Source organism: Eleutherodactylus coqui, chromosome 8 (assembly GCF_035609145.1).
Source record: "Eleutherodactylus coqui strain aEleCoq1 chromosome 8, aEleCoq1.hap1, whole genome shotgun sequence".
Taxonomy (NCBI): domain Eukaryota; kingdom Metazoa; phylum Chordata; class Amphibia; order Anura; family Eleutherodactylidae; genus Eleutherodactylus; species Eleutherodactylus coqui.
In genome coordinates, this window is record NC_089844.1 from 172,580,746 (window position 1) to 172,724,924 (window position 144,179).

The 144,179-nt window shown below is 45.9% G+C and overlaps 4 protein-coding genes and 2 long non-coding RNA genes across 11 annotated transcripts; 4 read left to right on the plus strand and 2 right to left on the minus strand.

Annotated features, from left to right (window-relative positions):
- Window positions 1-19,551: 19,551 nt before the first annotated feature.
- On the plus strand, window positions 19,552-43,411 carry LOC136577192 (up-regulator of cell proliferation-like). Its single transcript, XM_066576991.1, has 2 exons — window positions 19,552-19,846; window positions 37,459-43,411. Exons 1-2 carry the CDS (start codon window positions 19,552-19,554, stop codon window positions 42,153-42,155), a joined length of 4,992 nt encoding a protein of 1,663 aa, XP_066433088.1. The 3' UTR covers window positions 42,156-43,411.
- Window positions 43,412-46,628: 3,217 nt separating this feature from the next.
- LOC136577193 (up-regulator of cell proliferation-like) lies at window positions 46,629-81,013 on the plus strand. 2 transcript variants are annotated; one of them, XM_066576993.1, is made up of 3 exons: window positions 46,629-46,648; window positions 66,652-66,960; window positions 74,085-81,013. In XM_066576993.1, the coding sequence occupies exons 2-3, from the start codon at window positions 66,666-66,668 to the stop codon at window positions 78,761-78,763; spliced, it is 4,974 nt and encodes a 1,657-aa protein (XP_066433090.1). In that variant the 5' UTR covers window positions 46,629-46,648; window positions 66,652-66,665; the 3' UTR covers window positions 78,764-81,013. The 2 variants fall into 2 exon arrangements, with proteins under 2 accessions (XP_066433090.1, XP_066433089.1); XM_066576992.1 differs by lacking the exon at window positions 46,629-46,648 and adding an exon at window positions 53,699-53,782.
- Window positions 81,014-90,200: 9,187 nt separating this feature from the next.
- Window positions 90,201-111,007, minus strand: LOC136577194 (uncharacterized). Its single transcript, XM_066576994.1, has 4 exons — window positions 110,933-111,007; window positions 100,638-100,945; window positions 97,336-97,386; window positions 90,201-93,119 (listed from the first exon to the last, which is right to left on the minus strand). The coding sequence occupies exons 2-4, from the start codon at window positions 100,921-100,923 to the stop codon at window positions 92,563-92,565; spliced, it is 894 nt and encodes a 297-aa protein (XP_066433091.1). The 5' UTR covers window positions 100,924-100,945; window positions 110,933-111,007; the 3' UTR covers window positions 90,201-92,562.
- Window positions 111,008-120,220: 9,213 nt separating this feature from the next.
- LOC136577675 (uncharacterized) lies at window positions 120,221-123,601 on the plus strand. 3 transcript variants are annotated; one of them, XR_010786541.1, is made up of 4 exons: window positions 120,221-120,527; window positions 120,574-120,687; window positions 121,539-121,646; window positions 123,337-123,601. It is a non-coding gene; the product is annotated as an uncharacterized lncRNA (long non-coding RNA). The 3 variants fall into 3 exon arrangements; XR_010786542.1 differs by having other exon boundaries at window positions 120,223-120,527; window positions 120,597-120,687; XR_010786540.1 differs by having other exon boundaries at window positions 120,235-120,687.
- Window positions 123,602-124,117: 516 nt separating this feature from the next.
- On the minus strand, window positions 124,118-127,347 carry LOC136577195 (uncharacterized). 3 transcript variants are annotated; one of them, XR_010786448.1, is made up of 4 exons: window positions 126,894-127,347; window positions 126,103-126,210; window positions 125,698-125,871; window positions 124,118-124,582 (listed from the first exon to the last, which is right to left on the minus strand). It is a non-coding gene; the product is annotated as an uncharacterized lncRNA (long non-coding RNA). The 3 variants fall into 3 exon arrangements; XR_010786446.1 differs by lacking the exon at window positions 125,698-125,871; XR_010786447.1 differs by lacking the exon at window positions 124,118-124,582 and having other exon boundaries at window positions 125,664-125,871.
- Window positions 127,348-128,328: 981 nt separating this feature from the next.
- Window positions 128,329-137,762, plus strand: LOC136577676 (perforin-1-like). Its single transcript, XM_066577588.1, has 4 exons — window positions 128,329-128,373; window positions 132,413-132,961; window positions 135,807-136,173; window positions 136,660-137,762. Exons 1-4 carry the CDS (start codon window positions 128,369-128,371, stop codon window positions 137,377-137,379), a joined length of 1,641 nt encoding a protein of 546 aa, XP_066433685.1. The 5' UTR covers window positions 128,329-128,368; the 3' UTR covers window positions 137,380-137,762.
- The last annotated feature ends 6,417 nt before the right edge of the window (window positions 137,763-144,179 follow it).

A 144,179-nucleotide genomic window follows, 5' to 3' on the forward strand; every position in this document is an offset into this window, starting at 1 on the left:
ACCCTAGAAAGTAAATTCCTAGCAAAATGGCAAGGGCCCTATGAAATAATTGAGAAAGTCGGAGAGGTAAATTATAAGGTATACCAGCCAGGTAGGCGGAAACCGGAACAGTTGTACCATGTAAACCTAATTAAGCCATGGAAGGACAGAGAAGCCCTGACTGCAGTGAGCACCCCCCATGGTGAGGTCCCAGGGGTGTGTGTATCAGGGTCCCTGTCCAAATCCCAACAACAAGAGTAGAGGGAATTTATACAACGTAATTCAGATGTGTTCTTCGATATACCAGGGCGTACTGGTGTCATAAAACACAGGGCAGGAAAACTACAGGACAATGTCGATGCCTTGTCAAGGACGCATTGTATGGCGGCTAAAGGTGTCCAACCCCACAGGTTCGAACAGAGGGGGAGGGTATGTGAGAAGGTGACCGGCAAAGTGCTGGAAGGCATATATATTTCGCCTAGGATGCTCCCCTATGAGGCTTTAGGGAGCACTTGGCCAGGTACGTGCCACCGAGCAGCCTGGGCTCGGTGGAGGAAGCCGGCAGTATGGTGTCAGTAACATTAAGTTACTGACACGTTGTAGTAAGTAAGTGGCTCCAAGCCGCATAATCCGGGCCAGCTTTTCCTGGAGTGACCAAAGTGAAGGGTGGGATGGTCACTCCCACGTACCAGGTGAGGCTGGTACCAGGCCATATAAAGCCTGGGCCTACAGGGCCTAGGAGAGAGCTGAGACCTCTGCAGGTCTGAGAGTCCTGGCTGGCTGTGTGCAGGAGCCATTTGTTTACAAGGGTGTAGACAGGGACGATCCATGTTTAGTAAGTGCTCGGACGAGCAGGATTTACTTTATGTTTGCCTGATGTTAAGGCCTGTATTTTGCTTTGTTTGCTTGGAAATAAACCCAGGCAAAGCCTGGACTAAAGACTTTATCGCAAGTGTCACTGTCTCTGACTGCTTATGCCTAGGTTGCTACCGATCCTAAACGCTAATCCCTCACAGTACCCATTTTACTGCAGCGTTAAATTACATATAAACCACCGAACAAAGTTCAGGGTCTATACCATCGTTCACCGATGCCCCTTTTGGGTACGGTAAATGGTAAATCAGCCAAAATTGATCCTTTTTAGGCACAACCCCCTATGGGGAAACAACAAGGTCGCTCTGAGGAAGGGTAGAAAAAGGGCCCGCCATACATCCCAACCTAACCTCCTTCTGCAATTTCTCCCTAACTACTCCCTCATGTTGAACAGCTGATTTCAAATTCTTGATCGCAAAAAGGACCAGGTGCGCTGGAGGAGGGATCCAAAAACCCTCATTAAAACCAGCAAACAACATATGCCATCTATCCAAATTATGTAGATAAGGGACCATCCTTTGAATATTCACTGGTGTCACCCCTTTTTCCACTGCCCCCAACCCCTTTGCCTTTTTCTCGCTTCAAACAACGGGAAGAACTGTGCGGCGTACCTTCGCATACCAAACAGACGTGCTTGAATCAGCACATAGATCCAAATTTGCACTTTCCCTCGTTGAACTGCCAACATACCCCTGTCTTTTTTCCCATTGCCTGTTCCGACTGTTGCCCTTTACCAGTGTTGCTAACAGAGCCGACTCCACTCTGAAAGTGATGCCCGTAACGAGCAGGAGCCATCACCCTCAACCATAAACCAATGTCCTTATGGTCCCACCTATTGTTAGGCCTAACTGCTTTCTGTTGACGAAATAGCTCATCATACCGGAGCCACGTCCGGGCACCGTAAGCATGATTCGCTTCACCTATGGCATCCAAGTAACAAAACAAACCTGAACGATTCTCACTCACTTTTTCTCTGATAACACTGGCTAAAATTGCAAAAGCCTGCAATTAATAGTTTTAAGGAATCAAACTCCATTGTTTCTTTTCTTCCGCCTCCTTTTTAAAATCCGTCCTTTTTTCCATACCCAAATTAAATGTTTCCAAAGAAAAAAGGGAAAAAATCTTACTGTATTCATTGCGCCATATCTTTTATTTAACTTCTTTCTTTAAATGCGCCTCCAGTGGTCAAAGCTCACATAAACCTCCCCTTTTGCCTTGTGATCTAACCGAATCACATCCCTGTCCTTTTCCATTGTGTACTGCTACCAGTCGTCACCCGCAGACCACCCGATGTAGGCCCCCCATCCTGTAAGTTAGCCAGCATTTCTGAAGACAACCAGGCTGCCCCTGAGGATGGATAAACTGGCATCCCCTGCTCGCAATAAGACAATAAATTGTGCACACTACCCATCAATCTCCTCCTGATGCCCAAATATACCCCTCTCTGTGGGAGCTCACCTCACTGAAACACTATTGTATCCCCCAGAATAATTCGCAAAATTAGTATTGGACAAACACAACATAGAGACATGTTCACCAGGCTGCATGGGAGCTGTGAGCCTACCAGCTGGCACCAATAGATCCATGTGACGCACGTTGTTCCTCACCATCTCCATTGATGATTCTTCCCGCTGCAACTGGACCGACGCTCGGATGTTGTCCCTCCGTGACTCCTGAACTGTCCAGGGCCATATTGCTGCCCGCCCCTCTGTGGCACGAACACCACCAACCTCATTTAACCACTCCCCAGTACCTCATCTTCTTTCGGACAAGGCCCCCTCAGCCGAGCTCACCATTACCCTAAACCAACCTTCATAGTGACAGGTCAGTTCCCTGAGAGAGCTGTCTGTGGCCCTGCTGCAATCCTCTGACCCATAGGTGGCGCTGCCTCCCTCCTCCTGTGCTGACATACCTGCTCCCTGGCCTAAACCTCACCAAGGGAGCCAGCTGTGACATCATCTGCGTCATCTTGTGTGAAGAGCGAGGCCTACACTCCACTGTGTGACCCGGCCACCTTACAGAATTACTCCTGGATGGTCTCTCCCCATGCCCCTAGTGCTGGGAATGAGGCAACCGGGCAGAGGGTTTTCTGAAGGTCTCCTCACTCTGCGTCCGGTCCTGGGAACCTCCTTTGATATGAAGTGCGCAGGAGGTTGGGCCCTGTGCTCACTCCTCCAATCCTGTAGCCGCGACCAGTTGCCACTTCTATGCCCGTGGGGCGTTTTAGTGTTGCTCACCCACTGGGTCCACACCGCTTTCTGCAATAGAGCTCCTGCACTTGCTTTCTTCTCTAACTGAAGCTCAATCTGCTCTCTGTCCAGAAACTGACCAGTGATTAGAGGAAGAGCGAACCACCCAGAGACTCATGCCATATTATGTAATCCTCCAATTACCCAGATGTCACACCATACTGAAATAACATGTAACATCATGGCTACACCCCCTTACAGTACTACTGGGTGGCGAAGGCTAAGATGTGGCAAATTTATAGTGTGGCGAGGGTGGCCCAGGTGCAATTGCAACCTTGTAACCCCTACAGGTATGTCACTAGTGGAGAACAGTGGCGGTGGGGACTTCATACAGTAACTAGTGTGTTGGCCATTCTCTGTGGGGCTATACAGGTAACCTGATGTTTTCTCCCAGTGTGAATCATAAACACAGCTATCATAAAGGGCTTAAACTGATGGTGTGAATATCACGGCCGCAAAATGGGACAAAATAAAACTGTTGATTTCAATGGTTTTGCTTCCACTATCGGGATTCTTGCATGTCAATACTATGTGCGAGAAAAGATTTATTTTTTTAAACTTGCTTGCACTAGCACAGACTTTGAATAGTTAAAGAAAAAATGGTTCATGCGCTAATACGCTCCATACTGACCCCCAACAGTTTGGTTTCTACCCTCTGGACTCAACAGAAACCGCCCTGACTAAAGTGCAAACGACCTTCTGATGGCCAAGTCGAAAGGTAACTATTCCCTACTGATCCTCCTTGACCACTCTGCAGTGTTTGACACTGTCCACCACAAACTCCTCCTCAACATGCTTCACTCCATTGGCCCAAAGGACCTTGTTTTCTCCTGGTTCTCCTCCTACCTATCTGACCACTCATTCAGTGTCTCTTTTACGGGCTCTACCTTCCCTCCTCTTCCCCTTGCTGTTGAGGTCCCCCAGGGCTTAGTCCTCGGCCCCCTCCTCTCCTCTTCTCCTTGCTGTTGGGGTCCCTCAGGGTGTGGTCCTCGGCCCCCTCCTCCTCCCCTTGCTGTTGGGGTCTCCCAGGGCTCGGTCCTCGGCCCCTTACTCTCCTCTTCCCCTTGCTGTTGGGGTTCCCCAGGGCTTGGTCCTTAGCCCTCTTCCCCATCTAAGCAGCCCCTACTGAACAAACCATCAAGCGATTTGGCTTTCAGTAACAGCTCTATCCTGACAACACTCGGTTATACATCTCTTGCCGTGAAATCACAGCATTATTCCTCCAGAATGCCACTGACTATCTGTCCGCTGTATTATGTCCTTTCTCTACCTAAACTGAACCTCTCATAAACTGACTTACTGGTGATTCTGCCCTCTACTAACTGACCTCATCCTGACATCTCCATATCAGTGTGTGGCACCATAACTCCCTGCACACCCGCTGTCTTGGGGTCATATTTGACTTCGATCTTTCCTTTACCCCCTACATTGAATCTCTTGCCCGAACATGTCAGTTGCACCTCAAAAACATTGCAAGAATCTACAACTTTCTCACCGTGGACACGCTAAAAACTCTCACTGTTGCTCTCATCCACTCTCAGCTCGATTATTGCAACTCGCTGCTGATCAGCCACGCCCTCACCAGACTCTCCCCTCTCCAATCCATCCTGAATGCAGCAGCCAGGCTCATCTACCTGTCCAGCCGCTACTCGGACACCTCTGCCCTGTGCCAGTCACTGCACTGTCTGCTTGTCAAATACAGAATTTAAATCAAACTCACCACCTTCATGCACAAAGCCCTTCACAGCACCGCACCACCCTACATTGTATCTCTCATCTCAATCCACCACCCAGTCCGTGCCCTCCACTCTGCTAACAAAATGAGATTAAATGCCCCTTTAACCCGAAACTCCTATTTCCACCTCTAAGACTTCTCCAGGGCAGCACCAGTCCTCTGGAACAGGCTACCTAAAACTTTCTAGGCAATCCCATACACACAAAACTTCAGGCGTGCCCAAAAAATGCATCCCTTCAGGGAGGCAAACCGCATCCCCTAAACCAACCACCTCTGTACTCCACCTGATAATATGCTCCCTGACCTACTGACTGCAATCCCTGCTAGCCATAACCAACTGCAGCTGCAGTCATACCGATCCTGCCGTCACACGGCTAAATGTCTGACCATTGTCTATGTGTATAGCATCCCACACTCTCCACCTCGCCATACCATGCACATCTTGAGCCCTTTACCTTCTGTATCACCCCATTACTTGTAGTATGTAAGCTCGTTGGAGCCCCTCGCCCCTACTATCTCCATCAACTGATTACTACATGTAACCACGGTTTTGTTTCTGTTCCCTGTCTTGTAAGCACTGCGGAATATGTGGGCGCTATATACATAAAGATTATTATTATGTGAACATGTGTTTTTGCCCAAAGTCTGAAAACTGAAACATATGCCGTGGAGCCAAGAATGTGAAAGTTTTAAGTTTCACTTCTCCTCATTGTCATGAATTCCCCACCTCCCTTCCTCTTATTTAATTTCCTCTCACTTAATTTCCTCTGGCATGAAGTCTTTGGCTGCAGTCAGTGCTTATCTTTCATCTCCAGGAAGGTGACTGACTGGAAGGTAAGTGAGCGCTGTGGCTACCTCCTGCACTGCCATCACCCCCTGCAGCTGGTCTGGGAGTGTAAGGCTGGACTCCCATATGCAGATTTTGGTGAGACAAAACTAAAAGTGGATGGAAAAGTATGTACAATATATGTGATTACAGTACCAGTAAGTTTAGTGATCACAGGTGATGCTTTCTCTGACTGGAATCATTCACGTTCCCTTTTCTTCTCCATGTGGTCCAGACTACCATGTAGACTTCTTCCAGCAAGAACTCATGCCTGTAGAATTTATCACACCGACATCTTTGGTTCCTCACTTTTATAGCATCTGCTCCACCTTTTCCCTACCTAACACTCCATCCATAATGCTGCAGACAGTAATAATGCCCCATCAGTGCCCTACACAGGAATATTATCCCTCATTTCATACCCACATAGTAATAATGCCCACTCACAGTAGTAATGGCCCCCTTTGTGCTGCTTCCCATAGTTAGTAACAATACACTTGTACAGACCCATATACAGTAATAGCGCTGACTCAATATATAGCAATAATACCCCGCATGTTCTGTCCCTAGAAATAGTATTAACCTCTTAATGACATGGCCTATTTTGGCGTTGAGGTCCAAACGATTTTTGGTATTTTTTCATCTCCATTTTTGAACAGTCATAACTTTTTTATTTTTCCGTCGACGCGGCCGTATAAGGGCTTGTTTTTTGCGTGGTGAACGGTAGTTTTTATTAGTACCATTTTTACATACATACGGTACACTTCATTGCAAAACTTTTATTTTTTTTTATATGATCGTAGAGAGAGAAAAAGCATCAATTCTGCCATAGATTTTTTTTTTAAAGCATTAATCGTGCAGCATAAATGACACACTACATTTTTTTCTGCGGGTCGGTACATTTACAACGATATCAAAATTGTTATTTTTTTTAGGTTTTTCCACAATAAAACCCCTTTTTTTTTAAATTATTATTTTTTTCTAAATCGCTGCATTCAAAGTCCTGGAACTTTTTTATTTTTCCATGGACGGAGCTCTGTGAGGGCTTATTTTTTGCGAGAGGAGCTGTAGGTTTTATTGGTACCATATTGAGGTACATACTTTTTTTTATCCCATTTATTGCGTTTTTTTGGGATGCAAAATGCTAAAAATTAGCATTTTGTCTCAGTTTTTTAGCGTTTTTTAAAAAACCCTTTTGCCGTGCAGGATAAAAAGCGTGCTCAATGTATTGTACACATCGTTACGGATGCGTCAATACCAAATATGTGTGATTTTTTAAATTTTGTTATGCTAATATAAGAAAAAGTATAAAAAAGGTTTTTTTAACTTTTTTTTAAATATTTTTATTTTTTGATCTTTATTTTTCTCTTATTTTTACACCATCTATGTCCCTCTGAGGGACTTTCACCACAGCACTGCAGATTGCTGCCATAAGGCAGGGCAGGACTTCTCTCCTGCCATACCTTATCGCTTATTACAGCGATCTTAGGCTATGGCAATACAGGACGCCGGTATCCGGTGTCTTGTTGCTATAGCAACCAGCCGGGCTCTCGCGATGTTATCGCGAGAGACGGCTGGTTGTCACAGAGGGAGCCTGGCAACCTGGGGTAAAACCAGATGTGACATCACACGGGTGGGGTTATACACTACCATTCCACCACCCTGCTATGTGTGTTGCCTGGCAACCTGGGGTAAAACCGGATGTGACATCACACGGGTGGGGTTATACACTACCATTCCACCACCCTGCTATGTGTGTTGCCTGGCAACCTGGGGTAAAACCGGATGTGACATCACACGGGTGGGGTTATACACTACCATTCCACCACCATGCTATTTAAGAGCAGACTGCTGCACCAAGTGGGCATGCGGAACATGGAGTCTGAACTGTGTTTTCACTAGTTTGTTGGTACGTATCATTGCAGTTTTTAACCTTTATATTGTGAATTGCATGATTTTACATTTGTTTGTACATATGTTTGTACGTGTATATATTTATACCCAGTGGCTATACATGTTTGTTATTGTTTTTGTAGGCTTGAAAAAGACCTTGTTTGTAGGTCGAAACGTCGCCTCGTTTAAAACTGTGAAACAATAAAATATGCTCCTTTAATCAAGAAGCCTTTTTTTTTTTGCATCATTATATGCTGCCACAGCTTTGCTATAGTATTGGGATCGTGGAAGGGGCTTAGGTCCATAGCCCCACTGCTGGCTTTGCATGAACATTTTTTCGCTACAGAGAAGGAAACTTTTTGAATTTCTCTCTGTCCCTTCCCCCCCCCCCCCCAAGTTTTCTTTTCTGGCGGGGTCGAGTGAGTGCCGTGGCTCTTTTTTGCTAATTCCTGTTGTAATCAATGGCTTCTATTCTCTGCATATCTTGTGTCCAAGCAGCTGAAGTGTCTGAAACACATAATGAAGATGGAGCAATGCCCGCTTACCAGGCTTTATTAGCACAAATTGAGACGACAAACCTCTGGCACATTCGGCTCAGTAAGGCAAGCCGTATTCTGCATGTGGGCTCCAGCTGTGACTTCAATGGAGGCCGTCCGCACGGAGTTAGCAGCAAAATAGAGAATGCTGCGATTTTATTTTTTTATTTTTTTTTTTTTTTATTTTTTTTCCCCGTTTGTGGAATACGCAATTCATATCCATGAGTGTGAAGGAAAAAGGGAAAGTACATACCTTTCAATGCGTGCGATTTGCTGCGGATCCTTCGTGCAGATGCCAACCGCAGATTCCGCAATAGGAATCCGATCATGTAAAGCCGGCCTAAGTCTCCACCAATGTTTTATCCTGGACTGAACCCCCTTAATTCGCCCATTAGGGTCCGACTGTTAAATAACAAGTTGCTTCTGACATTGCTCTCCGCCCCAATATAACTGGATAACACTGCTGTAGGATGACTACATGATACCGCCATACTGTGAGTGACTAACAAGATAGCAGTAGAGAGGTCAGAGTTACTATTATTTTTTTAATCAGTGCTTCCGATGACTGAAAATAATACGCAATCCTATTCTCATCTCCTCCGGGTCCCCACAGCTCCGGTGTCACAGTGGAGATCGCAGCTGCAGTGCTGGAGCTGTGGGGAAAAGCTGAGAATAGGATTGCATATTATTTTTGAGCATGAATAAAAAAAACAACTTTGGCTTCCCCTTTAATAGTAATACTAGTGCCCACACATAGCAATAATGCCCCCACGATGGCCCCTTGTAGTAATAGAAGCTATTCCTCACCTGTTTTCTCCCTCTGTACAGCCTGTTCTCAGCGCTGTTGAGACAGGGAGAAGTCGGGCTCCGATGCTGCCATGTCATGTGACTGAGCGGAGTGGTATGATCTTCATGTGACAGTACTGAAGAGTCGCTGACCGTGGTATAGGTGGGGTGACTCCCTATCCACTATGGGGGCCTCTGCGACCGCCGGCCGCTCATGTGCTGGTATGTTCGTGTTTCCTCCCCTTTTTAAAAAATGATAACTCTTATTTATCCATCGACATAGATGTCTGAGGGCTTGATTTTTGCAGGTCGAGGTGTATTTTTTAATGTACCATATAATGTACTGGAAAAATGTAAAAAAAATTGAAGTGGAGTGAAATGCAAAAAATGAAAGTGTGTGTGTAATTTATTCTATGAGTCGGTATGATTCAAACTTATATAGTTTTTTTTTTTACCCAAAGATTTTTCATTTTTAAAAATTATTTTCTGCTGCCAACTTCTGTCAGCCATAATTTTATTTTTCCGTCGACATAGTTGTGTGAGGGCTCCTTTTTTTGTAGGACATCCAGTAGTCTCTGTTGGTACCATTTTGATTTCATATGACTTTTTGATTGCTTTTTATTACATTTCTTTTTGGAGACAGTGTGACAAAAAAAGCGCAATTCTAGCGTTCTTTATTTTTTTCTGACGACGTTCACCGTGCGGGGTAAATAATGCGTTACCTTGATAGATTGGACTTTTACCGACACCGCGATACCAAATATGTATTTTTGTATTATTATTTAGATTCTTGTATTATAAATATAGCAAAAGGTTTTTATTAAAACTTTATTACTTTCTGTTTTTTGATAATTAATAAAACTTTTTAAAACTAGTTTTTACACTTTTTTTTTAGTCCTTAGAGGGGACAAGAACTTGTGATGCTTTGATCATCCTGCAGTATAATGTAATGCAATAGAATTACATTATACCACAATCTGACAGGGAATCTATCAAACCACACCACAAGCATGGCGCGATAGGCAATCTGCAATGGCAGTACTGCAGCCTTTTAGAAAGCCCCCGACTGCTATGACACCTGCATGGCACCTGGCGATCTTATCGTGGAGGCCAGTGTGGGACCCGCAGACATCGATGGGAGCATTTAAATTCAATGGGTTAACATCTCCAATCAGTGGCACTGATCCCCTCCATACATACCCTGAACCAGCAGGATGTAACTGTATGTTCTGTAGCATTAAGGGGTTAACTACTTTAGGCTTTTAGCTGTACAACAGCTTCTTAGTCTGTCCAGCGAGTTTATGTCAACAATAACTAGAAGTCCGTTTCTGGCTGCGAACAAAAAAAACAGTCCTCTTGCTGAGCGAGTGTAACCAAAGTCCTTAAAGGAGATGTCCCGAGGCAGCAAGTGGGTCTATACACTTCTGTATGGCCATAATAATGCACTTTGTAATGTACATTGTGCATTAATTATGAGCCATACAGAAGTTATAAAGTTTTATACTTACCTGCTCCGTTGCTAGCGTCCTCGTCTCCATGGTGCCGACTAATTTTCGCCCTCCGATGGCCAAATTAGCCGCGCTTGCGCAGTCCGGGTCTTCTTCTCTTCTCTATGGGGCTCCGTGTAGCTCCGTGTAGCTCCGCCCCGTCACGTGCCGATTCCAGCCAATCAGGAGGCTGGAATCGGCAGTGGACCGCACAGAAGAGCTGCGGTCCACGAAGACGGAGGATCCCGGCGGCCATCTTCAGCAGGTGAGTATGAAGACGCCAGACCGCCGGGATTCAGGTAAGCGCTGTGCGGGTGGTTTTTTTAACCCCTGCATCGGGGTTGTCTCGCGCCGAACGGGGGGGGGGGTTTAAAAAAAAAAAAACCCGTTTCGGCGCGGGACATCTCCTTTAAGGGCAACCGCGGGTATTTGTGTATCTTGACGCCACTGGATGTGGTGGGTGTAGCTCAGTGTTAGGGAGCTTGACAGCAATGTCATGCACCCAGTGTCTGATTGGCTCACCCCTCATCTGCTGAGTGTTCTGCCTGGCCTTCAGATAATGTTCCCCGGCGGCTGTGGTGAGTAAGGCCAGCTCCTGTTCTCGCTCTCTCCTTCCCCCCTCAGCTCCTCCTGTCTCCCCTTCCTGCAGTGGAATTGCCTCCTGCTCCTTACGGGTGCGCCCACAGCATTGCTGGTGTGTCTCCTTACACCATTGCCCCTGCTACTGCTGTATGCCCTCGGCTCCTGCTGTCGCCCCTGCCGCAGTGTCATCGTCTACAGCTCGTTCCCCTCGCCTCCTGCAGTGTCCGCTTAGGTGAGGCGGCACGGCAAACTCACGGCCGGCGTCCCTGTGCTCCGCCTCTTGCGCTGTTGCTGCGATGGGTGTCGGCTGCCCGGCAGCGGATTCCTCCGTCCCGGCCGCTGCCTCTGTGCGGTGCATCTGAGGAGGTGCCAGCTGCCTACTTTGTCCAGCCCGCCGCCACAGCCTGCTCTGTGCTCTTTCACGGGTGCTCCCCTGCTCACAGGTTGTGGAAAAATATGCCTCGGCAGACGCGCCTGCTGCCGCAGTCCTCAGGACGGGACTTCATAAACAAAAACGCCCCCAGCCAGTCCAAAGCTGGGGGCGTTAACATTTTTTGACAGTGCTGTATTATGTCGCCACCCCTAACTTCCAGTGGCGACATAATACACTAATACCGCAACCGCACTCATTACCGTATAGTGTGATCTGTATACACAGTCACAGTCTAAGTTCACTTGTGCCACTTAGTAACAGACAGATACAAGCCAGGTACTGGCCGCCACAAAATAATATCCAGATGCCTCTGTATTGTCTGCAACTTCTGTGTGCAAAAAGCATGTATGGTGCACCTCTGTAATGTCTGCATGAGCTGTCTCTATCTGGAAATGTATCCTTTTTGTGTTGTGAGTCTGTGGTCACCTGACCATGCTTGATATTAATGTATGCACAGTGTGAGTTTGTTGGGTGGTTGTTGAAGAGAGCACTCTAGAAGGAGCCTAGTCTGAGTCTAGCCAGCTTTTGAAAACATCTGAGAAGTGAGTGTTGACAGGTTGAGAGTCCGGAGAGGAGTGTGTTATTTTAGATGTGGAGGTATACAGATAACTAAGACTGGGCCCGGGATTCATCCTGTGTTCTGCCTCTCTGTCTCACCACTAATTTCATCTAAAGCCGTGCTGTATTGGACTTGCATACTTTGGAACTGTTTTAATCCTAATTTACAAGTAAAGCAACATTGCCGACCGTTCCCGGCTTTGTTTTCAAATACTCTGTGTGTGGATTATCTTTCCATAACCCTGCAACGCCGCAGAGGAAGGAACGGTAGCGTAACCCACGACAATCCAGCAGAAGAAACCAGGTAGCCAAATCTCCAGTTGCCCACACTTTAATAGCCTGCCCGGGGCTCTGCTGGACGGGCCCCTGGCTACCGTCCGGGTGGGAGGCGGTAGAGCCACCATGACAAGGGCCCACCAGCAATCCCCGCTGTCTCCTAGGTTAGGGCCTGCTCCTCGGACACTGCACAGAGGACCCGCTGGCCTCTTTTATGCCCGTGAAGCGCTGTGATGCTGGTCACCTGTTGGGTCCACACCGCATTCTGCAGTAGAGCTCCTGCACTTGCTTCCTTCTCTCACTGATGCTCAATCTGCTCTCCGCCCGGAAACTAACCAGAGATTAAAGGAGAAGCGGACCACCTAGAGACCCCTGCTATATGAAATAGTCCTCCAATTACCCAGATGTCACACCATGCTGAAATGACAAATAACATCATGGCTACACCCCCTTACAGTAATACCAGGTGGCTAGGGCTGAAGGGTGGCAAAATCATAGAGAGGCGCCCAGGTGCAATTGCAACTTCTGTGACCCCTAGAGGTATGCCACTAGTGGAGAACGGTGGTGGTGGTGGTGGTGGTGGGGACTTCATACAGTAACTAGTGTGTTGGTCATTCTCTGTGGGGCTATACAGGTAACCTGATGAGGTTGCATTCCAGTGTGGATCATGAACACAGCTAGCATAAAGTCTGAGAACTGGAAGGCATGCCGTGGAGCCAGGAATGTGAAAGTCAATGTTAGTTTTAAGTTTCGTTTCTCCCCAATTGTCATGAATTCCCCTCCTCCCTTCCTCTTATTTAATTTCCTCTTGCATGAAATCTATGACTGCAGTTAGTGCTTATCTTACATCTCCAGGAAGGTGACTGACTAGAAGGTAAGTGAGCGCTGTGGCTGCCTCCTGCACTGCATCACCCCCTGCAGCCGGTCTCTGAGTGTAAGGCTGGACTCGCACATGTAGATTTTGGTGAGACAAAGCCAAAAGTGGATGCAAAAGGAAGAGTAAGTCCGGTCTCACATGACCACATTTGAATTACGGATTCTGCAGTAGAACGCGAGCAGTAAAAGGCATGAATCTTCAAATTTTAATTCACATTCACGAGTACAAGTTGTGTATTTCGTGAGTGGAAGAAAAATCACAGCATGTTCTAACTTACTGCGGGATCCGCGTGGATGGCCTCTACTGATGTCAATAGAGGTGTGCCACCTGCTGCCCATACTCAAGTAACATGGCGGGTACCCACGTTATAGCTTAGCTACAGCACAAGAAATATAAACAAGGAAACAAAAAACCTGTGCTGCGAATGACCACCTGCATGACTCTGCGATCATACGCCATACAGCTACTTGCCGCTGTGGGCCTCCTGCATACGGAATCTGACCGGCTTGTGTGAGCCCAGCTTTAGTATAACTGGTAGAGCGAGGCACGTCCTTTCCTTCTTATCCATGCTTGTATTTGGCTCTAAAACTGCCTGTGTGATTCCAGCCAGGGGCGTACCTAAAGGCTCAGGGGCCCGGGTGCATAAGTTCAGCTCGGGGCCCCCCCCTTGGGCCTCCACCCCACACTTTCCCGTACCCGTACCCATACCCATATCGTGCTGCATATGTGATCTGCCCCTTGGCGTAATCTTTCCTGCACATGACGCATTTCCTGAACATGAAGATTTGTTTGTAGCCCCGCAGGCCACTCACACACCTCTTTTTACCGCTATTAGCACAGCGCCCCGAGTGCCGTACTAACCGCGGTACAACACTCCCATAGATTTTAATGAGGTTACTCAAATCTACGCTGGAATGCGGTGTTTCTAACGCTGTGATTTTCGAGAGCTGTCTGTTCTATTTTTGCATTTTCGTGGTTTTTAACGCACCTCATCACCCATCACAATGATGGGGTGCATTAAAAAGCGCTGTCACACGTTGTAACCTGTGTTTGAAAAGGCTGCTTGAAATTCTGGTAAAAATGCCACGACTTTGAGCTGCGTTTTCTGAACACGTGTGAGAACAGCCTCAGGGGGGTCATGTGTTTGTTGCACTTTAGAACCACAATTAAGACACATAAAAACCTGCATGCAGTATTTAAAGTCCGCGTACGGTATTAGGGTGACTGCCCACTACAGTTTTTTTTCACGGCAAAATTCGCAGCGTTTTCTTTTCTGCAGGGGTCTCTGGGACTCGTAATGTTAAAATCACGATCGCGCAAAAACGCAATTTTGCGCGATCGCTATTTTAACATTACGAGTCCCATAGACCCTTGCAGAAAAAAACGCTGCGAATTTTGCCGTGAAAAAAAAAATGTAGTGGGCAGTCACCCTAAAGGAGCCGCAGACACTATTAATAACCGTGCGGTTTTGATGCGTCTTTTAATTGTGTGTAAAGGGTGCAAATAAATACAGTAAATCCAGGGAGAGAGGGAGAGAGATCGGTCCACTTCTCCTCCATGTGACAGCAGCAGGAGAAACTCAGAGGCTTCCGTGCAATAAGAAGCAGGGGGCAGCACATGATCATTGTCCCCTGCCGTCCCATGTGACCTCCTCCCCTGCCGGCCCATGTGAGTACCTCCCTGCTTTTCCTCTCAGGCTGGCCGTTCAGGCTGCGCATCATGCGGGGGAAAGAACGGTCAGCCATTAATGCACTGAATGTGCATGTGGGTATGGCGGCCATGGCGACCCCAGCACCCCCTGACGCTACGCCTATGATTCCAGCCTTACGTAAGAGCTGCTGTCTGCCGAACTCGTCATCACCTTCCTGCACCCTGGATATATTGCTATATCCCCCTATAACATGGTCATTAATGAGGTTCTGCTGATGGCATTATGATTGGTGGGGCTCTACCTCTGGGGCTGCGCTGTAGTTCCCTGCAGGTGGCTGGAAGCATCAGGTCAGCTTGCAGGTAAAAACCGTGAAGGGCTGCGATGCTAAGCAAAGACCCATTTAGGCACAACGATTATCGCTCAAAAGCCGTTTTTGAGCGATAATCATTGTTTGTAACTGCACTGACATCATGCAGTTTTCGTTAAGCAGTCGCTCATCATTGTCTTTCTGCATGCTGAAAGACAACGACCAGCCTTATCAGGGATTCACAGCGGGATAATTGTTGTGTCTAAATGGCCCTTTAGAGGTACAGCCAGGGGCATAACTAGTGTCCTATGGGCCGAGGGCAAATTTTAGATACCACTATACAAGTAACAAATATTACCTCCATACATTTATTGAACAAAGCCTAGTATGCCAACAGTGCCACTATAGAAGCCAAATGACACTACTACACCATCATCACTGCCAATAACACTACATAATGACTAAATAGCACCATACTGGTACTGTACAAAGACCTATGTTATTCCCCTACAGTAACCATATCGGAGTAGATAGTAATTATACACAGGCAGTCTACAGATTACCATTTAGTTCAGGTGTTGCCTTCTCTGATTGGAATCATTCACGTTCCCTTTTCTTCCCTATTTCGTCCAGACTACCATGTAGACTTCTTCCAGCAAGCACTCATGTCTACAGAATTTAACACACAGACATTTCTGCTCCACCTTTTCCTTACCTACACAAACACTCCATCCATAATGCTGCAGACAGTATAAATACCCCACCAGTGCCTTACACAGGAATAGTATCCCTCATTTTATACCCACATAGTAAGAGGGGCCCCTCAGAGTAGTAATGACCCGCCCCCTTGTGCTGCTCTCCATAGTTAATAACAATACACTTGTGCAGACACATACATAGTAGCAGTGCCGACCCAATATATAGCAATAATACCCCACATGTTCTGCCCCTAGGAAAAAATAATAATGTCCATGATATGATGCCTCTATGAATAGTAATAATGCTCCTCTTAAGATGCCCCACAAAAGTGTAATTATGTCCTCATTTGATGTCTCTAAAATTAGTAATAAAGCCCGTCATGTGATGCTACCATGAAGAGTCATGTCACTCTCATATTATACTCCCAAAAAGAGTAATACTGCCCCAAATATGATGACCCCACACATAGTAATAATGCTTCTAGTACTGCCAATGAATATATGAAATTCACCTGTCCCATGTCCCCCCAACAAGCGGAGGATTTTCTCTGCAGTCTGGGGTGCAGTGACATCATCGTGTTGCCTGAAGCCCTCAGCATGCGTAATACTCTGGAAGGCTGTAGGCTTAAAGCAGCCTACCAGAGTAAATGCAAATAGCTCTCTTCTTCACTGTGGTCTCAAATTGGATCTACATCCTGAGGACACCAATCCAGCTGAAACTGGAGCTTTTCCAGACATCTGGGCAGGCCCCCTTCTAGTCTGGGCCCATTGCTGGGCACAGCATCGGATCATTATGCTACTGTGTACAACCCCTTCAAATAAAAAAAAAAATGGCAGAGACTTTGGCATTGGGACTGCAACAATCAGTAAGTGATGATATACCCTAACAGTTTGCCCCGATGTATGACTCGAAGATCTGGAGCACTAATGTAGAATTGATATCAGGGCAACTATCTAACACGTGCTATTGATGATATTAGTATGTTTTTGTGATGGGTGCTAAGGACCTGTTCTACTTACGGTGGGTCAGGGGCCATCTTCTACTGTAACAACAGTAATAAAGGGTAACATCACTGGCGTAACTATAGAACTCACAGAGGTCGCAATTGCAACCTGGCCCCTAAGCCAGGGGACCCAGAGGCCCCCTTTACCATGCTAATGCTGCCTGACTGCACTGTTTAACGCTATGCCTAGGTCCTTCATGCGGCACGCCAGACACAAAAACTGCGCAGCTTCTCCTGCAGGATGATTGATAGTGAGAACTTCCTCCCTGGCCCTGGCTCAGTCTCCTCCCCTTCTGAGTGGGGGAAACAACATCGAAAGTTGGAGGGGAGGAGACTGAGCTGGGGCCGGGGAGGAAGTTCTGACTATCAATCACTGTGCAGGAGAAGCTGCTTAGTGCCTGCTCCTCATGGAGGACCTAGGAAGAGCATTAAGCAGTGCAGTCAGATTGGCAAGGTGAATCATTTTATGATACGGAGGGGCAGAGGGAGAGCTATAAGGGCTCATTCACACAAGCATATATACGATATGTATGTACACATGCTGTTTTTTTTTTTTTTTTGTTTTTTTTTAACACGTGTAATACACCCAATGATTTAAAATGGCTCATTAACGCTGCAGGGCATACAGTTATGTACTGCAGCTGCGGGGTATGTATGGGGGGAGATTGTTGGGCGATCTCGCATCATACATCATGACTGCCGACTGTTTCTTACAACTGGCAGCTGCACGCAACAGCTCTGATAAGCCATGCAACTCATTGGAGCTGTTAACCCTTTAAATGCTGCTGACAATTCTGACAGCAGCATTTAAATCCCACAACTGATTTTTGAGGGTCCCGTATGGTTCCCTTGCGATGAAACCACAGGGAGCCGGAGCCATGCGGGTGTTATGGGATCCAGGTGTCATAGCTAAATGCCTATCAAGCCGTGCCTATCGTATGGCTTGATAGAATGCCTTTCAGGTCGCGGTATAATTCAGGTCGCGGTATAATGTAATACTGTGACCTTACATTGTACTGCAGGAGCGAATAGAGCATCACAAGTTCTTGTTCCCTCTTGGGACTAAAAAACTAAGTAAAAATAGGTTAAAGGTTTTACTAATTTAAAATAAGTCATAAAAGTTTAAAAAAAAAAACTTTTGCCATATTGATAATAAAATCTAAATAATAAAACAAAATACATATTTGGTATCGCTGCATCCGTAAACGTCCGATCTATCAAAGTAAGGCATTATTTACCCTACACAATGAATGTCGTCAGAAAAAAAAAAGAACACCAGAATTGTGCTTTTTTTGGTCCCCCTGTCTCCAAGAAAAAATGTAATAAAAAGTGAGCAAAAAGTTGTATGTATTCAAAAATAAAAAAGTTATTGCGGTCAGAAGATGGCAGCTGAAAATATTTGTAAAAACGTAAATATCTTTGAAAAAAAATAAAAGTAGTACAGCAATTTAAAAAATTATATAATTTTGGTACTCAAAGCGGATTTTCATTTTTTTTTTTCCGTTTCACACCACTTCGAATTTTTAAAAGTTTTTCAGTACATCAGATGGCACATTAAACAGTACCATTAAAAAATACAGCTCATCCCACAAAAAAACAAGCCCTCAGACAACGGCGGTAATGGATAAGTAAAAAAATTATGACTTTTTAAAAGGGGGAAGAAAAGTCTAAAAGTTGAAGAAAAAAAAAAAAGAGGGCCGTATCCCGAAGGGGTTAACATTCACGTATTTTCACTGCCTACTTTGGCGTGCTCTATTCTTGTGCATATTTACGGACTGATATACTGTATAAGTTAATGAAGTGTAAATACACACTTGTTTATAAATGCTGCGTTTTTATGGGGCAGAGAGTGAGGAGCTGTCTATGAGGAGGGGAATTATGAGAGGCATTCTGTGTGATAGGGAGGTGGCAGAACCAGTCTGTAAAAGAAGGAAATGATGGATAGCAGTTTGTGTGAGAGGTGAGCAGTCTGAGAGGGCGGCATTGGGAGCAGTTTATGTGAGATTACTAATTAGATATTAAAGCTGTTTGGCATTATTAAAGAGGGCAGCAGGATGGAGATTTGTGAATAGTGTGAGGATGTGGTGTGGTGGGAAAATATGGAGCCAAAGATTTCTGTGTTACAAAGTCTGCAGAGATGAGTGGTGGCTGGAAGAAGTCATCAGGGCAGTCTGGGCCAGGTAGAGGTGAAAAACGAAAGTGAATGATACTAATCAGATATGACGTTACCTGTGATCACTGAAGGTTACTGCACTGACCATTGTATCCTAAGTTCACTATTAGAAGTAGACTAGAGCCAAGCTGCTGTATCTTTTGTATCTTAGCATTGATGTGAAAGTTATCTTATGCTGTCTTCAAAGTGTATATACAGTATATTTTTTTGCTTTTTGTAGGTGAAACAAAACATATGGCTTGAGGCTCATGCTGCATCGATGAATCACTTGAAAGGCAAGCCAGTGATGATTCTAAAAGTTATGGGCGAAATATGACCATGAAATGAAGTTGTGGGGGGTTTGAGGGGTAGTAGGATGAGTAGGGGAAGGGGGGCAAAGCTGAACTTTTGTACCCAGGCCCACGAGCCTTTCGCTACGCCCCTGTGTAACAGCTGGTTGGATGGCACCCTTTGCTTTCTTGTTGGAGTCTATCACAGTGTTGCATTTGGCCACTTTTATAGTGTTGAGTTAAGTCTTTAGGAGGCTTCAGTGATGATTTAATGCTTGGATGAATTATATGACCACTTGATATATTGTACATCGGTTACTGTGACTGTATCTATTCGCAGACTGTGACATAATAACATTATGAATACGACCAGAGGAGCTTCATGGACTGTCAAACATCTGAAATGGAAGCTATCAGAGATCTTTGAGGAAGACGTGGATGGTTTCTTTGATGAGCTGGACTCGCTGGACCTCATACCTCTGGACAAATATATAGAATTCTGTCTGACAGATTCTCAGACAAAGAAAGCCATTGAGTTGATGAACCATATACTTGAAAATGGAGAACCGGCATGTGAGAAATTCCTCAACCACCTCGAGAACATGATTCCCAGGTTTCCCACTTTGTCTGGGTTGTCTCTGTTATTTCCGGAAGGTGAGCACCTTCTCTGTTCCATTTTGGCTTGTGTACCAGTCCATGTTACAGCTTAGTTTTGTACAGAGTGGTAAGGTTTCCATATACGTCCCTGAGGCCTCTACTGCACCTCTACATGTCTGATTTCCTAGAGATTTATTTACTGTCAGATTACATACAAATCTTAATCCCTTTGTAGTGGCCCAGAATAATGGGACCCCTCCATAAAAGTGTGCATGCAGTTGTTTGACTGTATTGTCAGTGTCTTTTATGTGTATGAATATGTGTATTGCACCGTTGCAGCAATGAATGGGTTAATGTCTGGTATGTGAGATGACTGTCTGGAAAATGTATCTGTATGTGATTGCAAGGTGTGTGCAAGTGAGTTCTGTTTTGGCCTTGCAAGAGAGAAGAGCTAGAGAGTGCTGTTCTGCACTTGAGCCACACAGACACCATCTGCTCTCTGTGGCCCAGAATGGAAGAGGCTAAAAGGAATCCAAAGCCTACCCTGGGCTTGCTTTACCCAGGAGATGCCAGTGTTACCCTTAAACACAGAGAGAGAAAGAGAGAATGAGGAGTCACCATGCAGCGTACCTACTTCTAAAAGTGAGTGATAACTCATAGAGACTTAGAGAGAGAAGAAAGTGTGTTGCTGGGATCAGGACCCACAGATAACCGGGACTGTGTTTTCTCCTGTCTACCTGTGAATCCTCCCTGTCACTCAACCCTGAGTTCTACACTGTTTACCTGCTAGCGTGTATTGTTGAATTGTACCAAAGTTACTTCAAGTAAATGAGTTTCACCGACCGTTCCCGGTTTGGCTCTCAAAGTTATATCGCTGTGTGTGGATTCTTTATTGCTAACAACTGGATTCAACGCAGAGGATGGAATGGTAGCGTCACGTGTTACACAAAGGACTAAGGTATTTCACCGGTGGGTTTCCCTATTCAATAGCCTGCCTTCGGTCCTTGGACGTGTCCCTGGTTACCCTCCAGGTAGGAGATGGTAGAGCCACAGTGACAAGTCCTACATCTAATTCCTGCTGTCTCCTAGGCTGGGGCCCACTCTTCAGACACTACACCTTAGTGACCAAGCCTGTTTGCACCTTAATGACAAGGCCAAATTTTGATATTCTGACGTGTCACTTTAACGTAGAATAACTCCATAAAGGTTTTGCATATCCAAGGGATTCTGACATTGTTTTTTTGCTACATTATTTACTTCATTTAGGGTGGTTTCACACGAGTGTGTGTTTGTGCGTGCGTACGCACGCACAAAAACACACTTGTATTTGTAACATTGCATTCCCTATGGTGCAAGCACATGTCAGTGCTTTACAGGTGTGTGCCTGCAAAGATAGGACATGCGTATACCATTTGGAAGGCACGCATTGTTTTCAATGGAGCTGAGTCTGCTGCTGGCGGCTCCATTGAAAACAATGGTCTGCTGGCACCCCTGCATTCTTTTTCAGGGAAAGGCTTTACATATAAGCCCTTCCCTGAAAGAAAAATTTTAGTGTTAAAAAAAAAAAAAAAAAAAAAAAAAGCAGGCATTCTCTTCAATGGAGCTGCGGCTGCTGCCGGCGGCTCCATTGAAAACAATGGTCTGCCAGCACTCCTGCATTCTTTTTCAGGGAAGGGCTTTACATATAATCCCTTCCCTGAAAAATAAAGATTTTTAGTGTAAAAAAGAGATATACACACCTGTCCACCGCTGCCGTGACCCCCGTGGGGATGAAGAACACATCTGCCTCATGTGGCAGATGTGTCCTTCATCCCCACTAGTTAAAAGAATTCTCTGCTGCTGGATCTGCCACATCTGTGACGCAGCAGAGGAATTCTTCAATTCTCTACCACAGCTGTCACACATGTCAGCTGCGGTAGAGGATTCTGCTGCTGGCAATTGATTTCAGGGAAGGGCTTTAAATATAAGCCCTTCCCTGAAAATCAGTGCTGTCCCCTGCACTGTGGTGCTGATCTATCAGCAGGCGGGGATGCTGAAAGAGCTGAATGTGATTAGCTGAGCACCTCAGCCAATCAGTCAGCTCTCCCCGAATGAATGACGAGTAAGAGCTGCCTGTGATTGGCTGAGCACCTCAGCCAATCACATTCAGCTCTTTCAGCAGGCGGGGATTTTAAATCCCCGCCTGCTGATAGATCAGCACCACAGTGCAGGGGACAGCAGGAGAAGACGCTGCTGTGCCCCGGCAGCTGAAGCAAGGTGAGCATGTGTTTTTTTTTTTTTTTTTTTTTTTTTTTAAAACCACTTTTACTTGATTTTCAGGGAAGGGCTTATATTTAAAGCCCTTCCCTGAAATCAATTGCCAGCAGCAGAATCCTCTACCGCAGCTGACATGTGTGACAGCTGTGGTAGAGAATTGAAGAATTCCTCTGCTGCATCAGTCACAGATGTGGCAGATCCAGCAGCAGAGAATTCTTTTAACTAGTGGGGATAAAGGACACATCTGCCACATGTGGCAGATGTGTTCTTCAGCCCCACGGGGGTCATAGCGCGCGCGCGTGTGTTACGCTAGATTGTAAAGGTTCATGGGTGTCAGAATGATAGAAAACCCAACAAATGACCCCATTAAAAAATATATAATGTATTCACTGAGGGGCTCAGGAGTAATTTTACCCAACAGTTTCATTTCAGAAGTTAATACAATTTTGAGGAGAAAAAATAAAATTTAATTTTTGCAAATTTCATTTTTAAGACAGGTTTTTTTCTATACTGCACATGAAAATGAGGATTTACACCTCGAAATGGATTCTTTGTTTGCCCTGTGTTCAGAAACATACCCATTGTGGCCCTAATCTTGTGTCTGTGTGCACAATGGGGCCCAAACCAAAGAGCAGCCGGTGGCTTTCAGAACAGACATTTTGTTTAAAAGTCTTTCAGACCCTATTGCCCACTTGTAGAGCCCTTGAGTGTCCAAAATGATAGAGAACCCCCACTATTGACTCCATTTTGAAAATCAGATTCCTTAACAAATTAATTTAGGGGTGTACTGCATATTTTGACACCGCAGTTTTTGAATAAATCTAAGCAAAGTAGAAGGAAAGATTTACAATTTTTTTTTGGCAATTGTGTAATTTTAAAAACTGTTTTTTTTGTACAGCACACATATGAATGAAGACTTGCACCCCAAAATGGATACCTCTGTTTGTCTTGTGCTCAGGAACATACTCATTTTGGCCCTAATCTACTTACAGGACACATGGCTAGGCCTATAATGGAGGGAACACCCATTGGATTTCAGGGCATAACTGAATAAATTCCAGGCCCCATTGCTCACTTGTGCAGAAAAAAATTTGATTCCTTAGAAAGAATGCCCCCCTTTTTGGCATTCCCTAAATCTTAGATAGAAGTAATAATCAAAACTGTGTGGTATGTCTAAAAACAGGGGTAATTACGGAGGCTGGTTGGAATGGGTACATGGGACAATTAAACCGGGTATCCCTCCTCCTTCCATGCTTGCTGCAAACCCAACACTTTTTTGGGGGTTATTTCTTGACTTCAGCAGCAGGGATGGAGTGTAAAAAGTGTCACTCTGTGAGGCTTTGTAAGCTTGCTGAGGTGCGGCGGTCTCACACAGAAGGCGCTCAATAAGCTTCTCCCGAAACAGCAGGAAGGCGAGCGTTCCTGGAACTTCTTGTAAATTACGTACAGTAGCGATCTGAATAAGGCTGGGCTCACACAGCCATATGTAGAATCCTCTTGCGGAGGCCTGCAGCAGATCCCAGCGTTTTCTCACAGGCGGTCATGCACAGTACACCTTTTTTTGTTTTTTAATGTAGTTTACAATGTAGTTGCATATGGGCTGCGGGTATATCTGCGACCACAGAGCCCTATGGGCTTTATGTTGTGCATATCCGTAGTAAAATAGAACATGCTGCCTTTAATTGTTTGAATGGTTATCTTTGCGTTTGAATGGGCCTAAAGTCTGTTTGCCAGCCTCTCTACTGAGATCTCTTAAGGCCCATTTAGAATGCACAGATAATCTTTCAAATGATTAAAAGATTGAAAGTTTTAGCGATCTTTTTGCATAAAGTGTTAATGGACACTAATGTCGATTAACACGTTATCATTTTCATTTGTATGTAAAAGGGCCTCCAGGAGCTGTTTGCAGAGGCCAGCATGTGATTAATCCCACGCCCAGCTGTGTACACAAATGCATTGTTCTCATCGGGACTGCTGGCAGTTTACAATGTAATCTCCCAACTTTTGTGGAGAACACAGCATGCGGTCTGTTGAGATACTTTATCTCTCTACGGCTGAACACTGGATGTTAAGTTCACCTTAAAATCATTGTTCAGACAAAGTGCACGATGGCAGTTTTTACATGTAACCATTATCGCTCATTTTTGGTCATTTGAACAAATTTTGAGTGATAACCGTTGCGTGTAAATGGGCCTGTAGCCTAGCCTTGCAAAACTGAAGTGCCTGCGCAATCTGTAGGAATTGTGTCTCTGAAATGTTATGCTTGGTCTTGAGTTCAGATGAGTTAAGTCATCTGCTTTCTCTCTTGTGCATGAGGTGCTGGGCTACCACTAAACTTTTTTCCTGCCACTCCTTAAAGACTCTGTCATCATGACCTCCTGGGAATTCTGGGTGGCCTATTATCGGCATATACTTGGACAACAAGTAGGGAAGTCTGAAAAGTTTCCTTGCTTCCTTCCATGTCACTATCATGTCTCTTAGTAGTAAAGATCATTTATTATCTAGTGGATTACATGAGAAACAGGTGTGCAAGTGAAGTGTCCCAGGACATCATTCTGGACCCCTCCATAATTGTCATACATATTTGTCTTATGTGGATGCACTGTGCAAAACTGTCTTGTGTATTTTCAGTATGTGTGTTGCACAGCTGCAGCTTCTGAAGGGTTAACTACCTTACAATCATTGCCTGTGAGCTTGGCTGCATGTTTGATGTATCTATCTTGCTATGTCACGTGATGTAGTGTGCATGAATCTATAAGTAGCAGTGATTAGAGAGGAGTTCATAGTCCATCTTCGGCTGCTGAGGAGCACCCATCTAACATCTGAGGGTTTGCTACCACAGACGCATGAGGGCACCGTCGGCCCTTGTGCAGCTGAAGATGGAGGAAAAGGAGAGACCGCCGGACCATATGTGAAGCGCATAGCAGTGAGCCTAAATGTTTTCCCCAAAAGTCCCACCCCAAGAGAGCGCCATAGTGAGTAACTACCGCTTCAAGTGACTATGCGTTATACAGCTATTAACAGTGCAGAAGTCTACCGAACCTCTGAAGATAATATTAAGATTGTTTATGATTCCTCTGCGGCTGACTGAAGTCTGGATCCCCATATATTGGTACGCCTTTAACTGATACCCACGCGTGCTGAAGTCTATGAGAGTGGGGTGATCATTACTGCCATTCTGTGGCCACTGACTTTCATGTCAAGTATTGCTGAATATGTACTAAGTTTTCCCCCAGTCGTCTCCACGACAGCACCAATTGAGATTGCCTCCTCCTGATAGGACAGGAACAAACTGAGAGGTTAAAAGCTCCCCCCCCTTCCCCACTTTCCTCAGTGTCTTCCTGTCCTGCCAGGAGGCAGGATCTCTGAGAGGAGCTGGTGGAGAAGCCAGCCAGGATTACTTACAGGCGGATCGGAAGGCAGTGGCTCACCCTGTCCTCCCTTCCCAGCCAGACGACTCCCGGGACGCCACATGGGGTGGTAACCCCCGGGCCAGGTTCCTCCCGCGGCGGCCCATGGGGGGGTACAAAGCGGGAGCCTCAGTCCCCCTCGTCCTCCCTGCAGAAGTTGCGGCGCTCCAGGAAGCCCTCCGATGGCGGGGGGCGGGGCGCCGCGTCACGTGTCCAGCGCGATGACGTCATCGCATCTGCATCAGGAGTGGAGGGGGCGGGGCTTAGCGCAGGAGCGCGAAAAAAAAAAAAAAAAAAAAATAGGAACCTGAGAGAAGCCAGAACAAACCAGCACTACAGGTCGCAGGGTGTCTGCAGCACTGGTATAAAGATGAGTGCTCCAGCCCCAGAGACAGCTGAAACCTCAGCCTCAGCGGCCGTAAGTAGCCAGTGCGGCAAAAAATACAATGCAATTATCCAGTGTATTGTGTATGGAAAATTGCATATTTACCCGCAAAAAATACAATGCAAATATCCAGTGTATTGTGTATGGAAAATTGCATATGTACCCGCAAAAAATACAATGCAAATATCCAGTGTATTGTGTATGGAAAATTGCATATGTACCCGCAAAAATACAATGCAATATCCAGTGTATTGTGTACGGAAAATTGCATATGTACCCGCAAAAATACAATGCAAATATCCAGTGTATTGTGTATGGAAAATTGCATATTTACCCACAAAAAATGCTTTATTTGTCAGGGGGATATAAAAAGACATCACCCCCAGAACAAAACTCAGAAAATGCGCGGATTGCGGGATAAACTGCCAGCTACGTACCAGAGGCCTCTATGCAAGGCATGCGTAGCTAGGCTAGTTAAAGAGGAATCAGGAGGACGTTAGGAAGCTGGTGAAAGAAGAGGTAGATCAGCCCTAACGTCACAGCTGGCGCCGCCAGCGAAACGCCAGAAAAGGGCGTATGTTCCTGACGAGCCTTCCGACTCCGAGAGTTCTATCAGTCGGAGCAAGAGGAACAGGCGGCGAGGAGTCCTCAGATTAGGAGGACTACAAAAAATACTTATTCCATCAGGACGACTTAATGGAATTGATTAAGTCAGTCAGGGCTACACTAAAAATGGAAGAGCCCAGAGAACCACGTACCCTACAAGATGAGATATTTGGGGGACTAGGGGAGAGGCGCAAGCATACCTTCCCTGTCCACAAGAATATCACCAAAATAATCCAAAAAGAGTGGAGGACGCCGCACAGTTAAAAGATCCCATGGATCGCAAAGCTGAGGGCCTTCTAAAGAAATCATGGGAGGCAGCGGCAAACATACTTAGGCCAGGGATCGCAGCCACTTGTGTGGCGCGAACTCTGGGGGTACGGCTAGAACAGCTACAGCTACACCTAACCAATAAGACGCCGAGGGAACAGATCCTAAATTCCCTTCCGATCCTGCGTATGGCAACAAATTTCCTAGCGGACGCCACGGCCGAAACTGTCAAACTCTCGGCGACAGCTACAGCCCGGTCTAACTCAGCCAGAAGAGTGTTATGTCTGAAATCGTGGTCAAAAATAAGCTATGCGCCCCAAAAACCCCGGAAGAAAAGCCACAGAGAGGGAAGACCTTCTTCCGGGCCCCAAGGGCCAGAGACCTACCGAGGCAGGGGCAAGACAGGCCGCTGGAGTTACCCCAAGGGGGGCAGAGGAAGGAATATCCTCTTTTACCCCCACCAGGGGGAGCCAAATCAGAGACCCTGACGCCATCCCCGTAGGGGCAAGGCTGGAGGGCTTTGTGGATCAAGGGGCCACGATTTCCGAAGGCCCATGGATCCCAAAGATCTTACAGCAAGAATACCGGATAGAACTGGTGTCCCTCCCCAGAAGAAAATTCATTATCACGGGAGGCTCCAAACAGTTGCACCTACTAAGGCAAACCATTGGGGACCTGCAACAACTAAATGCAATATCCCCCGTACCGCAAAACGAGGAGACCCAGGACCATTATTCCAGGCTCTTCCTAGCAAGGAAACCCTGTGGGAAACAGCGGATGATAGTGAACCTGAAACCTCTGAACACCTGCATCAGATACAGAAAATTCAAGATGGAGTCCATCTCCTCAACGATAAAGTTGATTCCCAAAGGAGCCTACAGGGCATCCATCGATTTAAAGGATGCTTATTTCCACGTACCGATCCACGAGGGGTCCCGGAAATACCTAAGGCTCGCAGTGGATATGGGCAAAGGAATAGAGCACCATCAATTCAGATGCTTGCCCTTCGGGATCTCCTCGGCACCCAGAATCTTCACCAAAATTATGGCGGAGGTAGCCGCCTACCTGAGGAAGAAGTCGGTCCAAATAATAGCAGAGTCCAGAGAACTCCTAACGAAAACACCTGAGGATAGTGCTAGAACTTCTCCAATCCTTGGGACGGATCATAAACTGGGAAAAATCCAGCCTAGATCCCGACAAACAGAAAACGTTTCTGGGTATAACGCTCGACTCAGAATCGCAATGCTCCTGCCTAACCGAGGAGAGAATACAAAAAATCCGACTGCTAGTCAAAACCTTTTTACGGAGACAATTATGCACAATTCGGGAAGCCAGGTCTCTCCTGGGAAGCTTGATTTCAGGCATTCCAGGAGTGGCATGGGCCCAGGCTCACACCAGAGCCCTGCAAGCCTCAGTCCTATCCACGTGGGACAAAAAGCGGTCCTCTCTAGGGACAAGAATGTACATTCCAAGCGCGGCGAAAACATGCCTGCGTTGGTGGGCATCCCCAGAGAACCTGCGGAGAGGGGTTCATTGGCTACAAAACCCAGCCACTCGCATCACAACGGATGCAAGCGCCTGGGGATGGGGAGCGCACGTGGGGAACCAGTTCTTTCAGGGCCCATGACCTCAAAGAACAAAAGAACAGTCCTCAAATCACAGGGAACTACAGGCCGTATGGCAGATCCTACAGCAGTTAGGGAACTCGCTACGGGACCAGCATATAAAGATATTGTCAGACAATATCACCGCGGTCGCCCATATACGACACTAAGGGGGCACAAGATCTCCCGCTCTGCAAAACATTGCACAGAAAAATTTCCACTGGGCAGAGGGCCAGATCCTCTCGATCACGGCAACCCATTTGAAGGGGACGCTAAACCAAAAGCGGCCTTTCTCAGCAGGAGGCATATAGACCCAGGAGAATGGTCTCTCTCCCTGAAAGCATTCAGAATCCTGATCAATCAGTGGGGGACCCCACAATTGGACCTGTTCGCAACCAGGGAAAAATGCCAAAGTAAGCAATTTCGTCTCCCTCCGGCCAGGAGATCGTCCGACAGCAGTAGACGCCCTGGGCCAAGACTGGGGAGAAGGGCTGGTGTACGCCTTCCCCCCCCTATACCGTTAATCCCCAGAGTCTTACAATATTTCAGAACCCAGGTATGCACACTAATCCTGGTGACCCCCTTCTGGGCCAAAAGAAGCTGGTTCGGTCTTGTAGCAACTGAGCGTCCAGGACCCAGTCATCTTCCCTACCTGGACAGGTTTTCTATCGCAGGGCCCACTGAGCCATCTGAGCCTAGACAGGCTCCACTTAACAGCATGGCTCTTGAGGAATCCTCACCAAAAGAGAAGGGATTCTCAGAGAGAGGAGTAGAAACGTTAATGTCCAGCAGAAAAAAGACTACCCACCTTATCTACCAGAAAGTTGGAGAAGGGTCTCCTCATGGAGACAGGGAAGGGATCGCGGGGATTCTATCCCGGACATCCCTCTAATCTTAGAGTTCTTGCAGAGGGGCCTAGAGACGGGCCTCTCTCCAAGCACCCTGAAGTTCCAGGTCACAGCCCTTAACGCCATATGTGACACAAAGTTCTCAGACAACAGATGGGTCAACAGGTTCCTAGCAGCAGCAACTAGATTACGGCCTGGGCCCATAAATCTTTTTCCAGACTGGAACCTTAACTGGGCCCTAGGGGCCATGACAACGGTACCATTCGAGCCGATCGAAGCACTACCCATAAAAATGCTTACTATTAAGACCATTTTCTTAGTAGCCATCACCTCCGCAAGACGGGCTAGCGAGCTGTAGGCCCTGTCCATTCGCCACCCGTTCCTAAAAATCTCGGCCACCGAATTAGTACTTAAAACGGACCCGGCGTTTATGCCAAAAGTAGGATCACATTTTCATAGGTCCCAGGACATAATAATCCCCTCAAATTTTAGTAAACCTAAAAACGAGGAAGAAAAAACCCTCAACTGCCTGGACGTTAGGAGAGCAGTCCTAGGCTACATAGAGGCGGCAAGCCACTGGAAGCGGGACGACAACTTGTTCATCCAGTTCAGTGGCCCAAATAAAGGGAGCAAAGCAGCAAAAAGCTCCATAGCCAGGTGGATCCACCTGGCCATCAGAGTCCTATAAGGCCCTCGGGAAGGAAATCCCTTTAGCTCTTAAAGCCCATTCTACAAGGGCAGTAGCATCCTCATGGGCCGAACATAGCTCAGCTTCGGTCGAGCAGATATGCAAAGCCGCAGCCTGGAAGAAACCCCACATGTTTGTTAAACACTATAGGGTAAAAGTGCAGCAGGACGAGGACAGGGCCTTCGGCCGCAAAGTCCTCTCGGCAGCAATCCCACCCTAGGGAAACTTTAGTTGGTACGTCTCAATTGGTGCTGTCGTGGAGACGACTGGGGGAAAAAATGGATTATACCTACCTGATAATCAGGTTTCCAGTAGTCTCCACGACAGCACCCGTACCTTCCCTCCCTAAATTGATAGAAAAGAAACTATTTATATATATATATATATATATATATATATATATATATATATATATATATATATATATATATATATATATATATATATATATATATATATATATAATTTATTAAAAAATAAATAAATAAAAATTTTAAGTTGAGCTCCTACCCCGGCAATTCGTTAGAATCCACGTGGGGAAGGGGGGGAGCTTTTAACCTCTGTTTGTTCCTGTCCTATCAGGAGGAGGCAATCTCAATTGGTGCTGTCGTGGAGACTACTGGAAACCTGATTATCAGGTAGGTATAATCCATTTTTTCCTGCACTGTAAACTCTGCATTTCGGAAGTCTACTAGTGACTTTTTCATATAATACAGCAAAGTTTTGCTGGACCTCCCCCACTCCGGGGGACCCAAAGTACTATACACTTGTCCAGTGTGATCAATGTGTTGTGTGTGAATGCCGGTGTATGGAACGTTGGCATCACGAACTGACAACTACTACCCCCACCATTGCCTGCCATTACAGGTAACAAGAAAAGTTTGTATATAGTTTATTCCTCGGTCCCCGTGTACAATAACTGGCGTCTTCTAACAGTGTATATATGTATATTTATATTGCACGTTGCACAAGCATGCTATGAGACTCCAAAGAGAGGCTATGTTGAATTTAATGAGCCTATTGGAATATACATGTGCCTCTCATCCAGTCTACTATGCATCTTGTCAGGCATGCTATATTGTAGCTTCTGATGTTTGAGAAATTCACTCCTCCCTCACTCCTGCTTAACATTCGCTTCAGCAAAATTATCCTCAAGAGTTTTCCTGCCCAAATAAGTTTTGTAAAAGCTGAGTTAAGACGAAAAACGCCTAAGTGTTTGATTAGCATTGGTATCGTTGACATATGGTAGAACAATTTGGAAAAACTCATCATCTTAATGAGATCACCTCTTCCCAACATTGAAAGAGGGAGATTTGAACATCTCCTCCCTTCTGCAGCTAATGGTGGGTAGTTTGTGTATAGGGAGGCAGGGTATTTACCTATTTTCAGCTCTAAATATGTGATTTCAATACTCTTTCTCCCCATCCCAGGAAAGTCCAGAAAGACTTAAGGCCAGATGCACCTAACTCTAGGATTTCACTTTTTGTTGGGTTGATTTGATAACTGAATTTGGGACTTTTTCGGGTAATGTCTGCAATTACTTTTTTCAAATGTGTCCTAGGGTCTGCCATAAATATGAGAATGTGATCAGCAAAGTGAGTGGTCCTAATTTCTTGTGTTCCGATTTTTATTCCTTTGAATATTGGAGAATCTTCTGGATGGCGTATTAGGGGTTCCAGTGCTAGATCAAACAGTAGGGAAGATAGCGGGCAGCCCTGCTACCTCTATATAATGGAAATGGATCTGATAAGAATCCCAGTGTACAGATTCTTGCTGTTCGTTTGCTATATATGCTGTTAATGTAGGTGCTATTTTATCCAGGACCATTCCCAGCCATCTCCATTGTACATTATCAAATGCCTTTTCGGCGTCTAAGGATATTAGCACTTTTCTAAGATTTGCAACTGCTGAGTGAGTTTTTATGAATCCTTCTTGCGAGGGTCTCACTGCTATGGGCATCAGCAAATGTAACCATTTCACTAATATTTCTGCTGGTATTTTCAGGTCTTGATTTATGAGGGAAATAGGCCTGTATGATCCCGGTAATTGTGGATCTTTATTGGGTTGGGAGGCAGTTTTATAAGTGCTGTGTTTGCATGTTTTGCAATTTCTCCCGTCAGTATTTCGTCAATGCTGATGTGACTTGGTCTTTTAAGACTTTATAGAATTCCCCTGAGTACCCATCTGGGCCTGGGGCTTTGTTGTGTAGCGATTGTATGGTGAGCTTGAGCTTTTCCTCTGTTAAGTTCCTATTGATGTACTCTATTTGTGATGCTTGGAGGGAAGGCATGAAGATTGAATTCAAGAAACCCTGTCCATTATTAGTACTCTGAGTTGGGGCTTGATAAAGTGTTTCCTAGTATTTTTTTAGGACATTATTGATTTGCTTTAATGTCTATGTATGCAGTCAGTGTTGTCTTTCAATCCTGCAATGTGGTTTGGCAGGTGTCATCCTTTGGCCAGCCATGCTAGTAGTCATCCCGCTTTGTTTCCATATCTGAGGAGTTCTTCTTGGAAGTACATTTTGTATGGCCTTTCTTCTATATCTACCCAAAGATCAAAGTCTGAGTTTCCTATCTTCCAGGCTTCCATTTTGTGTGTGGATGGGGATATCAGGAATGTGATGTGATTTTTTTTTTTTAATTTTTTTTTTTGAGCTTCGCGCTCGTCCTATACATTTTCATGTTTATCCTCTTCCTAAGGTTGGACATGTAACTCAAGAGTTTACTTCGAACTACCAATTTTGTGGTTTCCCAATAGAATGATGTGTTTGAGGAGTGCATCCCTTTATAATAATCATATTACATCCACCGTGCTTTTAGCATCTCCAGAATGTTTTCTTTTCGAACCAATAACACAGGGAAATGCCGCATAAAGTGGGTCCCTTTTTGGTAAGTGTCATGTATATTCATGGAAATTGGTGCGTGATCAGAGATCATTAGGTCCATGATTTCTGTTTTTATATTTTCTGGGAGAGATTATTGGCTACCAGTATATAACCAATACATGACCAAGCATGGTGCATGGGAGAGAGATATGTGTATTCTCTGCCATTTGGATGCAGATACTGCCACGAATCACATAAATATGTATTCTTTGCTAATGGGCACAGTATTCAGTCCCTATAGTGTGGTCTTACACCTGGGCCTCTACGGTCCTCATCTAGTGGCATGACTGTGTTTTAAATCTTCCCCCAGTATCTTTTGTGCAACCGAGTCACTGTGTACTGATTGTTCTAGCTGTTTGAAGAATTGTTTGCGCTCTCCATTTGGAGCCAATATATTGTATATGCTGTATCTACTACCTTCGTATTCGACCACCACATGTGACTGCCTGCCCTCCTGGTCATGATTTTCTGAGATCACCTTTCTTGTAAATGATTTGTTTATCAATGTCGATACTCTGGTTTTCCCATTTATGGCCGAGGATCCCAGTACTTCCCCCTCCCCAGAACATTCCATCATATTCCTTTTCTTGCAGATGCATTTCTTGTAGCAATACTGTATTTTGTCGATATTTCTTCAGATAGCATAATATCATTACTCTCTTATGCGGTGACCCAAGCCCCCTTATATTCCAGGATGTTACATGCATTTTGCTAGCTATACCAAAAAAAAATCTAATGACCTGTTTTCAAGAGAAGTGAAAGGCCCAGACGTGTGTACTGTGAGGTGAGGGAGAAAAGACTAGGAGAGGGGGAAAAAAGTGTTAAGTGTAAATTTAAGTTAAAGTAACTAAGTTACAGCAAACCTGTTTCTGCTCTGTACCTCATCTATACCAAATTTCAGTATGTGTAATGGCCCAGAGTTAATGGGGTCCCCCCAAAAATGTTCTATGTCTTTCTTGTGTTACTGTCTTGTCAGTGTCTTGTTTGTAGAGTGCATCAGATTTATGTGCATTACTGTTTGCAGGACGGCAAGGGTTAATGTCTGGTATGTTCTGTCCTGTCTGGAAAATATATTGTTTTGTGTGTATCATTTGTGGTCATGTCATGATGCTATGTATATGTGCTTGCAGAAGAGAGAGAGACAGTCAGTCAGTGAGTGAACCATGCAGACACTGCAGAGAGGTTGTCAGGTCAGTCTGTGTGCGGAGAAATGGAGGAGTCCGAGCAATTACCTGTTGGCCCGTTCAACACAAGAATCCTCTGTACTACTGCTGAGTACTGCGAAAAAGGAACTGCTTATTAGCGAGAATAGGAGGATGAAAATGTGAGGGGGGTCACTACTGTGTGTGTTGGAACGTCTCTTTCTACTTTAGATATTTAAGATGATATCCCCACATTTTATTCTGGGGTGTCGTTTTCGGCTTTGATTGTTTTGAGTTCAGAGAGGTGCATGCTACTCCCTGTACATATGATAGATAGTATCAGCCTCCTTTCTTTGATCTAGAACTCCATTTCCATGTCATGAAGGTGTTGGTAGGGATTGGCTTTATAGGAGCGTATATTTGCACATAACTTGGAATAGTCTCGAGTCTAGAGCGTTCTGTCGTTGGAGTCTGATGTAATGTACGGTATGTAAGTTGGGGTAGCACTTGTGATTCTAAGTGTAAATGTTCAAGTGGATCTTATTTATACCCCAATATCGGGATAGCCACAACTCCTCGTCCATCATCGGGAGACCTCATTTCGGGCTGTTTGGTCATTCTTCTCAGTGGGAGTTCTGCATGTGGAGGGATCGATGAGCGACAGAGGCGCGTGTTGTCCTCTCTCTTCTGTTGCGGAGGACTGTTGCTGTGAATGTGGTGGATAAGAGATTCGTAAGGTGAGTTCTGCTGCTTCCGGTGTGTTGAATATCTTAAAGGTTCCATCTGTGTTGAACATCTTCAGCTGTTCAGGGTATTGGAGCTGAGATCTGGCTCTCTTTTTGTATACGGCTGTACTTACAGTGCTGGACGCTCTTCTTCTCTTGGCGACTTCTGCTGAAAAGCCTTCAAATATTTTAGTAGTTTTTAATTTCTGTTTCTAAGAGGCTTGTTTCTGGCCCGGAAAGCTTGTAGCATTGAAACATTGTCATTGTAGTCGGAGACTTTGAGTATGACCTGGCATGGACATTGTGTGTGTGTTTTTTTTTTTTTTGTTTTTTTTTCCCCCTGGTTTCTGATTGCTCAGGTCTAATTTAATGAGCTCTCTTTACTCTGCAGTAATAACTTAAGTGCAGCGCCTCTGGCAACTCTTTTTCATAGATTTGTAGCAGATTGTTTCACTGTTTTGGGTAGGCCCACTATTCTCAGGTTGTTGCGTCTGGACCTGTTTTCTAGATCTTCTATTTTGCCCATCATGCGTTGCATACACTGCATGTTGTCTTCTAGTCGAGTTTCTAGGTGGTGCTTGTCCATTCATAGCTGGTGTACTGTGCTTTCTAACTCCTCTACCCTGTTGTTGATTGACGTTAGCTCCGTATATATTTGTGCCAGGAAATTCTGCAATGCCTGCTCTATCATCTTCTGAATGTCTAACACTATGTTTTGCGCAACTTCTGCAGCTAGCTGCTTGTAATTGAGTTGGCTTTCTGAAGTCTCTTCCTGTGTCTCTGACTATACTGGACTTGAAAGAAAATATCATGATAGCACCTTGTGCAAGTGTTAATATGTAGTATTAATGAATATTTAGTGAATAATTAAGACCACTTACCCATTGTGGACAGTCCTCCAAGAAGACTCATCACAACTGAAGTCCAAGTCAGCAGAAAGATATGGGTCTTGTGCACACAGGCATCCTAGGATAATAGGAGAGCCGCAGGACAAATCCAAAAATGGCAGTTTTTGGTCGATGCAAGATGAGCAAATAAATAGAAAAATTCTTGCACTCAACAATAAATGTATATAGAGGAAAATCGGCCAAAAAAACAACCATAGTTGTATAATAAAATATATATATTTAATATACTACAAGGAGAGTAAAAGAAGTACTTATATTGCATAAAGTACTTTTATATATCCTTTGTACCTTCTTTGGGGAGTAATGTGTCTTTATTTTTGTCGTACACGTCTACTAGGAGGCCATCTGTGCGGGGGGGGGGGGGGGGGGGATTTTCCTTTATTCATGTCAGAAAGTATCTCCTACAGTTCTGTTAATGTGAACGGGGTGTCCATAAATGTTTTTTGATATGAAGTAAGAGTTGAAAATGGAGTGTTGAACAAAAAATCCTTCAATTTACTCTGGAAATGTTGGAGCCTGGTATTATAAAGGTCACTATAGTACTGTCGAAATCTCGCCTAAATAGAATCTCTATCAAGAAGGACCTTGCCCACATCAGATATGATACATCGGAGGAGACACCGAATTCTGATGGACAAGATGAGCAAGCAGACTAGATTCGTTACCAAATTCTTACTATTTTTGTTTGGCAAAAAAGGTGGCCCTATGTTCTTTTTCCTGTAACAACAGAAAGTATTGCCTGCCTTGGCTTAACCATTAGTCTTTGTTGTGATCAGTGGGGTCTGCAATGTAGACTGCCTCCAATTGTGAGTAACATGAGGCCATTTCCTTTTCACAGTGGGATGTGTCCCTCTTAACATACGAGATAGAGGATCTTAGACAGCCCCACAGATAGGCTTTAAGAGTTTCTCAAAGCAAAACCGGGTCTGTACAAGGTCTATTGATTTCTATCTAACTGGTCAGTGATTCAATCACGTAGATCAAAGAGCTTCAGCCAGAATGGATGAACTCTTTAGCCATGTTTAATGCCTTGGGTGTTTGATGATTAAAGTTCAGTCCAGAGAGGAGAATGATCAGATATTGCTCTAGGGAGGTCCTTGACATCAGATGCCATAGTCTATGTTTGAGGATTTCCAAAGACATAGTCTATATGGGACAAGGCAATACTGCCCAACAACTCACTGGGTTTTTTTGTTCTCCAGATATCCTGGCAACCAACTTCCTGAACAAATATTGCTAGTGGCATGGTGTGTGGTGCTATGGTTGCTGAGCATGTGTTAAACTTGTCTAGAGAAGTGTCTAAAAGTATAGGATTGTTGTAGCGACAAATTTGTGAAAAAATCATGCTGCGTTTTTTAGGGTTTCCCATTCCCCAAACATTACAGAACATTATGGTAGGATACTGTTAGTGGCCATCATAGTTGGGCTCAGGGGGTTCCGGGTGAACAATTGATCCCTAAAATCAATGTGTTGTACCCATTTGTCATGTTCTGAAGATAGTTGTGCAAACCTAGTAAGACAACCACGCCAAAGTAATTATAACTTAGAAATAACATGTCACTGCTTATCCAAGCGAGTAACTTAATATCAACTTTTCAAAGCTTGAAACGAAAAAGATTTCAGGGGTTGAGTGTGCACCCAATAGATGTTGTCATATACGGACACAGTCTAAGAGATTTCGCTGCCCAAAGAAATGTAAAAAAAAGTACACACTTTTGTATTATTATTTATTGTTGATTAATTGTTGTGAAAGTCTTTTAACCCTTGGTACACACAATAGTGACAATTGGGATTAGTAAGAGACTCCTGATACCATGTTTAGATTTGGCTGGTGAATGCCTGCCCTTTAGCCATATTACTAATCCAGTCCACAATTCAGATTTAAAAAAAAAAGTTTACCAAAATAATTCTGAAGTTCTGTGTTTGTTTTGGTCTTTCCACAGATCGGTCTAAGAATTTTCAGGAACTCTTAGAGCAACTCAACATGAAGAACCATCTGGATTCAAAGTTGACGTTGGGAGATGTACTTAGCATTGGAAAAGATAATCTTCACATTGATCAACCCAAAGATATTCAAGACATTCCCTGGAATTTTTTGACAAAAATTATAGGGCTTAATAGAACGGCAAGAAACATCCAACTCCAAAAGCAGTTCACTAAGGAAGAACCAGATGATGATAGTGAACTGTTTTTCTCTGATAATGAAGTAGAAGATCCTTCATGTTCCATCCATCCACTAGATGTTCTCTGTGTTGTTCTTCATTGTTCAGACTCGTTTTTACAGCAAGAAATCATAACAAAAATGTCCATGTGTCAGTTTGCTGTTCCACTTTTGCTTCCTGCTAATGATGGTCTAGATTGTACCTTTATGCTTTGGGCAATGAGAGACATTGTGAAGAAATGGAGACCTCAGTCACTAGCTGACAGTAAAGGGTTCATGGAAGACAACGTGGTGAATATTGAAATGCCGATCTTCTCTTTTGTCAGGCTGGGGCCAAATAAGTTATCTAAATCTAAACTACTAAACCAAGTTTTGAATCCAGTTCAACAACATCATGACTTCTTCATACATGACAATATGGAAGGAGGGAATATTGAGAGGAAGATATCTGATGGACTAGTGGAAATGTCCTGGTACTTTCCATGTGGGAAATCTGATGTTTTCTCAGAGCCTATTGCTGTAGCCAATCTACGTGGAGACCTGGAGCCCAACTGGGAACAGTTCACATTTTTGACTCAAATCTCATCAGCCACCTTTATATTTATAGATAGGATGTGTGAAAGACAACTCCAATTATTATCCTCCTGCAGTCCCAATGACACCAAGTTTTATTTCATTGTCACTCCAGGTAAAGACAAGGCCGTTGACCCAGAGACACAAAAACATTTGAAAAATGTAAAGCTAAATTTAAATGTTTGTAAAAAGCAAATAATAGTAAAGAGAAGCAAAACAAATGATGCAGAATGTGTTAAAAATATTCAGAGCAGCATTGAGCAGTTCTTAAAGGAATATCATAAAAGGTCATCTATAGAAAAGCTAAAAGCGCAACGATACGGACTTCATATTAATGTTGATGAAGACTTACCGGAGTGCCAGAAAGCGAGAGCATGTGCTGTGAACATTACTTCGCTCATAAAGAATGTGGAAGAATATAAGAAGAAGTCACTAAACCTACAGGGGGATCTATGGAAGAAATTGTCCAAACTAGAGAAAGAATTTTGCAGGATGACAAACCTACAGGGGAAGGATGTGCAACAATACCAGGCTGAACTCCAAGACGAACACATTGCTCTACACAAGATACAAAATGAACATGATCTCTCTGAGGGCATAATGTTGTTTATTAATGCAATCACACATTTATCTCAGACTGAGCGAAAATATTTCCTGAAATGGATGAAACTGGAACTGGAGTCAATATCTAGAAATAACGTGTCTGCATTGCAAACTGAATACAAGGAAAGGTGTAGCAATACGTCTACTAATGTAGAGGAACTCAAACGTATAGATCAAAAAATCTCAGACAGTTCTTTGGGAATTGAACATTTTCTCCGTGAGTTGGGCCAGATTTATGAGGCTGAACGTTCCATTATAAAAAAATATTTACTCCCTGAAAACAGTATGCAATTTGCTGGATTGCCAGCAATTGTTTCTGACCTTCTTCTCAATGGGTTCCCATTGGAGCTGATTGATGGAGATGCCTCCAACATTCCCTTGCAGTGGATAACTGATGTTCTGACTGAGCTGGATAAGAGGACTGGAGGACAGTGTAGGATGAGAGTGGTTACTGTGCTAGGAGTGCAGAGTACGGGGAAGTCCACCCTACTCAACACCATGTTTGGTCTACAGTTCCCGGTGGCCAGTGGACGATGTACACGAGGAGCCTTCATGACTCTTATCAAAGTGAAGGAGAACTTCCAGGAAGAAATAGGTTGTGAATTTGTTCTGGTGATTGACACTGAAGGGTTGAAAGCTCCTGAGTTGGCTTCTCTGGAGGACAGTTATGAACATGATAATGAGTTGGCCACATTAGTGGTTGGGTTGAGTAATGTTACCATAATCAACATGGCCATGGAGAATACAACAGAGATGAAAGATATTTTACAAATGGTGGTCCATGCATTTCTTAGGATGAAAGAAATTGGGAAGAAACCCAACTGTCAGTTTGTTCATCAGAATGTGAGTGACGTGTCCGCCCATGACAAGAATATGAGAGACAGGAAGAAACTTCTAGAACAGCTGAACGAAATGACAAAAGTTGCTGCAAGAATGGAAAAAAAATTTGGAATTACTTGTTTTAGTGACGTGATGGACTATGATTTTGAGAGGCACAACTGGTACATTCCAGGTTTATGGCAGGGGGTTCCTCCAATGGCTCCAGTAAACTTCGGTTACAGTGAAAATGTTCATAAACTGAAGCAGGATTTATTTACATTCATGAAAACCCAAAATGCTCCTAGCAATATCCAGGACTTTATTACATGGGTGGAAAGCTTGTGGAATGCTGTAAAACATGAGAAATTCATCTTTAGTTTCAGAAACAGTCTGGTAGCTGACGCTTATGGTAAGTTGTCTATGCAGTTCTCACTGTGGGAATGGGAATTCAATAAAAAAATCTGCAAATGGATCAATAACACAGAAAATAACATAAAAAATCAGATGGCAGAATGTTTGGATAAAGAAATATATGACCAGTGTATGCATAGTCTTCATCAGCTGCTGATTGAGGGGGAAAGTAAGATGTCGGAACAACTGGAAAACTATTTTGAAAATAAGACAGAGAATATTCACCTTGTAGAACGATATCGAGAAGAATTCAGATTGAGCATAGAATCCCTAAAAAAGGAGCTTGAAAGAAAGGCCATCAGCAAGTGTGACAATGCTGTTGCTCTCCAGAAAGGGAAGTTTGAGGTTCAGCATATCCAGATGAAGTATCAACAGGTCATAGAAGAAAAGATTACAGAACTCATGGAAGCTGGAAGACACAAGAATCATAAAATGACCGATCAAGACATAGAGGTAGAATTTGAGAACATGTGGGAGGAGACCATATCAAGAGCCCAGATTGGAAGAATTAAACGGCACAATGTTGGTCAAGCAATGTTACAGCTTGTGAGAAATGACCTGAGTAACAAAGGATCTGCCATAATCCAAAGGCTAGTAGAAATAGCAAATTTAGAGTATGGGCAGTGCAAATTTGAAGTGATTACAAAGCACTGTCAACAATCTGTTATCTATCGTATAAAATCATTGTTTTCTAGTGATCAATACATGACAGTGACAGAATTTAATAACTCACTAATAGATATGTGTGATGAGTATATCACAGAGAAGGTGAATAGTGATGAAGACTATGATGACACTTACTGTAAGGAACTACTGCAGATGATCAATGAAAAGCTTACAAGTAGAGATGCTAAGAAACTGCACTTCACATTATACTTTGAGGTGGATATCAAGCTCTTCATTTTTGGAAAAGCAGCTGGAGCGTTTCAAGAGATGCATGATAGGTTTGTTCAGAAACACGACGCAAGGAATCGTCTGGAAGAATTGAAACCGCAGTATTGCGCAATATTTCTCAGCATATTCAAAGAAAAAGATGAAAGTCAGAGCAGAGCCAAACAATTCTGTGAGCAGTGCCTGAAACCGGCCATCACCCAGTATGTGTTCACTCATCTCGGAGAAGCAATAGTGGATGACATCCTACACAGTTCTGACAATAAGATATTCAGCACCAGAACCTTTTTCCAATATACATTGCTGGAGAAGTTACTGCTGGAAATGGCTTTCTCAAAATACGTAGATTATTTTCACTCTTATGAGAAGTTTTCAAAGGAGTGGATAACAAATTACATCTCAGAGAGGTATAGCAATCCAGGAAGTTTGGATGAATTTCATGAAAACCTTCTGAGCTCCATTTGTAAGAGAGTCCAAAATGTTCTTCAGGATGAAACGTGTCTAATGAGCTCAACCATCTCACAATTCTTCAATATTCTTTGTCAGAACTTGCAAACCGAATTGGTGATTCCACAAAACGAGTTAAAAGTCATTGTTTTTGGTAACACATTAGATGTAGAACAGTTTTCCTTAGATATCCAGTATTTCCTAACAGACACAGAGGAACAAATTTCAGCAGAGTTGAGGACTATGAGTTTGGAGTCAATACTTTCCAGACTCGCATTAAAGCCTCATAAAGAGTTGTTGAAGAAAGTGATTGGATGTGGACAACAGTGTCCATTCTGTAAAGTCCCCTGTGAGGCCGGAGGTGGTGACCACAAGGAACACTTTGCATCTATCCATAGACCAGGAGGACTTGGAAGATGCAGGTGGCATAATAATGAAAAACTGGTTTCTGATATTTGTAGCGTGGCTGTTGTGTCTGAAATGAAATTCAAAAATTCAGACACAGATGGGAATTTCCACCCGTACAAAGAGTATCGCACTTACTATCCAGACTGGGCCATCCAACCCGACCCCAGCATTCAGTCCTCAGATTACTGGAAATTCATTTTTGCGCAGTTCAATAAAGAGTTTGCCGATGCGTTTAATGCAAAACCAGCTGATCTGCCATCAAACTGGAATAAAATAACGGAAGAACAGGCTCTAGCCAGCTTAAAGAAAATGTTCAATGTCTCCTAACTTGAGACATTGATGACCTTTGTACAGCCAGTCACAATTTTAACTTTAATACTGCTGATTTTACATTCTACAGCATTATGATAATTTTTGCATTTTCTATGATTTGTACAATGAAGTTGCCAATCATTGCTTACTTATCTTATTATAACCTTATGGAAGTCGCCCAGGAGGATGCACAGTTTTCCATTGGCCTTAAGTGGCCATGTTACAGGGTATAGAATAACCTTATAATTGGTTTTTATTACCTTGGGCCCGATGATTGGCTAGATACAGTTGGTCCAAAAAGACCCTTTCACTTTTTTTTGCATTTTGTTATGTTGTGGTCTTGTGCAAATATAAAAAAATCAGGTATTTCACCATCATTCTGCGCTCAATAAGCCATAATGACCAAGTGACAGCAGAATGTTAGAAATCTTTGTACATTTAAAAAAAATGAAAAACTAGTATTTTATATTGACATAAGTATTCACGCCTCATACTCAGTACTACTGAGGCAGCAGTTGTAGGGAGTGCAAAGACATTTAGGAGCTGACCAAAGAATTGGATGTAGTAGGGAGGAAGAGTCTTGTTATACATTTCCTTGCCTTTGGTTACCTGTTTGAAGGCGGCCAAATACAGCACATCCCCTAGATATCACATGTATACAATAAGTGTGCAGATTAGCATTCGCATGTATCTGCAATAATTCTTGTCTTTTGTAATGATGATTTTTATAGTCTTGGCTTTTAAATGTTTAATCGTAGTCAGTAGCAATTTATCGATCCCGTAGGACCCATTAAAGTGGTATCACCATCTTAGCTTTCCACAGCTCAAAGGCAAATGCGATAATATAATTTCTGACCACTCGGCTGGTAACTATGAAAACAGTCGATCGCTTCACGCAGCTATGTTTGTGTAGCTCCCATTGCACCGAACGGAAGTTATATAAACAGTGCGCTATTCTGTTTCCGTAATGGGAGGAGTTACAGAAACTGTTGGCTCGCTGTGCTATACTGTTTCCATGGCTCCCCTTCACTTCAATAAGCTCCCCTTCACACAAACAGCGCTGGGCTGAAACAATTGACTGTTTCCGACAGGTGGTTGGAAACAAAAGGCCAGATTATCCCTTGATGGTCATGTAATACCGAGATGGAAACACCCAGTTAAAGGGACTATGTCATCGGAAAATGACCTATCATATAAATAATGAAAAGTAAAAGAACTGACACAAGGTGCGACTCTCCAAGAATTACAATGCCAAATGAGCAAACATCAATTTTTTGTATAAGGGCTTAAATCAAGCAAAAGACGTGTTTCTCAGCCTCGGCCTCTTCCTCAGTCTAGCTGGGGTAATACACTAGATTTCCAAAGTACACACAGGTTACAATAGAATATGGAATAGCGGATAAAAGGAAAACAGGACAAAAACAAAAGTAAAAGGAAATCAAAATTAATATGTCAAAAAGAGGGGGACTTAAACTTAGTGTGAAGATAAATAGATCATAGGCGTACATGTAAAGATCATATAATTCATAAAGACATATGAAAAAGCACAATCTGGATAAATTGCATGGATGGACTTTAGGAGCGCACTGAAACGGGACTAACAAACATGGCTGCTGGAAGAGTCCTCAGTAGTGTATATCTACAGGCACGATAGATCTGGAAGGGTGACAATAAATGGCTGAAGGTAGAATGCAGGATAGCAGATCGGCAATAGTCATCTGTAACCTAAACTTACCACCTGTCATGGGGATCTAGTGCCAGGAGTGATAACCCTCTAAGACCTGATTTAGTGGTGATGACTCAATTAAGAAGGAGTAGCAGCATGGGATTTTGTGCACCTGCGTTCTCAGTTGTCAAGGATGCTAGCCTTGGTGGGAGTGCAGGGAAGACACTAACACAGGCGGAGAGTAGCCAGAATTATTGCCATGGGGATTATTTTCAATGGGATTGTGAGGAGGATGCCAGAGCAGACCCAAGGGGGGCCACAAATATTGAGGACAGGTTTGCACCTATGCCAGAGGTGCCACGCGGTTAAAGCAACCGGATGGCAGTGTATATTAGGACTATGTAGTGAATAGTGGATGAATGAATAGGGGTGTGAGGTAGATGAATATATGGGGAAGGCGAAGGGCTCAAGTAGATATGTATGAAGTGAGAACTCTGTCCATTTTCTCCTGTTTTCCATTTATCTGCTATTCCATATTCTATTCTAACCAGTGTGTACTTTGGAAATCTAGTGCATTACCCCAGCTAGACTGAGGAAGAGGCCGTGGACTTGAAACACATTTTTTGGCTGGTTTTAATTCTTTATCCAATAAATTGATACATTTTCTCATATTTGGCATCATAATTCAATCCTTGTGCCAGTTTTTCTCTATTTTACCTCTCATTGCCTATACATTTGCTCATCTATTGGGCGTTTACTGGTTGGTTGCACCTCCTCAGAACATACGCAGCACAAAATTTGTTACAGACATCAGGTCCTAGTAGATAAAGGAACACAATCACACGGCTGCTCCACCTCTTTTTCTATATCCCTACTCCTATCATATAAACTACATTTTTGAGTTAAATATTTTTTAATTAATTTTTGATTTTCTTTTTCTTTTCGGTCACAGCCTATTTTTAGAAAAAATAAAGTCCTGCATTTTCCCCACTGACCACAGAGCCTACTAATAGTCTGTCATTTACTGCTCTGTAGAGAAAACTTTTCAGCAGTCATCTCACTGACATCCCAGGCAGGATTACACTGAGAGGTTACACCTATATGTAGATAACAGAGGATCCACCCTTCACAATAGGTGATCAGCTGTGACCATCTACCTCTGCACATGTCACAGAGCTATCTAGAGTAGTCTCCCATATAAATCTGCCACTGTTCCTTGTGTTAATGGCCCATGAAGCTGCTGTAAAGCACCGCTCTAAATGCTGTTACATGTAGCTCAGGCATGATGGCCGCCCCTAGGCATGTATAGACAACAGAATAAAAAAATTCTACAATTAGAAAATAAAAAGATTAGAAAAATGAAAAATGTTTCTCTATCATAAATTTAAAAAAAATTGCCATATAGTCCCTTTATATGGCCAGTGAGGGTTCTGTCAGGACATTGAGTTCAATGTGACTTCTACATTTTACCAGCCCTGATTAAACCAAAAGAACGTTGTCTGGAGGCCACCTGAACCTCCTAGCTTTGACCTGTAGAGTTATATAATTGACCTTGTATCCTCTTGCATTGTATCTGTCATAACAATATGGAACGTATTAAATAAAAGTATTCATAAAAGTCTGCTGCCTTTATTGTGCTTTTATTCTATTGTCCATCTGTTCTTAGACAACAAGTACAAAACAGATGAGAAGTCTTTTCATGGGATATGTCAGTCATGTATGGGCAATGGCATAGCTAAAGCCTTGTAAGGAATGCAAGAAGATGGGTGACAATATCACTGAGGTAGAGGTTGCAATAATCTATATCTTTACCAATGATTGCTGGGCAACGACTACAGCAGTGTGACAGGCTCAGCAATGCAGAACATACATTTGTGCTCAACATTATTGGCACTTAGATTCCCCTGTCCACAACTTGTCACCTTGTCAGCACTCACGTGACTTTAAAGGGGTTGTCCAGTTATAATTTATTGATGGCTTATCCTAAGAATTAATCAATAGATCATGCACTGAGCTGATTTCAGGAAACAGACATCTCTGTTCTTACTGCAGTGGACGGGCTTGGTATTACAGGCCAAGCCACTATTGAAAAGAATAGGAACTTGGCTTGCAGTACCAAGCCTGGCCATTATAGTAAGATCGAAGATGTCTGCTTTCTGCAGAAATCAGTTCAGTGCATTAGTGCACTGGCCCAGCCAATAGCTGATCATGGGGGTCCTGAGTGACCAAGCCTGCCAATCTACTACTGTGACTGGGTCATCAATAGTTTAGAACTGGACAACCCATTTATTTAGCCTATGAATGGAAGCTTTGATATTTAACCCTTTAAGGACCGCCACCCTTTTTCTCATTTTCGGTTTTCCATCCCCACTTTCAAAAAAATCATAACTCTTATTTATCCATCAACGTAGCTGCCTAAGGGCTCGTCTGTTGCAGGACGAGTTGTATTTTGTACAATGTAATGTACCGTATAATGTACTGAAAAACCTTCTAAAAATGCTAAGTGGAGTGAAATTGAAAAAATAAGGACAGTTACGCCAGAGACACATAGACTTCACCCACCCATCTCCTTCACCATCTCAAATCCTGTGTTCTATGAATGTAGTTGCTCTGATCTATTGCCCACTTCCTCACTCCGATACGAACTTGGCACATGTCCCAGAACTCTGCAGATGATGACTGCTGGACAGGTTTCTCAACTTCACTTGGCAGCTCTCTTGGCTTCAGAACTCTTCAATAGAACTCAAGCTGCTCTGACAGAACTACACTTACGCTTCCTTCACCTGCTTTGGCTGCAGCTCCTTCTCCCGTCCTGATCAGGACTCCTGTGCTCACTGCCAAGGTAACAAGTATACCTAATCTAGATGTACTGAGCCCAGGTGCGAATGTTCAGCTTGCCCCTTCCCCATCCCAACCACCTGTGACAGAACCAAAATCTCACCTTCAATTTGTATAGATCATATAATTACATTGATTGAAAAAAGACCCAGGTCCATCATGTGCAACCCTTCTTTAATCTATTATGCATCATTTACTATATTAATTATAACCTTCAATGCCATTAGTTATTACTCGGTTTCCCCAAAAATAAAACATTGTCTTATATTAATTTTTTCCCCAAAAGGGGTCTCTGGTGCTTCAGCAGGCTGCTGTATCCTCCACGCTGACAACTTTCTCTTCCTGGTAATGGGGCTTTGAATATCCCACCTCCAGCAAGCAAGTGCTGTGATTGGATCATGAGCGCCACTTGCTCAGCCAATCAGAGCCGGCGCTCGATGAACCAAATACAGCAATTCAGTGATGTAATTCACTGAATTTCTGTGAACGATTGAGCACCATGTGTTAAGCAACATTTTGTATAAGAACTGTACCCTCTGGGTACTGAATGGGGCAACCCGTAACATAACATAGTAACATAGTTCGTTAGGCCGAATGAAGACAATGTCCATCTAGTCCAGCCTGTCTATCCTCCTGTGTTGATCCAGAGGAAGGCAAAATACCCCAAGAGCGGAAGCCAATTAGCCCTTTTGGGGAAAAAATTCCTTCCCGACTCCCTAATGGCAATCACACTGTTCCCTGGATCAACCCCTAATAGTTCCTACCTGCCTGTATACCCGGATTAACAATTAACCTAAGATTTATAACCTATAATATCCTTCCTCTCCAGAAAGACATCAAGTCCCCTTTTAAACTCCTCTATGGATTTTGCCATCACCACTTCCTCCGGCAGAGAGTTTCACAGTCTAACTGCTGTTACAGTAAAGAATCCTTTTCTATGTTGGTGATGTAACCTGCTCTCCTCTAAACGTAACGGATGCCCTCTTGTTACCGTCGCAGTCCTGGGTATAAACAGATCCTGGCAGAGATCCTTGTATTGTCCCCTTATGTATTTATACATAGTTATTTGATCACCCCTTAGCCGTCTTTTTTCTAGAGTAAATAATCCCAATTTTGATAGCCTCCCACGTCTGGTGCAATTCGCCAAAAGTCCCTGTTACCCTGGAAAACAAGGTATGGTATAAATGGTAGGGCGGTGCCTGCCCCCTGGCACATTAGAAGTAAACTGGTCTGAGTTGGTGTGCAGTGTGTACTGCTTGAGTAAGTACAAGGCCTAGTAGCAGCAATAGAGGTGGAGACAACCTTTTGACTCCACGGAGTGTTCCACCCCAGTGCCCACAGAGAAAAGCCATGCATCACGAAATGAAGTTTTGTCTAAAATCCATGGTGGATATGGGGTTAGTTACGTCCTGTGGTGGTAAGTGCCAGAAAGAGAACCGGTACCCAAGAGCGGGAAACAAAACAGAGGCTAAGAAACTGTTGGTGAGTTGGCCGAATGAAGTGGACGCCAGGTTCCCTGTGGAGCATGCTGCATCTCCTTACACAGGTAGATCCCTGACACCCGTGGACTACAAACCTGTCGACTGTTCCTGATCCTGGGATGGAGGACTCTACTGTAGCACTTTGGTCTGCATCTAAAACACCTTTCCTCCTCATATAATAAATGTCTCCTGGTCCTTTGTACAGTCCTTGGGAAGAATGAACCCTGCACCCATTTTTTGGACTGACTGCACAAATATTTCTACTTCTAAATGAGATCACCTCTAAGGCATCTTCTCCAAGCTCACCAAGCCTGGTTTTTGTAGCTTCTCATTACAAGGGCTCATACACACAGGCGTGTTGTCACCGTGTATTATGCTCGCACATTTCCCATTTGTAACACGTGGTGAATAGAGGCATTTAAATTCAATGGACTTTCATTCCTCCATGCACATCGTATCATATGCAGTTCTAGTATGTTAAATTGTCTGTTTTCTTGCCGCTCATTAAAGCTAACTTTGAACATGTAAAACAATTGCTGCATGATTGTATGTTGGTTTGGTTGGAAGTAATTGCCCGAAAATGCTAGGGTGGGGCCAGGCACTTGAGAGGCCTTGGAGACTCTTGAATATGCATATTTCCAGATTAATCAGGCCTCTGTATGCTGGAAGGGTACAATGTTGACCTCCTCGCAGTCTACAAGGTGCAACCCAACCTAATTGGTTTAAATATTTTTCTCTCCAACCTGAGTTTTTGAGGGGGGTTGGAATGCCAAGTAGGCTTCCTTAGCTTCCTACGTGGTGGCTTTGGGCTTGGCTTTGAAGGTGGTAATATTCCCTACATGCAATGCTGTGTACAGTTGATTTGTATCACAGGAGCAAAATAAATGTGAGATTCCTTTTTTTCCTTGCATTGGTGGTTTTGTTTATGCCTTCAGCTGTCATGTTCATAACGATGGTTGTTATAAGTAAAGCTGTGACAACTCCCCATTTCCCAGCAAACGGGGTCTCAGGCTACATTCATACAGGCGAGCATAATATCAGGCCCAGAATCTCTGTCTGATATAGCATTTACAAACACATGATTGTCACAATATGGGGATGCATTTTTGCTTAAGGTTTGCATCACTGCGTGTGAAAACATAGCGACTGCGTCCCATTGACTTCAATCGGTAAAATTGCATTGCACTCACATGTAAATTACACAGCATGCAAATGTCATGTGATTTCTTTGAAGTCCCATTGAAAATAATTTACAATGCATTTCAAGGGGTTGTAACGCCCCAAAGAACTAACTGTATCCTAGTCCTTGTTACGTGACGCCAACACTCTATCTGGACCCTCGGGGTGGTATGCCGCAGAAATAACAGAGTTGAGTCCAGTAATGGTTTAGCAATCTGAGAGTGTGTAGATATACTAACATTTGGGATTTGCAGTAACAACTTGAATGCACAGCTCTCTGTAAACGTATTTGCAGACAGTTCGCCAAAATGCAGCACCAAATAAGCAATTTGAGTACAACAAAAAGGAATAGCAAAATTGAATTGAAGATATTCTGACTTCCACACTCTCTCGGTTTCCTTACTGTATATTTTTTAACTAGACAATTTCCCCACTTGTGAATTGTAGATGAGTAATTGAGTTGAATTTGACTGAAGGATTTATGAAGCAGAGGGAGAAGTGGCTGTAAGGCTAATCCTGGCTTTATTACTTCACCGGGTAGCTATAACTTACTGTTTCTGGAAGGTGGACCTCAGAAAGTTTCTTCTTTTCCTCCGCTGAGTGATGGCAAGGGAGTGGGTTTTCACCTCACTTTACTTTGGGTAACAAACATGCTTAAACATGCTAAAAACTAACTCCTCTCTGACAATGGAACTGCAACCTTTGCTTTCTCACACTTGGCTGAGTCTGCCTTACTTTTCACTCCCAATTCCCGCACTATCTCATTTCCTCTTTCTGCATAGGGACTTGTGAAACTGCTTCCCTGCCCTTGGGGCTCTGTACCAGTGAAATTGAACCTGACTGTCAGTCAATGAGAGACCAGCTGACATCAGGGTTGAGCTCTATGCTTAGAGCAGAAGGGAAGATACAGGGTGTCTCCCACAGACGGCACCTTCTGTATCCATGGATGGCATCCAGACAGGTGAGACAGGACAAGTGTACTGTGAGTGGTCTGTAGGACCCGCTGGGCTTCTACAGAAATGCCCAAATATGGAACATGCTGAGATTATTTTTCCTTGCAGTGATGCAAAAAAATGCTCGTGTAAATAATTCTATTCAGAAGAATGGATTTCAGATTTGTGCGAGATTTCTGTGCATCGCATCACACAAAGCTTGTGTGAGAATATCGATCATGTGAATGTAGCCTCAAGGTGTTTACTTCACGAACGGTTTGCAACAGATAGGAGGAAGTAAAAGGGATTGACTTCAACTGTGTATAGATATGTGTCTATATCGCATATATCCTAATCGGCTTAATAAAAAACACACAAGAATGTGGATAGAGCGGTGTCAGCCACAGGTTTATTTTACAGAGATAGAGAACCTTGTCCAGTTTGTTAATAAAACATTTATATCGCAGTCTAGATAACCCAGAACACCAGGCCACTACAGCCACGATTGAAATGAATTGGAGCTATGCCTGCAATTACAAGTGCTGGCCACTACACAGGGGTTGGAGTAGCAGCTTCCACTCTGATCCTTGTGTATTGCGGTACTGACAGCATGCAGCTGCTTAGCTGATCAGTTGGGTTCCAAAATGTCGGACCCCGGCAGATCAACTATTGATGACCTATCCTAAGGATTATCAATAGTATTTGTGCCTGGAAAACCCCTTTAAGGATATGTAACACCTTTGACCGTGTTTGCTAGACCACGTGTCCATGGTCAGATGCATCCTGCCACTGCCCCGCAACGTCTACATCTTTCTTCTCTCCCTGCAAGCTGCTATGAGAATTCTCGATGTTAGATGAAGTATTTCGTCTTCTTCTACCTCGTCTTCCTCTTCATCATCCTGAGTTGACTCCACGTCACAGTGAGCATTGGGAGCTGGCACTTTCATTTTCACATCCCCCTGAGTACACTTTGCCTGTGAAGGACTGACCGCTCGCTCTGACCCACCATCTTCTTGGTGGGTCACCATCAATTGGTTGGGCATGAGTGCATTCAATGTTGTGGTCTTCCTCTGATAGTTTGAACTGCCTGGTTAACATCCATCATATTCAATGATCAAACTGCTCCTCAGACTGGTCCATGTGAACGGCTTCACAGGCTGTGGGGGATTTGGCATGGGATGAAGTAGAGGGGGAATGCTCATGGCCGACTGGTGGAGACTGACTGCTGTGTGCCTTGGACTGGATAGAAGAGGTGGTGGTGGTACTTGACTATGTGAGAACAGAAGGCCACAAATTATAGCTCTAATCTTTGGGAGTTGTCCCTGTTTGGCACAGCATAATTGAATTCCTCTCATCCCACTGCTAGCTGCATAAGGCCTGCAAATAATTCATAGTGGCTGGACTGGTGACTTTTAACAACTTCTGGGGCCACAAACAGAGAGCTGTGATATTCTCCAAACTGAAGCATATTTTGTCGGTCTTCTTCGCTGCTATATACATTGACAGCAGCAGTAATATCCCCTCCCCCAATGTACAGACCACGTTTTGTATAGGCATATAATGTGATGCAGCTTCTTTCTCTGCTTCCTTCAACAGAACCCCATTTAAGTTCTCTGCCGGTATACAAGCTTTAACACCAACGTCAGAATATCCTCTGTAGAATATCTGTCCCGACAGACCACATGTTATATAGGCATATAAACATGATGCAGCTTCTTTCTCTGCTTCCTCCAACATACAAACTTTCACACAGTCTTTAGAACTTAGCATCACAGAAACGGTCTTATAGTCCTTGTGAGATCAAGTTACAGTCTCTTGAAACACAAGCAGGCCGTGAGTAGCTCTGGGGTCACATTCACCGTACTCAAAGGTATACACCCATAGTTTCTAGGCTTCAAGCTTCTCAGTAATACAGCAGTTCACTGACTGGAGCCCCCTCATGGTCAAGAGGCTCCAGGAGCTTCTTGCAGGCTCACTGCTTTTAGCTGCGCTCACCTTTTTCCACACTCCTCAACTACAACCACGTTTGTGTACGCCACCTTGCCAGTTGCACTACCAGCAGGCGCTTCCCTGCAGGGCAAGACATATGTCTGACAGATTCCCTGGCCGTGCCCCATATCAGAACGGTTATGTAGAACATAAAATGGCCAACACACTGGGGTCATGACCATGTACTCCAAATTCTCAAAGCCATGATGGGGTCTGCAACGTACAGCAGATTCAAAGAGTTCTGTAATAAACATCAGTGATGTCACACTTCCCTAAATAAACAGGACTAATGCAATGACCCACGGAACATACCGTAGTCTGGGTGGCGGAAGGCTTATTTTTGTCACGGTGACGCCAGCACTCCAACTGGACTCTCGCAGATGGAATGGCGATGAAATAATTGAGTTGAGTCCAGTAATACTTTAGTAATCTGTGAGTGCACAGATTTACTGAATTTTATGTTTTAGAACAGAATTTACAATTCTCCACCAGGTGAGTAAAAATCCCCTTTAGTTCGGTTTTTTTGTGTGGTGGCGCGGATCTATATTTGTGACAATTCTCCACTAAGCTCTTTGAATAAGTACACGGAAATGCAGTAGTATGCAGACAATTGAACACGATGAGGAATACAGCAGTATTTGGTTTGATTAGGGCCTGACTTCTACGCTCTCTCCTTGCTTTACTCTGGACTGAACTAGGTAGACAATATCCCCCCTAGATATTCTATCCGAAGAGTTGATTTTTGTTTAGTGCAGTGTGGATGACGCAGAGTAGAAAATGACTGAGGCATTAATCCTGACTTTGAATTCACCAGATAGCTATAACTCACTGTTTATAGAAGGACGATCTCAGAAAGGATCTGACTCCCTCCGCCATGGAATGATAAGGGAGCAGGTTTTCACCACGCTCAACCTTGACAGGAAACATGTTGAATTGCTGGTTTGCTTCTGCACATGTACCTCCTCCCTTCTGTCACGACTGACTGCAACCTCTCCTCTCTTACATCTAGCTGAATCTGCCTAACTGCTCACTGACTCCTTTTATCTTCTCTGTTTCATTTCCCGCACTTTTTCGACTCCTCCCACTCTTGCATAGGGACGAGTGTGTTTGCTTCCCCACCCTTGGGCTCTGCTCCAGTGAAATTGAACCTCACTATCAGACAATAAGACTGCAGCTGACATCAGGCTAAGCTCTAGGCTTAGGAGAGAAGGGGAGAAACGTGGTCTTTCGTACAGAAGGCACTGTCTATGCCCACGGATGGCACATAGACAGGTGAGACAGGACAAGTGTGTATGTGAATGTTCTGTAGGACCCGCTGGGCCACTACACTAACACTTTTACATGTGTTGTAACATGTGTGTATACTCTGTACCCGGGTGATGACACATTCAGACACTCCTCAAGATATACTTGCTTGCCACTGATAAATATAGAACAAAGCGAAAGAGAAAGAGAATTGTTAATGAGACGTCTGGACTATTTCCTGTTGACTTTGACTTGTACAGGGTTTTCACAGTTTACAGCAGGAAACCTGCAGGGGAGCAGCGGAAAGTGGAAGTAAGTTACACATCATATAACATACGATGGATGTAAAAGAGCTGAATGTGCAACTAAACTGTTTAAGTTGTGTATCATGATAACTGGTACAGATGTAGTAGATGTTACTAGCAGTCCTATGTAATAGCACAGATAATACAATGATAACTATCAGTACAGATAATGTAGTAGCTGTCACCTGCAGTCCTATGTAACAGCACAGATAATACAATGATAACTATCAGTACAGATAATGTAGTAGGTGTCACCTGCAGTCCTATGTAACAGCACAGATAATACAGTGATAACTATCAGTACAGATAATGTAGTAGATGTCACCTGCAGTCATATGTAACAGCACAGATAATACAGTGATAATCTTTTTATTATAAAAGTAAAAAACATTACAGGGCGTAATGACAAAAATAGCAAAATAACAGAAAAAATTGCCAAATACAATCACAAGAACCATATATACAAAAACAGAAATATTTGCAAAAATAACAGAAAATAACAGAAATATTTGTAAGAAATAATAGCCAAACATTCATATTTACAAAATTTTACAGAAACAGTACAGGAGTGAAAAACCGGTCTGGCCGCATCCCTAATTTCACACGTCCCATTTACACTACAAAATTTACATAAGAAAACATATCACAACAAAAACAAGACAACCTATTCCATAATCCCGTGGTGCTGCATATTCCAACCTACTAAACAGAGAAAAAACACACATTAGTAAAACAAGAATATATATCAAATTTTTAAATTTTTTTTTTATTTTTTTATTTTTTATATACATATATAATGTAGTAGATGTTACTTGCAGTCCAATGTAACAGCACCGATAATGCAGTGACAACTATCAGTACAAATAATTTAGTATGTCACCTGCAGTCATATGTAACACCACAGATACTGCATTTCCCCCAAAATAAGCCCTACCCGATAAGCCCTTCCCCTATTTTCAAAAATAAGCCCTACCCCTAATATAAGCCCTCCCCGAAAGGTCTTGAAATATAGGACTCCCCCGTCTGAGTCCCTTGCGCTGGTCCCCGGAGCTGCAGCAGGCTGCCGTGTTCTCTGCTTTGACATAGAGCTCTCTTTTTGGTAACAGGGTTTAAATACTCCGCCTCCAGCAAGTGAGTGCTGTGATTAGATCGAACGCCAGACAATCAGAGCCGGAGCTCGATCATTCAAAGCCAGTCAGTGAATGACATCACTGAAGGGCTGTGATTGGTTCATCAAACGCCGGCTCTGAGTTGCTGGGGGCGGGATATTCAAAGCCACTTTACCAAAAAGAGTTCTGTGTGAATGCCAAGGACATGGCAGCCTGCCACAGCTCTGCCAGAGATCAGCAGCACCAGGGACCCGGACGCCGCAGACCAGGTGAGTATAAACTCCCCCTAAAAATAAGATACTGTGCCTCTTTTGGGGCAAAAATTAATACAAGACAGTGTCTTATTTTCGGGGGGTGTCTTATACTTACCCAGCCGTCGGAATCTGTGTCCCTTGCACTGGTCTCCGGTGCTGCCCCAAGCCTGCAGTTGTCAGCGCTGACAGGATTCTCTTCAGAGTGCCTACCGGAGGCGGGGTATTCCAAGCCGCATTACTTTTTTTGCCATTTCTCGCAATCCTCATCCGTACAGTCTTCACATGAGGATGCAGCAAAACTGGCAGTTCTCTTCTCTCTTCATCCTTCTGGTTTCCTCATTCACATCATTATCCCTTGGGGTCTCAGTTGTGAGACGCATCACGGACAATCTCGGACCTCTGGAGCGTACTCCTTTCCCAAGTAACTCGACGCCCCTCCTGCCTGGGCTGGCTAAGCACCCGCCAAGACCCCGTAAGCTCTTCATCCTCCCTGTTGCCACCAGCTTTTCCCCCAGAGCTATGGGCCTGCTGAACCTCTGACTGAGCTCGGCCGGTGTTGGCAAAGGAGAAGGGACAGCAACTGAATGAGTGCACTAAAGCACCACACAGGTTACACCGAATGTCTCCATAGGACGAGGTAGGGGGTCTTTTCCCCACACAGCACACACACCAGCACCTTACATTGTGCATTGAAATGTGTGGTGTCATCACAATTGTGGCAGACCTTTGGCTGCCCCTGGTAGAACAGAATCCTGTCCCTTCCCAGGAATGCAGAAGAAGGGATGCGGGTAACGGAGTTACCTGCACGTTTCAACTTCACCATAAAAGTACAGGCCCCTGACCAGATATCGTGTGCATCCCTGTTTTTCTGAGGAGGATGGAGAATATCTCCATACATGCTCATCCAGGTAATGATGTCAGCATAAGAGAGAGATTCATTATTAGACAAAAAGGCCGCTCTCTTAGTGTAACTCTGGCAAGATATTGCTTGAGCCACAAAATCCCACCACTTGGGTTCTGTCTGAGCCAGCTCGTACTTTCACTAGAAGAACTCGAGCTCTTCTGGTCTCATGAAGCTAATATCAAAAAAGGAGGTCCTGAAAGGGTGGATCTGAGCAAAGATTTCACTCACCCTGAATTCCATCCTAAGGAGAAGCTCCACCACCCTAGCTCAGCTAGAGCGGGCATTGCTGCCTCCCCATCAGAGACGGACCACATTCCTCCTGGACCTCCCCTGCCCGACTGTAGGAAGTGACCATACCTCTTCTCCCAGCTTTTGCTCTCTGAAGACCCCTGCGCCAAACCTATCTATCTAAAAAGACAGATTGCGGTTTTCACCCTCTATAGTGACTGACCTCTCTCCTCTCTTTAAGGCAGACAGGAAAAGATGATGTGACCTGGGGTCCCTGAAGCTGGGAGGTGAAGGTCCCCCTTTTAGCCCGGTGGTAACACTCACATAGCTCCTAGGTGCTGCCACCACCAGGGGGAAGATGGACCAGGGTCCCTACTTCTTCCCTAATCCCCAGACACAAACCCACCACTCCGGCCTCACTTGTGACTCTTGTACATTTACTACTACCTTTATCTTTCTCAGATCCTTCTCCACCAGCAGATAGTCCAACATTTAAGACTGTATTATTTAGATTCCCCGCACCCCCAGACTCTCCATCACTCACAACACTCACCATGATGCTCTTCCCTTCATCCCTTTCGCACAACTCCATGTTTTTCATATTCTCACGCTCATCATTCTCACCCTGCTCTATGACCAGACCGGTAACAACTTTCCTCTTGGGAGGGGGAGTAAGAGGCACTTGGTGGCTCAGAGGGCTCCCAGCAGCTCCCTCCCCGCCTGCAAGGGAGCAACCTAGGTTTGGCTTCTTAAATATAGCCTCCTCCAAGCCACCAGCCACAACCCCTCCTTTACTAGTAGGGGGAACTGGACTTCCAGCTGCACACAAAGGAAGGCCTTTGGCCCAGCCCCTGCCACCAAACTCAGCATGATGCTGCCGACAGAATTTCAATGGGAAGTTTTCTGAAAATGCTGACAGGAAAGGGACCCTCTAGCCGCATCCATATCATGGTCTTCAGCCTTGTTTCACGGCACCATATTTGCTGTAGACTCAGCCGGCATCAGGCAACCACATTTCTTTGGGCCCACCCAATGCCAGATGACCCCCCCCAACTTCCTGGGATGCTTGGGATCACCCGGCACCAGGCAACCTCCTATCCCTAGGCCCACAGTAGGGTCTTTTTGTGAGTCAACCGACATCAGATGATCACCCACCTTTTGATCCACCTTCCTTGAACTTTTGGTCATGCTGGGCAACCCCCATTCTCTAGGCCCACTGCAGGGACTTTCTGGAAGCCACCCAATGTCAGATGACCCCCACCTTTTCCGACACCTTACTTGAACTTTTGTGATCACCTGACACCAGGCAACTCCCCTTACATAGGCCCACCGCAGGCCCCTTTTGGGGGCCACTTGATTCTGGGTGACACCCCCACCTCCACTGCTTTTTTGATATTTTTTTGGTTCACCCGACACTGGATGACCCCCACACTTAATGATCTTTTCTGTCAGACACCAACAGTTTCTGCCCATAATCCCTGCTATTATTACGAACTTTGCTGAAACTCCTTGCAGCCGAGGTCCCGCCCCCACCCTGTTGAGCCTGACGGCCACTTCAGATGATCTCCAGGAGGGGAGAAGGAGACACATTGCTGCACCTCTGGCTAGATCTCCTGAGTTCCTCCTGGGTAGCCGGTTGCAATACATTCCCACCCTCTGCTGGCTAGTTCCAGAGAGTTGGAGTAGTGGACCTCCCCTAGCCATAGCCCAGGACCTCTTTCTCCCCTAGGTAAGTGAGAGCAAAAAGATCCAGGCCCTGGAAGTAGCAGAGGCAGGCTTGGAGCTTCTAGCACCTTCACACAGGTGAACTACACCTGCCCACAGGAAGTCAGGGAGCGGATACAGCAGACCTGCAGTTCTATGTGACACCACAGATAACATAGTGAATCTTTTTATTATAAAAGTAAAAAACATAACAGGGGGTAATAACAAAGGATAGCAAAAGAACAGAATAAATATTTCAGAAACAAGAGAAGAAAGAAAACTGGTCCGTCCGCATCCCCAATCACATCTCAATTATACAACATAATTTGCATCAAAATATAAAGAAAAACCTATCCAAAAATCCTGCTTACTCAAAACTACTAAGAAAAACAAAAAAAAAAAACACATTAGTTGCATAACACTATTTTAAACACATTTTAAAATATTGCATCCAAGATCGTCGGCAAGCATTTAAAAATAATTTCCACACTGGCACGCAGGTTTTCCACTATGGAAATCCGCTTGTGGAATCCGCACGTGCCGTGGACAAGAGGCCTTACTCTGTATCCATTTCCCGGTCCACTGCCATCACCTACCAAACATATCTGTAAAACATACAAAAATAAAGAATACATTAGGAAAAATAAAGAATTTTTATTTTATTTTGTTAAATTATACATCCACCCAGAACGCATAATAACTAGAGATGAGTGAGCACTAGAGATGAGCGAGCACCAAAATGCTCGGGTGCTCGTTACTCGGGACGAAATTATCGCGATGCTCGAGGGTTCGTTTCGAGTAACGAACCCCATTGAAGTCAATGGGCGACTCGAGCATTTTTGTATATCGCCGATGCTCGCTAAGGTTTCCACTTGTGAAAATCGGGGCAATTCAAGAAAGTGATGGGAACGACACAGCAACGGATAGAGCAGGCGAGGGGCTACATGTTGGGCTGCATCTCAAGTTCCCAGGTCCCACTATTAAGCCACAATAGCGGCAAGAGTGGCCCCCCACCCCCCCAACAACTTTTACTTCTGAAAAGCCCCCATTAGCAATGCATACCTTAGCTAAGCACCACACTACCTCCAACAAAGCACAATCACTGCCTGCATGACACTCCGCTGCCACTTCTCTTGGGTTACATGCTGCCCAACCCCCCCCCCCCCCGCGCTCGACCCAGTGTCCACAGCGCACACCAAATTGTCCCTGCGCAGCCTTCAGCTGCCCTCATGCCACGCCACACTCATGTCTATTTATAAGTGCGTCTGCCATGTGGAGGAACCGCAGGCACACACTGCAGAAAGTTGGCACGGCTAGGCAGCGACCCTCTTTAAAAGGGGTGGGGCGATAGCCCACAATGCTGTACAGAAGCAATGAGAAATATAATCCTGTGCCACCGCCATCAGGAGCTGCACACGTGGGCATAGCAATGTGCCACACACTATTCATTCTGTCAAGGTGTCTGCATGCCCCAGTCAGACCGCGGTTTTTTATAAATAGTCACAGGCAGGTACAACTCCGCAATGGGAATTCCGTGTGCACCCACAGCATGGGTGGCTCCCTGGAACCCACCGGCTGTACATTAATGTATCCCATTGCAGTGCCCGTCACAGCTGAGGTAACGTCCGATTAAATGCAGGTGGGCTTCGGCCCACACTGCATGCCCCAGTCAGACTGGGGTTCTTTAGAAGTGGACACATGCAGTTACAACTCCGTGTGGACCGACAGCATGGGTGGCTCCCTGGAACCCACCGGCGGTACATAAATATATCCCACTGCAGTGCCCAACACAGCTGATGTAACGTCAGCTGTAATGCAGGTGGGCTAAAAATTAATTGGATTACACTGTAGGCGAGGGCTCCCAAAAATTGGTGTACCAACAGTACTAATGTACCTCAGAAAAATTGGCCATGCCCAACCAAGAGGGCAGGTGAAACCCATTAATCGCTTTGGTTAATGTGGCTTAATTGGTAACTAGGCCTGGAGGCAGCCCAGTTAAAATAAAAATTGGTTAAGGTGAAAGTTTCAATGCTTTAATGAGCATTGAAACGTATAAAAATTGTTTAGAAAAATTATATGACTGAGCCTTGTGGGCCTAAGAAAAATTGCCAGTTCGGCGTGATTATGTGAGGTTTCAGGAGGAGGAGCAGGAGGAGGAGGAGGAATATTATACACAGATTGATGAAGCAAAAATGTCCCCGTTTTTGATGGTGATAGATGCTTCCATCGGTGGGTGCAGCCTACGTATTGCTTAGGTATCGCTGCTGTCCGCTGGTGAAGAAGAGAAGTCTGGGGAAATCCAGGCTTTGTTCATCTTGATGAGTGTAAGCCTGTCGGCACTGTCGGTTGACAGGCGGGTACACTTATCCGTGATGATTCCCCCAGCCGCACTAAACACCCTCTCTGATAAGACGCTAGCCGCAGGACAAGCAAGCAACTCCAGGGCATACAGCGCGAGTTCAGGCCACGTGTCCAGCTTCGACACCCAGTAGTTGTAGGGGGCAGAGGCGTCACGGAGGACGGTCGTGCGATCGGGTACGTACTCCCTCACCATCCTTTTACAGTGCTCCCGCCGACTCAGTCTTGACTGAGGAGCGGTGGCACAGTCTTGCTGGGGAGTCAGAAAGCTGTCAAAGGCCTTAGAGAGTGTTCCCCTGCCTGTGCTGTACATGCTGCCTGATCTCTGCGCCTCCCCTGCTACCTGGCCCTCGGAACTGCGCCTTCGGCCACTAGCGCTGTCGGATGGGAATTTTACCATCAGCTTGTCCGCCAGGGTCTTGTGGTATAGCATCACTCTCGAACCCCTTTCCTCTTCGGGAATGAGAGTGGAAAGGTTCTCCTTATACCGTGGGTCGAGCAGTGTGTACACGCAGTAATCCGTAGTGGCCAGAATGCGTGTAACGTGAGGGTCACGAGAAAGGCATCCTAACATGAAGTCAGCCATGTGTGCCAGGGTACCTGTACGCAACACATGGCTGTCCTCACTAGGAAGATCACTTTCAGGATCCTCCTCCTCCTCCTCCTCCTCCTCCTCCGGCCATACACGCTGAAAGGATGACAGGCAAGCAGCATGTGCACCCTCAGCAGTGGCCCAAGCTGTCTCTTCCCCCTCCTCCTCATGCTCCTCCCCCTCCTCCTCCTCCTCAACGCGCTGAGATATAGACATGAGGGTGCTCTGACTATCCAGCGACATACTGTCTTCCCACGCCTCCGTTTCCGAGTGCAAAGCGTCTGCCTTTATGCTTTGCAGAGAACTTCTCAAGAGGCATAGCAGAGGAATGGTGACGCTAATGATTGCAGCTCACCATCTGGGTAGACTCCTCAAAGTTTCCAAGGACCTGGCAGATGTCTGCCAACCAGGCCCACACTTCTGTAAAGAATTGAGGAGGCTGACTCCCACTACGCCGCCCATGTTGGAGTTGGTATTCCACTATAGCTCTATGCTGCTCATAGAGCCGGGCCAACATGTGGAGCGTAAAGTTCCACCGTGTGGGCACGTCGCACAGCAGTCGGTGCACTGGCAGATTAAACCGATGTTGCAGGGTCCGCAGGGTGACAGCGTCCGTCTTGGAGTTGCGGAAATGTGTGCTGACCCGGCGCACCTTTCCGAGTAGGTATGACAAGTGTGGGTAGCTTTTCAGAAAGCGCTGAACCACCAAATTAAAGACATGGGCCAGGCATGGCACGTGCGTGAGGCTGCCGAGCTGCAGAGCCTCCACCAGGTTACGGCCGTTGTCACACACGACCATGCCCGGTTGGAGGCTCAGCGGCGCAAGCCAGCGGTCGGTCTGCTCTGTCAGACCCTGCAGCAGTTCGTGGGCCATGTGCCTCTTCTCTCCTAAGCTGAGTAGTTTCAGCACGGCCTGCTGACGCTTGTCCACCGCTGTGCTGCCACGCCGCGCGACACCGACTGCTGGCGATGTGCTGCTGCTGCTGCTGACACATCTTGATTGCGAGACAGAGGTTGCGTAGGAGGAGGAGGAGGAGGAGGGTGGTTTAGTGGAGGAAGCATACACCGCCGCAGATACCAGCACGGAGCTGGGGCCCGCAATTCTGGGGGTGGGTAGGACGTGAGCGGTCCCAGGCTCTGACTCTGTCCCAGCCTCCACTAAATTCACCCAATGTGCCGTCAGGGAGATATAGTGGCCCTGCCCGCCTGTGCTTGTCCACGTGTCCATTGTTAAGTGGACCTTGGCAGTAACCGCGTTGGTGAGGGCACGTACAATGTTGCGGGAGACGTGGTCGTGCAGGGCTGGGATGGCACATCGGGAAAAGTAGTGGGAACTGGGAACCGAGTAGCGCGGGGCCGCCGCCGCCATCATGCTTTTGAAAGCCTCCGTTTTCACAAGCCTATACGGCAGCATCTCCAGGCGGATCAATTTGGCAATGTGCACGTTTAACTCTTGAGCGTGCGGGTGCGTGGCGGCGTACTTGCGTTTGCGCTCAAACAGTGGCGCTAGCGACGTCTGGATGCTGCGCTGAGAGACATTGCTGGATGGGGCCGAGGACAGCGGAGGTGAGGGTGTGGGTGCAGGCCAGGAGACGGTAGTGCCTGTGTCCTGAGAGGGGGGTTGGATCTCAGTGGCAGGTTGGGGCACAGGGGGAGAGGCAGTGGTGCAAACCGGAGGCGGTGAACGGCCTTCGTCCCACCTTGTGGGGTGCTTGGCCATCATATGCCTGCGCATGCTGGTGGTGGTGGCTCCCCAGCTGATCTTGGCGCGACAAAGGTTGCACACCACTGTTCGTCGGTCGTCAGGCGTCTCTGTGAAAAACTGCCACACCGTAGAGCACCTTGACCTCTGCAGGGTGGCATGGCGCGAGGGGGCGCTTTGGGAACCAGTTGGTGGATTATTCGGTCTGGCCCTGCCTCTACCCCTGGCCACCGCACTGGCTCGGCCTGTGCCCACACCCTGACTTGGGCCTCCGCGTCCTCGGCCGCGTCCACGTCCTCTAGGCCTACCCCTACCCCTCAGCATGGTGTATTACCAGTAGTGCAGAAACAGAACGCTGTAATTAAATGTGCCGCTTATTGGCCTGTGGTTGGAGGCTGATTCGCTTCCTCTGCTAGGAGGCTCAGTTTTAGGGGCGAAGGACGAGAACGTTATCCTTCCATCATATAAGGCACTTGTCAGGCCTCACATGGAATACTGTGTACAATTCTGGACACCGGTGCTCAGGAAAGATGTCACAGTGCTTGAAGGGGTTCAAAGAAGGGCAACTAAACTAATACATGGACTGGAATACCCAGAGAGGCTATCCAAATTGGGACTATTTACTCTAGAAAAAAGAAGGTTAAGAGGCGACCTAATAACCATGTATAAGTACATGAGGGGACAACACATGGATCTCTCCCGCGATCTGTTTACACCCAGGACCACGATGGTAACAAGAGGACATCCGCTACGATTAGAGGAAAGCAGGTTTCATCACCAACATAGAAGGGGATTCTTTACTGTAAGAGCAGTTAGACTGTGGAACTCTCTACCGGAGGAAGTGGTGATGGCAAAATCCTTAGAGGAGTTTAAAAGGGGACTTGATGTCTTTCTGGAGAAGGATATTACAGGATATAAATATTAGGTTAAGTGTCAATCCTGGTATATAGGCAGGTAGGAACTATTAGGGGTTGATCCAGGGAACAGTCTGATTGCCATTAGGGAGTCGGGAAGGAATTTTCCCCCCAAAAGGGCTAATTGGCTTCTGGCCTTGGGGTTTTTTGCCTTCCTCTGGATCAACACAGTAGGATAGACAGGCTGGACTAGATGGACATTGTCTTCATTCGGCCTTACATACTATGTTACTATGTTATTATGTTACCGAACGCACAGCAGAACCAGGAAATAATTTTGCGCAAGCCTGCTGTAACACTCAGCTGGCTGCATATGAATTAGGAGGACAACTACATCCAGCACAGACCCAGTACACTGAGGACAGTAACAGGCAGCCCAAATAGGTTTTTTTCCCCAAATGTTTTTGGAAAGGCCCACTGCCTATATTCAATAAATATGTCTTCTGTCCCTGCGTCACCACTACTGGCCCTGGAGTATGTAAAATAACTGCAGACTGTTGCACTGTGGACTGGAATGTGATGTAACAGCCAACACAGAGCCAGGAAATAATTTTGCGCAAGCCTGCTGTAACACTTAGCTGGCTGCGTATGAATTAGGAGGACAACTACACCCAGCGCAGACCCAGTACACTGAGGACAGTCACAGGCAGCCCAAATAGATTTTTTTCCCCAAATGTTTTTGGAAAGGCCCACCGCCTATATTCAATAAATATGTCTTCTGTCCCTGCGTCACCACTACTGGCCCTGGAGTATATAAAATAACTGCAGACTGTTGCACTGTGGACTGGAATACAGCGGTGATTTAACAGCCAACACAGAGCCAGGAAATAATTTTGCGCAAGCCTGCTGTAACACTTAGCTGGCTGCGTATGAATTAGGAGGACAACTACACCCAGCACAGACCCAGTACACTGAGGACAGTCACAGGCAGCCCAAATAGATTTTTTTCCCCCAAATATTTTTGGAAAGGCCCACTGCCTATATTCAATAAATATATGTCTTCTGTCCCTGCCTCACCACCACTACTGGCCCTGGAGTATGTATAATTACTGCAGGGCGCAATGCTCTGCACGGCCGATATACAAAAAAAAAAAAAGGGCAACACTGCACAAAGCAGCCTCCACACTACTGCACACGGTTAGATGTGGCCCTAAGAAGGACCATTGGGGTTCTTGAAGCCTAAAATACTCCTAACACTCTCCCTATAGCAGCTCCGGCACCAACAGCACTTTCCTTCCTCTATGTCAGAATAAATCTGTGGCGAGCCGCGGGAGGGGCCGATTTTTATTCTCGGGTGACACCTGATCTCGCCAGCCACTCACTGCAGGGGGTGGTATAGGGCTTGAACGTCGCAGGGGGAAGTTGTAATGCCTTCCCTGTCTTTCTATTGGCCAGAAAAGCGCGCTAACGTCTCAGAGATGAAAGTGAAAGTAACTCGAACATCGCGTGGTACTCGTCACGAGTAACGAGCATCTCGAACACGCTAATACTCGAACGAGTATCAAGCTCGGACGAGTACGTTCGCTCATCTCTAGCGAGCACCAAAATGCTCGAATGCTCGTTACTTGAGTCGAACTTCCCGCGATGCTCGAGGGTTCGTTTCGAGTAACGAACCTCATTAAAGTCAATGGGCGACTCAAGCATTTTTGTATATCGCCGATGCTCGCTAAGGTTTTCATTGTTGAAAATCTGGGAAATTCAGAAAGTGATGGGAACGACACAGAAACAGATAGGGCAGGCAAGGGGCTACATGTTGGGCTGCATCTTAAGTTCCCAGGTGCCACTATTAAGCCACAATAGTGGCAAAAGTGAGACACCCCCCCCCCTGCACTGTCAGCATAAAGATCGTTCTCCTCTGCCACAGCTGTAACAGCTGTGGCAGAGAAGAACGATGTTAGCCCATTGAATTCAATGGAGCCGGCAATACAGCCGGCTCCATTGAAAGCAATGGGCTGCCGGCGAGCGCGGGATGAATTTTCGGGAAGGGCTTAAAAATATAATCCCTTACCTGAAAATCATCCTAAAATGTGTAAAAAAAAAAAAATGTATACTCACCTTTCCACTGCAGCCGGAGTTCAGCCGCGTCTGGCTGGCAGTTCTCTGCTGCCTCTGATTGACAGTTGAGAGCTGCCCCTGATTGGTCCCTGCGCTGAGCCAATCAGAGACAGCACTCACCCATTCATGAATTCATGAATGGGTGTGAGTGAGAGCTGCCTCTGATTGGTGAGGCTGTGACCAATCAGAGGCAGCTCATTCAGCAGGCGGGGATTTAAAATCCCCGGCTGCTGAATACTACTCAGAGCAGTTCAGGAGAACTGCCAGCCAGACGCGGCTGAACTCCGGCTGCAGTGGAAAGGTGAGTATACATTTTTTTTTTTTTTACACATTTTAGGATGATTTTCAGGTAAGGGATTATATTTTTAAGCCCTTCCCGAAAATTCATCCCGCGCTTGCCGGCAGCCCATTGCTTTCAATGGAGCCGGCTGTATTGCCGGCTCCATTGAATTCAATGGGCTAACATCGTTCTTCTCTGCCACAGCTGTTACAGCTATGGCAGAGGAGAACGATCTTTACGCTGACAGTGCAGGGGGGGGGGTCTCACTCTTGCCACTATTGTGGCTTAATAGTGGCACCTGAGAACTTAAGATGCAGCCTAACATGTAGCCCCTCGCCTGCCCTATCCGTTTCTGTGTCGTTCCCATCACTTTCTTGAATTTCCCAGGTTTTCACAAATGAAAACCTTAGCGAGCATCGGCGATATACAAAAATGCTCGAGTCGCCCATTGACTTCAATGGGGTTCGTTACTCGAAACGAACTCTCGAGCATCAATGAAAGTTCGACTCGAGTAACGAGCACTCGAGCATTTTGGTGCTCGCTCATCTCTAATCGAGACGAGTACGGCGTGGTGCTCGTCTCGAGTAACGAGCATCTCGAGCACCCTAATACTCGAACGAGCATCAAGCTCAGACGAGTATGCTCGCTCATCTCTAATAATAACATAAAAGTTATAGGGGCTAAGATATCAGAAATAATTTTTAAATCTTTTCTTGTGATAACAAGTTGCCATTGCCAGACGTCTCTAAAGATATAATTTATATACTTCTATGCAGTTAAAAAGCCCATCATGACGTCTCTTGGAGAAGCATGGAAGACCGTTGACCACCTGAGGCGTAGATTTTCCTTCCTGTTTGAAGACAATGTGGACAGCTTTGTGGATGAAGTGGTCTCCCTGCAGCTGATAACCTCTGTGGAGTGCACAGATCTGTATGAAGCCGTCAGCCCTAGGGACAAGACACACAAGCTGCTAAATCTGATTCTTCATAAGGGAGAAGAGGCCTGCAAGATGTTCCTGGATCATCTAGAGAACATGATGCCCAAATTTCCAGGATTGTACAAAATTAAAAAAAACATTTTCAGCAGTGAGTATTCTACCATGAACTCTGTTCTTTTTTGCGTTATGCCATCATTCAAGTTGTAATGTTAGAAATTGTAAAGGTGAGAGTTATTATAGAACCCTATCATAAAACAAACATCAAGCATCGTCTTCTCTTTCCATGATTCTATATGACACTGATAGCCATCATCTATTCCCTTTCTTTGTACTCTCCCCTTTATCTGCTCTTGGTTACAGTTGTGGATTAAGGCTACTAAGGACATAGGGCTGTATGAAAATTGAGGGCCCCCTCCCCAAATTGTTCTAAAGTACCCTGACATTCACTACATGGAGACATTGCCAGAACTGAGCTTGCTACATAAATACGATTACAGAACCCCGATCTAAGCTTACTACATAGAGAAGATACCAGATCCAAGCTTCCTGCACAGATATGGTAGCACAAATAAGCTTCCGCTTGCTGTATTTACACCGGCAAATGTGATACAGGTCTGAGAAAACAGGATCTACAAAGCACTCGCTTTTTCACCAATCGCAATGACTTTAGAGGGAATCTGCTGTCCAAACTACAGGCAGGATGTTATAGAGCAGGAGGAGCTGAGGAGACTGATATATTGTTTATGGGGAAAGATTTAGTATAACTTGTAGTTTATTCATATAGACCTCTGCTCATTCTGAGCTGAAGAGTCCAATGGGTGGAGCCCTTCTCTTCCACAATAGGTCTAACAGTATCTCCTCCTTTCCCCCAGGAGACAGCAACCATCCTTTATACCATCCTTTATACACACATTCGTAGAATCCTAGAATCATAGAGTTAGAAAGAACCTCCAGGGTCCAACCCCCTGCACAATGCAGCATTTACTAAATCATCCCAGCCTCTGTTTGAAGACTTCCATTGAAGGAAAACTCTCCACCTCCTATGGTAACATGTTCCACTCATTGATCCCCTTCACTGTCAGAAAGTTTTTTCTAATATCTAATTTGTGTCTCCTCCCTTTCAGTTTCATCCCATTGCTTCTAGTCTTTCCTTGTGCAGATGAGAATAAAGCTGATCCCTCTGCACTGTGACAGCCCTTCAGATATTTGTGGACAACTATTAAGTCTCCTCTCAGCTTTCATTTTTGCAAACTAAACATTCCCAGATCCTTTAACTATTCCCCATAGGACATGATTTGCAGACCGCTCACCACCCCGGTAACTCTTCTCTGAACTTGCTCCAGTTTTTCAATGTCCTTTTTAAATTATGGTGCCCAGAACTGGACACAGTATTCCAGTTGAAGTCTGACTACAGAAGAGTAGAAAGCCTGCATTCTCCCCCCCCCCCCCCCCCCCCAATAGCACAGGGAAGATTAGTTGATGTTACAATTACTTTCTAAGAAAAAACAGCTACAAAATAGGAATTTAAAAGTTTGGCCCTTCTGAACATCATTCTAAACAAATTCACCATTTAAATCCTGTAAATATCTTATGGCAACTTTGACTTTTCATTTGCTTTTGACATACCCCCCCAAATCCTTTTTTATTGCTTTTGGCCTCTGTTGCAAGCCCCAGTTCATTATTAGCTTTAGCTTTTCTGTCACTTGCCCTACAGTTTCTGCAGACTATATTACATTTTTCTTTAGCTATACCCCCTCTTTCCATTTGATAAACATATTTTTCTTCCTCTTTAACATGTGTGCAAGTTTTGTGTTTATCCCTCCTGGTCTCTTTAAATGCTTCCCATTCTTCCATCTTTTGTTACCGATTGTGCTTTACGAATCTAATTTCGAAATATTTCCAAACCTTCTTGGATATTTCTCTCCTTACGAACATTCAGCTATTGGATCCTTCTTACCTTCTTTCCATTAAAAATCTATTAAAATCTGCTTTTCTGAAATCCAACCTTGAGAATCATAGAATGTTAGTATTGGAAGGGACCTCCAGGGTCATTGGGTCCAACCCCCTGCTCAATGCAGGATTCACTAAATCACCCCTGACAGATATTTATCCAGCCTGTGTTTGAACACTTCCATTGAAGGAGAACTCACTACCTCCCGTAGTAACCTGTTCCACTCATTGATCACCCTCACTGTCAGAAAGTTTTTTCTAATATCTAATTTGTGTCTCCTCCCTTTCAATTTCATCCCATTGCTTCTAGTCTTTCCTTGTGCAAATGAGAATAGGGCTGATCTCTCTGCATTGTGACAGCCCTTCAGATATTTGTAGACAGCTATTAAGTCTTCTCTCAGCCTTCCTTTTTGCGAGCTAAACAATCCCAGATCCTATAACTGTTCTTCATAGGGCATGATTTGCAGACCGCTCACCATCTTGGTAACTCTTCTTTGAACTTGTTTCAGTTTGTCTATGTCTTTTTTAAAGTGGGGTGCCCAGAACTGGACACAGTATTCCAGATGAGATCTGACTAAGGAAGAGTAGAGGGGGATAATGACCTCACGTGATCTAGACTCTATGCTTCTCTTAATACATCCCAGAATTGTGTTTGCCTTTTTGGCTGTTGCATCACATTGTTGACTCATGTTCAGTCTATGATCTATTAGTATACCCAAGTGTTTTTCACATGTGCTGCTGTTTAGCTCAATTCCTCCCATTCTGCATGTGCTTTCTTCATTTTTTTTGTAGGACTTTGCATTTCGCCTTGTAAATACCATTCTGTTAGTCGCTGCCCACTGTGCAAGCTTTTCTAGATCTTTTTGAATACTCCCTCTCTCTCTTCCCTAGTGTTAGCTATCCCTCATTGCTTTGTGTCATCAGCAAATTTGATCAGTTCCCCATCAATTCCCTCCTCCAGCTCATTATAAAAATGTTGAACAACATTGGGCTTAGCACTCTGCCTTGTGGTACTCCACTTGTTTCATTCTTCCACTTGGGTGTGCTGCCATTTATGACCACTCTTGGAGTATGATCACCCAGCCAGTTGTGAATCCACCTAACAGTTGCCTTGTCAATCCCATATTTGGTGATTTTTTAAATAATTATTTTCCCTGATAAAACTAGTCGGTGATACTGTCATAGAAGGACATTAGATTAGTCTGGCATGACATGTTTGTTACAAACCCATTCTGGCTCTGGTAATTATTACATTTTCATCCAAGTACTTGCATACATGCTGTTTAATAATTGTTCAAAGATCTTTCCCCGTATAGAAGTCAGGCTCACAGGCCTGTAGTTTCCTGGATCCACCTTCTTTCCTTTTTTGAAGATGGGACAACATTTGCCCTTTTCCAATCTTCTGGGACTTCTCCTGTTCTCCAGGAATTTTCAAAGATTATGGCGAGTGGTTCAGCAATTACTTCCGCTGCTTCCTTTAGTATCCTAGGATGTCATTCATCTAGGCCTTGAGACTTGAATTAATTTAAGTTAGCTAAGTGTCCCCATCTCTCTGCTTACAGATAGCCTGCATTCTTTTAGTCCCCCAATAGTACTGAAAAGATCAGTTCCATCTACTTACTGAGAGAAAGCAGATACAAAATAGGAATTTAAAAGTTCAACCTTCTCAACATCATTCTTAACCAATTCACCATTTTCATCTTGTAAGCATCCAATAGCATCTTTGACTTTTCTTTTGCTTTTGACATACCCCCAAAGTCCTTTTTTATTGCTTTTGGCCTCTGTTGCAAGCCTCAATTCATTATTAGCTTTTCTGACACTTGTCCTACAGTTTCTGCAGACCGCATTATATTCATCTTTAGATATTCCCCCCCCTCTTTCCATTTGATAAACATATTTTTCTTCCTTTTTTAACATGTGTGCAAGTTCTATGTTCATCCATCCGAGTTTCTTTGAATGCTTACCATTCTTCCTTTTTTTAGGGATTGTTAATAGAGATGAGCGAGCATACTCGCTAAGGACAATTACTTGATCAAGCATTGTCCTTAGCGAGTACCTGCCCACTCGGAAGAAAAGATTCGGCTGCCGGCGGGGAGCGGGGAGCGACGGGGGAGAGCGGGGGGAATGGAGGGGAGATCTCTCTCTTCCCCCCACTGCCCCCTGCTCACTCCCACAACTCACTGCTCACCCACGCCGGCAGCCTAATCTTTTCTTCTGAGCGGACAGGTACTCGCTAAGGACAATGCTTGATCAAGTAATTGTCCTTAGCGAGTATGCTCGCTCATCTCTAATTGTTAATGATTAGAGAATCTCATTTCGCAATATTTCCCAACCTTCTTGGACATTTCTGTCCTTAGGAACATTCAGCCATTGGATTCTTCCTACCCCCTTTCTGAGTTCATTGAAATCTGCCTTTCTGTTTTTAATATTTTTCTAACATACTACACAACACCTCCTCCCCCTTTTTTGGTCTGTTTCTTATAAATAAATTGTATCCTTCAAGCCTCGTATTCCAATCATGTGTATCATTCCACCAAGTTTCTGTGATGCCTATGACATCATATTTCTCTTCCTGTGTTAGGAGCTCCAATTCTCCTTGTTTGTTTCCCATGCTCTGTGCATTTGTGTAAAAACATTTTAGTTTGTGATTGGTGTCTCCTGCTCCTCTACTTGCCTTCAGAATTTTTTCTTTGTTCTTTCTTTCCATTTCTAATAGCCAGGTTCTCAAATGTATTAATTAGCTGTACATTTTTACCTGGCCTTTCAATTCCCTTTCCGTATTGTTCTAGTTTAAAGCTCTCCTAATGAGGGAAGCATGGCACCCACCAAATATATGCTTACCTTGTTTTTGTAAGGTGCAACCCGTCTCTAGCAAGCAGTCCATCATATAGGTAATTCACTCCATGGTCTAGAAATCCAAATCTTTGCTGACGGCACCATCAACATAGCCAGCTGTTCACCTCTAGAATCCTGTTCCATCTTCTTATTCCATGGCCATCCACTGAGAGGATGAAGAAGAAAACCATCTGTGCTCCTAGTTCCTTCACCTTCTTTCCGAGGTCTTCAAAGTCTCTGCAGATAGTTGTAAGGTCCTTTTTTGCAGTGTCATTTGTCCCTGAGGTTTGAGGTCCCTGCCACTCTAACTTCCTCAACCATTTCCTCCCTGTTGGTAAGAATAATACTGGTTTACACAGGACGCCAGTGGTGGGTGGCAGCAGGAGATTTCTCTCCTCTCGCTCCCCTGCCCCTCTCCATTGACATAACACAGTGGCCACTCAATACTGAATGGCCGCTAGTTACACTAAACAACGAGCGATCAGCTAAACGTCCATCGTTTATGCTGCATAAATGATGGACGATCAGCTGATTACTCCTCATTCAGTGTAAATGTATTATGTCAATGGAGAGCAGCGGAGGAGCGAGAGGAGAGAAATCTGCTGCCTTCCTGCTGAGAGCTAATGATACTAGCTCCTGTGCAGGCGCATGGGAGCTAATATGGGGGGGATGAGTGTTGGGCATCGTTTGCCTGACATTCGTCCTGTCTACAAGGGCCTTTAGGTCCAAGATAGCAGATCCCCTTGTTTTCTGTTCTAGCTTTTGTAAGATAAAGCTGTCATCAAGAGGGGAGAAAAATTTGTTGGATCTATTACTTTTGCCTAAGAAAGATTCCCAACAAATGTCTGGATAAGTAAAATCTCCCATGATCATTATGTTGTGCTTTTTTAAGAGCTTGGCCATCTAAAGTAAGAAAAAGTTCATCCATTTCTTCTGCTTGTCCAGGCAGCCTATAGTAGACCTTTCCACCATTTATAGTAGACCTATAAAGCTTCCCATCATTTACACCTAATAGTCACAGCATGGTGTATTTTCTTTCCTCAGTAGTCACTACTACCTTATCACAACTCAACTCTCTTTCTCACTCACGTTTGAACAGTGAATCAATTATATTTCAATTAAAGTAAATGAGATAAACGAACCAGAATAACATACTAGAGACTCAGAAAAGAGAAAGAAAAATAAAACCTAGTACATGGTGTGGGAGGACAGCTCGGTAGAGTGCGGGCTGCGGCAGTCAGAGACGGAAAACCAGTGGGTAAAGTCCAAGTGCAGGCATGACCTGCGTTTATTTCAGTCCAGAAAACACAATACAAATTCAGCCTTAGCTTCAGGCAAACAAATAACAGTCCAATAATCTGATAACAGGCAGTCCCGGCCTGTACAAGTCATGCTTAGCAGGTGCACCACACAGCAGGGTTTTTACCTTTAGCCGGTATCACAGGCTGCCAGGGTCCCGCAGCCATTTTACTCCCCCCTGTGTCAGTGCACACTGCTACTTATATCCACACCTATCCTGGCTCAGCCTCAGCACCTGTGCTGATTGACCTCGCCAATAACCTGGAGTGGAGGAAGTGGAATGGACAGCCCCACTACCAACTTGACATCCATTCCAAAAAACCAGGCCCAGATACTTTTAAAGAAAAGACCTCCAGCAAGTACTTGCTGGAGATTACATTGCACTCCTGGCTTTTCATATCTCCAACATCGGGACATGTGCTACCTCCAGCCCTACTAGGCGTAATAGCGGAACCTAGGGGCGATGTAGCGACAATCCACCATCACGCCCCTCAGTACCTCACAATGGTCCCTATGAGTAAATGAAAATTCATAGCTTTCTATTGTTTGCAAATAAGGACGTTGGAACAATATCTCTGCAGTGCCACCTATGGGAAGGCAGCATTCCTGCAAATCAATGTCAGACTCTTCATACAAGTCTTTATAACAATGATTAGAAATTGACCAAAAGCCAGAAAACCATATAAATACAGCTGTTTCTGTGTTTTTGCTCCTCAATAAGTGTGCAGTAGGATTCTGGCTTGGCTAGAACACATACTAGCCAAGCCAGAAACCTACTGCACACTGATGAGGGGCAGAAACTCTGAAACAGCTGTCTGTGGTTTCCTGGCTTTTGGTCAATTCCTAATCATTGTTATAAAGACTTGTACAAAGAGTCTGACATTGACTTGCAGCAATGCTGCCTTCCAATAGGTGGTGCTGCAGAGGTATTGTTCCATCTTCCTTATTTTCATATATTTCCCAGAGGAGCGTGCACGGTCCTTATGTCTCCTCACTCACCTCCTAGGTGTCTTCTCACACACCTTCTAGGTGCTCTCCTTAAGAAGAGTTGATACCCCTCCCGACCCTTTCTATTGTTTTGCATGAAACATCTACTTGGTGCTGCCCAGCTGCCCCGTATTACCAGTTTTGCAGAATGCATTCTCCATAAAGTAGACTGGACAATAATTTAAGTCTCTTTTTTTGCAGAAAGAAGACATTCCTTATTTGAAATGCTAAGCTATCATAAAACTTCAAAACTCACTGTAAGAGACATCCTAGATATTGGGTCAGATCATTTAAATATGACAGACGCCCCGACAATTGCGGATATCCCCATGACTTTCCTAAAGAAATTGATGGCATTAAATAGTACGGCAAGGAACACACAGGTTATGCAAAATGATTTTGATGATCCACAGGAAGATGATCTTTATACTGACTGTGAATGTGAGGATCTGGAGGTTCTCAACCCTTCAGACGTTCTCTGTCTTGTCCTGCATTGTTCTGACAGCTTTCTTCAACAAGAGATTATAACTAAGATGTCCATGTGCCAGTTTGCAGTTCCTCTGCTGCTTCCTGACAGCGCTGGTCCGTCATGTACCTTCATGTTATGGGCAATGAGAGATATTGTTAAGAAGTGGAGACCTCAGGCCTTGGCTGACTCTAAAGGGTTTGAAGAAAACAGATTGGTGAACATATCAATGCCAATCTTCTCTTTTGTCAGAATAGGGAGTCAAAAGATGTCAAAATCAAAGATACTAAATGAGATTCTCAACACAACTCATCAACACAACACTTTTTTTGTTTATAGGGAGATGGAATGTGGGAATATAGATCGAGAAATTTCAGATGGGTTAGTAGAGTTAGCTTGGTACTTTCCTACTGGCAGTAAGAGTTCAGACATCTTCTCAGAACCTATTACAGTGAGCAATCTGCGTGGAGACCTTCAGACCAATTGGGCACAGTTTAGTTTTCTAGCACAAATATCAATAGCAGTATTTATATTTACTGAAAGTCTTGATGAAGAACAGTTCAAATTGTTATCCCGATGCAATAACAATGACACAAAGTACTACTTTATTATGCATGCTGCAACCTGGGAAGATGAAGACTCTCAGAAGTTCCTGAAAATGCTTTTTCCAGTTCTGAAGATTGACCATAAAAACATAATTCGAAAGGCCTCTGGTGCTAATGATGCACGACTAGTCAGCAAGATAAAGCAGATTATGACAACTTGCTTAAAAAAATTCCCCCAAAGAGAAAATTTGGAAGGTATCTCAGAAATAGCTTGTGAATTTGGCTTCAAGGTGGATGAAAGCTCTGAAGAATGTGCAACAGCTAAAGAAGCAGCTATGAAAATCACAGATGAGATTAAAGAGGTTATGGAATATAAGAAAGAGACTTTGAGGTTACAAGGAGATCTCTGGAAACAACTGACTGTGCTAGAGAAAGAACTGTGCAGAATGAGGAAGCAAGGTCTGGAAAGCCTAGACAATTATAAGTCTCGATTGATTAAGGAACGTCATGAGCTGCTTAAGAAACAAAGTGAGCACAACCTTGCGGAAGGAATGATGACATTTATATCGGCACTCACTACGTTATCCCAGACAGGCAGGTGGTACTTCATAAAGTGGATGAAATATAAACTTGATCCAATTTCTAGAAAAAACCTATGCGACTTACGATCTAAATATGAAGAGTTTTGTCCGAGCTCATGGTCAGTCAATCATGAGGAGTTAAGGCAGTTAGATCAGAAATTATGTGATAGCACCTTGGGAACGGAACATTTCTTGCGGGAGTTGGGGCAACTTTATGGCACTGAATTTTTTATGTTGAAGAATAAGAAAATAAATCAAAGAAAGTTTAGTAATCTCCCAGAAATAGCTGCAGATCTTTTTCTTGATGGGTTCCCATTGGAGTTGATTGATGGAGATGTCTCTAACATTCCATTACAGTGGATAACTGATGTCCTGATTGAACTGGATAAGAAGATGGGAGGACAATGTAGGATAAGTGTTATAACTGTGTTGGGAGTCCAGAGTACGGGGAAGTCCACTCTTCTGAACACCATGTTTGGTCTACAGTTCCCGGTGGCCAGTGGACGTTGCACACGAGGAGCCTTCATGACTCTTATCAAAGTAAAGGAGAACTTCCAGGAAGAACTAGACTGCGATTTTGTTCTGGTGATCGACACTGAAGGGTTGAAAGCTCCTGAGTTGGCTTCTCTGGAGGACAGTTATGAACATGACAATGAGTTGGCCACACTCGTAGTTGGGTTGAGTGATATCGCCATAGTGAACATGTCAATGGAAAATACAGCAGAAATGAAAGATATTTTACAGATTGTGGTCCATGCATTTCTGAGGATGAAAGACGTGGGGAAAAAACCCACCTGCTTGTTTGTTCATCAGAACGTGAGTGATGTGTCGGCCCATACACTGAACTCAAGAGACAGAAATAGATTCTTGGAACAGCTAAATGAAATCACAGAGTTGGCAGCAAAAATGGAGAAAAAAAGCAAAGTCAAATTTAGCGATCTAATGGTATATGATCTGAAAGAACACAACTGGTATATTCCTGGCCTTTGGCAAGGCACCCCACCCATGGCCACAATAAGCTCTGGCTACAGTGAGACGGTTAACAGTTTAAAGGCATATTTGCTTAAGTATATCAAGGAAAATAAATTGGAACACAAAGCACAACATATTTGTGAATTCCTTGAGTGGATAAAAACTTTGTGGAGTGCTGTGAAACATGAAAACTTCATCTTCAACTTCAGAAACAGTCTTGTGGCTGCAGCATACAATAAACTGTGCATAAGGTACTCACAGTGGGATTGGTGCTTTCGTAAGCAGGTCCATGATTCACTCCTTACAGCAGAAACCACCATTAAAAATATTCCTCTTGAAAATATGAATGATAATACATGTAATACCATTACAAATGATCTGGAGAACATTGTGCAGGAAGGTGAAAATGCCATGCAAAAAATGCTGCAAAGTTATTATGAAAGCAAAACGGAAAATGTGCACTTGCTTGAAGGGTACAGAGAAAGTTTCCAATTAAATGTGAAATACCTTAGCCAAGAACTGAAGTATTATGCAATCAACAAACTCAAAGACGCCATTAGAATCCGGAAAGGAAAATATGAAATCCAGAATATTCAAAGGACATACCAAAAACATTTTGAAGAAAAAGTTACAAGTCTTTTGGAGAAATGCAGAAAGGAAAAAAATCACCTTAAGGATGAAAATCTTAAGGAGGAATTTGAAGTAATGTGGAATGCATCATCAGAGTTGTCGCGCGATAAGATGATGAAACGCAACGTCAACCAAGAAATGCTGCAGCAGTTGAAACAAAATATGGATATTAAAGGAGGCTTCATAAATGAGAAGTTACTTAGCATCACATCTTTGGCAGATTTTAAAGGCAATGACTTTAACATGAATGAAAAACATTTTGAAATCTGGGATGTGGGTCAAGACTCAAAGGAAAGGCTAAGACATGAATGCTACCATGGTGTGCAAGACCTTGCAAGCTCATTGATGCAAAGGTGCGGCGATTATGTCAAAGAGAAGATAAGCAAAAGAGAAGACTATGATAAAACATACACATGGGAACTTCTAAATATCATCAACGGGTCGCTCAGTGACAAAGAGGCTGCAAAGTTTCATACAACATCGGTATTTGAGTTGGACATCAAACTGAAGATTCTAGGTAACTCAGTGCAAAGCTTTCAAATGATGCATGATCAATTCATTCAAGAGAACGACCCATTTCTGTGCCTTCAAAGATTAAAACCTCACTATTTTCTTATTTTCAAAAATATCTTCCAACAAAAAGATGAATCCCAACATCGCGCCAAAGAATTCTGTGATCTTGGATTAAAGCCCGCGATAAATGAGTACATCTACCAACACCTGGGTAAAGAAGTAATTAACCATTTCCTAAATGGTGACAGTGCCAAAATATATGGCAGTCGAAGTTTCTTCCAGTATTCGGTGCTTAAAAAGTTGCTTCTGAAAAAAGATTTTACCAAGTATGTAAAATACATAAATTCGTATGAAGAGTTTGTTAAAACATGGATAAATGAAGACCTACAAGTCCAGTATGATGGCTCCAAGGATCTAGAAGATTTACATCTAAACATTCTGTCTTCTATCACTGAGAAAATCAGACTTGCCCTAAAAAATCCAAGATCTCTTCAGAGTGAAAATGTTGAGAGTTTTTTAAAAACCATTTGCCGAATTTTAAAAAAGGACTTGGTGATTCCGCAAAGTGTAACTCGAATGATTGTTTTTCACAACAAGACAGATATCAGCCAGTTTTCCAGAGACATTGACATATTTCTTGCAGAAACAAAAGAACAAATTGAAGAAGAGTTTCGTTCATTGAGTTTTGATGCAATAATTTCAAAGGTTGAGCTCAAACCTCAGAAAGAATTGTTGAAGAAAGTTTTTGGATGTGGAAGAAAATGCCCATTTTGCAAAGTCCCCTGTGAAGCAGGAGGTGCTGAACATAAGGAGCACTTTGCCTCCATCCACAGACCCAAAGGTCTAGCAAAATGTTCATGGAAAATAGGCGGCCGTCTAATCACCTCAACATGCTCACTAGATGTCAACTCGGAGAGGTTTTTTGTGAATACAGATACTGATGGTAAACAGCAGCCTTACAAGGAGTACCGTACAATCTACCCAGACTGGAGCATTCAGCCTGACGTCAACGATTCCTGTCATTACTGGAAATATGTTTTCTTAGAGTTTAATAGGAAGTTTGCAGATGCGTATACAGCAGAAGCGGCCCAGTTTTCAGAAGATTGGAAAGGTGTTACAGAGAAAGATGCTCTGAGAAGCTTACAGCAACAATTTAATGTGAATGAAGAATAAAAAGAATCAAAGAATAGCTTCACTTTAATAAGACAAGGCTGCAGTACTCAGAATGGTGCTATAAAAAATATGAAGAAGATAGCACTCAGATGTGAATACTGAAGAGGCTTCATCGCTCAGATGAGCTGTGGCCTTTCCAAACACTGATATAAAGGGGTTCTGAGAATCGGATCCCCACCAATCAGATATTGATGGCCTATCCTGATGACAGGTCATCAATTTTACAACTCTTGTAACCCCTTTAATATACATAAAATTAACACTCTAGTAAGTTCTTCTCTTCATTTGTACTGCTATTCAAATTATATCATGATCTCTGTTCAGAGCAAAAGCTAAATTCTGCTGGATTCCTCTTCTCATTATGAGAGCTCAGACATGATCAGATCTCCGCTGGGAAGTCATTTGTAATAATGTGCTACTTTTCTGCTGCAATAAGGTGTAATTTGAGGTGTTGTTTCCTGTGATTGGACACTACATATTTCTTTGTTGCACTTTGCACTATTAATAAAGGTAACAATGAGCTGGTTCCTCAGAAAGAGCACAGTGGTGACTTCACACAGTTGATGTCTCTTGTTCCTTCTCAGATGATCATTGCTAATTAATTTGGACACATCTTGGTAGCCTTATTGCTGATTGTAAATTTAAAGGAGTATTCCAACAGACCACATGGACATAAAATGGGGTCTGTTAGAGTTCTATTACTTTGATAGCAGTTTCTAATAACACATGACTGGATTTAAAATTGTATACGATGAATTAATAATGTAATTTTAATCATCTTTACAACCACTAATAAATATTACTATCATACCAGCACAGTCACCATCAATAATACCATCCTGTTACACTCCTCCTAATACAGTATCATCATCTTCAGTTGTTTCCATTGTTGTCATTTTTATTTTTTTTCAATTATTAATCCTGAATCATCATTATAATCATCAATTATCACACATTATTAAAGCACCCTTATGCACTGTCATCTGCAAATAGTTTACAACAGATTTTCTCCATCTTTTTCAATGTAACCATTATATTCAGTTGCTACCATCAGTATGTGGTGCAAATATAAATGCCTATTTGTAGCCCTCCATCTTGTATTCAGAAATTATAAGGATTAATATCTAGACATACTATCACCATTGTCTTGTAATTCTACCACCATTGTCTATAGAGTCTTGTGATCCATTGTCTAATTATTCATGCAAATCTATCATCATTGTCTTAAAGGGGTTGTCTCGCGGCAGCAAGTGGGGTTAAGCACTTCTGTATGGCCATATTAATGCACTTTGTAATATACATCGTGCATTAAATATGAGCCATACAGAAGTTATTCACTTACCTGCTCCGTTGCTGGCGTCCCCGTCTCCATGGCTCCGTCTAATTCTGATGTCTTCTGGCGTTTTTAGACGCGCTTGCGCAGTCCGTGCTTCTGCCTGGTGAATGGGGCCGCTCGTGCCGGAGATCTGGTCACCGCGTCGTCATCGTAGCTCCGCCCCGTCACGTGTGCCGATTCCAGCCAATCAGGAGGCTGGAATCGGCAATGGACCGCACAGAGCCCATGGTGCACCATGGGAGAAGACCCGCGGTGCACCATGGGAGAAAACCGCGGTGCATCCCTGGGAAAGGACCGGCGGCCATCTTGAGGAGAAGATTTTTATAACTTCATATTTCGTCAGATCGGTGAGTAGCAAGCGGTTTAAAAACCGCTTTAAATTGCTATTTTATGCCAGGGGGTGACAGGGGGAATGGGCTAATGTAAAATTTTGATATTTGCCTCAGGACAACCCCTTTAAGACTGAGCTGTGCCTTATGTATATTTGGAGCTTGCCCTTGTTTTAATAATCAGTTTTGTTTGTTTGATCTGGTTAATGGTCAATTCAGATTGTGACTTTTTCCAACAAGCAACTCCATGCATTGATATTTGTGATGCAAATATCCAAGCAATAAATCATAAAAAGTATTAAAGTCAGGAGAGGGTTTTGGGGAGTTAGTAGCATTTTGGACCTGTGATGGGGAATGCCCTCTCACAGTGTTATTCCCAAGAGGCCCCTGTTCTCTGACTTTTTTCCGTTGCTTCTCAGTCTGATGCACAAAGCAGATAAGTATACCTAAGGCTCTTGGTGATGTAAGTATTGATGTAACCATTGTTTAACTATTGTTTACTGAAACGTTTATGCAATATCACCTATCTTTATGTAAATTTGTTTCATTTGATCAGTTATTAATTTGTATTAATAAATTGTGTTGTATCAACCCACTTGTTCTTCTTTAAAGCCATATCTGAACTTGTTGTTTGCCAATTGGCAAAACACAGTATCAACAATGATCAGAGCGATTATTGTTCCACGGTCATCGGTGAGCAACCTGAGTTTTCGTGAATACATATTTGTATGTGCAAATCTACTTTAAACTAGAAGCCTTATATTTTAACCATATTGCCATATGGGTTTCTTCCCTATGACTCATGGTGTTCACATACTAAAGTAGGCTTGTGAAGCCCTCAGTCCTGCTGGAACACCTGGGCTAGGGTTGGACTTTTACTATTTTTGAGACCTCCAAGACTTGGGAAAATACATCATTTTTACAGCAGGCAGTCAGTGGTCCTCTGCACTGCATGTGTGCATGCTTTGGGGCTCAACCATGGAGAAAGCACGTCCAAAAATGGTGTATGTCCCTATTACTATTAAATAAATTCAACTTAAGGGGATTATACATGCTTTTGGTGATAGTAAGCCTGTCCAACGAATAAAAGCAGATGTACAATCTTCTGTTAGTTTTGCTAATGTATCTTTATATGTTTTAGTGTGCAAAATAAAGCTTAATAATCATAAACAGTTGGTAGTGCAAACAAAACTATTTGCTATATGAAATGTTTCTGGGGTCCAAATTCAGTTAGAGGATAGACGAGCTTAGGAAATAAGTTTTATCACAAGACCACTGAGCGTGATCAAAGTTATCTGTTTATGATTGACAGGCAGCAGTTTTTATAGAGGCACATGATTTGATTGCAGTAGTTCAAATTAAGTATAATTAATTTATTAACATTGGTCGAAAAAACATAAACACAATATAAATGTGCAAAATAAGGAATTTTACATCTAAAATGCCAAACAAATGCAGTGCAGGTGCAGTATAATCATACATGATTAACTACTCAGAACACAAAAGTACAGTAATGGTTAACAATAAGTTGTTTAGAGAGCATACTTTGGAACATATTTGAACAGCAAGGAACGTGTCATATCAACATAGGGGCCAGTCTGGAAGCCTTTTCATTAGCCTTTGGTAGCTCCGGCCTTGGCTGTTCACTCAAGGCTTCTTTTGAACAACTATTTAATATCTGTAGTTTCTTATTTTAAAAGGGAAAATGACAATGTATGAAGGACCATGCAAGATGGCTACCGCACAAAAACTTGAGTCATATTCATTTCATTAACACAGTGAATGTCTCTAGTTTCATAAATTTTCTCCATATTAAAGGGGATGGTCACTTTTAAGTGAGAAGTTGGGAATTGTGTTCACTTGGACTTGAACACTGGACCTCTGTCATGCTCTGCAGCGTTAACCACTTGGCTATTCACTGTTAAGTTTGTCTTAGCTTTTCTCAGTCATATGTTTCACGCTGACTGTGATTTGTAAGTGATTTTACCTGCTGTGGTTAATCATGATGCTCTCTGGACTATTTAAAGGGGTTGTCTGGTTGTAAACTATTAATGACCTATCCTTAGAATAGGTCATCAGTAGTAGATTGGCAAGGGTCCATCACATGGGATCCCCACCAAACAATCATTCATTGGGCTAGTGCGCTCAAGCATCAAGCTGATTTCTACAAGAAGCAGCTCTATTCTTACTGCAGTGGCTAGGCTTGAGGGTGCATTCACACGAACGTATATCGGCTCGGTTTTCACGCCGAGCCGATATACGTTGTCCTCGTGTGCAGGGGGGGAGAGGCTGGAAGAGCCCAGGAGCAGGAACTGAGCTCCCGCCCCCTCTCTGCCTCCTCTCCGCCCCTCTGCACTATTTGCAATGGGGAGAGGCGGGACGGGGGCGGGGCTAATTTGCGCCACTTAGCCCCGCCCCGTCTCGCCTCCTCTCATTGCAAATAGTGCAGAGGGGCGGAGAGGGGGTGGGGAGGAGGCAGAGAGGGGGCGGGAGCTCAGTTTCTGCTCCTGGGCTCTTCCAGCCTCCCCCCCTGCACATGAGGACAACGTATATCGGCTCGGCGTGAAAACCGAGCCGATATACGTTCGTGTGAACGCACCCTAAGAATTTGGCCTTCAATGTCAAACCTGACCACTGCATTGGAATGGAGCTGTCAGCTTTCTGCAGAAATCAGCTCAGTACAAAAGTACACCAGCCCAGTGAATATTTGATTGGCAGTGGTCCATTAGTGAATCACCACTAATCTAATAATGATGACCTATTGTGAGGATAGGCCATTAATAATTTACAACCAGACAAACCCTTTAAACCCACAGCTTCCTGTCTTCTGTATTCCTGATTTGGTCATTCTGGTCTGTTACTTGTTCTTAATGCAAAATACATAATCTACACCAGAAAACGTGTACCAAAATTCACACAAATGACACACAGATTTTGCAATGGATTTGTGATGAGTTTTTGCACCGCGTGTGAATCCACCCTTGTAATCCGGGAAGAGAGAAAAGTACAAAAACAGCAAAGATCAAAGTATACAGCAGTAGACATTACATTAGCCCATATAAAAGGTGGGAATGGGTGGGTGCTCATTCCTGCATGTTTTGCCTAAGGCTGTCTGTCCTCGGGCGTTGGGGTATCCTGCTGCGGATCTCCGCCGAGGGAGCCTTCACCCAGGAGCAGGAGCCGGCATATGGATCTCCGCTGGTCAGCCTATCTGACAGATAGGCTGACTGACCGCTGATAATCAGGGCAAATCGCAGCATTTATGTACTCAAATATCTGGAGAAAAGAAACACTACCAGTACAATATATTGAGTTCTAACTGACCCTAAGCATTTTTCTATTACATACAGATGCTCTATAAATATTGGGGTTGGGTGATTACACTATTACACCCCACCATATTTTGTCCAGATAGGACCTATAAATCTTAATTTGCACCGAACGATACACGTTCGATGCGAATAGATACCTGTCTAATACGCTTCTTCACAGAGACAGAGTGGAGCTTAGAGATTCTAAAAAACTCTATCCGGGCTCTGGCACTACCACAATTAAACGAGCCCGTTTAACTTCCACTCTTGCTCTGTTGGGGTCTTTTAGATTCCTGTCCTAGTGGAGTGTTCGTAAACACTCATCGAGTGTCATAATCCAGGTCGCTACGGGTACCACTATTTGTTTTGTGGTCTACCTCACCTGGTTCCTTGTTTTTGTATGTTTGTCAGTGTTGTGCCCTTTCTTCGTTTTTTAATCGTATCTTATTAAAAATGTGAGTTTTAATATAAGTCACGTCTGTGAATTGTTACTAAAACATTTGCATCATAATGTTAGAAACCCAGAGCACCAGGCCACCATGGCTGCCAGCGATTAGAGCGGGGCAAGAAACTCCAAAACTGCCAGATTTGTAATCCGGGAAGAGAGAAAAGTACAAAAACAGCAAAGATCAAAGTATACAGCAGTAGACATTACATTAGCCCATATAAAAGGTGGGAATGGGTGGGTGCTCATTCCTGCATGTTTTGCCTAAGGCTGTCTGTCCTCGGGCGTTGGGGTATCCTGCTGCGGATCTCCGCCGAGGGAGCCTTCACCCAGGAGCAGGAGCCGGCATATGGATCTCCGCTGGTCAGCCTATCTGACAGATAGGCTGACTGACCGCTGATAATCAGGGCAAATCGCAGCATGCCGCAACGCTATGGAGAGCTTTCACTGCATTCCCCATGGCCAGATTATCGCCGCAGGGAACGCAATAAAAACTCACCCGTGGACAGGCAACCTTAGGCCTCGGTCACACGGGCGTTTTTTCCCGCGATTTGCAGATCGTATAACGGATGCGCATCCGCAAATCGCGAGACCGGGGCCGACGATTCGCTGAAAAAGCTGCACCTAGCAGCGTTTTCAGTGAAACCGCCCCGCACTGCCCGCTATCCTCTGCCACAACTGGCACAGCTGTGGCAGAGGAGAACGATGTTCGCCCATTGAATTCAATGGAGCCAGCAATACAGCCGGCTCCATTGAAAGCAATGGGCGGCCGGCGAGCGCGGGATGAATTTTCAGGAAGGGCTTAAAAATATGAGCCCTTCCCTGAAAAACATCCTAAAATGTGTAAAAAAAAAAAAAAATTTCAATAGCTGAGAGCTGCTTCTGATTGGTCCCTGCGCTCAGCCAATCAGAGGCAGCAGTCACTCACCCATTCATGAATTCATGAATGGGTGAGTGAGAGCTGCCTCTGATTGGTGAGGGCTGTGACCAATCACAGGCAGCCCATTCAGCAGGCGAGGATTTTAAATCCCCGTCTGCTGATTACTACACAGAGCAGTTCAGGAGAACTGCCGGCCGGATACGGCTGAACTCCGTCTGCAGGGAAAAGGTGAGTATATATATATATATATATATATATATATATATATTTTATTTTTTTTTTTACACATTTTAGGATGTTTTTCAGGGAAGGGCTTATATTTTTAAGCCCTTCCCCGAAAATTCATCCAGCGCTCGCCGGCAGCCCATTGCTTTCAATGGAGCCGACTGTATTACTGGCTCCATTGAATTCAATGGGTGAACATCGTTCTTCTCTGCCACAGCTGTTACAGCTGTGGCAGAGGAGAACGATCTTTAAGTATATGTTCTCAATGGGGTTGGCGCTGCTGCCGCCAGCCCCATTAAGCGCATATATAGAACACAGCGATGCGCAGAACGCAGATAGGCGCGTTCTGCGAATCATTGTGTTCTATAATTGATCGCACATCCGCATAAAAAGCGGACATGTGACCGATCCCATTGGAATGCATTTGGTCTATAGATCTGCAAATCGCAAGCGCGTCTGCAGATCGGACCAAAAAACGGTCGTGTGACCGAGGCCTTAAGGACCTTTTACGCGGAACAGAATTATTCTGCAGGACGCGGCCAAATCCGCAGCTGTGGAATTCCACACCAAAATCTGAAGGTCTAACTGCGGATTTTTTTTTTTTTTTAAATCAGTATTTATTGAATTTTATAGTTTAACACATAACACGGCATACAGATAAGTGCAATGGGGACTCAGAAAGGTCCCAGCGAAAGATAAGCAATGCCGACATAAACATGAACAGTCTTTGCAACACAACATGCCAAAATAGTCAAAGGGCAATATAAAGAGAAAATGAAAATTATACGGTGCCGCCTGCCCTCAGGTAAGGACTAGTCAGACAAGGCCAACAGGCCGAGAAAGATTGTAGGGGGGGGGGGGGAGGGGAGGGAAGAGAGACATAGGAGGGGGGGGGGGAAGGGAAGAGGAGGGGGGATAGACAAGGAGGGATAGACAAGGACCACTTCTCTCACCTCAGGAAGTCAGTCTCAAGGGTTAGGCTCATGGACTCCCCCTGAAGAGGGGATATCATCACCAGATGTTGCTCCTCAACGGGGGAGGGTATAAAAACTTAGCTCACTTCACCCAGGGTGGGTCGTCGCCCGCTCCGCGTTTGGTCCACACATGCGACAAATTAAATGGCGTCTCTTCGAATGCGCTGCCAGGGCTCCCAGATTTTTTGGAATTTATCATGGGTTCCTCCCGACCAGCCTGAAAGCTCCTACAAATTAGCCAGAAGGTCCACCCGGTCTCTCCATAATACAATCGTGGGGGGCTCTTTCTGCTTCCACAGGAGCGGTATAAGAGCCTTGGCTGCGTCTAGTAGTAGGGCAACCAATCTGTGTTTTAATGGGTGGAAGGCGGGGGAAGGCCTCCACAGGAGAACCACCTCAGGGGAGAGGACCAAGCCAGGGGACAATTTTTTCAGTACTCTCCCGACCTCCCTCCAGAAAGGGGCAATCTTGGGGCAATCCCACCAAATATGAAGGAAGAAACCGGTAGACTCCTCACACCTCCAGCATTTGTCATGCGCCACTAATTTGTGGTTGTATAGCCACTGTGGGGTCCTATACCACCTCGCCAGGAGCTTGTAATGGGACTCCTGGGCGGTGACACAGGGAGTGAGCCCGAACGCCGTTTTTAAGATGAGCTTGGAGTCGCTAGGGGATAATGAGATATGAAGCTCTTTCTCCCAGGAAATGAGGAAAGAGGGCTTTGATGTCCCTGGGGGGGGGGGGGGGGGAGATGAACTTTTTATGGATAAGTGATATTTTCCTAGCAGGGGGTGTAGGGCCTCCCATCAGGTTTTCGAAGGGGGTGAGTGGCCTGCTGGTTTTGTGGCTTTTTAAGAAGTCGTTTAGTACCCTTAGCACGTGGGTGGAAATCAATGGTGGGAGAGAGAGGTCCGGCAAGATCTCCTTTAGTGAGGTGAGGGGTGCTCTGTGGGCAGATGCCAGGACGTCATGGAACTTAAGTCCTGTAAGGGCTCTCCAGGCCCCTGCGGAGCAGGGGTCTAGAGGGAGGTTCATGAATTTATAAAGCGCAGATAGGGGAGTGCTGGGAGAGGGTGCTGGTGCTAGGGTATCTCTCAAAGCAAGCCAAGTTTCCATTAGCCCTCTTAAGAGGGGGTTGTTTCTTCGGACCTTGGGTTTCATTTTCTCCGGGAACCAGAGGTCCTCAACGAGTGATGGGCCACTGGCTCCCCTTGCCAATTGTTGGATCAGATGATCCTTATTTGGGAGAGCCACATCCAACCAGTGGTTCAGTTGGGTGGCGAGATAGAATTCCCGAGGGCATGGCAGGTCCACTCCTCCCTCAGTACGCCTCCTGACCAACAGACAGTGGGCAAGTCTCGGTCTCCTTCCCGCCCACAAATACCTCGAAAAAATCGAGTGCAGTGTTTTGAAAAAGCTGGACGGGACAAAGATCGGGAGCAGTCGGATTTTGTATAGAATTAAAGGAATAATGTAAGATTTTAGAATATTTTTGCGGCCTAGCCATGAAATAAAGGGTAGGTCATACGAGCGTAGCAATTTCTTGATCTTTGGGATCAGGGGGGGAAAGTTGGAAGAATACAGATCCTCTGCTTTTTTTGCAAGTTTTATGCCTTGGAAGTCTAAGGCCGAGTCGGACCACGCAAATGGTGAGTTTTTTTTAATATTGTTGAAGCGGTTAAGGGGAATAGAAATGTTTAAAGCAATGGATTTGGACAGATTAATTTTGAAGTTGGAGAGGGAACCGTAGTGTTCCAGGAGGGCGACAAGTCGAGGGAGGCCTTCTTCGGGATTTGTGATCAGGAAGATGATGTCGTCGGCATACGCCGCAGCCGAAAGGGATTCGTTCCCTATTCTCAGCCCCTGAATTTGGGGATCTATTCTAACCTTTTGGAGGAAAGGCTCCAGGGCAAGAATGAAAAGGGAGGGGGAAAGGGGGCACCCCTGCCTAGTACCATTCTTAATGTTGAACGGTGGGGAGAGAGAGTTGTTAATTTTAAGCCTTGCATGGGGCATCTTATATAGCGAAAAATTGCAGCAACAAATTTCGGAGGAAAGTTATATTGCTGTAAAACCATTTCCATATAAAGCCAGCTGACGCGGTCAAACGCTTTTTCGGCATCTGTGCCTACTAGAGCGAGGGGAACCTTACGGATTTGGGCATATCTTGTTGCATGTAGAAGCCTCAGGGAGTTATCCCTTCCCTCTCTCCCCTTCACAAACCCAGTTTGTTCGGGGTTAATAAGCTTCGTCATGTGTTTTTCAAGACGTTTAGTTAATATCTTGGCCCATAGCTTCATATCAAAATTTATCAAAGATATGGGGCGATAACTCCCACAGGATTCGGGGTCTTTATTATCTTTGTAAACAAGGGTGATATGAGCTTCCTGCGTTTGTTTAGGCAGGGGGGCCCCATTTAGCAGGGAGTTGTAGAGGTCAGTTAACCTAGGGACGAGTGAGGTGGCTAGGGATCTGTAGTAGATAAGGGGAAGGCCATCAGGACCCGGGCTCTTGCCTGGGGGGGAAGAATTTAGGAGGTTCTCCACCTCTTGTGTAGTGATCGGTGCCAAGAAGGATGTCGCTTCATTGTCATCTAACCTGGGAAGATTTAGCTCCCTGAGGAATAAATCTATCTGCTTTTTTGTATTAATAGAGTCTTCCGAGCTTAGAGGATCTTTAAGATTATAGAGGCGTGAATAAAAAGCTTGGAATTCCTGAGCTATTTCAGGTGTGGACGTCACTCGGTGACCCTCGGAGGTTTTAATGGAATTTATGAGATTTCTTGAGTGGGATTTTTTGATCAGGGAGGACATGTATTTGCTACCTTTGTTTCCATGCGCGTAGGTGATGTGTTTGAGATATAGGTGTTTTTTGTTAAATTTGGATTCTAAAAGGAGTTTGAGATCCGTCCTAAGGGTTGATAGTTTGTCCGCAGAGGCTGCACACAAAAAGAGTTTTGTGACACGCTCTAGTTTGGCAATCTGGCTAAGCTTATCGTCTATCTCTTTCTGGTGTCTCTTTTTGGCCCTAGAGCCCGCAGCGATCAGGAGACCCCTCATGTAGGCCTTGTGGGCCTCCCAGACCAAAGGGATCGACAGGTCTTCCGCGTTATTTAGTTGGAAGTATTCTGTGGCAAGCTTATTTAACTGTGCTTTTTCCTCCGTCGAGTCGAGGAGAGAGGGGTTCAGCCTCAATCTCCACTCGCGGGGGGAGGGGTTTGGAAGAAGAAGATTTAAGTGTACCGGGGCATGATCCGAAATGGCCATGACATCTATTGAGGCTTTTTTTATAGACTGCAGGAGGGAGGAGGAGACAAAGACATAATCTAAACGCTGGAAGGAGGAATGGACCTGTGAAAAGAATGTATAATCTTTTGATGTCGGGTTTAGGGTTCTCCAAGCATTCAGTATGTCAATCTGTGCGAGGGTGCGGATAAGTTTGCCTAATCTCTTTTGTGATGTCTTGGCTTTACCGCTCGAGGAGTCTAACAGTGGAGATAGGGTGAGATTAAAATCTCCACCTAATATGATCTGACCAGTGGCAAAGTGTTTGAGTACTTCAAGTTGTTTTATTAGCCACGTTACTTGGTCCGAGTTAGGGGCATAGAGGTTTGCCAATGTGATTTTAGTTTTTTTGAGTGTACCCCTTATGAAGAGGACCCTACCCTCCCCGTCAGTATGGCGGGTCTCACAGGTGAAGGAAAGAGACTTGTGTATTAGGGTTGAAACCCCCTTGGAGGCGGATGAGGGGTAGGGGTTGTGGAAAGCTGTAGGGAACTGCTTACCGGGCAGGGATATGCATCTGTCTCCCCTGAAGTGGGTCTCCTGCAGAAAGACCACCCCGGACCTATATTTCTTTAGCAGTAGAGCGATGTGGTGTCTCTTGGCTGGAGAATTCAGGCCATTCACATTGAGCATAGTCACCCGGATAGAATCATCCATATTGAGGACGCGGAGCGGACGAACAACTCCTACCCTGGGGGAAAAAAAAGAGAGAAGAGTAGATTATGAGTGGGGATAGGGGCCAGGAGCAGAAACCAGGTGGGCTCCGACCTAGAGAGGATGGTAGAAGTGGTAGGGACGGAGGAAAAGTGTAATCAGGGGGGGGGGGATTTGGGTCCGGTGGGGGGGGGGGATTTGGAGTGGGGAAATCCGCTGCACAACACAGCGCTAGTGGGAAATTATGAAAGAGGGTCCAGGACCACGGACTCACTTAAGGTGGGGGCGAGTTGTCAGGACTTCAGAAAATAAAGAACTGACAACTACGAGATCAGCCTGATCAGTCAGGCACCCACAGGGCTATTAGATGTGGGGTAACTGTTACAGCCTTAAAATGTCTTCTCCTGAAGAGGATGGCAACTGACAAGTAACAAACCGCTTGCTGAGGAGACGTATCAGGACATGCCCCCGCCAAGCTCCCTCGGCGGGATAGACCGGCAGGATACTATAGCCAACAGGGCTCAGTATTAAGTCCGCCAACTCAATTGCAGCAGGAAGTAGTCCAAAGAGGCCAGAGAAATCCTCCTAGGAGAAACTGCATCAAAGAAGAAGGAGTTCAAGACGAATCTGACGTTCAGCCATCCGAGTTAACTGTTGAATCTTTAGCCGTCTTTTTCTTTGGTCTGGGAGACTTAGGATTGCCCGCGACATGCCAGGGCTCCGGTAGGGTCAGCTGGGGTAGTTTCGGGAATTCAGGCAGTGGCATCCAACTACGGAGGTTGATGGGATCCATCTCTAGATGTTCCCAGCAGTTGTGCAGGTCCTCTCGAGAGCGAACCATAAGCCTGCGGCCCTTGAAGAAGATAGCAATGCCAAAAGGGAAGAGCCATGTGTATCGGATGTCTCTTGCTCTAAGAGCCTCCAGCAGGGGGCGAAGTATGCGTCGCTTTGCTAAGGTGGCAGGCGACAGATCTTGGTAGATCTGAATCGGGGCATCCCCATATTTTAAGTCCTTGCAAAGTCTGGCAGCTTTTAGGACTGCGGAGGCGTCCTGGAAGGAAAGGATCTTGTAGACGACATCTCTTGGGGGATCAGTCGAGGGGGGAAGGGGTCTGAGAGCACGGTGAATGCGCTCGATTGAAATTATCGCTGCTCTGTCCGCCCCAAGTAGCTGAGCAAAAATCTCCTTGGCCACCTTACTGAGGGCATCTGCTGCCCAGGACTCCGGAATGCCTTTAAAGCGAACATTGCATCGACGATTACGATTTTCAAGGTCCTCCTGAAGTATAAGGGCTTTATTAAGATTATCATGCTGGTCTTTCAGGATGTTTGCTAAGGTTAGTGCATGTGAAGTAACTGCAGCAGTAGTTGTCTCTAAGTCATCAACTCTCCTCCCCGTCTGCTTAATGTCCTCTTTTATTTCAGAGAGCTCATTCATTATGGGGCGCATAGCATTGAGAATAAGCTCCTTCATAAACCCCTTTGAGACCCCCTCTGAATCCTCATCATCAGATGAGAGCTCTCCCCCTTCCTCCTTACTGTAACATGAAGCAGCCTGTGGGGCCGGCGCCATCTTTGGAGACGGGTGGGGGGAGCGCGCTCCGCGCTCCTTCAGGTAGCGCTCCATCCCCGACTGATTTTTGAGAGCTCTCGGAGTGGAGAGCTGTTCACCTCCCTTCTCCTTCATGTTTCTTCTCATTATCAAGGCTGTAAGTAGCGCTGTGGGTCCTCTGTGGGTGCCGTTCTGCAGGAGCTCCGGGCTTAAGCGGCCATCTTGCTCCTCGTGCAGGCTCCGCCCCCTCTAACTGCGGATTTTGATAGAGAATTGCAGGCAGGTTTTAAGCCCTTTTCAATTCCGCATCAAAATCCACAGAAGGACCTGCAAATTTTGTTGCAGATTTTACTGCATCTTGTGGCCTATTCTGTCCCATGTGAAAAAAGTTCGCCTACAGCAAACTATGTTGCATGCCTCTTAACCCTTTTAAGACCAGATACATTTTGGGGGGGCCCAAGGGCATCATTTTTTATACTATATAATGCATTGAATAGCCTATAAATTAAAAAAAAAAATTTCCGCAATGTCAATTGTGGAAGGACCGTGGGTTGGACAGCTTCCATTGACTGCGTAAGAGATGATCGCGGATTCCGCAATTCAAACCCGATCGTGTGCAAGCGGCCTTATTGTTGAAGGTCTTAATAAAGATTCATACGTGGCAGCCTTGAGAGCCTTCAGTAGTCTCCGGCCTGCGATGCCAACACATTGGCACCCTATATTATTTTTCTGGTAGACGTTTTTTGTGCATCGTTTTTTAGGTGTTGATTCCCAGTCTGTGTAGATGTATTAATTAGCCCAGGGGGCAATCATATTAACTTGCGCCATCCACTCAGCCTCGGGTGCCTCAGGAGTTCATTAATTGCAGTTCTTACTTTTCTTTTATTTTCTTGTGTCCATTCAAATTTTTTTCGGACCTCCTTTACTATAGCAACTCGGAGATTGGCCGGGATGGCATATTTATCTCCATAACCATCAAAAGTTGTGTTTTTCACCCACTCTTGATACATGTCAAAGGGTACAAAGTGTTTGAACAGCAAGCAAGCAAATGTGCTCACCTTCCCTTCATGGTTCTCAACCATTAGTTTAATATCAGTGTCCACCAGGTCTCGCAATTTTATATTGTGACGACATTGTCTCTTAGGATGCCGGGGGTTTGAGGGTCTTTTACTGTTCTTTGATGTCCGCCTTGTGTTCTTAGCTATACTCATCTCTAGAGACTTTACGGCTTTAGATTGTTTTGTTTGTGAGTGAAAATAGTCTTCCGAACTCTCAGATGAATTCTCTTTTCTATATCTTTGTTTCCGGCGTGGTCTACCAAGTGGAGAAGAAGACATTCTGTTTGTTCTGTCTCTCAGCCTGTAGGCTATGGGAATAAAAATGAGAAGATGTAAAAGTGTCCATTATAGGTGGAGAAGAAAAAACTTTTTCACAGTTTTTCATGACCCCACTAGCCATCTTATAATGCAAGTCCCTGTTTCAATTCACCCAAATGCTATGCCCAACATCATTAATGAGATTTTCTAAGATCCAGGTGGGTCTTGGAAACCCTTTTATGTCGAAAAGTAAATATTTTCACCACTCACTGTTTTGAAAACAACTCCTTTTGGTATCACAGCCTCATCCCTCCCAAGGATCCTCTGGTCGCATTGTAATGTGAGTGGACCAGGGTGTGATGCCAGGCAAAGGATGGTTGTCACCCACAGGAGGAATGCACAGGAAATAAGACAAAAACACAACAAAGTTCTTGCAACTCGAATCTCTTCTGCTCCGAAGCGGTTATTCACAAAGGTACAACATGCTTGGTAATTCCACAAAAGACACAATACTTAGTTATAGTCTGATGGAAACAACTATTTACAATGGTTGACCTTTGGTGACTGCCCCTTTATACAGCCTCTAACTGTGGTTCGTTGCTGTGGTGCATGCAGACGGCCCTTGAACAGGGATAGTGACACCCTCTCTCTATGGTATAGTACCTCCCCAGGTCTCTAACAGTCTTTACCATGGGGAGACTCCTTGCAGCGCCCTTTTACTGCTATACAAACACTGTCATTTGGCAGGGGTTAATACAGTTTAGTCCGAAGGCCATAAAAGCGATATGTTCTTGACACTGGGGCCTTGCGCAATTTCAACAACCATTTGACCCCTAAGTGACCAAGCCTGTTTGCGCCTTAATGACCAGGCCAATTTTGGAAATCTGACATCTGTCACTTTAACATGGATTAACACCGTAAAGGTTTTTCACATCCAAGTGATTCTGACATTGTTATTTCACCACATATTGTACCTCATTTAAGCTGTAAAAGTAGACCGATAGAAGTTGTGTATAGTTATTAAAAGCGTCAAAATTGGGAAAAAATTTTTTTAATCGCCATTTTTCACATTTCCAAATGCAATACCCTTAAATATGTCAAAACATAATATTTGAGAAATATTAATAAGAAATTTTTTATAATATATATATTTCCATCTGTTTACTTTATTCTGGGCTCACATTGGAAAAACTTTCTTTTTTTTTAAACCATTTAGGAGTTGTACAAATTTAACATTAATTATTAAGATTTTGAGGAACACTTTGTTTTCCTGCACCAAACCAAGATTACAAAGGTTCATTAGTGTCAGGATGATAGATACCCCCACAAATGACCCCATTTAAAAAACTACACCCCTTAATGTATTCACTGAGGGGGTCAGGAGTATTTTCACCCCACAGTTTTTTCAGAAGTTAATGCAATTTAGAGGAGAAAAAATTAAATTTCATATTTTTGCAAATATGTCATTTTAAAGGCATTTTGTTTTCTATAGTACACATGAAAATGAGGATTGACACCCCAAAATTAATACTCCTGTTTGTCCCGTGTTCAGAAATATACCCATTGTGGCCCTTAACTACTGTTTGTATGCACAACAGGGCCCCAACCGAAAGGAGCAGACGGTGGTGTTCAGAACAGACATTTTGCTTTAAGGCGATTTAGGCCCCATAGCACACATGTATGGCCCTTGAGCGGTTAAAATGACAGAGTACCCCCACAAATGACCCCATTTTGAAAAGTAGACCCCTTAACGAATTCATCTAGGGGTGTACTGTGTATTTAGACCCCACTGTTTTTTAATGAATCTAAGCATAGCAGAAGGAAAAATTACGATTTTCATTTTTTTGGCAATTGTGTCATTTTAAAAACAGGTTTTTTGTACAGTGTACATAGGAATGAAGACATTCACCCCAAAATGGATACCCCTGTTTGTCCCGTGTTCAGAGAGATACCCATTGTGGCCCTAATCTACTTACAGGACACATTGCAAGGCCTATAATGGAGGGAACATCTGCTGGATTTCAGGGCACAACTGAATAAATTCCAGGCCCCATTGCTCACTTGTGCAGAAAGAAATTGACTCCCTAAAAATAATCTCCCTCCCCCCGATCCCCATTTTTGCCATTCCCCAAATCTTTGATAAAAGTAATGATGTAAACTGTGGGGTATGTTCGAAGATAGGGGTAATTACGGAGGCTGGTTGGGATGGGCACATGGGGCAATAAAACCGGGTATCCTCCTCCTCTCATGCTATTTTGGGGGGTATTTCGTGACCTCAGCGGCAGGGATGGGCTGTAAAAAGTGGCGCTCTGTAAGTCTCCATAAGCCTGCTGAGGTGCGGCGGTCTTACACAGAAGGCGCTCAACAAGCTGCTCCTGGAACTGCAGGAAGGCGAGCGTTCCCGGGGCTTCTTGTAAATTATGTATTACAGGTAGCGATCTGAATAACGCTGGGCTCATGCAGCCATATGTGGAATCCAGTTGCGGAGGCCCGCAATGGATCCCAGCTGTGACCCTGGCCGTGGCGCTGCATACAGCCGCGTAATGTACTGAGCATTACTGCATACTCACGCAGACGGTCATGCGCAGTACACCGTTTTTTTGTTTGTATTTCCCATGCCGACACTTAGCGATGACGCGGGTACCAGCAGCCCGTATACAACATAGTTGCGTATGGGCTGTAGGTATGTCTGCGACCATGGAGCACAATGGGCTCTATGTCGTGGATATCTGTGGTATAATAGAGCATGCTGCATTTAGTTTTCTGCGAGTGGATTACGTTATTCCGACCCGCTAATGTGAGCGGAATTGTGTAATCAAGTGCATTTGATTGATCTGCGGATTACCGCAGATCAAAGACAGGCATAATACGCAATTTCTATCCGGTCATGTGAGACCAGCCCAAGGTAGATCGCTATCTTTTTATCATGTGACCGGGGACCGCTCAACGAGGCCACCAGTTACTGCTGCAGGCACTCAGCGACTGTTGGTCGCCGGGAGCAGGGAGATTTAACATTTCCCAGGCTCCCCAGCCCCTGTGCATGTGTCTGGCATTTCGCTGGGGGGTGCATGCGCAGAAGCCGGGGAAGGTCCGTGGAGGAGGATCGCATCAGGGTTCAAATGCGGAGGCCTTCGGGAAGATGTTTCATCTCCTCTCACTGATCGCATCGGTGAGGGGAGATGAAACTTCAACTTTTACTAAAACTTTTACGTGATCGCTATTATGCATTGGATAATGGCGATCACGTGACCAGGAACCGCACACCGTGGGCCCCCATGACATCTCCAGGCTCTCGGCTATCTTTGGTCGCCGGGAGCAGGGAGATTTTAAATTTCCCGGGCAATTTTTGACTTTTGCGAATGCGTCCACCATTATGATGACGGGTGCATTTACCAATGCCGGGGTAAGGTCTGCGGATATATATCCCAACTGGGGACAAATTTGGGGACCTTAGTTATGTAATTTCATCTCCCCTCATGGATATGATCCGTAAGGGGAGATGAAACTTTAACTTTTTAAATTATATTTTTTTTACTTTCCATAGTTCCTGTTATCTAATGGATAACAGTGATCATGTGATCAGGAACCACATACAGCCGTCCCCGGTTACATCTCCCTGCACTCGGCTATCTGCGACAGTCGGTTGCAGGGTTATTTTAAACTTCCGGGGACCTCTGTGCTTCTGCGCATGCGCGCCACATTGTAATCGCTCCGATCCATGAGGGGAGGTGAAAATAAGTTTTTTTTTCACTTTTTGTACACTTTTCCGTGATCACAGTTATGCATTGGATAATGGCGATCACGGTACCGGGGACCAGTCACCGCGGTCCCCGGGGACATCTCCTGCCTCCCGACTACCTTCAGGAGTCGGGAGCCAGGAGATTTAAAATTTGCTGCAGCTCCGGGCCTTCTGCACAAGCGGCAGACGTAATGCCGCCTGGCACGCATGCGCAGAAGGCGTCTGGTCCAGATCAGCAGGGGACAGCATGGAGAACGGGGGTGAGTATTCTCAGCTGCCCCCATTGATCCGATCCATGAGCTGAATCTTCAACTTTTTAAAAACTTATTTGCACCTTTTTCAGAGTTTGTGGCTCTTTGTTATTTGGGGAGTGTGATCTTACAAGGTGGCCGGGGATCAGAGTGAGGGTGGTGGATTATAGACCACCTTCAGTTGCTGGCTCATTGGAAAAGAGTCATGATGCCATCTAGCGCTGCTCTATCTGTTAAAGAACAATTTTACACAGTAGCTCAATGTCATTTCCTTACCTAAACCCTTCCTTGGTGTCTTTTCTTCTACATTCACACTCTTTTCACGTACTAAAAAAAAACATATAGTTCAAAATATCATGCATGTGAATACAGAACCCAAAGGTATTGCTGTTATAGACAGTTACCCACCCATATCAATATATTTGAATCCTTTGGTCACATTGTACAAAGTAGTGTCATTATTGATGACAATTAGTAAAAAATCCAAGCTGTGGACTATTGATAACTTACAAGGGCTCTTTACAAGACAGTAGTCTTAGAAGATCCATTCTCAAGTATCAAAAGTTAGTAATGGAAGTCTCAGAATAAAAACAACAAAAACGAAACTTGACATATCCTTAAAAAATAAGTGAACCCTTTTGAATTTCCTAGATTTTTGCATTGATTACTAAGAAAGTGTGATTGCATTTAAGTCACAATTACACAAACATAATGTAGCTAATGACACCCTGACAGTTGTATCATTCATGTTTGTTATTGTGATCATCCACAGCGCCGAGAAAAAGGTGGGAGAAAAAGTGAATGGGCGCTTGAATTTAATAGCCTGTGGTTCCCCTTTATCCGTGACCACCTTTAGCTGCAATTAAGACTTACACCAATGTTTCCCAACTCCAGTCCTCAAGGCATACAAGCAGGTCATGTTTTCTGGATTTCCTCAGTATTGCATAGGAGATGTAATTATTGTCAGTGCCTCAGACATTCCCACAGGTGTTCTTACTAGAGGAGATCCTGAAAACATGACCTGTTCGGGTGCCTTGAGGACTGGAGTTGGGAAACACTGACACACAACGTTAAGGAAGAATTTTGGACTGTTCCTCCTTGCAAATGTGTTACAGTTCATTAGTATTTCTGGGATGCCTTGTGTTCACAGCCCTTTAGGTTATGTCACAGCATCTCCATAGAGTTAAGGTTAGGACTCTGATTTGACCATTTTATAACACAAATCTGGTTCTTTTCCCTCCATTTTTTTGTGGCTTTCTTGCGTACTTTGAGGCATTCTCTTGTTGCATCACCCAACATCTCTTCAGCTTGAGGTCATGGATGGCTGCGATTTTATTGTCCTGTAAGATGTTGTGATCCATCTTAGAATGTATTGTTCCCTCAATGATCAAATGACCTCTAGGCCCTGAAATGCAAAGCAGCCTCAAGACATGAAGTCCTTCCACCATAGCCAGGGACGAGACTAAAGGCGCCAGGAGCCAAATTTCAGCTCGGGATCTCCCACCTGTACCCGTACCCATACCTAAACCGTGCTGCATACAGCTGCAAAACTAATTTACATACATGAACTAGCCCCTTGCCATAAGCTTCCTAAACGTGACTCATGTCCTGGAGTACGTGAAAATTTGTTTGTAGCCCCTTAGGCTGCTCATGTTTTTCACAGCATTTTTGAATTGCAAATAAAAAACACATTAGAAAATTGCATGCAGTACTTAAAAACCACGTGTGTTTAAAGAATATATGTTTGGTTTTTTTTTAAACTGAATGCAGGTTTTTAATGCATTTTTTAATTATGTGTAAAGTGTGCAATCATGTACTGGAGATACCCAGGTTATATCAGCATGGTATATATCACTATATATACAGGAGTTGTATAACTTAAACCAGCTGTACATATCAAACTACTAACGACCACTTGTCTGTATGTGTGTGAGTGCTTCTCATGTTCCGCCCCTGGTGATGCCATTGCTCCGCCCCCTGGTGACGCCATCGAAGGTCCTACAACATATATAAAACACAGAGTCTGACCGACAGAAGAACAATAAAGTTAGGGTTCTTGGAAGGGTAGGACAAAAATAACACACTGAGAATGCAACTAAGCCGTTGTCTCAGAAGACACAACTCAGCAGTCCTGACAGAAGACAACAACCTACCTCTACCACAGAGATCCAGCGGGCTGAAGGACCTGTGGTGATGTCAATGCTGTGGGAGGAGCCAAGCTGTGCGTGTGATGTGTGAGGTGTAGTAGAGCTGTGTGTGTACCTGTACCATGTAGCAGAGCTGCATGGTGCATTGCACCACCAGAAACACTGGTACTATAATTTCCTACACAACTCAGCAGTCCTGACAGAACACACTGAGCTATCACCACCACAGAGATCCAGTGGGCTGAAGGACCAGTGGTGATGTCACTGCTGTGGGAGGAGCCAAGCTATGTTTGTCTTTTGTGGTAATCAAGCTACTGTGAGTATGATGTGCCACCAAAAACACTGGTACTATAATGTCCTAATAATTATTATTCAAATTATACACAGGAGATACCCAGGTTATACCAGCATGCTCCATATGACTATATACAGGAGATGTATAATTTATGCCAGCTGTACATATATAATTATATTCAGGAGATAACCAGGTTATACTACCATGCTCCATATCACTATATACAAGGTAAATATAACTTATACCAGCTGTACATATAAAATTATATATAGGAGATACCCAGGTTATACCAACATACTCCATATCACTAAATACAGGAAGATGTATAACTTATACCAGATGTACATATATAATCATATACAGTAGATATCCAGGTTATACCAGTATGATCCATATCACTACATACAGGAAGATGCATAACTTATACCAGGTGTACATATATAATCATATACAGTAGATACCCAGGTTATACCAGTATGGTCCATATCACTATATACAGGACATGTATAACTTATTCTAGCTTTACATGTATAATTGTATACAGCAGATACCCAGGTTATACCAGCATGGTCTATATCACTATATACTAAAAACAGATCTGTCAATAACCAGGCTTTGTGTGTCTTAATTTAATGAGTAAAGCACCTGTGAAACGCACAATTCCATCTTAACGGAAACACCTTTTTCTTATTAGCTCTTGAAGATGTAAATAACACAAAGGTTCATTTACTTTTTTCCTTGCACTATGGATGGTGAATGGTACAACTGTCTGTGTTACTAGTTACGTTGTGTTTGTGTATAACCGTGACTTAGCTACAATCAGACCACATTACATTAGTAAGGATTGTAAAAATCCAGGGGTTAACTTGTCCCAAAAACAATAATTGAGCTACTATTGTTCTTGATAGATGTGGAAAAACATAGTGGGTTGAGTTTTCGCTACGGTCATTGTTCTGACTTCAGTCCCAGACCCCATTTTGCCACGGCTGATAATGCAGATGACTCCGTACTTCATTCAATATAATTACAATAGAGAACTGGAAACACTGATTGGATTCTATCTAAACACTTGTGTCATGGTGCCAGATGTTCCTCAACCATGAGGTGGTCCCAGACAGATCATAGGTCATACTTACCTCTCTGGATACTTTCCTTCAGGTCGACGCTGACTTGACGCTCGTTGATGTCCTGTAAAACCTGCACAGTTATGTCAGGTCCATTTTTGATAGTATAATACCGTATAATGCAGTCAACCACGTCCTTTGCTGATTTTTCATCCAACAGGCTGGAGGGTATTTTCTGATATTGGGGTTGTACATCGATAGAGGACAGTTTCCTTTTGAATTTTTGGAGTGACTCTTTGCCTATATTCTCCAATGCATGGGTCAGGATATCTGTTATCTCTTCCGTCATATTTCTCATATGAGATGGGGGTCTGTAAATCCTGTTATGGGGACACAATATATTTTAATATAGTTATAATACTGCAAAGCTAAGTCCCAAATCCCATGCCTTGTAGGAGAGAAGTGGCCACATGAGCTTGTAGGGCAGAACCCTAAGGCCTCCTTCCCACGAGCGTGACGGGCTCCGCCGCGTAATATTACGCGGCGAAGCCCATGACAGCGCCCCCCAGAGCCCCTATACTTACCTGCGGTTCCGTCTTCTTCGCGCCCGCATCACGCTTCCCCGCCCACCGCCGGCGCGTCACGTGACGCGGCCGGCCGTGTCACGTGACGCGCCGGCCGCGTCATATGACGCGCGGCGGTGGGCGGGAAAGCGTTTTTTCACGCTATCTCCCGCTGGTTACAGCGGGAGATAGCGTGAACGGACGGCTTCTATTGACTGCAATGGAAGCCGTCAGCGCGTACACCCGCGGCAAAGAGAGCATGCCGCGGGTGAGGACGGGAGATTTCACGGTGCGTAATTCCGCGGTGGAATTACGCATCGTGAGCATTATGCTATTAGGTTCAATAAAACCTAATAGCAGGGTGCAACGCAGCGGATTTTTGCCGCGAATTTTTGGCGGCGTAAATCCGTTCATGGGAAGGAGGCCTAAAAGAGGTGGAACCTGGCTTATGTTCACAGAACCCATAGACGGAGCTAACCAAAGGAGGGGCGCTCCTTCTCCATGCGTGTCCTATGAGATGTATCGGCAGGCTTTAGAGAGTGACCCCATGCCATAGACTTTCCTGCACTTCCGCGCCAATATCTGCATCAGATCTGCAATAAAATCCATGCGTGTTACAGGCATATATTTCACAGGTTTTGCTGCAGTCTCTGCTTTGCAAAAGGCAAAATCAATAGTGAAAATCTGCAACATAATATGATGTACTGAGAACGAAACTCCTCGCAGCTGGTCAATTTGCGCTGCGGATTCTGCTCAGATTTTTCATGCAGCATGTGGCTATTATTTGGTAAAACTCACTTTTCTGCTACTGTAAATGCTGCAGATTCTATGGTGGAAAATCTGCAGTGTATCTGCCCTGTTTGTCTGTACCCTTAAAGGGGATGTTTAGTTACTGGACATCCCCTTTTCAATAGGGCGCCTGTGTAAAAATAATATACAGAAGTATACTTACCTCTCTGCGGTCGCCAGAATCCAGCGCTGCAGCCGCTGCAGTCCTGGAGATTGCTGTGACAGATGATGTCAGGATATCAGGTGATGTCACAGGAAATCAGGTATTTGCTGCAGCTAATGAGAGGCTGCAACGTCACATTTTTGTACTTCATGGCACGTAGAATGTGAGCACTTATGCCAGGAGAATAGGCGGTGATGCTGCAGCAATCACCTGATTTCCTGTGACATTCTATGAATCTCCAGGACTGCAGCGACTGCACTGCTGGATCCTGGTGGCCACAGAGTGGTAAGTATACTTTTGTTTATTATTTTCACACAGGGGCCCTATTGACAAGGGAATGTCCAGCAACCAAACAACCCCTTTAACGGTACAGACACTATCCTACCATAAGTAATTGGATACCTGAGAAAGTCTCAAAAGTAGCATTTATTGTTAATACTTACTGTGGCTCCTCTGACCCTAATTGTGAGGGTATATGTATATATTGCCATATGTTTTTATGCTTTTATACCTGTATGCAAGTTCTATTCAAAGTTAAAATGAGAAAAACTTAATCTGTCGCCTTATATCAGATATTCCAAAGGCCTTGCAAGGCGAAGACAAAATGTATCTTGAACACCGCAAGGAAGAACCGGATACGAAGGCCGTGTGCTTGGCTGTTTTCCCAGAAGCGCCGTATCTAGATAACGACAGTTCAACTACGTATATTACTATCAGTGCCTCAGCCGGAAATGCGGACTTCACATATATGGTTATGCAATGAATTTGAACCAATGAGACCATTACCCATTCCTAGTGATGTGACCAAAGGGTATAAGATCCCATGTAATCTGTAATAAAGTGCGCAGTTATGTCCCCGTGTGAGGAACTATACCAGACCTCCGTGTGTGGTGTCTCTTCTTTACCGCCGGCAGCGGGGCATTGGGGTGGCCTTGATTGGTGCTGTACGCAGAAATTTCCCTGACATAATGATATTGAATAATCTGCGTAGCATACAATCTACAACAGGGAAACTGATCAAGTTTGCCGACACAAAGCTAGGAGGGATAGCTAACACTAGGGAAGAGAGAGTATTTAAAAAGATCTAGATAAGCTTGATCAGTGGTCAGCGACTAACAGAATGGTATTTAACAAGGAGGAATGCAAAGTCCTACATCTAGGCAAGAAAAATTAAAAAAACACATATAGAATGGGAGGAACTCAGCTAAGCAGCAGCACATGTGAATAATACTTGGGTATACTAATAGATCATAGACTGAACATGAGTCAACAATGTGATGCAGCAGCCAAAAAGGCAAACACAATTCTGGGATGCATTAAGAGAAGCATAGAGTCCAGATCACGTGACATAATTATCCCCCTCTACTCTTCCTTAGTCAGACCTCATCTGGAATACTGTGTCCAGTTCTGGGCACCCCACTTTAAAAAAGACATAGACAAACTGGAGCAAGTTCAGAGAAGAGTTACCAAGATGGTGAGCGGTCTGCAAATCATGTCCTATGAGGAACGGCTAAAGGATCTGGGAATGTTTAGCTTGCAAAAAAGAAGGCTGAGAGCAGACTTAATAGTGGTCTACAAATATCTGAAGGGCTGTCACAGTGCAGAGGGATCAGCCCTATTCTCATCTGCACAAGGAAAGACTAGAAGCAATGGGATGAAACTGAAAGGGAGGAGACATAAATCACATATTAGACAGTGAGGGTGATCAATCAGTGGAACAGGTTACCACAGGAGGTGGTGAGTTATCCTTCAATAGAAGTGTTCAAACAAAGGCTGGGCAAATATTTGTCTGGGAATATTTGGTGAATCCTGCACTGAGCAGGGGGTTGGACCAGATGAGCCTGGAGGTCCCTTCCAACTCTACCAGTCTATGATTCCACTAACATCTAACACACTTCAGCTCATATTTCCCTCCATTCATCTTGCAAATGTCTGCCCTATGTTTCAGTTCATCCCAAAGATGTTCTGTAGGGTTCAAGTCGGGACTTTGTGCAGCCAGTTCAATCATGGAACATCCATATCCTCTAAGCAATGAACAAAAAACAGAAACAAAAAGCTAACAGGAAAGAACCCAGACCCCGACCAGGAAATAGTTCTCCAGGCTAGGGAACCCGAAAGAAAAACCCCCTTCAAAGGAAGGTTTCTCAAGGTTCACCCAACCTTTCAAACTCCAGAGAACACCCTTTCACCAAGTCAACGAGAATGTTCCTACTTACTTTGTCTTTGTGGAGGGTTTTATGATGCATTGATAGTAAGCACTGTGCGTTCCATATGTAATACCTAACCACTAGACTTACTAGAAATAAAGTGTAGCGGTCCCTGCCACCCAGATCTCTGAATGTGCCATAACACAAATCAGCATAGGCAAGGCCAGCTAGCCGAGGCCACCCCATGGAAGCCCCTACCCTCTTGTACACCTCTATATTAAAGGGACAATGAAGCAGGAAGTGGTCCATACTCTCCAGAGTGTTGCCACATGCCTCCCAGGGACAACCCCTTTCCTTTGTCTTCTTGTGCTTCAAGTTGTCCCATACGTACAGTTTACCATGGAATCAGCGCCAGGTCAAGTCCCAATACTTAAAAAGGATTATCACTGAATTTAAAAGCAACAAACCTACCCTCAAATCCCACCCTGGGCAATCTCTGAGGGCCAATGGACTCTGAAAACAGGTTGCCAAAACCCTCTGGTCAAGCACATGCCTGGCCAGTGTCCTGACATCACCATCAACGAACATTGGCATAAAACCTTCAGAACCAGTGCAACATAAGCCGGAAGATGTTGTATACAAAAATCCTTCACGCCCTCCTGTCTCCCATTCCTGGAAAAAAAACAGTCCCTTACATGAGGATACCAACGAGGGGGCCCTCTCTTTTCAGAGGTTTGTGATGTTAACTTTCAAAAAGGTATTCACAAGGAATACCACTGGGTTGACCATACCCAACGCGCCTAGTCTCCTCGTGCGGTATGTAACCTCCCTCTTGATTGGGTTCAACCTATTCCCCCTTAACAGCTGGAAGAGTAGGCTGTAGACCCATGACCAAAGAGATTCTGGCCAGGTACATCAACAAAGGGAGCAGGTTGGTTTTGATCAAGTAAACCCTTTCTCTCAAGGTCATAGACCACCCTTTCAGCAGCATTCGTCAACCTGCCTTCCCAGTTTTTCTCAGGATAATTATCTTGGTCAAATCGATGCCTAATATCTTAGCAGGATCTTGGGGTTCTGGGAGAGTGTCCAGAAGATCAGAAGCAAGATCTTCCTCTCCCAGCCAGAGACTCTCACAGTTTTCCCGATTGATCTTTGACTTGGAGACTTTCGACATCACCCACCTCGCCTCTGCTCCAGATGAGAAAAAGATAGTAACATCATCAGTGCACGCCACTGTCCTAAAGGCCAAGCCCAACCCCCCTCAGGTCCATCCTAACCCCTGCCAATGGTCCCTTGTCTACCCTTCTCAGGAAGGGATCAACAGCAAACAAGTAAAGCAAGGGTCTCAGAGGACATCCCTGACAGACACCAGACACGACTACAAAAGGATGCCCAACCCAACCATTCACAATGAGGAAAACTCTCAGCCCCTGAATACAATGTTTTTAACCAACTTACAAACCCCACCTGCAGACCGTATCTCTAATGGACAGACCTAAGGTACTCCTGGTTTACTCGAACAAAAGCTTTAACCTTATCCAGCGAAAATAAAAACCCCTTCCAGAGACCTGCCCTGCCCCGCTCCATAGCCTTCCGGACACACAGCATGCCACTAAACGTGCTTTGACCAGGAACAGAACAATTCAGAGTCCCAGAAAGGAGCTGGGGAGCAAATTTCACCAGCCTAGTGAAAAGCACTTTTGCCACAATCTTTCTGTCTGTATTGAGGAGCACTATGGGCCGCCAATTCTCAATAGGCAGAATAATTAGTGCCAATCTCCTCATTGACTCTGGCAGAACGCCCGAGGATAGACATTTATTAAAAGACTCTGTCAAGAGGGGAGCCAAAATTTCCTTAAATGCTTTATAAAACTCAGATTTTAAGCCATCTGGACTTGGTGACTTTTTGAACTAAAGCCCAACAATCGCCAATCCTTCTTCCTCTTTCGTAATTGCTTCTGTCAAAACTCAGAGAGGGGACTGCTCCTGGTTCAGGAACGTTTTCCGCCAGGAAAGTCCATATTTTGTTTTGATTAAGTTCACTCCAACCCAAGAGATGCAAGTAGAAGCATCTGACGACCTCAAGGATCCCCAAACTGGATCTTTTCAGGGAGCCTGTACTATCTAGCAGACCCATGACCAATTTACTACTCACTGACATCCTTCAGTTCTTGTAGGGGTCAGACGGTACTTCCCAAAATCCCTCTCAAAAACCAACAATGAGTGTCTATCATACTGACATCTCTTGAGCAAGGATTTCACTCCGGAGATGCCTGAGTTTCCTCCTCAAGCTGATACATACATTTTCTGTTCAGGCTTCTGAGGTTGGAGAGTGGTCAGAAGAACCTGCTCACCAGATGTTTGAACATCTCCCACCACTCTGACTTACTGCTCTCTGTGCAGTTTTAAAAAGGACCGCCACTCTGCTTTATGGTTCGGCCGCAAGAGACCAATAGTAGGCTCCACACCTCCTCTAACGCTTAGCTTTGTACATGACTGACAAATTTGTCAGCCTGGTCTTTTGCAAAAATAAAATGTGAGCTTCAACTTAGCTGAGAAAATGAAAGGCCGCACACCTAGCCGCATCTGACTTAAAGGGGTTGTCTCGCGAGAGCAAGTGGGGTTAAGCACTTCTGTATGGCCATATTGATGCACTTTGTAATATACATCGTGCATTAAATATGAGCCATACAGAAGTTATTCACTTACCTTCCCTGCGCTGGCGTCCCTGTCTCCATGGCTCCGTCTAATTTCAGCGTCTAATCTCCCGATTAGACGCGCTTGCACAGAAGGGTCTTTTCCCTTCAGCTTGGTCTGGCACGAGCAGCGTTCTGGCTCCGTCCCCTTCTACGCGTCATCGCGTAGCTCCGCCCCATCACGTGTGCCAATTCCATTCAATCAGGAGGCTGGAATCGGCACACGTGACGGGGCGGGGCTACGCGATGACGCGTAGAAGGGGGCGGAGCCAGAACGCCGCTGCTGCCGGACCGAGCCGAAGGGAAAAGACCCTTCTGCGCAAGCGCGTCTAATCGGGAGATTAGACGCTGGAATTAGACGGAGCCATGGAGACGGGGACGCCAGCGCAGGGAAGGTAAGTGAATAACTTCTGTATGGCTCATATTTAATGCACGATGTATATTACAAAGTGCATTAATATGGCTATACAGAAGTGCATAACCCCACTTGCTTTCGCGAGACAACCCCTTTAATGCTGGCAACATTAATGGATGCCAGAGTCGACAGGGTGAGTGCCACCATCATTGGTGATCAGTGATGGCTTTCCCCTTACTCTCCCCCTCCTCCCTATCAGAGAAAAAGGTCTCCCCTTTATTCCTTTTAGGGCGCCCACCCACTGTCGTTTGCGATTTTCGTGCGTGAAAAACGCAGCGTTTTCCGCACGTTTTTGGCGCGTTTTTTGCGGCATTTTCACGGCTTTTTCGCGCCTTTTCCGTTAATTTCCATTGACATTCATGGGTGCATTAAGAGAAAAATAAGGACACATATGCAACTGACAGTTCCTATGTTAAAAATTGCAACGGACCGAAAAAAAAAAACGCAAGTGGACAAGAACACATTCAATTCTAATTGCTCTTGAGAAAAAACGCAAAACGCAAAGGAAAAAAAAATCGCCAGTGGGTGGGCGCCCTTAAGAGAAACTGAGACATCCATATCACCACTCGCATCCTTACCTTTACCTTCTGCCTCAAGGGTAGGCCCCTTCCCTGAGGAAACCAAATTCCCCCCCCCCCCCCCCTAGAAAGAGATCCAGCATCCCCCAGGGTTCCTTCTTCAAAGATTTCTGCCACCACCTCCGGCACCCCACCCTCAGCCTTTCCTCCTGGCAGGGAAGAGGAGGTGTTATCGAGGGCTTGGAATTGGTTAGAGAGGTTGACCAGAAGGGGACCAATTTGGCTTTCCTATGGTATCTCCCCCAAAGTGAGTGGGACCGAACAATCCAACTCTATAGCCTCCTCCAAGCCACCAGCCCCACCCCCCTCCCTTAGTAATGGAGGAAAGGGGGCTGTGATTGGCTGAGCAGTGGTAGAAGAACCAATCAACAGCCATCACGTTGTAGAGGCGGGATTTATGAATTGGCTGAGCCACAGCCAATCACAGCTATCACATTGGTTCATCCAATGCTGCATTGATTGGCTGAGCAGCGATCAAAGAACTAATCACAGCCATCGCTTCCTGGAGGTGGGATTTATGAATCCCGTAATCAGGAAGTGATATTGTACAAGCGGCTGAGGACTGTGGGAACTGCACAGAACCTATAGAGAGCAGCGGAAGGGACCTGGACCGAGCCTGATAGGTAATGTATCTTTTTTATTTTTAATGTAGTGAAACTATGGCTTATTTTCAGGGTAGGGCTTATAGTTTAAGCCTCCTGGAAAATTAGCTAGGGCTTATTTTTGGGATAAGTCTTATTTTACTTCTGTCTTTATAAAATGTACCGGGACATTTCAAAAAAGATGGAGCAAATTCTGCAGAGGAGGTGAGGGGAGCGCAGCATAGTATGAAATCAGCTGCGGGTGCGCGGCTGATTTTCAGTCGAAATCCGCACCAATGGTACAGATTTTGATTGTTTTTGGATTGCAGAAATGCAGCAGAATTTGCAGCGGAAATTTCTGCTGTGGACATTCCGTAGCATTTCAACCATGTGTAAACATACAGTTAGGCCGCCTGCACACGAGCGGAAATCCCGCCGCGGGATTTCCCGCGGGATTTCCACAGCTGAAAGTCTGCATAGGAGTGCATTAAAATACGCACTCCTATGCAGACGGCCGCGGTTTGGTTTCGCGCGGCAAACAAACCGCGGCATGTCCTAATTTTCTGCGGGGCACGCACTCACCCGGCCGCCGGCTCCGGTCTGCGCATGCGCCGGCTGCGCGGCAGCCGGCACATGAAAGAGCCGGGGCCGCCAGGCGCGGGTGAGTACGCGCTCGTCCCTGCAGGCGCTCGGGTTGGATCGCGCGGCGAGAATTCTCGCTGCCGGATCCGACCCGCTCGTCTGCAGGCAGCCTTAGTCCACTTAAGGTACGCTGCCACATGCAGTGGCCTCAGTAGTAACAGTGTCCCCAACAGTGACTTTAGTAGTAATCGTATTCCCCACAGTGGCCTCAGTAGTAATAGAGCCCCCCTGGAACCCACATACTTACCCGCCTGTTGGTCTTCCGAGTGCCGCTGCTTCTCTTCACAGCGGTGCTGCCGGCGAATGTGTGTATGCCCGCAGCAGCTTCTCCTCCTCTGACCTCTTCTCCTGCGGAGCTAAGCAGAGGAGGTTAAGGGAGGAGAGAAGGAAGATCCCAGATGTACACACTGCCATCAGTGTGTGCATCCAGATGCGGCACCACAAAGTGATTACCAGCTGGGGAGCTGCGGCACCCCGGCTGATAATCACCTTCTTGGTGACCAGACATTCCGAAAGCTGGACAAATGTAGTAGATGTTACCTGCAGTCCTATGCACCACCACAGATTACATAGTGATAGCTATCGGAGTACAGATAATGTAGTAGATGTTACCTGCAGTCCTATGCAACACCACAGATTACATAGTAATAGCTATCGGAGTACAGATAATGTAGTAGATGTCACCTGCAGTCCTATGTAAACACCACAGATAACACAGTGATAACGCTCTGAGGACAGATAATATAGTATATGTCACCTGCAGTCCTATATAAACACCACAGATAACACAGTGATAACTCTCTGAGGACAGATAATGTACTAGATGTCACCTGCAGTCCTATGTAAACACCACAGATAACACAGTGATAACTCTCTGAGGACAGATAATGTAGTATATGTCACCTGCAGTCCTATGTAAACACCACAGATAACACAGTGATAACTCTCTGAGGACAGATAATGTAGTAGATGTCACCTGCAGTCCTATGTAAACACCACAGATAACACAGTGATAACTCTCTGAGGACAGATAATGTAGTAGATGTCACCTGCAGTCCTATATAAACACCACAGATAACACAGTGATACCTCTCTGAGGACAGATAATGTAGTAGATGTCACCTGCAGTCCTATGTAAACACCACAGATAACACAGTGATAACTCTCTGAGGACAGATAATGTAGTAGATGTCACCTGCAGTCCTATGTAAGCACCACAGATAACACAGTGATAACTCTCTGAGGACAGATAATGTAGTATATGTCACCTGCAGTCCTATGTAAACACCACAGATAACACAGTGATAACTCTCTGAGGACAGATAATATAGTATATGTCACCTGCAGTCCTATGTAAACACCACAGATAACAGAGTGATAACTCTCTGAGGACAGATAATGTAGTAGATGCCACCTGCAGTCCTATGTAATACCACAGTTGTACATTATATGTAAGGTGGGACTCAGAGGGGTACTGAGCCTTTCTTGAACCCTGCATCTGCATCCACAAAGAGGGGCCAGTGTCCCCTCTAAGCTATGTACTCTAATCTGGAAAGGAAAGGGTTAAAACAACATACTAATGAGAGCTAACACGTCCATTTACAGCTCTGGTTTTGCATGTTTGTCCTGAATGCCGCCATCTCTACAGTAAATTCTAGACCGGGTGCTCTAGGGTGAGAGCTGCTCCTTGAGGCTATAAGGAGGGTCTGGAGCAGGGGGCACCCCACAATGTCACAGGGGAGAATGTGGATAATCATAAAGGATATGTGGTATTGTCTTTTTGTTGGCTTTACCTGCACCCTCCAGGACTGATCGCCGGATGCCACCATGCAGCGTTTAGGCTTTGTCTCACTTCGCGCTCTTTTGTCGTCCCCCTCACCCCTTGCCTGTTTACACAAGGAAGTTAACTTTAACTTTTTATCTAAAGTTCTTTTAAAGTGACAGTACAGCTGTAATAGGTAACATTTGTGAAGTATGATGCTTGTTATGGAGGGGCTTTACAGCCGTTCAGTTGCACATGCAATGCTTTACTGAATGTATGATGAAGAATAATGTGACCAGAACATTCAACAGTGTTATTTGGAAACAATGCAAACGTTTACTAACATTTGATTAACACTATTAGGCCGGCTTCACACGGGACGGAAATCTTGCGGCTTTTCGGGGGGGCCAAGCCGCGAGATTTCAGCGGGAGAGCCGCAGTTTCAAACCCCCGGCATTTCGCTGCAAGTTTTGGAGCACTTCAGCTGCCGATATTCTGTTGCAGCTTTCTCTACCCATAGAGAGGAGTGAAAAAAAGAAAAAGAATTGACATGCTGTGGCTGTCAATTCCACGCCGCAACGCCAGTTCCACACAGATTTGTCGCAACGGATTGGCCACCTCGTGTGGACGAGATTTTTGTAAAAGGGCTGGCTAATCTACATGGCTGGCTAATCCCGGGATTAGGAGCGAAAGGCGGATTTGCCGCATGGATTTGCCGCACTGATTTGCAGCGGGACCACGCCCAGTGGCGGGAAAACCACCGCCAGCAGCGGCGGCACCACAACCCCCAGCGGGTCCACCACAATCCCCAGCGGGTCCAGCACAACCCCCAGCGGGTTCAGCAGCTTTTCCACCGCCACTACCACCACCGGCAGCAGCACTACAACCCCCAGCGGGACCACGCCCAGTGGCGGGAAAACCACCACCAGCAGCGGCGGCACCACAACCCCCAGCGGATCCACCACAACCCCCAGCGGGTCCACCACAACCCCCAGCGGGTCCAGCAGCTTTCCCAGCACCACTACAACCACCAGCAGCAGCACTACAACCCCCAGCGCGATCACGCCCAGTGGCGGGAAAACCACCGCCAGCAGCGGCGGCACCACAACCCCCAGCGGGTCCAGCACAACCCCCAGCGGGTCCAGCAGCTTGCCCACCACCAGTATCACCACCGGCAGCAGCACTACAACCCCCAGCGGGACCACGCCCAGTGGTGGGAAAACCACTGCCAGCAGCGGCACCACAACCCCCAGCGGGTCCACCAGAACCCACAGCAGGACCACCAGCTGGCCCACCACCGCTACCACCACCGGCAGCGAAACAACAACCCACAGCAGGTCCAGCAGCTTGCCCACCACCGCTACCACCACCGGCAGCGGTAACACAAACCCCAGCGGGTCCACCACAATCCCCAGCGGGTCCAGCACAACCCCCAGCGGGTCCAGCAGCTTTCCCACCGCCACTACTACCACCGGCAGCAGCACTACAACCCCCAGCGGGACCATGCCCAGTGGCACGGAAAACCACCGCCAGCAGCAGCGGCACCACAACCCCCAGCAGGTCCAGCACAACCCCCAGCGGGTCCAGCACAACCCCCAGCGGGTCCAGCAGCTTGCCCACCACCAGTACCACCACCGGCAGCAGCACTACAACCCCCAGCGGGACCACGCCCAGTGGCGGGAAAACCACCGCCAGCAGCGGCGGCACCACAACCCCCAGCGGGTCCACCACAATCCCCAGCGGGTCCAGCACAACCCCCAGCGGGTTTAGCAGCTTTTCCACCGCCACTACCACCACCGGCAGCAGCACTACAACCCCCAGCGGGACCACGCCCAGTGGCGGGAAAACCACCACCAGCAGCGGCGGCACCACAACCCCCAGCGGATCCACCACAACCCCCAGCGGGTCCACCACAACCCCCAGCGGGTCCAGCAGCTTTCCCAGCACCACTACAACCACCAGCAGCAGCACTACAACCCCCAGCGCGATCACGCCCAGTGGCGGGAAAACCACCGCCAGCAGCGGCGGCACCACAACCCCCAGCGGGTCCAGCACAACCCCCAGCGGGTCCAGCAGCTTGCCCACCACCAGTATCACCACCGGCAGCAGCACTACAACCCCCAGCGGGACCACGCCCAGTGGCGGGAAAACCACTGCCAGCAGCGGCACCACAACCCCCAGCGGGTCCACCAGAACCCACAGCGGGACCACCAGCTGGCCCACCACCGCTACCACCACCGGCAGCGAAACAACAACCCACAGCGGGTCCAGCAGCTTGCCCACCACCGCTACCACCACTGGCAGTGAAACCACAACCCACAGCAGGTCCAGCAGCTTGCCCACCACCGCTACCACCACCGGCAGCGGTAACACAAACCCCAGCGGGTCCACCACAATCCCCAGCGGGTCCAGCACAACCCCCAGCGGGTCCAGCAGCTTTCCCACCGCCACTACTACCACCGGCAGCAGCACTACAACCCCCAGCGGGACCATGCCCAGTGGCACGGAAAACCACCGCCAGCAGCGGCGGCACCACAACCCCCAGCGGGTCCAGCACAACCCCCAGCGGGTCCAGCAGCTTGCCCACCACCAGCACCACCACCGGCAGCAGCACTACAACCCCCAGCGGGACCACACCCAGTGGCGGGAAAACCACTGCCAGCAGCGGCGGCACCACAACCCCCAGCGGGTCCACCAGAACCCACAGCGGGACCACCAGCTGGCCCACCACTGCTACCACCACCGGCAGTGAAACCACAACCCACAGCGGGTTCAGCAGCTTGCCCACCACCGCTACCACCACTGGCAGTGAAACCACAACCCACAGCGGGTCCAGCAGCTTGCCCACCACCGCTACCACCACCGGCAGCGGTAACACAACCCACCGCGGGACCACCAGCTGGCCCACCACCGGCAGCGGTAACACAACCCACAGCGGGACCACCAGCTGGCCCACCACCGCTACCACCACCGGCAGCGGTAACAACCCACAGCGGGACCACCAGCTTACCCACCACTGCTACCACCACCGGCAGCAGTAACACAACCCACAGCGGGACCACCATCTGGCCCACCACCGCTATCACCACCGGCAGCGGTAACACAACCCACAGCGGGACCACCAGCTTGCCTACCACCACCGACAGCAGGGCTACCACCACAACCACCAACAGCACCAGCAGGTAGCCTACTATCACCGGCAGCGGCACAACAAGATCCAGCGCAACCACCTGCTGGACCACCACCACCGCTACCACCACCGCCAGCGAAACCACAACCCACAGTGGGACCACCACCAGGCCCACCCACGGTACCATCACCGCCAGCGTCTGCAGCGGCGCCACCACAACCACAAGCGGCACCAGCAGCTTGCCTACCACCACCGACAGCAGGGCTACCACCAGAACCAACAACAGCTAGCCCACTACCACCGGCACAACAACACCCAGCGGGACCACCACCCGGACCAGCGCCACCACCACTACCACCATCGGCATCGGAACCACCACCAGCAGCAGCGGCAGCAGTGGCACAATCTTCAACCTCGGCTGAAAAAGGTAATGCACTACATCGCCATCTTTGTTTTTTTGCACTTTGCCTTTTATAAAATTGCTCTCCCTTTGGCATGGCACTCGTTTGCATGTGAGCCTCGTCGTTCTTTTTGGCGACTTCCTATTGCGCGCTAGTGCCCCAGCATGTTGTGTATCTGCTGAAATTGAATTATTTTCTGATTTCTCACAGCAGGACATACACTCTCTGCAGCCGACAAGTCTATCCAATCGGACAGTTATCACTCTTTCCAGGCTATGGCCTGGTACCAAAGGATGGGGATCAACGTCGGCAGGATGATACTCTTGGTGAGTAAATTGTCCGCTGCCACTACCATTTCCATCCCACTCGGAATGCAATGTAACTTGTTGTTTTCTCTCTTCCTTGCAGGTTGAAAGCAAGCCTCAGATTTGGGACCCAGCCGAGTCGGGCTACAGCGACCGGGACATAAAGGCGGACGCCTGGATTGCGGTCTGTTCAGGAATGTATCCTGATTGGGACTCTGCAAGTGCTGCCCTCCAAAGTGAAATCCGTAAGTTGACACTGGTAGTTGTAACGCTTTTGGTGCCCTTTCTTTGATGTACTTAAAGCTGTACTGCATTTAACCACACTGTTTATTGCAGCGGTAGGTGGATTACATTGTTTTGCAGACTGCTTTTAAAACGCATCTTTAATTTTGCAGTTAAAGACGTGAAGAATCGCTGGCGGTCAGTTCGAGACCGTTTCAAGAAACACGAAAAGGACTGCGAAAAAAGCGTCTCTTCCCCGTCCCATAAAAAGTGTCCACACCATGACGTATTGCTCTTCCTCAGGACCAGTAGAGAATTGCGTCCGTAAGTGCAATTTTTCTTCCAGCTTACAGCTCGGCGTCACTGACGTAGCATTTTGGGTTGTACTTCTCTAAACGGTACTCTTGTTTCGTCCACAGATCCAGCGGGAACATCACGGCGGCGCCTGCCACGGGCGTCAACACTTCAGGCGATCGCGGCTATTAACCCTTTAAATGCCCCGAATGCTGTTCAGGGGTCCTGCACGGCCCCCCCTCCCCACCCCCCGGTGAGATCAGGGTAGCCGTGCAGGTGTCATGGCATCCGGGGGCCTAATGAAAGGGTGGCTTGATAGACTGCCTGTCCAAAAGCAGTATGATGTAATGCTATTGCATTACATCCTACTGCAGGAGCGATCAAAGCATCGCATGTTGTTGTTCCAACATAGGAACTTAAAACTATATTTAAAAAAAAACAAAAACTTTTTTTAATTGTAAAAAAAAAAAGAATAAATAAATCTTTTAATCCGCCCCCCCCCCCCCCCTTTTGCCATATCTATTCTTAAAAAATAAAAATCATTAAATTTTAACTATGTATTTTGTATCGCCGCGTCCGGACAAGTCCGATCTATTAAAGTAGCGCATTATTTTTCCTACACGGTAAACGTCGACTAAGAAAAAAAGCAAACACTTTTAGTTAACCTGTGTCACAGAAATGACGCTATAAAAAGCGCACAAAAATTTGTATGTATTAAAAAATCATAATATCGGAAACTACAGGACATCCCGCTAAAAATTAGCCTTTGCTCAAGCACCTCGCCGGAAAAATTAAAAGCGTTATTGCGCAAATATTGAAGAAAAAAAAAATACAAGTACTACACCGGACGTCCATGCTCTGCAGTCGCAAATTACATGACAGATTTAACAACAGTGAAAGGATAACAAAGGTTACTTACTGCAGGGTGATGAGCAGCCTTTCTTCTGCAGTGATCGCCTTCCTCATCTGTGTATCCTGGTAGGTCAGGTCCCGGCGCACCAGCTCCAGAAGGCGCTCAAAGGCCTCCATAGGCAGCCGGCAGAAGGCCACAAACTTCTCCGGATGGCTGCAGAGAGAGAGAAATAGAGAGCGGGCAAAATTAAAGAAAAATTCTTTGTACAACCTCAAACCTATTCACGTGCTATACTTGGCTTACTTTTTAAAATCCTGGTACAGACTGGCGAAATGGCCCTTGGTCCCCCTTTCTGTGAGCAGAGGATGGACCCAGTAGCGTCTGTGACGCCGGGAAGCACGATCAGTCTGCATTAGAAAATTGTCAAGAATTAATATAACACATGGCCGCAATCGCACTGTAGTGCACACTGCATCAACAAACAACAAGGCAGCTAAGCACACAATTTCCAGTAAAAACATTGCTTACCTTTTCTGCTTTTTCTGCCTGCATTAAGACCACCAGCAGAAGAAGTTTACGGTGGTAGGCACGCCTGAGACGCAGTCTGCGTGCTGGCTCCATGATGTAGCTGCAACAGACAAATACGCAACTAAAACTGCGTCTGTCATGGAAATTCTGCAGCTTTTTTTAACGCAGCAATGCTCCTGCGGATTTACCTGCGGTAGAACCGCAGAGAAATACGCGGTAAAATTCGCATCTAACTTTGGCCATTAGTTGCGGATTTGCCACCGATGCGGCAGGGTTGCGGCAAATCCACAACGGAAAAACCGCAATATATCTGCGGTAATTCCGCCCTGTGTGAACCCAGGCTTAGGCTTCCTTCACACGAGCGCATCTCTGCCGGACGTTTTTACAGGCGGTCGATATACGCTACGTTGAAAGTGAAAAATCTGGTGAATAGGCGCACAAATCAAATGTTTGTGCGCCCGTTCATATGGACTGGTGAGGCCGGTGCAAATGCGCTGAGCTCACCAGGCCATCACCCATTTCCCCTCCCTCTCATCGCAGGCTCACCTCTCGTTCCTCCCTGCTCGTTCTGTGTAATGGGAGGGGGTGGGGCAGAGCTAAGCGCCAGTCTGCCACGCCTCCTCCTATTGATGGCTATGGACAAGGGGCGGGGGGAGGGCGAGTGCTTAGCTCCACCCCCGCCCTGTCCCTTGTTTATAGCCATCAATGGGAGGAGGTGGGGCGGACAGGTGCTTAGCCCCGCCCCCTCCCATTGCACAGAACGAGCGGGGAGGAACGACAGGTGAGCCTGCACGGGGGGAGGAGAAAAGAGAGAGGGAGTTTAGCAGCCATGCTCCCATAGAGGCCCATGCAGATAGAAAGATAGTTTTAGGACTATCTTTTAGGCCCAACGTAAAAACGCCTGGCGCTATATTGGCTTGGCCGGGCGATTTTACGTGTCAGTAATACACCCATGTGATCTGAAGCATTGGAATCCAATCTGGCCAGCAGATATGCACTCATGTGAAAGAAGCCTTACACTGAAGCTTGAATATCCAGATGCTGTCTATCACACTATCTGTTCTTGCTTGTGGTCCCTCTCCTGATGACAGCTCAGCATTTGTGGTCGGTAATTAGAGCTGAAGTTTCCTTCGATGATTGGCAGATCTCCCTCTGGCACTTGCATTGCCACAACTGGGTAGCACCACTCCAGGAGTCTGAGTCGTGCTCTCTCTAGCACAGGAAAACCCAGCTATGGCCTTGTTGCTCGGGACGACCTGTGAGGAGCTTTGTAGCCCTGTTATTTGAGTACAGTGACTGACCCCTCTTTCCCAGACTCGGCCTAAGGGACTAAGTACCACTTTCACTCATGGTTTCAGATTCAAATTTGCTTACTACAGGTCCTAAGGCTCAGCTAAGGACTCTGCATACCTTCTGGTCCACTTCACAAGCTTCTCCTCCACTTTTCCCACTCTGTTCTGGTATTATGGTGTTTCACGTTGCAACTCTCTAATACCGATGGCTTGCAGATAAGATGGCTTACGGGATCTTCTGTCGCCACTCACACTGTGGCAGTAGCATGCATCTCAGCAATGACTTGTAGCTTAGGATGCTTGCAGCAATCACTTTTCAGTCTCTCTGCTCGGCTGAATCATCAGCAGTTTAGGCAGACTCTCACACATGCCCTACCCATGCTAGTCTCTCTCAGCAGGACCTTCTGTCATTTAGGCAACCGATCCTCCAATCCCAGGCTCTGTATTGTTCTCACACCACTAAATAATCCTATTATTTATCTCATTTGGTAGACTGGCCAATAAGAATATCACTGCCAGCAGAGGCAGACATTCTTACTTATTAGGGGGCATTGCTTTAACCTATTCCTGAACCTGAGGTAAGTATGAAAACTACTTTAGTTTCTCATTAGAGATTTGTATTGTACCTTGTCACCACCGGAAGTTAGCGGTGGTGACGAGGTACCAGCTGTCAAACAATTTAGTAACGCCCCCAGCTTTTGATTGGCTGGGGGGCGTTACTAAATTCAGAAAGGGCAGGAGGACAGTGGCGAGGCAGGGTGGGTCAACAGCGTAGCCAGAGCCAGAGGTGCCAGAGGAGACCAGGCATTGCCATTCTGAGATGACAGGAAGACACCATGGTGAGACTGGGAGCAGTGACAGAGGCATGGGAGAACACCAGCGAGGCTGAGAGTGGTGGCCTGTTGAATCCTCCAAGTGCCGCCCTGACACGGCAGAGTGAGAGCGACGGCTGAGCCACAGCCGGCAGCTGAGGTACACGGACAGTGGACCTCAACAGTGAGTGACTAGGGCAATTGCTGACCTGGACAGAGCTGGAAGCTGGCACAGCGGCTGCAAAAAAATTACCGCACGGAGCATAAAGGGAGTGCAGGGAAAGCTGCAGCATGTGTAATGATTGTTGCCTGGGCTGGAGAGTTGGGGTTAGGGATTAGTTCTATTAGGCTTACATACTTACATATATAGCTGTAAAGGCTTCTGCATTTACATCTAATAATGAAATCCAAACAGGAAAACAAACCCCTAACCCTCCAGGGCAGGCAAAAGTCAATATAGATGCTGCTACTAGGATCTTAATGAATTCACCCAATCGGGGGCTAGGGGTGTGATAGGGGCGGTTCTCCATCCAAGCCTTGTCAAACCCCCTAGCTTCTGGTGGCGTCGAGGTACAATTGTGTTTTTTCCATGCAGACTTGTATGTTAGAAATCTGCAGCAACAATTCCACAAGACGTTCTTAATTAAATAGCAGAAAGATTTCTCCCTGTGGAATTTAATCTTGTAGTTTTGAAGTAAAGTTGCGTCCCAGCGTCGCTTTGGCCCTATTCCAAGACATAATAGTTTAATGAGCCTGTTAATAGTTTAATGAGCCAACCATTGCAGATAAAAGTACTATGACTCATTTTTTATTGTTTTTCACATCTCAGAGCAAGATAGATATTAGCTCTCCTCTACCGAAATTGTCATCCACTGAATCAGCTGCCTGCAGAGGAGAGGGACAGGGGAAACCCCAAAGCATCACTTGGTCCACCTCTTCAGAAGAGTTCAATGTCTAGTCTCTGGTCATCAGATGATAAAGGAACATTCCAGGGGTACTGGTGCATTATTTCTTATGTTTCCACCGGATATATGGGTAGAGACATAGGTTGGCCACCTGGAGTTACAGGGTACGCCCAGGTGATGGACACATCTGCGGATTGGCTACACACATCCCCAACAGGTACCGCCCATCCCCCTGACAAGCTGACACATCCCCTGGCCAACTGTCATGTGCGCTTCTGTCCCCCCTCATCAGCCGGCCCTGCTGTCAGTCTCCTCGCTGTGCTCAGCTGCCATCCAACGCTGTGACTGTGCACTCCGGTCCCCCCGATCAGCCATCCCCGCTGTCATCACTGTCCATGATGGCACAGACAAAGCGGCACTAAGTGCATTGTGCAGGAGCATGAAGCCGCTTCTCCCGACTCTGCTGTCACTCTGCTCCCCGCCGGCCTGGATCCATCACTCTGCTCCCCGCCGGCCTGGTTGCATGGATGGATCCACAGAAGCCAATCGGCAGCTAGGAGCATGATCGGGGCGCATATTACCAAAGGAGGCCTGAGTTCTCCTGTGGGGCCGATTCAGCCAATCAGCTGGCTGGAATCGGCACCACGTGACACAGCGGCGTGCCCGCGCATTGCCGTGCACAGGATTGTGCTGCCTGAGTTCTCCTGTGCGGCCGATTCAGCCAACAGCGGCGTGCCCGCGCATTGCCGTGCACAGGATTGTGCTTTGCCCGCGCTTTCACGTGCTCAGTGCCTTGCCATGCACTCGTGTGCACACAGGATTGTGCCTTGCCCGCGGTTTACATGCCACTCGTGTGTGTGCACAGACAGTTATTGATTTGGCAGGTATTTTTTGTGCTTTTTGGCAGGTATTTTTTGTGCTTTTTGGCAGGTATTTTTTGTGCTTTTTGGCAGGTATTTTTTGTGCTTTTGCCAAAGGTGATTATTTCTTTTGCGCAAGTGGATTTGCCAGCGGAAGTTTTACACAGGACTACTAAAAGCCAAGGTAAGCTGCTGCATCTGCTCATTTAATTGCGCTCTTACTTCCCCTGCGCGCATTGGCGGAGAGGCGGCCAATTCTGCATGCCGCTGCATTGTCCACGAGCGCGATCCCCAGCATGCCGCTGCATTGTCGCCGCGATCCCCAGCATGCCGCTGCATTGTCCACGAGCGCGATCCCCAGCATGCCGCTGCATTGTCACCGCTGCATTGTCCACGAGCGCGATCCCCAGCATGCCGCTGCATTGTCGCCGTGATCCCCAGCATGCCGCTGCATTGTCCATGAGCGCGATCCCCAGCATGCCGCTGCATTGTCACCGCTGCATTGTCCACGAGCGCGATCCCCAGCATGCCGCTGCATTGTCGCCGCGACATTGTCCACGAGCGCGATCCCCAGCATGCCGCTGCATTGTCCATGAGCGCGATCCCCAGCATGCCGCTGCATTGTCACCGCTGCATTGTCCACGAGCGCGATCCCCAGCATGCCGCTGCATTGTCGCCGCGATCCCCAGCATGCCGCTGCATGCATGGTCGCCGCTGCATTGTCCACGAGCGCGATCCCCAGCATGCCGCTGCATTGTCGCCGCGATCCCCAGCATGCCGCTGCATGCATGGTCGCCGCTGCATTGTCCACGAGCACGATCCCCAGCATGCCGCTGCATTGCTATGTGTGGAGACGCGGTTACCAGAGATTTGTGCGCTGTGCGCTGCTACGTGTGGAGACGCGATTACCTGAGATTTGTGCGCTGTGCGCTGCTACGTGTGGAGACAACACCCAAGATTTGTGCGCTACGTGTGGTGAGTACGTCACCTGAGATTTGCGTGACGCCACCTGACGCAACCTGTCTTTTTTTGCAGATTTGTGCGCCTTATTGCAAAATAACGTGTGGAGAGGATCCTGACGTTTGGACGCGTTTCGAGAAGAATTTCGCTTCGCTCGGACACCATCTGACATCACTCAGCGAGGTAAGCTGCTGCATCTGCCCAAATTTTGATTGCGTGCATCTGCTGATATGCGCATACTTGGCGCATATTTTCAGGTGTTCGCTTGCATCTGCTTATATCCGCATACTTGGCGCATATTTGCAGGTGTTCGCTTGCATCTGCTGATATGCGCACATTTGGCGCATATTCACAGGTGTTCGCTTGCATCTGCTGATATGCGCATATTTGCCGGTTTTCTCCTGCATCACCAGATATGTGCATTTTTGCTTGCATGTGGTGATATGCTCTCCGTTTTCCACAGGACGACTCGTGTGGAGAGGAACCTGACATTTGGCTGCGTTTTGTACAACGTACGGAACCGGAGATTGCCGTTTTAGGTGCTGATCTCACATTTGATCCCCGCCTTTTGGAGAGGACGACTCTTCTGGAGAGGAATTTCGCTTCGCTAGGACATCACGTGACGTCACTCGGCGAGGTAAGCTGCTGCATCTGCCAAATTTTTCATTGCTTGCATATGCTCATGTGTACATGCATGCGTGCCTGTATGCGTACATGCCTGTATGCGTACATGCATGCATGCCTTATGCGTACATGCATGCCTGTATGCGTGCGTGCCTGCGTGTATGCGTACGTGCGTGCCTGTATGCCTATGTGCATGCATGCGTGCGGGCATGCGTGCCTTATGCGTGCGGGCATGCATGCCTTATGCGTGCGGGCATGCATGCCTTATGCGTGCCTGCCTTATGCGTGCGGGCATGCGTGCCTGCCTTATGCGTGCGGGCATGCGTGCCTGCCTTATGCGTGCGGGCATGCGTGCCTGCCTTATGCGTGCGGGCATGCGTGCCTGCCTTATGCGTACGGGCATGCGTGCCTGCCTTATGCGTACGGGCATGCGTGCCTGCCTTATGCGTACGGGCATGCGTGCCTGCCTTATGCGTACGGGCATGCGTGCCTGCATGCATGCCTGTATGCGTACATGCATGCCTGTGTGCGTGCGTGCCTTATGTGTGCGTGCATGCCTTATGCGTGCATGCCTTATGCGTGCGTGCCTTATGCGTACATGCATGCGTGCCTTATGCGTACATGCATGCCTGTATGCGTGTGTGCATGCCTTATGCGTACATGCACGCATTATGCGTACATGCACGCATTATGCGTACATGCATGCCTGTATATGTACACGCATGCCTGTATGTGTACACGCATGCCTGTATGCGTACACACATGCATGCCTGTATGCGTACACACATGCATGCCTTATGCGTACATGCATGCCTGTATGCGTACATGCGTGGCTGTATGCCTATGTGCGTGCATGCGTGCCTGTATGCATGCGTGCCTGTATGCATGCGTGCATGCCTTATGCGTACACGCACGCGTGCCTGTATGCGTACACGCACGCGTGCCTGTATGCGTGCGTGCCTTATGCGTGCATGCGTACGTATGCATGCATTTATGTATGTATAGATGCACACATGCGTGTACATGCACGCATAGATGCATGCATGCACGCATAGATGCACGCATGCATGCACGCATAGATGCATGTATGTATGCATAGATGCATGTATACATGTATAGATGCATGCATAATTCTTCTGACCTGGTTGGGGGAGTAGTGGTCATTGTAAGTGGGTTGAGCGGATCTAGGAATCAGTAATACTGGTGGGATGTGACTGTTAACCTGCTGATTTCTCGTCATTTCCTGCAGATCTGACGTCCTTGAGAACGGGAAGGCTGGCAGACAGTGAAGAGACCCTCGTCGTTCAGCAATCTTTAAACCCTTCTTTTAATGAACTGTTTTTTCCCAGTGACTCCCTTGTTTTTAATACGCTTTTTAAAAAAAATAATTATGCCGGAGGATCCTGAAAAACTGCGCAATATTTTACTGCAATGCATTAAACAGAAAAGACCCATAAACACAGCGGCCTTTTGTCTATGTCACAAAGGCTGCTAGGTGTCATAATTAAGGATGAGCGAGTATACTTGCTAAGGTACTACTCGTTCAAGTAATGTGCCTTAGACGAGTATCTCCCTGCTCGTCCTTAAAGATTCGGGGGCCGCCGCGAGGGAGAGCGGGGAGGAACGGAGGGGAGATCTCTCTCTATCTCCCCTGCGACTCACCTGTCAGCCGCAGCGGTCCCCGAATCTTTATGGACGAGCAGGGAGATACTCGTCTAAGGCACATTACTTGAACGAGTAGTGCCTTACCGAGTATACTCGCTCATCCTTAATTATGACACCTAGCAGCCTTTGTAAACTTGGATTGGTGTAGGAAAACTAAGTGTTCCTCAAAATTCTGAAAAGTAATGTTAAATTTGTACGTCTCCTAGATGGAAAAAATAAATGTACAAAAGTTTTAAACCGTGCATCCAGAATAAAGTGAACAGATGGAAATCTATATGTTCGCAGAGATTTGTACAGAATGTTGGCACTTATTTTATATATGACATTTGACAATGTGAAAAAATGAAAATTCAAAATTGTGCAAAGTAGCAATTTTAATAAATATACACAACTTTTAACAGTCCTTTTTTACTACCTAACAGAAGTACAACAAGGGGAAGAAAACAATGTCACAGTCACTTGGATATGCAAAACCTTTACGGACTTATGATATGTCAAGTGACACATGTGAAGTTCCAAATTTTCGGTCTGTCACTAAGGCGCAAACAGGCTTGTTCTCTAAGGGGATAAATAGCTTAGTGTATAAACTTTAAACCGACTAACGAGGGACAGTGAGCAGCATCACATGCAACCGGACATCTTCATCGTACTGCTCCATCAGATCCTGATGATGGATTTCCATAGCAGGTGATGGGCCATTTCAAGCTTTTAAGCGTCCTCCTAAGCCAACATCTGGGAACTTCTGGCTCTCTGGTGATTCAACTCTGTGGTTGTGAGCACCGGAAACGGTTACCACAGTGCAAGATTCTGACCAAAACGTATCAGCTGACCTATAACGAGGAAGAAAAAAAAAAATTAACCCTGCCTGCAATTGGCTTCATTCCGTGGGTTTTCATAGTTATTGCACTGTCCCTGCTTTTCTTCACTCCTACTTTAATAGATAAAGACATCGTATTTGGACAATTGGTATGTTTCTCCGAAGGTTGGTGCAGTATTGGGATGGAACCTGTACGTTTGCTAAAAAAAGGAATTAAATGCTCAAATCTAATGTTATGTCTTTTTCGGCCAATAAGACGAATTTAACACAGCAAGTGTGTGTGTGTGAGAGAGAGAGGGGGTGGCTGAGTAAGTGGGTGAGCATACATGCATGTATACATACATGCACGCATACAGGCATGCACGCATACAGGCACGCATGTACGCATAAGGCACGCATGTATGCATACAGGCATGCATGTACGCATACAGGCATGCATGTGTGTACGCATACAGGCATGCATGTACACATACAGGCATGCGTGTACGCATAATGCGTGCATGTACGCATAAGGCATGCACGCACGCACGCATACAGGCATGCATGTACGCATAAGGCACGCATGCATGTACGCATAAGGCATGCACACATAAGGCATGCACGCACGCATACAGGCATGCATGTACGCATAAGGCACGCATGCATGTACGCATAAGGCATGCACGCACGCATAAGGCACGCACGCACACAGGCATGCACGCACGCATACAGGCATGCATGTACGCATACAGGCATGCATGCAGGCACGCATGCCCGTACGCATAAGGCATGCCCGTACGCATAAGGCATGCACGCATGCCCGGACGCATAAGGCATGCACGCATGCCCGGACGCATAAGGCATGCACGCATGCCCAGACGCATAAGGCACGCATGCCCGCACGCATAAGGCACGCATGCCCGCACGCATAAGGCACGCATGCACGCACGCATAAGGCACGCATGCACGCACATAGGCATACAGGCACGCACGTATGCATACACGCAGGCACGCACGCATACAGGCATGCATGTACGCATACAGGCATGCATGCATGTACGCATACAGGCATGTACGCATACAGGCACGCATGCATGTACACATGAGCATATGCAAGCAATGAAAAATTTGGCAGATGCAGCAGCTTACCTCGCCGAGTGACGTCACGTGATGTCCTAGCGAAGCGAAATTCCTCTCCAGAAGAGTCGTCCTCTCCAAAAGGCGGGGGTCAAATGTGAGATCAGCACCTAAAACGGCAATCTCCGGTTCCGTACGTTGTACAAAACGCAGCCAAATGTCAGGTTCCTCTCCACACGAGTCGTCCTGTGGAAAACGGAGAGCATATCACCACATGCAAGCAAAAATGCACATATCTGGTGATGCAGGAGAAAACCGGCAAATATGCGCATATCAGCAGATGCAAGCGAACACCCGCAAATATGCGCCAAATATGCGCATATCAGCAGATGCAAGCGAACACCTGCAAATATGCGCCAAGTATGCGCATATCAGCAGATGCACGCAATCAAAATTTGGGCAGATGCAGCAGCTTACCTCGCTGAGTGATGTCAGATGGTGTCCGAGCGAAGCGAAATTCTTCTCGAAACGCGTCCAAACGTCAGGATCCTCTCCACATGTTATTTTGCAATAAGGCGCACAAATCTGCAAAAAAAGACAGGTTGCGTCAGGTGGCGTCGCGCAAATCTCAGGTGACGTACTCACCACACGTAGCGCACAAATCTTGGGTGTTGTCTCCACACGTAGCAGCGCACAGCGCACAAATCTCAGGTAACCGCGTCTCCACACGTAGCAGCGCACAGCGCACAAATCTCTGGTAACCGCGTCTCCACACATAGCAATGCAGCAGCATGCTGGGGATCGTGCTCGTGGACAATGCAGCGGCGACCATGCATGCAGCGGCATGCTGGGGATCGCGGCGACAATGCAGCGGCATGCTGGGGATCGCGCTCGTGGACAATGCAGCGGCGACCATGCATGCAGCGGCATGCTGGGGATCGCGGCGACAATGCAGCGGCATGCTGGGGATCGCGGCGACAATGCAGCGGCATGCTGGGGATCGCGCTCGTGGACAATGCAGCGGTGACAATGCAGCGGCATGCTGGGGATCGCGCTCATGGACAATGCAGCGGCATGCTGGGGATCACGGCGACAATGCAGCGGCATGCTGGGGATCGCGCTCGTGGACAATGCAGCGGTGACAATGCAGCGGCATGCTGGGGATCGCGCTCATGGACAATGCAGCGGCATGCAGAATTGGCCGCCTCTCCGCCAATGCGCGCAGGGGAAGTAAGAGCGCAATTAAATGAGCAGATGCAGCAGCTTACCTTGGCTTTTAGTAGTCCTGTGTAAAACTTCCGCTGGCAAATCCACTTGCGCAAAAGAAATAATCACCTTTGGCAAAAGCACAAAAAATACCTGCCAAAAAGCACAAAAAATACCTGCCAAAAAGCACAAAAAATACCTGCCAAATCAATAACTGTCTGTGCACACACACGAGTGGCATGTAAACCGCGGGCAAGGCACAATCCTGTGTGCACACGAGTGCATGGCAAGGCACTGAGCACGTGAAAGCGCGGGCAAAGCACAATCCTGTGCACGGCAATGCGCGGGCACGCCGCTGTTGGCTGAATCGGCCGCACAGGAGAACTCAGGCAGCACAATCCTGTGCACGGCAATGCGCGGGCACGCCGCTGTGTCACGTGGTGCCGATTCCAGCCAGCTGATTGGCTGAATCGGCCCCACAGGAGAACTCAGGCCTCCTTTGGTAATATGCGATCGGGGCATTACCTCGAGCTTAGGCCGTTTAACCCCTAGCTTTCAGTGGAGACATAATGCACCAGTACCCATTCAAGGTCTGGTCTGTCATTCATGTGCCTACCTATGGTTAGAAAGAAGAAAGGATTTGATACATATGTGGGGGAGGTTTGTTATCAGTGCTGTGATTATGATTGGGTATTGGTTTATATAAAGATTAGGGAATAACAGTATATGTGAACTAGCTTGAGAAAGACCCATGTGATGGGTCGAAACGTCGCTATTAGAGATGAGCGAACATGCGTGTTTAGAGCCATTACTCGAACGAGTATCGCTTTTTTCGAGTAACTGCCTACTAGGGTGAAAAGATTCGGGGGGCGCCGAGGGTGAGTGGGGGGAGCGGAGGTGAGAGAGAGAGAGCTCCCCCCTGTTCCCCCCCTGCTACCCCCCTCTCCTCCCCGGCCCCCCTAAATCTTTTCGCCTGAGTAGGCAGTTACTCAAAAAGAGCGATACTCGTTCGAGTAATTGCTCTAAACAAGCACGTTCACTCATCTCTAGTCGCTATGCTGTCATGACCATGGAAGGAAAATAAAACAAAGAGTATCCTGATCAGACTATTGTGTGGATCTGAATTACTTACACGCCTGGATTGATGCTGCTTTCCATGTGTTGAAAGGTCTGGTCTGTGGTCATCAGATGATTATATGTGATGTCTTAAAGTAATTGAACAGGATTAGAAAGAACATGACTGCTTTCCTACAAACAGCGCCACAATGGGTGTTAGGTTGTGCCTGGAATTGCAAGCTGAATCCCATTGAATCGAAAGGGCCCGACCTGCCATACCATTCACACAAATGAACCACTTATATTGTTTCATAGTTTCACCTAATCACTCATCACAATGCTTCTTCCAGTCAATGCAGCCCCCCACACACACCCCCACCTCCGCACAGCGCAGTTATAATACAGAGCAGCTCCTGGCCACTTCCTGTGTCTTCCTATACACTTAGCAGATTACATTTCTCAGCTGCTGTCCAGAATCTACATGAGGTAAAGATGCTTTCTTATAATGTATTTATAGCCTTTAGGATACAATTACAGATCTTGGCCATATATTGGGTTACTGCATATTGATTATACATTATATATTATATATTGTATATTATACATTCTGATTATATGGTCATTGTTAGAGATGAGCGAGCGTACTCGGAAAAGCACTACTCGCTCGAGTAATGTGCTTTATCAGAGTATCGCTGTGCTCGGGTCTGAAGATTCGGGTGCCGCTGCGGCTGACAGATGAGTCGCAGCGGGGAGCAGGGGAGAGCGGGCGGGAGAGAGGGAGAGAAAGATCTCCCCTCCGTTCCTCCCCGCTCTCCCCTGCAGCTCCCCGCTCCGTGCCGGCACCCGAATCTTCAGACCCGAGCACAGCGATACTCGGATAAAGCAAATTACTCGAGCGAGTAGTGCTTTTCCGAGTACGCTCGCTCATCTCTAGTCATTGTCAATAAACAATCCCTCCCCTTGAAGTTATCGGATGGAATGCATCTTTCTCTGTGTTATTATAACATTGATATAAGTGATTATAATATCAGAGCAAAAGCATCATTCATTGCGGTGAACTGCCCCCTTGTAAGGAGACTCTAGTACCCTGTTGTACTGCCTCTAGCTTGGATTCAAGATGTGATACGGTTGGGCATGGAGGCTCTAGTACCCTGTTGTACCGCCTCTATCTTGGATACAAGATATGATATGGGCAAGCATGGAGGCTCTAATATCCTGTTGTACCATCTTTAGCTTGGATGTAAGATGTGATACAGGTGGGCACAGAAAATATAGTACCCTGTTGGACCACCTCTAGCTTGAATACAAGATGTGATACGGGGGGGCATGGAGGCTCTAGTACCCTGTTGTACCGCCTCTAGCTGGGATACAAGATGTCATATGGGGGGCATAAAGGCTCTAGTACCCTGTTGTACCGCCTCCAACTTGGATACAAGATGTGATACAGGGAGGGAGAGGGGGCATGATTGGCTAACATGATCATTATTGACTAATCAGAGAGCAGTGCATACTGTGCATTACTTAGCTAGAAAATTGCAGTGGCTATCTTAGATAGCTGAAAAAAGCATCGTGAAGGGGTGGATTGGAGAGAAATTGGCATAGAAGAATAACAGCGGGTTACAAGAGCCTTGTGTGGCACAGAGTGTAAGCTCTTGCCTGCACCCTGAAGGTTGTAAGTTCAATCCCTGCATGCATCAGGTAGCCAGCTCAAGGTTGACTCAGCCTTCTATCCTTCCAGAGTTGGTAAAATGAGAACCCAGCTTGGTGGGGGGTAATAAATAATAATTACCAGAAAGCGCTGCGGAATAAGTTGGCGCTATCCAAATACCAAGATTTATTTAATATTCTCCCCTCTGAAGTCCAAAGGCAGAATATTGTTGCAAAACTGAAGGGTCTTTTTTAACTTATCCCCAATCCACAGAGTAGGGGAATGTGTCTGATAAGTGGGATCCGATCACTAGAATCTAGAGATGAGCGAGCGTACTCGGATAATCACTACTCGCTCGAGTAATTTGCTTTATCCGAGTATCGCTGTGCTCGTCCCTGAAGATTCGGGTGCCGCTGTGGCTGACAGGTGAGTCGCAGTGGGGAGCGGGGCAGAGCGGGCGGGAGAGAGGGAGAGAAAGATCTCCCCTCCGTTCCTCCCCGCTCTCCCCTGCAGCTCCCCGCTCCGTGCCGGCACCCGAATCTTCAGGGACGAGCACAGTGATACTCGGATAAAGCAAATTACTCGAGCGAGTAGTGCTTTTCCGAGTACGCTCGCTCATCTCTACTAGAATCCTGTCTGATCAGAAAAAGGGGGTCCTATGTTCTCTCCATTCAACTTTATGGGACTGCAAAAGTTAGCTGAGTTCAGTGCTTGCCGGTCTCCAGCAGTTCAATAACGTTGAATTCTCCACGACCGCTCCACTCATACAGTGGGACGTTGGGACCTTTGTTTTTGTGACTGGTAAGGGTCTCCACAACAATCAAACACTTATCTCACATCTTGTGGATAGGGGATACATCTTAAACGTGGCACAACCCCTTTAATCTTTAGAACACTATACAAGGACATTCGGAGATGATAAGTCATCCGTGGTTGCACAATGATGTATCAGTAAACAAGATCATTATTTCCAACCATACAAGAAACCTAACCAAATTTTTCACACCTGAAGAAAACAAGAACAATTACTGTGAAGAACATCCTCCATCATCGCCTTCTCTGCCCCTTGCAAAATTCATTATCTTAACCCCTTAGTGACAAGTTGAGGCATTAGTCTGCACTAATGCCTCCACAACAAAAGACGTTTATTTTATATTCTATTAATTTCATTTTATGTAACAATTATTTTATATTTAACAAACAAGTTTACATGCCGGTTAGAGGAACCGCCATGGGGACTAAATTTGCCCCTAATCTATTCATATGAGCATTCGAGAAGAGAATTTGTGACCCCCGAATAATATTCTACAAGCGTTTTATTGATGGCATTCTAGTCTGGGATGAGAACATGGCTGACCTTAAAAATGTTATTGTATTTCTAAATAATAACCAATGGGTTTTGAGTTCACTCGAAACTAAGACCCAAATACAATTACTTTTTTGGATTTGGAATTGTATGTCATAGATGATAAATTACGCATCATGACTAGAGATGAGCGAGTATACTCGTTTCGAGTAATTACTCGATCGAGCACCGCGATTTTCGAGTACTTCAGTACTCGGGTGAAAAGATTCGGGGGGCGTCGGGGGGCGGGGGAGGCGCGGCGGAGCGAGGGGTAGCAGCGGGGAACAGGGGGAGCCCTCTCTCTCTCCCCCCCACTCCCCGCTGCAACCCCCCACTCACCCACGGCGCCCCCCGAATCTTTTCGCCCGAGTACGTAAGTACTCGAAAATCGCGGTGCTCGGGCGAAAAAGGGGCGTGGCCGAGTAGGTTCGCTCATCTCTAATCATGACATATTTTAAACCAATAGATTCAAATAGTTTCTTGGAATTCTCCATTGGTCATGCTAAACATTAGAAGACGAACATTCCCTATAGGAAGTTTCAACACATTAGGAGAAATTGCTCCTCTACTTAAAGACCAGTCGAAAAAAAAAAAAATGTTTTTTAGAGAAAGGTTACCCTCCAAATTAGTTCTCCTTTTTTTAAAAAAAGCATTACAGAATGATTATTTTACTAAAGACACAAAAAAGCCACACCAAACCTCTCAGCGAGGAAAATAACCAGCAGCCATTTAGAGGCGGGCCCAGAATTAATGCACTTCCATCATAAGTGATTGGCCAGCTAGGGGAAACATCTCCCTCCTCTGCCGATCAGTCCATACACCACAGGAGGTATTGTAGCAGGAAAGAGAGGAATGGAATGTTAAACACTGAGAGATTCCTGATAGACAACACCTAAGTTAACTTCTGTAGTGACAGGAAAGAGACACTCATTGGTGCCGAATGACAGGGAGCATGTACTGAAGTGATCACATGGAACTGGGATGATGTGGTGACACCACCCTGACTCCACTTCCTGATTGCAGGCGATGAGCTGCAACAGAGATCTTACTTTAAATTCATAGGGGAAAATTTATAAACAGCTGTGTTTCAAGCACTTGTCTTAATATAATCCTCGTCGGTGCATGGTGCACTAAATGTATGAAGAGGCATCTACACTGAAATCTATGTCAGATACAAGCTGGTGGAGATTTTTGGTATAATTATATCAGTAGCTGGCATAAATTATGCATAAATCTATCTGACTGGGATACTCATGTCTATTCCAGCCAAAGCATGTACCCTCTAAAGAAAATTGGCATACACTGGCGTAAAGCAAAAAGTCACAAAATGGTACTAGATTTTGCAACATTTTTACTCCACTTTAGGTTTAATTAATTTCCCCCATAGAACCTGGACAACAATGGATAGGGTTGTAGACAGTAATAAACTAATAGTATGAAAAAGGGGAGGCACATATAAACTCAATATGGTAACCAACCAATGCCTACATGGACTAGATACATAGTAACAAAAGTTTTCTATTTTTCCCTAGCTTGTGGAACATGTTCTTCATCCTCCTTCTTTTCATTGCTGTTTCCCACACATCAACCCAAAGTCCTCCTCCACTGACCTCTGCCTGCCGATCAGCAGGGATTAAGGAATGCAATAAACTCCAGTTTGTACCCGGTCACACTCTTCTAGGTGAGGGACTAGACATTGTGACAATGAAGAAGAAAGGATCCTACCTGCTTAATCTACAGAAAGTTATCACCTCCAAGAAAACCTGCACTGTGTGTAGCAACCCGTACATGAAGAAAGCCTGGCAGAAGCTGCCGCTGGGAGTGGTGGATTGGAGGCCCCAGTCAATATGTTTCAAGAAGGTCAGCGGGGAGACTTCTCGATCTACTTCTTCACTGGCCGAAGAGTCTGCATCGAGTATTCAGAATAACTGGGAGGTTGGACTGGAGCTCCATCATAAATCGGTAGATGCCAAGATGGTGTTGGCTGGATCTCAATCCCAACTGGCACAGTTTGGTCAGATTAAGAGCAGTGTTGACCGATACACCTTTATCAAGCATCAGCTGAGCTGCATCTACTATGGGTACGATGTCTTCACAGATCTATTAGCGTTAAGAGCCTTTTACATGCAAATCACAGCCACAAAATGGGACGAAACAAAATTAAATTTGTGCAAAATAGGGTCGGGCTGAGGTGCGTCTAGCTTGTCTTCACCCTGCACTGCTTTGAAGCTCTTTTAGCAGGTGGGGATTTAAAATTCTCACCTGCTGAAAGGGCTGTATCTGATTGGCTGAGTGCTCAGCCAATCACAGACAGCTCTCAGCCATTTATTGAATGACAGCATGAGTACTGCCTGTGATTGGTCACAGCACTCAGCCAATCATAGGCAGCACTCATTGAATTCAATTAATGGCCAAACACTGCCTGTGATTGGCTGAGTGCCGTGACCAATCACAGGCAGAACGCAGCTGTACGAGAAGACAGGCTAGATTCGCCTGACCCCCTGCAGCTGTGAAGAGATGAATATAATTTTTTTAAACACATTCTAGGGATGATTTTCAGGGAAGGGCTTATATTTAAAGCCCTTCCCCGAAAATCCCTGCAGGGCTTGCCAGCAGCCTATTGCTTTCAATGGGACTGCAGAAGTGCCAGTCCCATTGAAAGCAATGGGAGAACATCGTGATCCTCTGCCACAGCTGTCACAGCTGTGGCAGGGGATTATTTACCGCAGGGTTGCTGGAAGCCCATTGTTTTTAATGGGGCCACTGGCAGCAGCCACAGCCTCATTGAAGACAATGGGCACGGACCCTCATTCATGCGTGTTTGTGCACGTACATGGGTGCGCAGTTTTGTGTGCACCTATGTACGGCACACACACACGCCCATGTGAATGGACCCTTAGGGTGCATTGACACGTAACTAATTTGGTATTTATCTACTGCAGTTTACACCCTTCCACGGCTTATTTAGACGAATGAAGGGGAAAACTACACTTGCTGACATAGAGTGTAGTTGACCCTTAACAAGGGGAATCCTTTCCCCTTTGCTGTCTTTTAACACGTTGCGCCAGAGCGCAAGAGTTTGAAAATAACAGTGGGAAAATAGGTGCTGCCCCATTTTTCCCACATGTGGTATTCACTACATAAGGAAAAGATAAGGCAGGTTCTATTTTTTCTTGGCTGTACAATTAATGGTTGAGAAATCCTGGTAGTGAAAACAAAATCACTGAAATCCTATTGAAATCATGGGGGAGGAATTCACGTTTGTCTAAATAAGCCCTGAGGGGGGATTCAGATGAGCGTGGTTTCTCCTGTTATGTGATAATCACGGCCGCATAACAGGATGAAACAAAACCACCGGTTTTAATAGGATTTCAGTGGTTTCATTTTCATTATTGGAATTCTCATTAATTGTACGGTTGAGAAAAGATAGGACCCGCCCCGTAGTGTAGTGAATACAACATGCGGGAAAGATCAGGCGGCACCTATCTTCCTGCAGTTATTTTCAAACTCCTGCACTCTGGCGTGGAGTTTGAAAAGCCAGTGATGGAGAAGGAATTCCCCTCCTTCAGGCGCAACTACACTCTGTGCCGGCAAGCGTAGTTGCGCCTACTCTAATCTGAATCCACCCTTAATTGAAGAGAACGAGGTTTCTTGTGGATTTGAGTCAAAATCCACAGCTAAGGGCGCCTACCCACTGGCGTTTGCAATTTTCGTGCGTGAAAAACGCAGCGTTTTCCGCGCGTTTTTGGCGCGTTTTCTGCAGCGTTTTTCGCGGCATTTTCGCAGCTTTTTCGCGCCTTTTCCGTTAATTTCCATTGACATTCATGGGTGCATTAAGAGAAAAATAAGGACACATATGCAACTGACAGTTCCTATGTTAAAAATTGCAACGGACCGAAAAAAAAAACGCAAGTGGACAAGAACACATTCTATCCTAATTGCTCTTCAGAAAAAACGCAAAGGAAAAAAAATCGCAAGTGGGTAGGCGCCCTAATGGTGTGGATTTTTGTGCTGCGAAACATCTGCACCAAATCGGCTCCATGTGAACGCACTCTAATGATGCAGCAGGGTTATTATGGATGATTCGTATATGGGGGGGGCATGATGTTTTGTGTATGTGTGTGTGGGGGGGGGGGGGGGGTTCTGAACAGCCCCAGGCTTTTGGTTTCCTCAAGCCGCCACTATATGTGATGTATTTTGCTCTTGGCACACTGGGCAAAAGTCAACAAAAAGTGGAGCTAGATCTGACCACAGGTTGGTAACCAAAGCTGGCTATAGAGTTAAAGCAACACACAGGCAGAGGTGATACAATATTTTACCCCTGATGCAGGTCCTGAAGTGTATGTGTGTCACAGTGATTTACAGAGTAGCCAAAAAAAGAAAATCTTTATGTCATGCACCTCTCACTCATGTCCTGTCTTATGTATAATACCTGGCATTGGATCTGCATGGAATAGTCATTTATTGAGAGCAGAATATAATAATAATTGTTCTGTCAGATGTTTGTTATTACATTATTTTATAACCTGGTGTTTATATTTGACTATCCACATAAAAGTAGTCATGAAATATTGTCATTTTCACACTGGTCAATAAACACATTTTCTGTTCTTTGAAGCCTATTTATTAGCTTTGCAGTGTAGACTGGGACAAAGTCAGCAGAGTTACCTAATTATCATTAGAGAATGGGTTCATCAGTCATCTCATTATTATTAGACAGGTCAGATGTAATGTCATTATCATTAGAGGGAGGGTCAGCAAATTCATCTTATTGTCATTAGAGGGCAGAATGAGCAGAGACATCTCATTGTCAATAAGGGTAAAGTCAGATGAATCTTATTATCATTAGAGAATGGGATCAGCAAAATCATCTCATGTGAAACAGAATCCATTCTTCCATCATTAATAACTGTTGTCTTCTTCCAGCCTCCGACTCTCACATACACCACCGCTGAGCCAGGAGTTTAATAAAACCTTAGAGTCACTGCCAGCCACATATGATACAAAGTCACAAGATAAATACAGACATCTAATAGCAACTTATGGAACTCATTATATCAGCCAAGCCAATATAGGAGGAGAAGCTCATCAGGTCACTGCAATCAGGACGTGCCATGCAACGATGGATGGTGTGTCATTGGATGAGCTGAAAGACTGTCTAAGCATTGAGGCCTCAGTCGCAATCAACGGCAAAGGTGAAGTTAATGCCAAAGCCAGTGCCTGCAAAGATCTTAGCAATAAAGCCAACCATGGAGAAAGCTTCCACCAAACATATAATGAGAGGATCTGGAAGGTAAGTAGCTGAGAGGCTTCATGAGGGCAATAGTCATGGGCATAACTACTGTACAGTAACTACCTATGATAGTGGCTGCTAAGTAACCCAAGGACTCAAGCAAGTCTGGGGCCAGTCATTATGTATGGAATTTTATTTAGTAGATAATGGGCAAGACCACATATTGGTCCTTGCCCTGGTGTCCTCCACCCTGTGTGTGGCAGCACCTGGGAGTGGAGAGGGCCCTGGGGCAAATCAGTACATGGAATGTTCTGGTCTGTCATCTGGATTAATTTTGGCTTCTGCTCTATGATCTGAATTTATTTAGAGGTCTTGTCTATACAGTATATTGGGCACTTAAATCTAGTTGATAGTCGTACATGTGAAAATTAACACAATGGCTCATATCTGAAATGGCAATAATAAAAGTGGTAGTTAGAAAATATATCTCTTAAGGAATTTGATTCTTGTTATTAACATAACATCTTCTCTTCTCCTATGCTTTAGATCACTGGTGGGGAAATTACTTATGATCTGCTCTCATTTGACTCCAAAAATAGTGACAGCTCTTCATCCTTCGAGAAATGGATGGACAGCCTCAAGATACATCCTGATATTGTATCGTATTCTGTGGAGCCTATCCACAACCTTGTGAGATTCAGAGGACCTCAACGAGAGAACCTTAAGAAGGCTGTGAGTGATTATATCATGGAGAAGGCTCTCAGACAGAACTGCTCCTGCCCTTCCGGTTCTGTGCTGAGTCCCGGAGCAGAGTGCTCTTGTGTCTGCCAGGGAAATGACCATAGGAGCTCAAATTGTTGTCCATCTAAGAAAGGATATGCAAAATTAGTGGTGAATATACAAAGTGCTGCAAATCTTTGGGGTGACTACATTTCTAAGACCGATGCTTATGTGGTAGTGAGTTATGGTTCAGCTAAAGCTCGGACGATAACTATATGGAACAACAATAATCCAACATGGAAGTCGAGGTTTGACCTTGGGATCTTAGAGCTCAGCTCTGCCCCCTTACTGAAGATTGAGGTTTGGGATGAAGATAACAAATACGATGATGATCTTCTTGGAGCATGCACAAAGAATGTTAACAGTGGAACAAAGTCTGAGGTCTGCTATCTGCAGCATGGGAGTGTGAGTTTTGTGGTGAGTGCTGAATGTGTCACTCACCTTACCGGCCACCTCTGTAGGGAGTACGCTGCATCCACCAAATGAGGGTCTATTAATCTCAGTCTCAATAATTCATGGAAAGGCAAAAGTAAAGAACATGAACAATTAGAATTCACTGTGTATCACAACCTTGACATTCCCTCAATGTCATCTCATAATATTTGTAACCACAGAGCACAACTTTTTTTTATCATGTATGTGATTGTAGCATCTTCATTAGATCTGTAGTAGAGAAATGTCTTCTTCTTTTTTTATAAATGTTGTAGTAATTTATATATTTAGAAAATGTTCCTGGGCTGGCCATATGGGAGAAACATTCTTCCTTCTTATGGGCGGTCATATTGGAGACACATATTCCCTTCCTGGTATGGGGTTTATAAACGGGGAGGTCTGTAGACTGTGGGATCTAGCCTTCTGTCTGTATTTTTTACATGGTCTGCTCTTAGAACTGCAATTTCTAGGGATCTGGTGTCCCTATATTTTAGGTGGTGTCTTTTAGAGACTGGTATGGGGCTCAAGCAGAAGTGTCTAGTGTTGGCTCCCCTCTGGCTTTTCTCCACCTCCAATCGGTTGATTGAAAGGTCTTCGACCTAAATAGGGAGAGACCTGTCAATCAAAATAAAGACATCATTATTTTAATTATCCGTTTAGTCGCATCTGACCTTCGGTCACTTTATGGATCAATGCATGGAGAATAGGGATGAGCGAGCGTACTCGGAAAAGCACTACTCGCTCGAGTAATTTGCTTTATCCGAGTATCGCTGTGCTCGTCCCTGAAGATTCGGGTGCTGGCACGGAGCGGGGAGCTGCGGGGGAGAGCGGGGGGGAACGGAGGGGAGATCTTTCTCTCCCTCTCTCCTGCCCGCTCTCCCCTGCTCCCCGCTGCGACTCACCTGTCAGCCGCAGCAGCACCCGAATCTTCAGGGACGAGCACAGCGATACTCGGATTAAGCAAATTACTCGAGCGAGTAGTGCTTTTCCGAGTACGCTCGCTCATCTCTAATGGAGAACATAGATCCATAAAGTGACCGAAGGTCGGATGTGACTGAATGGATAATCATCATCATTGTGTTTTTTTGCTTGACAGGTCTCTCCTTATTTGGGTCAAAGACCTTTCTAACAAGTCGAACCAGATGGGGAGAAGCCAGAGGGGAGCCAACACTAGACACTTCTGCCTGAGCCCGATGCTCTTTAAATAAATGTTTTCTCTGAAATGTGGCTGACTTGCAAAATAAAGTATAGTTCACTGTTACCAGGGTGTCTGTCTCTGATTCATGTTGCCTTTAGTTAGAACCTGCTTTGATTCCTTTTAAGGACCTAATCATACTTAATGAAAACGAGAGGTGTAAAGGATTAATGATATGTCCTTTCAAGCTATGTGCAAACCAGTGTTGAAGTAACATCTCTACAATGTCACCCTTTGGAGGGTGGCTACCATATGAGTCAATATTCAACCTTTTAACAGGCTTTGCAACTTGACAAGGGATGTAAGCCAAACCAGAGTGCCCATGTGCATTTAGTGATCCCTCATCAGTGCATTGTAGGATTCTGGCTAGCTAAATGAGAGGCCATCAATGTGGAGGTAATGCCTCTCCATGTGCAGAGCACCACAAAGTTATGGGGCATTTTATAAGCCATGTTATGGTTCCTGGGTAAGAGCTGTGCTAATGAGTGATGGAATAATCCTCACCAGGACCTAGCTAATAATAAGGAGCCTTAGAAGACGTTGTACATCTCGTATTTATTACCAAACAAACTGAAAATATAAAAATATAAATAATTAGTAATTAGAGATGAGTGAGCACCAAAATGCTCGGGTGTTCGTTACTCGAGACGAACTTTTCGCGATGCTCGAGGGTTCGTTTCGAGTAACGAACCCCATTAAAGTCAATGGGCGACCCGAGCATTTTTGTATATCGCCGATGCTCGCTAAGGCTTTCATTTGTGAAAATCTGGGCAATTCAAGAAAGTGATGGGAACGACACAGCAACGGATAGGGCAGGCGAGGGGCTACATGTTGGGCTGCATCTCAAGTTCCCAGGTCCCACTATTAAGCCACAATAGCGGCAAGAGTGCCCCCCCCCCTCCCAACAACTTTTACTTCTGAAAAGCCCTCATTAGCAATGCATACCTTTGCTAAGCACCACACTACCTCCAACAAAGCACAATCACTGCCTGCATGACACTCCGCTGCCACTTCTCCTGGGTAACATGCTGCCCAACCCCCCCCCCCCCACGACCCAGTGTCCACAGCGCACACCAAACTGTCCCTGCCCAGCCTTCAGCTGCCCTCATGCCACGCCACCCTCATGTCTATTTATAAGTGCGTCTGCCAGAGGAACCGCAGGCACACACTGCAGAGGGTTGGCACGGCTAGGCAGCGACCCTCTTTAAAAGGGGCGGGGCGATAGTCCACAATGCTGTACAGAAGCAATGAGAAATCAAATCCTGTGCCACCTCCATCTGGAGCTGCACACGTGGGCATAGCAATGGGGAACCTATGTGCCACACACTATTCATTCTGTCAAGGTGTCTGCATGCCCCAGTCAGACCGCGGTTTTTTATAAATAGTCACAGGCAGGTACAACTCCGCAATGGGAATTTCGTGTGCACCCACAGCATGGGTGGCTCCCTGGAACCCACCGGCTGTACATAAATGTATCCCATTGCAGTGCCCTGGACAGCAGAGCTAACGTCAGATTAAATGCAGGTGGGCTTCGGCCCACACTGCATGCCCCAATCGGACCAGGGTTTTTAATTCATAGACACAGGCAGGTACAACTCCCTATTGTGAAGTCCCTGTGGACTCACAGCATGGGTGGGTGCCAGGAAGCCACCGGCGGTACATAAATATATCCCATTGCATTGCCCATCACAGCTGAGGTAATAATGTCATGTTTAATGCAGGTGGGCTTCGGCCCACACTGCATGCCCCAGTCAGACCGGGGTTCTTTAGAAGTGGACAGACGCAGTTACAACTCCCTGTGGACCCACAGCATGGGTGGGTGCCAGTAAGCCACCGGCGGTACATAAATATATCCCATTGCATTGCCCATCACAGCTGAGGTAATAATGTCATGTTTAATGCAGGTGGGCTTCGGCCCACACTGCATGCCCCAGTCAGACCGGGGTTCTTTAGAAGTGGACAGATGCAGTTACAACTCCTTGTGGACCCACAGTATGGGTGGCTCCCTGGAACCCACCGGCGGTACATAAATATATCCCATTGCAGTGCCCAACACAGCTGATGTTACGTCAGCTGTAATGCAGGTGGGCAAAAAATTAATTGGATTACACTGTAGGCGAGGGCCCCCAAAAATTGGTGTACCAACAGTACTAATGTACCTGAGAAAAATTGCCCATGCCCAACCAAGAGGGCAGGTGAAACCCATTAATCGCTTTGGTTAATGTGGCTTAATTGGTAACTAGGCCTGGAGGCAGCCCAGTAAAAATAAAAATTGGTTGAGGTGAAAGTTTCAACGCTTTAATGAGCATTGAAACGTATAAAAATTGTTTAGAAAAATTATATGACTGAGCCTTGTGGGCCTAAGAAAAATTGCCCGTTCGGCGTGATTACGTCAGGTTTCAGGAGGAGGAGCAGGAGGAGGAGGATGAATATTATACACAGATTGATGAAGCAAAAAGGTCCCCATTTTGGATGGTGATAGAGAACGATGCTTCCATCCGCGGGTGCAGCCTACGTATTGTTTAGGTATCGCTGCTGTCCGCTGGTGGAGAAGAGAAGTCTGGGGAAATCCAGGCTTTGTTCATCTTGATGAGTGTAAGCCTGTCGGCACTGTCGGTTGACAGGCGGGTACGCTTATCCGTGATGATTCCCCCAGCCGCACTAAACACACTCTCTGACAAGACGCTAGCCGCAGGACAAGCAAGCACCTCCAGGGCATACAGCGCGAGTTCAGGCCACGTGTCCAGCTTCGACACCGAGTAGTTTTAGGGGGCAGAGGCGTCACCGAGGATGGTCGTGCGATCGGCTACGTACTCCGTCACCATCCTTTAACAGTGCTCCCGCCAACTCAGCCTTGACTGGGGACCGGTGACACAGTCTTGCTGGGGAGCCATAAAGCTGGAAAAGGCCTTGGATAATGTTCCCCTGCCTGCGCTGTACATGCTGCCTAATCTCTGCGCCTCCCCTGCTACCTGGGCCGCGGAAATGCGCCTTCGGCTACTAGCGCTGTCGGATGGGAAGTTTACCATCAGTTTGTCCACCAGCGCCCTGTGGTATAGCATCATTCTCGAACCCCTTTCCTCTGCGGGAATGAGAGTGGAAAGGCTCTCCTTATACCGTGGGTCGAGCAGTGTGTACACCCAGTAATCCGTAGTGGCCAGAATGCGTGTAACGCGAGGGTCATGAGAAAGGCATCCTAACATGAAGTCAGCCATGTGTGCCAGGGAACCTGTACGCAACACATGGCTGTCCTCACTCGGAAGATCACTTTCAGGATCCTCCTCCTCCTCCTCCTCCTCTGGCCATACACGCTGAAAGGATGACAGGCAAGCAGCATATGTACCCTCAGCAGTGGGCCAAGCTGTCTCTTCCCCCTCCTCCTCATGCTCCTTCCCCTCCTCCTCAACGCGCTGAGATATAGACATGAGGGTGCTCTGACTATCCAGCGACATACTGTCTTCCCCCGGCTCCGTTTCCGATTCCAAAGCGTCTGCCTTTATGCTTTGCAGGGAACTTCTCAAGAGGCATAGCAGAGGAATGGTGACACTAATGATGGCAGCATCCCCGCTCAGTATCTGGGTAGACTCCTCAAAGTTTCCAAGGACCTGGCAGATGGCTGCCAACCAGGCCCACTCTTCTGTAAATAATTGAGGAGGCTGACTCCCACTACGCCGCCCATGTTGGAGTTGGTATTCCGCAATAGCTCTACGCTGCTCATAGAGCCTGGCCAACATGTGGAGCGTAGAGTTCCATTGTGTGGGCACGTCGCACAGCAGTCGGTGCACTGGCAGATTAAACCGATGTTGCAGTGTCCGCAGGGTGGCAGCGTGCGTGTGGGACTTGCGGAAATGTGCGCAGAGCTGGCGCACCTTTCCGAGCAGGTATGACAAGCATGGGTAGCTTTTCAGAAAGGGCTGAACCACCAAATTAAACACATGGGCCAGGCATGGCACGTGCGTGAGGCTGCCGAGCTGCAGAGCCGCCACCAGGTTACGGCCGTTGTCACACACGACCATGCCTGGTTGGAGGCTCAGCGGCGCAAGCCAGCGGTCGGTCTGCTCTGTCAGACCCTGCAGCAGTTCGTGGGCCGTGTGCCTCTTATCTCCTAAGCTGCGTAGCTTCAGCACGGCCTGCTGACGCTTGCCCACCGCTGAGCTGCCATGCCGCGCGACACCGACTGCTGGCGACGTGCTGCTGCTGACACATCTTGATTGCGAGACAGAGGTTGCGGAGGAGGAGGAGGAGGAGGAGGGTGGTTTAGTGGAGGAAGCATACACCGCCGCAGATACCACCACCGAGCTGGGGCACGCAATTCTGGGGGTGGGTAGGACGTGAGCGGTCCCAGGCTCTGACTCTGTCCCAGCCTCCACTAAATTCACCCAATGTGCCGTCAGGGAGATATAGTGGCCCTGCCCGCCTGTGCTTGTCCACGTGTCTGTTGTTAAGTGGACCTTGGCAGTAACCGCGTTGGTGAGGGTGCGTACAATGTTGCGGGAGACGTGGTCGTGCAGGCCTGGGACGGCACATCGGGAAAAGTAGTGGCGACTGGGAACTGAGTAGCGCGGGGCCGCCGCCGCCATCATGCTTTTGAAAGCCTCCGTTTCCACAAGCCTATAAGGCAGCATCTCTAGGCTGATCAATTTGGCAATGTGCACGTTTAACGCTTGAGCGTGCGGGTGATCTTGGCGCGACAAAGGTTGCACACCACTGTTCGTCGGTCGTCAGGCGTCTCTGTGAAAAACTGCCACGCTGTAGAGCACCTTGACCTCTGCAGGGTGGCATGGCGCGAGGGGGCGCTTTGGGAAACAGTTGGTGGATTATTCGGTCTGGCCCTGCCTCTACCCCTGGCCACCGCACTGGCTCAGCCTGTGCCCACACCCTGACTTGGGCCTCCGCGTCCTCGCCCGCGTCCACGTCCTCTAGACCTACCCCTACCCCTCAGCATGGTGTATTACCAGTAGTGCAGAAACAGAACGCTGTAATTAAATGTGCCGCTTATTGGCCTGTGGTTGGAGGCTGACTTTGCTTACGGAACGCCAGGAAATAATTTGACGCAAGCCTGCTGTAACACTTAGCTGGCTGCGTGTGATTTTGTAGAACTACTACACCCAGCACAGACCCAGAACACTGAGCACAGTCACAGGCAGGCCAAATAGATTTTTTGCCCCAATTTTTTTAGCAAAGGCCCACTGCCTATATTCAATCAATTTGTCTTCTGTCCCTGCCTACGCACTTCTGTCCCAGGAGAATTACTGCAGGGCGCAATGCTCTGCACGGCCGATATACCAAAAAAAAAAAAAAGTGCAACACTGCACAAAGCAGCCTCCACAGCACTGCACACAGTTAGATGTGGCCCTAAGAAGGACCGTTGGGGTTCTTGAAGCCTAAAATACTCCTAACACTCTCCCTATAGCAGCTCCACCAAGATACCACTTTCCCTCCTCTATGTCAGAATGCATCTGTGGCGAGCCGTGGGAGGGGCCAATTTATATACTCGGGTGACACCTGATCTTGCCAGCCACTCACTGCAGGGGGGTGGTATAGGGCTTGAACGTCGCAGGGGGAAGTTGTAATGCCTTCCCTGTCTTTCAATTGGCCAGAAAAGCGCGCTAACGTCTCAGAGATGAAAGTGAATGTAACCCGAACATCGCGTGGTACT

What these genes read in the sequence shown, in the direction of transcription:
- LOC136577192 (XM_066576991.1), top strand. Translation starts at nt 19,552, where the DNA reads ATGAATACGACCAGAGGAGCTTCATGGACTGTCAAACATCTGAAATGG. An exon ending in GTCTCTGTTATTTCCGGAAG is followed by an intron (nt 19,847 to 37,458) that starts GTGAGCACCTTC and finishes GTCTTTCCACAG; the next exon opens with ATCGGTCTAAGAATTTTCAG.
- LOC136577193 (XM_066576993.1), top strand. Translation starts at nt 66,666, where the DNA reads ATGACGTCTCTTGGAGAAGCATGGAAGACCGTTGACCACCTGAGGCGT. An exon ending in TAAAAAAAACATTTTCAGCA is followed by an intron (nt 66,961 to 74,084) that starts GTGAGTATTCTA and finishes CTTTTTTTGCAG; the next exon opens with AAAGAAGACATTCCTTATTT.
- LOC136577194 (XM_066576994.1), bottom strand. Translation starts at nt 100,923, where the DNA reads ATGAGAAATATGACGGAAGAGATAACAGATATCCTGACCCATGCATTG. An exon ending in GAAGGAAAGTATCCAGAGAG is followed by an intron (nt 97,387 to 100,637) that starts GTAAGTATGACC and finishes GTTTTTTTTTAG; the next exon opens with TACGTGAAAAGAGTGTGAAT. An exon ending in GACACCAAGGAAGGGTTTAG is followed by an intron (nt 93,120 to 97,335) that starts GTAAGGAAATGA and finishes TTATTCCCATAG; the next exon opens with CCTACAGGCTGAGAGACAGA.
- LOC136577676 (XM_066577588.1), top strand. An exon ending in CTGAGCTGCATCTACTATGG is followed by an intron (nt 132,962 to 135,806) that starts GTACGATGTCTT and finishes GTCTTCTTCCAG; the next exon opens with CCTCCGACTCTCACATACAC. An exon ending in ATAATGAGAGGATCTGGAAG is followed by an intron (nt 136,174 to 136,659) that starts GTAAGTAGCTGA and finishes CCTATGCTTTAG; the next exon opens with ATCACTGGTGGGGAAATTAC.